The 119,164-nt window shown below is 33.8% G+C and overlaps 13 protein-coding genes, 4 non-coding genes and 2 pseudogenes across 21 annotated transcripts; 16 read left to right on the forward strand and 3 right to left on the reverse strand.

Moving 5' to 3' along the window:
* Nucleotides 1-1,258: 1,258 nt before the first annotated feature.
* Nucleotides 1,259-8,471, forward strand: LOC125850258 (V-type proton ATPase subunit H-like). The gene is made up of 11 exons (XM_049530119.1): nucleotides 1,259-1,385; nucleotides 2,066-2,191; nucleotides 2,829-2,931; nucleotides 3,173-3,245; nucleotides 4,374-4,439; nucleotides 4,548-4,665; nucleotides 5,378-5,539; nucleotides 6,099-6,224; nucleotides 6,543-6,668; nucleotides 7,092-7,271; nucleotides 8,216-8,471. Exons 1-11 carry the CDS (start codon nucleotides 1,350-1,352, stop codon nucleotides 8,462-8,464), a joined length of 1,365 nt encoding a protein of 454 aa, XP_049386076.1. The 5' UTR covers nucleotides 1,259-1,349; the 3' UTR covers nucleotides 8,465-8,471.
* Nucleotides 8,472-11,352: 2,881 nt separating this feature from the next.
* LOC125850257 (uncharacterized) lies at nucleotides 11,353-13,974 on the forward strand. 2 transcript variants are annotated; one of them, XM_049530118.1, is made up of 3 exons: nucleotides 11,355-12,822; nucleotides 13,003-13,532; nucleotides 13,818-13,974. In XM_049530118.1, exons 1-3 carry the CDS (start codon nucleotides 11,844-11,846, stop codon nucleotides 13,839-13,841), a joined length of 1,533 nt encoding a protein of 510 aa, XP_049386075.1. In that variant the 5' UTR covers nucleotides 11,355-11,843; the 3' UTR covers nucleotides 13,842-13,974. The 2 variants fall into 2 exon arrangements, with proteins under 2 accessions (XP_049386074.1, XP_049386075.1); XM_049530117.1 differs by having other exon boundaries at nucleotides 11,353-13,532.
* Nucleotides 13,975-14,704: 730 nt separating this feature from the next.
* Nucleotides 14,705-26,127, forward strand: LOC125850264 (zeatin O-glucosyltransferase-like). The gene is made up of 2 exons (XM_049530125.1): nucleotides 14,705-16,227; nucleotides 26,083-26,127. Exon 1 carries the CDS (start codon nucleotides 14,706-14,708, stop codon nucleotides 16,215-16,217), a length of 1,512 nt encoding a protein of 503 aa, XP_049386082.1. The 5' UTR covers nucleotide 14,705; the 3' UTR covers nucleotides 16,218-16,227; nucleotides 26,083-26,127.
* Nucleotides 23,485-25,104, forward strand: LOC125850266 (zeatin O-glucosyltransferase-like). Its single transcript, XM_049530126.1, has one exon. It carries the CDS (start codon nucleotides 23,532-23,534, stop codon nucleotides 24,948-24,950), a length of 1,419 nt encoding a protein of 472 aa, XP_049386083.1. The 5' UTR covers nucleotides 23,485-23,531; the 3' UTR covers nucleotides 24,951-25,104.
* An 11,011-nt stretch (nucleotides 26,128-37,138) lies between the features above and the next one.
* On the forward strand, nucleotides 37,139-38,302 carry LOC125850267 (zeatin O-glucosyltransferase-like; annotated as a pseudogene). The gene has a single exon (XR_007444768.1). The product of XR_007444768.1 is annotated as a zeatin O-glucosyltransferase-like (transcript).
* A 180-nt stretch (nucleotides 38,303-38,482) lies between these two features.
* On the forward strand, nucleotides 38,483-41,065 carry LOC125850259 (zeatin O-glucosyltransferase-like; annotated as a pseudogene).
* A 297-nt stretch (nucleotides 41,066-41,362) lies between these two features.
* LOC125850263 (zeatin O-glucosyltransferase-like) lies at nucleotides 41,363-42,844 on the reverse strand. Its single transcript, XM_049530124.1, has one exon. The coding sequence runs from the start codon at nucleotides 42,803-42,805 to the stop codon at nucleotides 41,423-41,425; it is 1,383 nt and encodes a 460-aa protein (XP_049386081.1). The 5' UTR covers nucleotides 42,806-42,844; the 3' UTR covers nucleotides 41,363-41,422.
* Nucleotides 42,845-48,887: 6,043 nt separating this feature from the next.
* On the forward strand, nucleotides 48,888-50,485 carry LOC125850269 (peroxidase 44-like). The gene is made up of 2 exons (XM_049530129.1): nucleotides 48,888-49,091; nucleotides 49,703-50,485. Exons 1-2 carry the CDS (start codon nucleotides 48,888-48,890, stop codon nucleotides 50,483-50,485), a joined length of 987 nt encoding a protein of 328 aa, XP_049386086.1.
* Nucleotides 50,486-52,596: 2,111 nt separating this feature from the next.
* Nucleotides 52,597-60,282, forward strand: LOC125850253 (eukaryotic translation initiation factor). Its single transcript, XM_049530113.1, has 9 exons — nucleotides 52,597-53,001; nucleotides 56,167-56,238; nucleotides 56,550-56,651; nucleotides 56,893-57,084; nucleotides 57,553-57,650; nucleotides 57,926-58,013; nucleotides 58,103-58,453; nucleotides 58,559-58,801; nucleotides 58,885-60,282. The coding sequence occupies exons 1-9, from the start codon at nucleotides 52,843-52,845 to the stop codon at nucleotides 59,899-59,901; spliced, it is 2,322 nt and encodes a 773-aa protein (XP_049386070.1). The 5' UTR covers nucleotides 52,597-52,842; the 3' UTR covers nucleotides 59,902-60,282.
* Nucleotides 54,961-55,066, forward strand: LOC125850271 (small nucleolar RNA snoR103). Its single transcript, XR_007444770.1, has one exon. It is a non-coding gene; the product is annotated as a small nucleolar RNA snoR103 (small nucleolar RNA).
* LOC125850270 (small nucleolar RNA snoR103) lies at nucleotides 55,436-55,541 on the forward strand. Its single transcript, XR_007444769.1, has one exon. It is a non-coding gene; the product is annotated as a small nucleolar RNA snoR103 (small nucleolar RNA).
* A 1,843-nt stretch (nucleotides 60,283-62,125) lies between the features above and the next one.
* Nucleotides 62,126-65,160, reverse strand: LOC125850261 (uncharacterized). Of its 2 annotated transcripts, none has more exons than XM_049530121.1 (4): nucleotides 64,431-65,150; nucleotides 63,341-63,411; nucleotides 62,594-63,113; nucleotides 62,126-62,498 (listed from the first exon to the last, which is right to left on the reverse strand). In XM_049530121.1, exons 1-4 carry the CDS (start codon nucleotides 64,545-64,547, stop codon nucleotides 62,316-62,318), a joined length of 891 nt encoding a protein of 296 aa, XP_049386078.1. In that variant the 5' UTR covers nucleotides 64,548-65,150; the 3' UTR covers nucleotides 62,126-62,315. The 2 variants fall into 2 exon arrangements, with proteins under 2 accessions (XP_049386078.1, XP_049386079.1); XM_049530122.1 differs by having other exon boundaries at nucleotides 62,274-62,516; nucleotides 64,431-65,160.
* A 1,163-nt stretch (nucleotides 65,161-66,323) lies between these two features.
* Nucleotides 66,324-72,742, forward strand: LOC125850268 (nucleoid-associated protein At4g30620, chloroplastic-like). The gene is made up of 7 exons (XM_049530127.1): nucleotides 66,324-66,479; nucleotides 69,190-69,344; nucleotides 70,264-70,364; nucleotides 70,470-70,509; nucleotides 70,791-70,862; nucleotides 71,651-71,707; nucleotides 72,489-72,742. Exons 1-7 carry the CDS (start codon nucleotides 66,428-66,430, stop codon nucleotides 72,564-72,566), a joined length of 555 nt encoding a protein of 184 aa, XP_049386084.1. The 5' UTR covers nucleotides 66,324-66,427; the 3' UTR covers nucleotides 72,567-72,742.
* A 1,149-nt stretch (nucleotides 72,743-73,891) lies between these two features.
* Nucleotides 73,892-78,897, forward strand: LOC125850256 (uncharacterized). Its single transcript, XM_049530116.1, has 10 exons — nucleotides 73,892-73,991; nucleotides 75,160-76,143; nucleotides 76,471-76,555; nucleotides 76,686-76,781; nucleotides 77,208-77,360; nucleotides 77,446-77,553; nucleotides 77,655-77,774; nucleotides 77,974-78,099; nucleotides 78,181-78,264; nucleotides 78,611-78,897. Exons 2-10 carry the CDS (start codon nucleotides 75,182-75,184, stop codon nucleotides 78,734-78,736), a joined length of 1,860 nt encoding a protein of 619 aa, XP_049386073.1. The 5' UTR covers nucleotides 73,892-73,991; nucleotides 75,160-75,181; the 3' UTR covers nucleotides 78,737-78,897.
* A 632-nt stretch (nucleotides 78,898-79,529) lies between these two features.
* On the forward strand, nucleotides 79,530-79,602 carry TRNAE-CUC (transfer RNA glutamic acid (anticodon CUC)). Its single transcript has one exon. It is a non-coding gene; the product is annotated as a tRNA-Glu (tRNA).
* Nucleotides 79,603-80,163: 561 nt separating this feature from the next.
* On the forward strand, nucleotides 80,164-81,543 carry LOC125850260 (early nodulin-like protein 1). Its single transcript, XM_049530120.1, has 2 exons — nucleotides 80,164-80,379; nucleotides 81,128-81,543. Exons 1-2 carry the CDS (start codon nucleotides 80,196-80,198, stop codon nucleotides 81,481-81,483), a joined length of 540 nt encoding a protein of 179 aa, XP_049386077.1. The 5' UTR covers nucleotides 80,164-80,195; the 3' UTR covers nucleotides 81,484-81,543.
* Nucleotides 81,544-83,242: 1,699 nt separating this feature from the next.
* On the forward strand, nucleotides 83,243-94,135 carry LOC125850254 (probable cyclic nucleotide-gated ion channel 5). Of its 2 annotated transcripts, XM_049530114.1 has the most exons (8): nucleotides 83,287-83,400; nucleotides 86,224-86,311; nucleotides 86,735-87,319; nucleotides 87,929-88,141; nucleotides 88,701-89,005; nucleotides 90,278-90,389; nucleotides 92,299-92,535; nucleotides 93,271-94,135. In XM_049530114.1, the coding sequence occupies exons 3-8, from the start codon at nucleotides 86,804-86,806 to the stop codon at nucleotides 93,964-93,966; spliced, it is 2,079 nt and encodes a 692-aa protein (XP_049386071.1). In that variant the 5' UTR covers nucleotides 83,287-83,400; nucleotides 86,224-86,311; nucleotides 86,735-86,803; the 3' UTR covers nucleotides 93,967-94,135. The 2 variants fall into 2 exon arrangements, with proteins under 2 accessions (XP_049386072.1, XP_049386071.1); XM_049530115.1 differs by lacking the exon at nucleotides 86,224-86,311 and having other exon boundaries at nucleotides 83,243-83,400.
* Nucleotides 94,136-94,883: 748 nt separating this feature from the next.
* On the reverse strand, nucleotides 94,884-98,423 carry LOC125850262 (leucine aminopeptidase, chloroplastic). The gene is made up of 9 exons (XM_049530123.1): nucleotides 98,196-98,423; nucleotides 96,762-97,167; nucleotides 96,494-96,688; nucleotides 96,193-96,421; nucleotides 95,996-96,122; nucleotides 95,728-95,901; nucleotides 95,563-95,623; nucleotides 95,284-95,471; nucleotides 94,884-95,187 (listed from the first exon to the last, which is right to left on the reverse strand). The coding sequence occupies exons 1-9, from the start codon at nucleotides 98,406-98,408 to the stop codon at nucleotides 95,059-95,061; spliced, it is 1,722 nt and encodes a 573-aa protein (XP_049386080.1). The 5' UTR covers nucleotides 98,409-98,423; the 3' UTR covers nucleotides 94,884-95,058.
* A 17,133-nt stretch (nucleotides 98,424-115,556) lies between these two features.
* On the forward strand, nucleotides 115,557-115,629 carry TRNAF-GAA (transfer RNA phenylalanine (anticodon GAA)). The gene has a single exon. It is a non-coding gene; the product is annotated as a tRNA-Phe (tRNA).
* Nucleotides 115,630-119,164: the final 3,535 nt, after the last annotated feature.

Below are 119,164 nucleotides of genomic sequence, written 5' to 3' on the forward strand. Positions count from 1 at the left end.
TTTTTTTTTTTTTTGGTTGAGTGGAATGTGAAATGTCAAATCTTGGGTTTTAAAGGTTGAATCTTGAAAAAAACAAAAGGTTGAGTCTTTTTCATTTTTTGATGAGAGGAATGAGAATTGCTAATTTTGGGTTTTAATGAATGTGTTTTAGAAGATAAAGATTGAGTCTTGAAAAGAAAAAAAGTTTTTTTTTTGTTGTTGTGCTTGAGAGGACTGTGAAATGCTAATGCTAATTCTGGATTTGAATGAGTGTTTAATATGAATGCTTTTGTGGTTCAATTTGTTTATGATAGTTAGTTTGGATTAGTGAGCTTGAATTGTAGGGATTGTTTGAAATGGGGTGAAATCTGAATCCAAGGAAAAAAGATTGTGAGGTCAACTTTTGATCAGCTAACTTCTCATTGCTTTATGTATCCGAATTTCGGTTAATTGACTTGATGATAGTATTTGGTTCTTTGGTTTTTGGATGAGAGCAATGTAAAATGATAATTCTTAGTTTTAAAGGTTGAGTCTTGAATTTCGAAAAAGAAAAAGTTGAGTCTTTTCTTTTTTCTTCTTTGTTTTTTGGGATGAGAGGAATGAAAAATGATAATTCTAGGAGTGTTAAGTTTGATTTTAAAAGAAAAGCTTGAGTCTTTCTTTGTTGTGCATGAGGGGAAATGTAAATGTCAATTCTGGGTTTGATTGAATGTAAGGCTGGGTTGAAAAAAATGAACTGGATAGAAATTGGGCATATTGCTTCACGAGTAAAATACTTTGCTTTTGTGGATCAATTATTAAATTATAATCTGTTGAAATTAGTGAGCTCGGATTGTGTTGATCGTTGCCGAGGGTCTATTGGAGACAACCTCTCCACCTCACAAAGTAGGGGTAAGGTCTGTGTATATCCTACCCTCCGTAGACTTCATTGGTGGGATTACATTGGGTATGTTGTTGGATTGTGCTGATCATTGAGATTTGGAGGTCAACTTTTGATCCGCCAACTTCTCATTGATTTATGTATCCCACTTTATATGCCTATTGATTCTCTGACAGTTATTTGCTTGTGACGCTTCTCTTGAAATGATATATTTTTTTCTGTAAACATCTGGTTATTTCGTTTCTACAAAATTCTCTTTTTTTTTCTTTTCTTTTTGTTGTGTTTTTCAAAATTAAATTCACTCAGTTTGTGAGAAACATTTGATGATCCCGTTTTTAGGTGAATCTGCTTACAATGTATGACTTAATTATCTGTCAGAGTTTTAATATATATATGTGGACTCTATACAGGTTGAAGGAAACAACAGATTCTGAATTTTCTTGTTTCATTAGAGGATATAAGATTTTCATATCGGAAGAATATAATCACAATGACAATTGAAAACGCTGAGCTCACCACTGAGCAGGTATTTTCTCGCATGAATAAGCATCGTCATGAATCTACAGTTATGTACTAATAAGTTGATTTCTACCATCATTGTAATCAACATCTAGGTCTGTGGCTGTTAGTTGCTTTCTTTTTCATCCATTGACCTTCTTCTTCTTCAAAGGCTATAATAGCTTGTCTGTGTAAATAAAAGAACAATAAATGGACGACTAGAACACGAGGTTCATGACTTGTGTTAAAGTTTAATTATTAGTTGCCTTTGTAGTAGAGCATTATTTGACATAGAAAAGTTCTCTATTCTCATGATTGAAAATCGTATTTACTCTTTCTATTTTAACCATCGGGGAGATTCATCTTAGATTATTCTAGCAAATAGTAGAATCGTGGCTAGGTAACTAAACTAGTGATCTACCCAATTTATTGTAGAAATTTTCGCAATCAATGATTGGACCATGCAAACTAGAAATTTTTTTTCTTGGCTAAAGAAAGATATTACTTGATCTATTTCCATGTCGCTCATGATATGTATCAACACCCAGACATGCATTGCAAGTGCGTATCCCACTTTTGCACAGTAGGGTTATGATATCCACAAGAAGGGGTGGGTGGGGGCGGTGGAATAAAGGAAACTGCAACTAGTAGTGTGATCAACTATGTCTCTTACTGCACAACTCATATTGTGTGCTTTACTCTTTAAAGGTTTTGAGGAGGGATATTCCATGGGAGACTTACATGACCACGAAACTGATCAGCGGAACAGATCTTCAGCTGTTGAGGCATTATGATAAAATGGCTGAAAGCTACAAATCTCAGTTGCTGGATAATGTAACGTTTTCTGTGTTTTCATTTAGCTATGATTTACATGTTAATTGCTCCCCAATTCCGGCTCATGCATCTTACTTCCATGTTCACTGAAACTTTTCTGCCTAATCTTTCTTTTATTTAGTTGGATTTTTCTTCTAAATTCTATCTGGAGAAGGTCTCATATATAGTAATATTGTGTTTGCTTTTTATGTCACCAGAAAAATGAGTCGGAACTCACTGGGAGAAAAATTAAATATTCTCTTCAATCGATATTGTTGATATAGTACAATCACTAATCTTATCTTTACTAATCCGTGGTGGCTCACGCCGAATTCCTGCCTATTTTTGTTTTGGCTCTGATTCTGTGTCCTCCTTATGTGTGGCTTCGGTGTTAATCTATCAAAAGTTATTCATTAATAAAAAAAGGGTTGTCCATATAATTTCAGTTATCAGTTGATGATGTTTGTTTTCAAGTTTTTTGTAAGCTACATACAATATGCTTGTGGGGAACGTACGTAATGGTGTTTCCAACAGATGAATTAAAGAAATACCTATTTTTACTTCAGTTTTGGTTTCTTTTTCAATCTTCTATCGTCCTTGATGTTCCAGAATGGTCTTTAGTTTTACTACATTGATAAACTGGAAGCATTTTTTGCAGGACGGTCCAGCTTATATCCATGTTTTTGTTACTACTTTACGAGATGTCTTCAAGGAAGAAACTGTGGAATATGTTTTAGCTTTAATTGATGAAATGCTTACAGGTAACTGGGGTGCATCTTTCACTGCAAAAGAAAAGAAGTATTATCAACAGACAACTTCTGTCACTAAACAACAAAAAATTGTTGCTAATCCTAAATAACGACGGATTAGTGGTGGATTATCAAAAATATCGTGTTAGCTATGGGCTATTTAGCAACATATTAGCCATGCTGATTCATGTTTTCTTTTAGTGTTTTAGATCTCTTTTGATAGATTGACCAATCTATACTCTTGTTCTTGCAGCAAACCCAAGAAGAGCGAGATTATTCCATGACAGCTCTTTATCCAATGAAGACACTTATGAACCTTTCCTCAGGTGCTTCTATTAAGTATTTTTTCGAACTTTTAGTCTGCTGTTGTCAGATGTGATGGTGCCTGTTGTACTATACTTTGAGCTTGTCTCCTAGATTTATTTTTCTTCCTTTCTCTCTCTCTATAACATGCTTGATGCACTACTCCCTCTTTATCCTATGTCTTCATGGATTCACATGTGTTTTTTTTATAATCGTGGTGTCTGCCCCATCTTGTGCGCACCTCGACTAATTCCACGGGATACTTGTCACGTCCCACCAGCAACAGATGCCAAGTTAGCTAAAACAGATGGGAGGAAATCACTTAGTGTTTTGCTTCTGTTGGGATTTGAACCTGAGACCTCGTGTATTCACGTGTTGATATATGGATTTTCCTATATCTATACTTTTATATGGCTTCATACTTATCATCTCAATGCCCAGTTTACAAGATCACTGAAGAGTTATTATTCCTCACGTTTGAGATGCAGTTAGCAGTTGTTCATTTAATTATATTTTATTTCATTTCTTGATGATTCATCAGCAAGTTATGTGTTTGAAAATATCAGATATTTTGAAGGCGAAGTTCTTTTCTCTTTCTTTTGTGCTCCTTATCCAAAATCCACTAGAACTGCTTCTCTTTTTTAAAATCCGGTCAACACTTGATCTTTTGTATTTTTAAATTCTCGTTAATTTGGTAAATTTTATTGATGGAGAAACTGATCTATAGTCCTTTAGGATTTTAATACCCTGCATCTATTTAAGTGGTAAGGTTCATAATCAAGACTTTCTGAACTATGCCAAATATTAGGAGGCAACATGGAGTCAAAAACAAAGTTAACAACCCTACGGTGCTTCGATTAATTATATATGCATATGTATCCCAGATTGATTTTACTCCTGAAACTAAACAGTGGGTTCATATGTCATTTGGCTCTAACGGAGCAAATGTTGAAAATGGAAAATCCAAAATCCAAATGCACATGTAGATAGCTCAACAGGAAAATGAGAGTTGTATGTTCTTTTGAAATTCACTGTTCTGCCTATATGCAGTCTCTTCTTTGCGATAATTATCTTTTAAATACAGAAGATTGTATGTTTTCTTGCGTCATCACATTCTTTCCTTTTTTGAATGATGAGTTTATTTCTTTCAGATTTCTTTGGAAAGGTAATTGGTTCATACAAGAGAAGAGCTGTAAGATTCTCTCTTTGATAGTGAGGTAGTAAAGTCATTATTCCTATGATGTCATTCAGCTCGAGAGACTTAAGGTTAGCACGATTTACTGATAACTGCCATATGGTTCTTCTATTCTTTTTGGTAATTCCAGTGCCAGGCCAAATGTTCAGAATGTTGTTGATGCAAATGGAGATGCCTCGAGTTCAAAGAGGACACTCACCACGATGGAAAATGTTCTGAATGGCCTAGTGGATTGGCTATGCGCACAGGTTCATCTGCATTCCTATATTTTGCACTTCTATATACTTTGTACCTCCACTCGCGGTCCCCCAACCCCCCACCTCAAAAAAAGAATTTTATTTATCCAATTCGTGAGGTGTTTTTTCTAGACCGTTTAAGGGGATTGGCAATGGTTTATGGAGGTATTGAATTTCTGCAGTAGTACTTTCTAATCTCTTTGCTCTTTCAAACTGTGGCGTCTCTCTCTGTTGACACAATACATAAACAGACACTCAAACTTGGCTGCAGCTGACAAGTAAGAACTTCCACTATGAGTATGCACATCTAGACACCTCAACTCATCCTCACTGTGTCAGTTGAACGCTCCAGCTTACTAATAATCATCTAGACACCTCTAAAATTTATGTGCCACGTCAGCATCAGGTGTCCATGAGACACAGTGGGACAACTGAATGTCTAGTTGCCATTTGAGACCAAGTTGAGGTGTCTAGATGTGTGCTCACATAGTTGGAGTGCTTATTTGCCAACTGAGGCCAAGTTTGAGTGTCTGCTTATGTATTATGCCCTTTCTTTTTGCTTATTATGGTATTCTTTCCTAACCTAAGTCACTAAAGTGATGGGAGAAAAGGAGGGGCATATGTGTGATGTTGTGGGTTTATTTTCACTTGATGCTAGAAGCATAAAATTATATGACAATTAGTTGTTACTGTTGTCCATCCTGATTCCTCTGTAACATTTCAGCTGAGAAAGCCTTCTCATCCTAGTTGTAGCATTCCCTCTGCAATCAATAGTCTTGCAACTCTGTTGAAGGAGCCTGTTGTTCGACGTTCATTTGTTCAAGATGATGGAGTGAAGCTGCTCGTTCCTTTAATTTCACCAGCATCTACTCAGCAGTCCATTCAGGTTCGTCCTTACACTAGTATTGCCACATGTTGGGCCAATTTCGTAAATTCTGTAGTCGTGCTGGGAAGTGACTGTTGAGATGGTTGTCATTTCACTCCATGTATCATGCAGCTCATAATTGTTGACAGAAAGTTCCATCCTTCCATCTTTGACCCGTCTTCCATACATGGGCCAAATTACAGCAACATACTTAGTGTAATCCTACAAGTGGGCTCTCGGGCGGGTAGAGTGTACGGAGACTGTACCCCTACCTTGGGAGGTAGAGAGGTTGAATCTCGACTCAAGGAAAAGCATACCAAAGCAGATCGAAAAAAGAAATATTGGAAGTGAAGAAATCATGGCAAAATACTATAGAGAGCATGACAAAGCATTCTGGAAAAAAGGAACAGTTACTACAACATAATAGTGCGATAATTGAAGTTTAAGTGACAGTAGATAATAGCAGAAATAGAAGGACAAGAAGCTACATATAGGCCAAATTACAGCCTCTTTTTAGTAAAGCGGTTTCTCCGCAATTTTAACAATGATGTATCTGATTCACTGTTCTTCTTTAATGCAGCTTCTCTACGAGACATGTCTATGCGTTTGGCTTTTGTCTTACTATGAACCTGCAATTGAGTACTTGGCTACTTCTAGGGCCCTACCTCGATTGATTGAAGTTGTTAAAGGTTCGACAAAGGAGAAGGTGAGCTGTTTTTGCTGCCATTTGTTCTAATATCTTTTCTACTGGCTATCCCTATGTCTTAAACTTAATGTAGCTGTCTCCTTTGGATGCCTAGAAAGAACTCGGGAAGAATATCTTTTCTACTTGCTATCCCCTAGTTATGTAGTCATGATTAATTTCCTTCGTTCGCGTTCATCATTCACTTCTCTTGAGTTCGTTTTCAGTCATTTACTTTCTAGGCAGCACATTACTTAATCTGTTGCATTTTCTATTTATCCATCTATGAAGTATCTTCGACTCATCATCATTCATGGCATTTTTATATATCAATGACTACAGGTAGTCAGAGTTGTCATCTTGACTCTTAGGAATTTGCTTGCCAGAGGGTCATTTGGTGCTCAAATGGTAGACCTGGATGTGCTGCAAATCGTACAGAGTTTGAAAGCGCAGGCTTGGAGTGATGAGGTGAATAGAACTGTTTTGTGGTTTTTAATTTGATACAGTATCTTACTTTATTTACTTTATATCAGAAGCTAAGTGAAAGAAGTACCGCAAAGTTAAATAATAGACTATATTGACAATACTTAATCATGTTACTATGTCAATGAAATAATCGTGAACCTTTTAAGATAGAACTTCTTGTTCCCGAGGGCGATCTTCTTTTCCTGCACCTAAAAATAATCCTAATGTAGGCGGATTTAGTCAGGGAGATGCAGAAATAGTACTTTAAGATACATTCCGTTTGTTCTTCTTGTCATCTGTTATTTCGGCACAAATCATTCTAGTTCTTATAAAGAAACAGTTCGAGAAGGTTCAGTTGGCCGAAATGAATTTCTAGATTCACAGATTTATCGATATCACCCTAATTTGCCGTGTAATCTGTTTTAGGACCTTTTGGACGCTCTGAATCAACTTGAAGGAGGATTGAAGGCCAACATCAAAAAATTGAGTTCGTATGATAAGTACAAGCAGGAAGTCCTACTTGGCAGTCTTGATTGGTCCCCCATGCATAGGGATCCTCTATTCTGGAAGGAAAATATAACTTGTTTCGAGGAGAACGGATTTCAGGTATTGCCTATGGCATTTCTCATTCTTTCGTATAGCTTAAACACCATAAATTACCATTACTGTTGTTCCTATCTGTGAGAAAAACAAAAATCTTGCAGGTCACGTAACTGCTCAACAATCTTGCTGGCAATGACTTAGTATATATGCTAAATGAAATCCAAAACTTAACACATTATAAGTAACCACATATATCAGTTATAATAGTCAATAGAGTGGTGAAGTGTTTTTGAAGCGAAAAGCACAATAAACGACAAGGTCCATAGGGATTGAAGCTCACACTTCTGTGAGTAAAAATGTACTATTTACGATAAATTAAAAACTATCAGACATCTACAATTTAGTACAGTAAAGATAAATTGAAACTAAAATAACTAATTCAATATCAAATGTACAATAATGTCGATATTAATCTAACTCCTCAAAGTTGAGATTCAAAGAAGTGATTGGTTCTCGTCGTAATTACTTAGCACCAATTTTTAAAGCGATAACCTCTTGCTTCACATGAATCATGTTTTAAGCACTGAAGCAATGACTCTTAATAACACTGGTGTTGTGGTGATCTTTGTAGGTTTATTATTTTCATCCCCTGTTACTGTATTGAGTGTATAAGTAAATAGTCAAAAACACACCTGAACTATCACTTTTTCGCGAGTTTCACATCCCAACTATCAACTGTTCCATTTTTGTTTATGTATTAAAACATACCTAGTTAAGTAGATGGTGATAGTTCAGGTAGGAAAAACGAATAGTTGATAGTTGGGCTAGGTGTGTTTTAATACATAGATGGTGATAGTTCGGGTGGGGAAAGCGAACAACTGATAGTTGAGGTGTGAAACTCGCGAAATAGTGATAGTTCAGGCGTGTTCTTGACCATTAACTCATAAATCAGTCCAATGACTATTGTACTGAGTGTATGGAGTGATCATTGTCGTGTTGTGCTGCAGATCTTACGAGTGCTCATGACGATTTTGGATACATCAAATGATGCTAGGACACTTGCTGTAGCTTGCTATGACTTGTCACAGTTCATTCAGTGCCATCCTGCCGGGCGAGTCATAGTGGCTGACCTCAAAGCTAAGGAACGGGTAATGAAACTATTGAACCACGGAACTGCAGAGGTCACGAAAAACGCCCTGCTTTGCATCCAGAGGCTTTTCTTAGGCGCCAAATACGCCAGCTTTTTGCAGGCTTAAATTATTTTGTTATTTCAAATGACACAAGTTTGACAGTGATCATGTTCTATTTATTCATTTTTTTCTTATTATTGTTTGATGAGATCAGACAAACATGGACAGTGAGGACTCGTATAGCCGACCTCAGCTTGTTTGACGAGATCCTCACCCAGACAAATGCATGTATCATGAGTTAAATTTTATTTCTATACAATAAATGGAGTTTTTCCCCATCATCAATGAGTTAATTGTTCCTATATTGATGTTATTTTTACTTGTAAATCCCAAAGAGTTGCATATTTTCTCACATTACAAGACAACTCTATGTTACTGGGAAGATGCAGTATTCATTTGTTTGCATTTAATGGATGTCTGAATCTGAATGATTCAGACATTAGGTCATTAAGTGCTTTTGTTTTTCTACTTAAAAATCTCTTAGTGGGTCTGAATGAATCAGATCTGTGACAGAGTTAAGTGTCTAATGATCAACGACTATAGTAAAAGATTCTAGTCCGTCATGTTTTGTGCCCCCATGAAGACGGCTTTACTTTACAGGGAACACACAAATTATTCATTAACGTTTGTCACAGAAATTCTAGCCATCCAAGTTACATCCGAGAAAAAAGGATAGTATGGTGCACTAAACTCTTGTTATGCTCAATGTCCGATGAAGGGTTGGATCATAATAAATTTCTTATATACCTTGTATATCTACAAGAGACTGTTTCCACAACTTAAATTCGTAACTTGTTAATCACACGACAATAACTCTTACCATTTCCACCACCACCACATATACAAATGCCTTTATGAGCCACTTGCTATTTTCAATGATATAAAGTGCAATTTTGGAAGTTTTCGATAGAAACAACACCATATCTCTAAGTTATATTTTTTGCTTCCTACATACCCTAGAAACCGGGGCGAAGCTACGATAGGAGTCTAGGGAGGATAAGATGTACGTAGATTTTACCTTTGTCTTTGTGATAATAGAAAGACTAGTTTCGACTGATACTCAATACTAAAAAGTCACTATTTTCCCATTGAAAAATCTTCAGTGGCTATTCCCACATATATTTTTATAGAATCCGTTAGAAAAGAAAAATGTCTAGTGGTTATACCAGTATTTCAATGGAAATCTGTTTTTGAACAGTTTTTTTCGAGTGAGCTGGTTAGGTTGAAATAGGGTGGGAAATCTTGTTTTATAACACAATTTTTTCATTGAGTCGGGGTAAGAAAAAACTCTATTTCTAATAGTGGCTCGGTTCATATATATATGGATATTTAATTGTGAATCCGGTAAGTAAAACGAGTTATGAATTCGAGTTCATACCTAATACTATAGCTTTGCCTAATTATTAATTAATTGGTCCCATTAATTGTGGTTAAATCTAGAAGTAGAGGTAAATATCTCTATCTATACAATTAATACGAAAAGCAAGCGCCGGAACTAACTTCTAAAAATGATTTAAACCATTTGATTAAGACAATTAAATCAATTTTAGCCTTATCATGCATAGTTTCATAAACTAATCTAGATTCAAAGGCGAAGTCAGAAATTCTAACAAGACGATTAAAAAAATGCATGAATATTACTACTGAGATTTAAATTTATGACCTAAAATAATTTTTTTAGCTATAACTTGTTAAGAGACGTATAAGAAATGAAAAGAGTATTAAAAGGGGTCCACCTAGCGCAATAAGGTAGTTGTGGGGGGGGGGGGGGGGGGGNGGTTTGTGAACACTCGATAGTCTAGATATGAAACTAGTATATAATCACATAGCTCTTAACAAGACTAATATTATATATATATATATAAAAGTTCCACACTATGTGTATTTCTTAGGTCATTAACAATCAATTTCTCTTCAAACACCACTTTCACTTACCATCTTTTAATTCATCATTTTCTTCTATCGACGTCTCAGTTAATTAACACTCTACTAAAAATGTCGAATGCTTGTATGGCAAGGTTTGTTAGTGAAGCAGCACCACCACAATTTGTAAATATTATGAGAAATAGAGCATCAAAGATGTTGGAGACAATCAAAGAAGATGATAAAGAAGTTAATTATGAGACATCATCAATTTCTCCAAAGAGTTCATCATCTTCAATGAAGTCTAAGTATTTTGTCAAAAAAGTTTAAATGTCTTTTCCTTTATTTGGAACTAAATCCTCTTGTTACAAGAGAAATTAGTCCATATTAATATATGTTGGTTAAGTTTGTATGCTAATTTCTAAATTAGTATATATTATATTATCCATCCAAGTGAGTTTGTGTTTAAGCAAAGATACTCTCTTTGTTTGAGTTCTGAGAATGGAGTCTCCTCTGATAATTAAAGAGGGTTTTACTCCAAATTGTGAGACTTTTCTAGCGTGAATCTGTATTAATCAGGCTCTAAAATAGATATTAGCAACATATATATGAAAACTAAGAGCATAAGATACTCTATTTGTTCTTGTTTATGTGACAATGTTTCCTTTTTAGTCTGTTTCGAAAAGAATGACAATTTTCTAAATTCGGAGACATAGTCTTCTTTATGTATTATTCCATATTAATACAATTTTCTTTTTGTTACCGCATAAATGTCGGATTCTCCAAAATGCGTTACCTTTAGAGTATCTGACACACACGTCAATTTTTTTTAAAGATCCAACAACTTAGTGTTCAAGGTAATGATATATTTGCCCAAATCTATTAAGATATGGATTTGGAAGAGACAAGGAAAAAAAATATTATTCGCACTTAATATTTAAATCACTTAATTTGATGTAAACACTAAATGCGGATTCACAGAGGATTTGTTTTACTTTTCATTTTGTAAAACACAAATTAAATCAAAAACAAAACTGTCATGAAAAAATTATAATAAAAAAAAATCAAATTTTTTTTTGATCTGAAAAATCTCCCTAGAGGAAAGAAAATCAATTTATATTATCTTTGCCTATTTGATTATCTTCCTCTAGTGGAGATTTTTCTATTTTCATTGATCCTTCATCAACAATAACATATCTTTTTATCTTAAATAACTTTTTTTTTCTAGTTAATTTTGTGATTCCTTAGAAAATAAATTTAAATATTTGAGGTTTCTTCATACCTGAAAATAATATATTTGGAATTATTTTTTTTTGTCTAGATGTAAATGTAAATTTTTAGATAATTTCTTGTTGGATGTGCAATAGGTTAATCAAAATTGAATCTTTGGAGCTTTAGGTGATTCATATAGTACTATTATCAATTAGCCAGTAGCGAAATCAGAAATTTCATTAATGGTGTTATTTTGACCTGTATACTATAATTTTTCGACGAAAGGTGTTCATTTGATTACTTTGCATCTCCTATTAGAGATATAAACAAGATTGTTTTTTTCTTCCTTTCTTTTTTTTTGTTATGTTTGATGGCAGATATTGGCAAGGCAATGTCTCGATTCGACGTAGAATCGTTACAAGAAATGCTTTGTGTTCAAGAACAACTTATAGAGAAGTTGTACAATGAGTTGGATGAAGAGAGTGAAGCCTCATCTAGTGCAGCAACTGAAGCGTTATCGATGATTTTACGTTTACAAGGTGAAAAGGCTGCAGAGGAAATGGAAGCAGAACAATACAAGAGATTTGTAGAAGAAAAAATGAGTCATGCTGAAGAATCATTATCTGTTTTACAAGAACTTATTGATCAAAAACAGATGGAGATAGATGAATTGGATCATCATGCACAAGCTTATCGATATAAGCTTGTGAGTATGGGCTATGATGATGATATTGATGATAGTGATCTCGAATATCTCGAGGATTTAGAAGGAAAAATGATTGTTCAATCTATTGGGAGGTGTAAATCCACTCCGAATATCACATTGAAATATGCTAATATGAAAAAGGATGTTCTTAAAGACGAAAAGATCAGTCCAAAACGCGATTTGAATGATGTTCCAACGGCTGGGAGTATAAGTTTGTACTGTGAGCAGATCGAAAAGTTGGAAGAAAGAGTGAAACAGATTGCTGGTGCTAACTATGCGAAATTGTCTAGTTTACCAGTTTCTAAAAGAAGCTCTTGTAACAATTTCTTGGAGCAATTTAAAGAAACGTACCTCGTTCAGCATCGAGGGAATAAATCAGATAACGAAGTTGCTGCTAGTCGTTCTGCTTCTCCTCCGAATGTTCTTGATGTCTTTGAAGTCCCTCGAGCCATTAAAGACGAAGATTTTGTTGTCCGAAAGGAGGCTAAAAAACAGCTTGTTAAAGATGAAACTGATTGGCATAAGAAATATTTAGTACCTATGCAGCATTTGGATATTTGTCCTACAACTAGTGCTTCAGAAACAGCAGAGATTCATCATGTCAATAGGACGACGTTTGAGATAGCTGAAGTCGAGAGACAAGGTACGAGGCAAGAACCCGAGAGATACGAAGCGCTAATGTTGTTACATGACATTAAGGAGAAACTAAATTTAGCACCTAAAAAGCATTTGAAAGTTTGTCCAATGACTAGTGCTTCAGAAACAGAAGAGATTTGTTGTGTCAATAGGACCACGTTCAAGAAAGCTGAAGTCGAGAGACAAGGTACGAGGCAAGAACCCGACAGACACAAAGAGCTAATGTTGTTACATGACATTAAGGAGCAACTAAATTTAGTACCTATAAAGCATTTGGAAAATTGTCCAATGACTAATGCTTCAGAAACAGCAGAGATTCGTCGTGTCAATAAGAAGTTTGAGATAGCTGAAGTCAAGAGACATGGTACGAGGCAACAGACAGAGAGGCACAACGAGCTAATGTTGTTACATGACATTAAGGAGCAACTTAATTTAGTACCTATGCAGAATGAGAACAAGTTACATAGAGTAGGTGAAGCTGCTTCTCCTACCACTAGTGCTTCAGAAACAGCAGAGATTTGTCCTGTCAATAGGACGACGTTTGAGGTAGCTGAAGTTGAGAGACAACGTACGAGGCAAGAATCTAACAGACACGAAGAGCTAACGTTGTTATATGAGATCAAGGAGCAACTAAATTTGATGCAATCTGACATTAAAACTTGGAAAAATATCAAGTCCCATCCAAGAAATGAGCCATCTGTAGTTTCTCTAACAGAGGTACTCTCTTTAACTGCTCTGTATGTGTTTTTATGTTGCTATAAAAAAAATATTGTGCTCGCGATAAGCCATGTTGCTCGGACTCTCCAAAGTGTTGTGGCACCCCTGATCAGTATCCTCCAGAAATGGCTGCTTTTGGAGGATCTGACACGCACCCCTATTCAATATCCTCGAAATGCACTACTTTTGGAGGATCCTACATGCACAAGTCGACAATTTTGACGAGTCCTAGCAACACAGGCAATAAGTAGATAAAATCTGACAGTGCATTGATTTGGTGGACAGGTGATGGCTTGTTTTTGGCTTTGATCCAGCTATCAAAAAGCTTGCAAGTTCAAGATGTTGAGATTTTTGCTTATTATGGCTTTTGAGTTGAGACAGTCAGTGTCCGAGTCAAGATTTTCACTAATAAAGTAGTAATTACACGAAGAAGCTAAGGGGATTCAACATATACTATATATACATAAAAGATAATTTTGTTCTTAAATATACCATGTAACTTTCAGCTAAACAGGATTCGGATGAACCCCCTTGCTCCCTCCTAGCTCCGCCCCTGAATTTAGTAGTACTTTTGGCCTTTTTACGAAAATGGTCCCGTACTACGATTCGATTATAAAATTGATTATTAGTGCCTAGTAAAAGTTTGTATTTCAAGAATCTGCAACAATTGACCATATCAACCAAGAAAAGATCTTTTATCTTGTTATCAGGTTTCAAGTTTTGTATAATTAAAAAATTTAATCAACAATGACTATACAGAAGTATGTTTTTGATACTAATGGTTAATTAGTCTCCTATTTCTTATGTCATTCATGATGAATTCCTTGATTCTACACTCAGAATAGTTGTCGTTCGGATCCTTCAAAAATTCCTCCAAGTGTGTGTGTCGGATCCTTTAAAACACGTCATTTTTGCAGAATCTGAGCAACATAGCTTAATTGTGTATTTATTTTTTGCCAACAGGTTTGGGGATACTTGAATACAACACCTTTTTTTTTTCTCCTTTATTGGTCATAGAATTGTGTGCCCACTCCTTTCTAGGTAATTGAATTGTGTAGCCAACTCTATGGAAAGTTTTAAATTAATAGAGTAATGTCTATCATTTGACTTTTTTTCTCTGATTCCGTTTCAATTTTTCTCACTTACTTTCCTTCTATAAATCCAACATCATGTATGACATATTTAATATCACGAGATTCAAAAGTCTTTATTACCGTCTTTATAATACACAATTGTCAAACACATTGTAAGTTATTCATTTCTCAGTTCTTCTCTTCTTTTATTCTTCCAATGTCTACAAACTCATCAGACAAGGTTGTTCACCTTGATGAAGTGATTGTAGCCATGGTGCCATTTCCTGATTTTAGCCATCTCAATCAACTCTTCGTTCTTGCTCGTTTCATCGCTTCCCATAATATACGAGTACACTTCCTCTGCCTTGCTGATCGGAACCAAAATTTGAAACTTCGCGTCCAAGGTGGTCTATGTGCCTCAAACATCCATTTTCATGACCTTTTGGTACCTTCTTCTCTTGATGCTGGCAATGATTTGCCTTCGATTATTATATTTATGAAAAAGCTCGTCGAGCCCATTAGAAGAACTTGTATTGATATCTCTACCAATGCAAAGAGATTGGTTATAATTCATGATTCCATAATGATGGAGCATATAAGGGATGTTCATTCATTGATCCCAAACGTGGAGTCTTATATGTTCCACGCCATTTCAGCTTTTGCAAGATACTCTATGCTCCGACAAAGTATTGATCACTTAGTTGATGATGATGATGATGATCATGAAAAAATGATCAAACAGATGCACGATGAGTTTCCGTTGTTGGAGAGCTGTTGTGGACCATATGCAGCAGCACTCGTTAGAAAAGAACATGAATGGAAGCTCAACTCAGGAGAAATCATGAACTCGTGCAGAGAAGTCGAAAGTAAGTACCTGAATTTACTTGCACATACAAAAGACAAGCAGTATTGGGCTATTGGTCCACTTCATATGTTGCTAGAATCACGCGACTCTAGCAACATGACGAAGCATGAATGTCTAGAATTTCTAGACAAGCAAGATGTTAACTCAGTAATATTCGTCTCGTTTGGAACAACCACTACATTAACACAAGAGCAAGTCAATGAGCTCGCGCTTGGTTTAGAACAGAGCAATCATAACTTCATTTGGGTACTAAGACACGCAGATAAAAAATTGAAAACTGAAATTTTTGAAGAGAATGATGAGAAGATTGAATTGCCAAAAGGGTTTGAAGAAAGAGTGGAAGGAAGAGGACTAGTGGTGAAAAATTGGGCACCACAATTGGAAATCTTGGGACATACATCGACAGGCGGGTTTTTGAGTCACTGTGGATGGAATTCTTGTCTCGAGAGCATTAGCATGGGAGTGCCTATAGCAGCTTGGCCAATCAATTACGATCAACCATTTAACGCTGTTTTTGTAACCAACTTGCTGAAGATTGCAACATCTGTTAGGAGTTGGGCACATCGAGAGGAATTGATGACAGCATCAACCATTGAGAAAGCTGTCAACAAGTTGATGGGAACGACAGAAGGGATCGAAATGAGGCAAAGGGCAGTAGAGTTGAGCAATCAGATCAAGAATTCTGTTAGCCGCGGAGGAGCTGCACGCAAGGAAATTGAATCTTTCATATCTTGTATTATCAAATAATTTCATAGGGGTTTCATTTAGACACACAACTAAGAAGAAAGACAAGAAAACCATCGCAATATCACTTGTTTTATTTTTAGACTAATTGTTAGGTCGAAGTAATCAAACCAATAAATTTCGAATATCAAATGATTAAACCACAACGTACAAGGATGATTCGATGAAGATCAAAATGAGGATAAGAATAACCCATCACTTTCAACAAATGAACGTGGCATTAACTCTTTTAGGTGGGAAAATACAAAGAGTAACTTTCACATATAGCAAACATAAAAATCATATTTGTATGTTATAACTATAGTTTGCATAATTGCGCTCCATAGAAAATTTTATGTTTGCTATGAAGCTTTTGATTTGTATAATTCGCTACAAACATCCAATTTATACAAATTGTTCAGTTTTGTATAATTTATACATTGTAATTTGTATAATAAGATCTGTATTTGTATATTATAAGTGTATAAGACGAAAATATATGTATTTGTATTTGTATATACACTTTTCTCTCGCTTTATACAAACACAAACGCATTTTATACCGAAATGTATAAAATGGCTAATTGTATACCGAATTAGATGGCAAAAAAAGGGATGTTTGTTGCGAATTACAATTAAAATAAACTATGGCTATAACATTTAATTTGAATTAATAGTTTGTTATTTCATACAATTTTGAAAGAGTTTAAGTTACATAGATCGATCGATTGTGTGAAAAATATTTATATAATTAAGTTATTTACATAATAGCCAAGATACAACATTCATAAGATTCATCCGAGCAAAAAAATATTACATGATCATTATTTTCATAAACAAGACAGTAAAGGAGAAGTGAAAAATTAGGCATAAAAACAAAAGTAAAAGAGGTCAAAGATTCATAGTTATAATGGAGTAATGAACTTGGGCTAATAAGAAAATTTAGTGGGCTAATGACCCTAAAATGTAAAAGATATGTAAAAAATATAGTCTTGATTTTATATTGATATTTTAAAAATATTTATGGAAAAATTACTTATATACACATATTAACTTACCTTATTCTCCATTTATCCCTACCTTTTTAAAAAATTTCACAAATCCCTTATTTCTCCCAATTCCTAAAAATTTCGGATACATAAAATCCACCAGCCAAATCCACGTTTACCACTCCTCTTTTCACTCCTTTTTTCTCTCCCTAAATTCACTCCACATTCTTAGCAATTACAATTTTTAAATCAATTTGATTTTCAAAATGATTCTCTCTCCCATCAATCTATTTCAAACATCCGAATAGGTAGGGATTGTACTCCATTGCTGTCTTCTTCAAAAAAAAAAATTGTTCAGTTTTTGTTCTTGATACATATGGATCAGGTTCCTTCATTTAGTAACTTTTTCAAATCGATTTCGATTCTTAATGTGAATCTCCAACGATTCAGAATTTCTCACAATTAAGTAACTTCTTTTTTGGTTTGTATTTTTCTGAGTTAATCTCATCGTGGTTCCTCTTTAGCCATTGTTGTTTTCAACCTCTTCTTCCTCCATCATCTTCATTGTACCATAATATTCTAATGATGGGTGTGTGTGTGTGTGTGTTTTTTGTGAGATCAAATGATTTTTTAATAGACTATATGTTTATGGGTGAGTGTTTCATTCTGTGTATATTTTTTTGATGCCTAACACGATGGGGAGTGAGTGTTTCAACTTGTTTATGTATTTTTTACGATTTTTTTTAGATCGGAATGTATTTTTGTTGTTTCTAGTGAAATTTTTGTGTATTTTTTCATTATAAGATATTTGTATCAATATATTTAAGGGTATCGATTCACTATGTACTTCTTGTTTCAAAGTAATCAAATGTATTTATTCGTTGATATACTTTTGTATCAATGTATCGACTTATACATTTATATCAAGATATTCAAATATATCAGTTCATTTCATATCTATTTCTTTGTTTTAAATTTTTGTCTTCCCCTATTGTTAGTTGCTTTAAATTTGATACATTATTGTTAAAGATGAAGTATCATATTGTTATGTATCTAGTTTTAAATCTACCGCTTTTACACATAAAATCCTAAATTCTGGTCTATTTTGTTGATATATTATGATTAATGTATCAAAGGTTGAAGTTCAAATTATGTGATGGAAAGTAATCTGCATAACAATGTATCATAATCTAAAATAGTTGAACATATGATACTTAAATAACATTTAATGAATATATGATCTTACATTTCGTATCAGATTCAAATAAATGTCAGTTTGTTACAAATAAAATCCTAAATTTAGTCCTTTTTTGATATTTTATGATCAATGTATCAAAGACTAAAGTTCAAATTATATTATGGGTGTAAACTGCAGAACAATGTATCATAGTCTAAAATAGTTGAACACGTGATACTTAAATATCATATTATGAATATATGATGTTACATTTTGTAGCAGATTCAAATATCTGTCAGATTGTATACAACATCATTTGGGATTGAGTATCAATTACTATTTGTTATCATTAGGTATCAACTAAGGCCTAAGAGTCAATTCATAGCACCAGCTCAAGACGGTTTGGTTAATGTTGAATAGAGATTATCTATGAGTTCTTAGAGACTTTTTTTTTCTAGTGTTGTTGTTTTTGAGATGCATTAACTCTAGTTTTAGAATTTTTTGTTTTTATTGTTTTAAGATACTCGTACTCAAGTTTTAGAGTGTTTCTCTAAAAAGTTATTTATTTTGACTTTAACTTTCATTATTGTTAGTTGTTATTTACAGTATGAATTGTCCTACACATTTGTCTTATATAAATGATACAAAATTTGGATAAAATTAAGTATTAGATTCATAAATGCATAAACACACAATATTATTTCTTCTCATTAGTTTTAGTTAGTTACTGATACATTTCGACACCTAACTAATGCAATGTAATTTATAACTTGATTGCTGATTAAATTATGTATTTACTTGATAACTTAGTTCTAGTTAGTTGCGTATTGATTTATGATGATACATTGGATAATTAGTTGTAGTTAGTTCCTAATTCATTCATGTATCTAATTGATAAATTAATTCTTACTTATTGTGATACATTTAAAGATACACTTTATTTAATTTTACATACTACTTTTTCACAACCTTATTGTATCAGATACATCATTTTCAACTAGAACATGATACATTATATAAAAATGTATCTGAACCATATTAAGTTGTACCATCTCCACAAACACAATCTCTGGTACATTATTATCAAATAGCTAATGATACACTATTTTAAAAAGAGGTATATGAAACATAATTTGTTACAAAAATGAACACAAGGTTCAAAATCTTAACATTTCAATTTATTGTATCAGAATTTCATCAGCTGATAGTAAATTGTAATGTTCTATTAAGGAAAAAGTGGAAAAAGCAAAAAAAATTGAAAATCTATAATCTCAATATAATGTATCGGAAACATAACAGTAGTCTCAAAAAAGAGTTTGTCAATCTTCTTTTTGGAAAGAAAGTACAAGTTCTTCAATTGTGACCTTCTTGTCCACAACGTCCACAACCTGCGCACACTTGAAAGTTAGAGATACATCACATATCAATCAACTCAATTTAAGATACATAACAATCTAATGATAACTAACTCCAGATACACGATAGTTTATATATTGATACATACCTTCATATATTGATAAAGAAATTCATATATTCATACATAAAAAAAAAAAAAAAAATTTATATGTATCTACTACGTTATAGTAACAACACGCTGACTCACATCTAGAAAAATCCATTACATACACATCAAACTAGAATTGAATCAATTTGAAATCAGTAATGTATCATGATTTATATATATTCATATATAAATTCAAAAATCAAAAAAGAAATGCACATATGTGATACTTTATATTAACAGTACACATTAACTCACAGATCTACAAACCCATAACATATACGTCAAAGCTTTAATGTATCAAATTATAACCAGTAATGTATCATGACTTATCGGTCAATATATAAATTCATGAATGAAAAAACAATGATTAAAGCACACGAATATGTGTTGCATACCTTTTGTTATAGATCTTTTAACTCAAAAATCGAAGTTATGGCAAGTAAACATAACTAATTTTGCCCAAGTTAATTATAAAATAACAACTTTCAATTGCCTTCATATTTGGGATCTGCCATCACACAATGATAAGCAACCACCAACACAAAAATAAAAATACCAAGAAAGTTGGCAAAGAAACCCAGACCTGATCGTCAATCATAGTGAGATTTGTGTAGAATTCGAAGAACCCATAAGCTACGATCTTCGACTTTTTCTTCCTTCGAAAGTGTCAGTCAAAAATCAAAATATTCATTATGTATCTTATCAAATTTTAAACAAAAGTTTTGAATCCTACTTGAAAGTTTCTTCATTGAAATAGGAACAAAGATGAACAGGAATTTTGAATTTTGAATTGATTTGTTATTTTAGGATTTAGTTTCTCTAATTGACACATTAAAGAGGAATTGAATAGCATAAATTATGGGATTTTAATATGATTTTCTGTTTTGTTTTCCTTTTTAAGCGCAACAACCACATTTATAATATATCACAATTAATGTATCCGGACAACTAATTATGTATCCGGATGGCTGATATTTTAAGGGATTTTTGTAATACAGAAAAAAGTAGGGATAGGATGTAATTTAGGTTTTACACTATGGGATTTATGTAAGTTATACTTTTATTGGCAAAATCTTAACAAGTAAATCACTACTTAAAATATATATAATAAATATTTTTAAAATTCACAGCCTGCGGGCTGGCCTCTGAGGCTTGCGGGTTGGGCCTACGAGGCAGCGCGCCAAATGAGGCTGGGCTAAAAAGCCTCATTCCTAAATGGGATGAAAAAATTGACCCCAACCCCATTTAATTCAAGGGTTGGGTTGGGCCGGCCTAGCAGGCCAAACCCATTTTGACAGCTCTACTTTTAAGTCGTCTTCTTCACCAAAGAAGACTGTACACTTTTTTTTTCTTTTCTTTTTCTATTCTACTCTTTTCAATATTTATTTAAAAAAATAAAAATTGAATCAACTAATTGAATTTGGAGGGGGGGAAAAGAATGAACATCGGGCTGAAAAATGTTAACCGATCGACGTCCATCGGTCACTTTCGAGCAATATTATCATTCAAATTAAAATGTAAACCCACTAAAATTATCAAAAATAATATCAGATTGATTCAATAAAATTAATTTAGGTCCTCTCGATTTCTCTTTGCTATCGATTTCAAGAGGATTGACAGACTCTCTTTCTTCATCACTCTTGTATCAGTCTCTTTGAATGTCTTTCTCTCTCACATATTAGGAATAAAATATAATTATAAAAGCAATTAGCAAAGAAATTGAATTTTATCGTTTGAGAAAGAAAATCATGCTAGGAAGAAGATGAAGAAGAAAGGGGGATGGGGTAGGGTTGGGCTTCTCATTTATTTATTTTTTAAAATTAGATGGAAAATTTATTTGAAATAATTTTCATTTTTTTTAACATAAAATTCCATTTTTTCTATAATTGTTGGGCCCAATGCCACATGTTATCTTTTAATTAGTCATTTTGCCACATCACAAGCAAGTGTATTACATCCACTTTATTTTTTTTACTTATTATCGAAAATTGTCTAATAGGAACAAGTTTTGAATAGATAAAAGTGTTCAATAGGTACTAGCCCCAGTTGAGGTGTCTAAGTGAATTATGCGGACAACTTTAAGAGGCGCTAGATGACTTAGGCCTATTTTTTTTCCACGGACTATGCTGACTATTGTTTTTTCTATACGTACAAGACACGTTTTATCCCTACATAAGTAGCCAAATTTCTCAAGCATGTACAACAATGTCAACTTCATGCCTCAATATTTCCCTTGATAAACATTTATGCACAATTTTTTTTATTTTTAAAAAAAGTGTATTGATTGTCTTCACATGATTGACAAAAGGAATTTGGGAAACTATTATTCGGATGAACAAAAATAGAGTTTGTTATGGTATTAAACAACGTTTATCGACTATTATAAGTGAAAATAATTGATAACAAGAGCAAAACTTATCATCAATAAGAAAACAGACAAAGGTTATAGATCACACAAATATAAAATAATAATTGAAATATAATTCTATTCAAGAGTCATCATGTCTAACATCCTATTAATTTTTCACGAATTCATTAGTTAATTAGAGTACCCCTATATTTTGATTCCTCTTCTGATTAAGCCTAAACCTAGCTAAGAGAATAAATTAATGAACAGTGAATGACTGAATGTTAGTATGCTAGAATAATGTTTATTTCTCTTGATCAGTCACTCTATGATTTCAAAAAAGTTCTTTTGAGTAAAACATATTCACTAAATTATTCTTCTTTCGATTACATAAATTAATGAATAACTCCACAATTTAATTCAAACTCCATAAATTATATTAAGCATAAAACAAGAAAAAAAACGTCAACAATTATTATCAATACACCATGATTGTCAAAACCCCATAAGAATACTACTTCATAATATAAGAAAAAAAAAAGTCAAATAATTAATAAGAATTATAAAACATTACAATCGAATAATTGATGATTGCTTCAAACTGTCGTATTGAATCGAATCGTGATGAAAAGTAATGAATTCTAGCTGATCTGTCAAAAATTTCTTATTAATTAGTTAGGCTAGTTGCCCTTTTCTGCCAAATTATTTCAAAAATGTCAAAGTTAGGATCAATAATTGCCTCTTAACCAAATTCTTGGAGAACTTCTAAGTGTTAACGTGCACGCAAAGTTTAGTGCATATGATTGTCTTTGATCCTTGAATTTCGAATAAATATTTGTTATACTTCAAAGTCCCAAAATATTTGTTTTAACTCCAAGTTTATTATTAGCCCGGTTTTATAGAAATGTATTGTTATATATTATTTCAGCTTTTCTTGATTTCAATCCCTGGCCAAATTTTAATTAATCAAGTAGTTCTTTCACTAATTCTCTCCAATTACATCATTTGAATTTACGTGAGTACTTGTATATAAGCCTTAATATATACTATTGTGGAATGTCCAAAATTGGACGTCAACATCCTTTATAGGTCATAGAATTCTGTGCCCACTCCTTTATAGGTAATTGTATTGTGTGCCCAACTCTATGGAAAAATTAAAATTAATAGAGTAAAGTCTATTAAGTGACTTTTTTTCTCTGATTCCGTTTCAATTTATCTGACTTACTTTCCTTCTATGAATCCAACATCATATATGACATATTTAATACCACAAGATTCAAAAGTCTTTATTACTGTCTTTATAATACACAATTGTCATACACATGGTAAGTTATTCATTTCTTCCAATGTCTACAAACTCATCAGACAATGTTGCTCACCTTGATGAAGTGATTGTAGCCATGGTGCCATTTCCTCATTTTAGCCATCTCAATCAGCTCTTCGTTCTTGCTCGTTTCATCGCTTCCCATAATATACGAGTACACTTCCTCTGCCTTGCTGATCAGAACCAAGATTTGAAACTTCGAGTCCAAGGTGGTCTATGTGCCTCAAACATCCATTTTCATGATCTTTTAGTACCTTCTTCTCTTGATGCTGGCAATGATTTGCCTTCGATTATTATATTTATGAAAAAGCTCGTCGAGCCCATTAGAAGAACTTGTATTGATATCTCTACCAATGCGAAGAGATTGGTTATAATTCATGATTCCATAATGATGGAGCATATAAGGGATGTTCATTCATTGATCCCGAACGCGGAGTCTTATATGTTCCACGCCATTTCAGCTTTTGCAAGATACTCTATGCTCCGACAAAGTATTGATCACTTAGTAGATGATGATGATGATGATCATGAAAAAATGATCAAACAAATGCACGATGAGTTTCCGTTGTTGGAGAGCTGTTGTGGACCATATGCAGCAGCACTCATTAGAAAAGAACATGAATGGAAGCTCAATTCAGGAGAAATCATGAACTCGTGCAGAGAAGTCGAAAGTAAGTACCTGAATTTACTTGCACATACAAAAGACAAGAAGTATTGGGCTATTGGTCCACTTCATATGTTGCTAGAATCACGCGACTCTAGCAACATGACGAAGCATGAATGTCTCGAATTTCTAGACAAGCAAGATGTTAACTCAGTTATATTCGTCTCGTTTGGAACAACCACTACATTAACACAAGAGCAAGTCAATGAGCTCGCGCTTGGTTTAGAACAGAGCAATCATAACTTCATTTGGGTACTAAGACAAGCAGATAAAAAGATAGAAACCGAAAAACTTGAAGAGAATGAGGAGAAGATTGAATTGCCAAAAGGATTTGAAGAAAGAATGGAAGGAAGAGGACTAGTGGTGAAAAATTGGGCACCACAATTGAAAATCTTGGGACATACATCGACAGGCGGGTTTTTGAGTCACTGCGGATGGAATTCTTGTCTCGAGAGCATTAGCATGGGAGTGCCTATAGCAGCTTGGCCAATCAATTACGATCAACCATTTAACGCTGTTTTTGTGACCAACTTGCTGGAGATTGCAACATCTGTTAGGAGTTGGGAACGTCAAGAGGAATTGGTGACAGCATCAACCATTGAGAAAACTGTCAACAAGTTGATGGGAACGACAGAAGGGATCGAAATGAGGCAAAGGGCAGTAAAGTTGAGCAATAAGATCAGAAATTCTGTTAGCCGCGGAGGAGATGCACGCAAGGAAATTGAATCTTTCATATCCTGTATTATCAAATAACTTCATAGGGGCAGAGGGGGAGCCAAGATTTCAAGCTTGTGGGTTCTAAATTTTAAAAAGGATAATTACAAATCACAAAACACAAATTATGTTAATGAGATGTTTGAAAACATTACCTTAGATATTGTTATTCTAAAAACTTATTTTAATAATATGAAGATTTGAGTAATTTAATTTAAAGTTCTAAAATATTGTAAATGAAAGATGAATAATTTTTTAAATATAAATTTCGAACATTATTATTATGATCTAGAATACTATTTAAGTGAGAAAAAATTATTAAATTCACCATTAATATTTTCGCACCTAAAATATATATTTTACTAGTTTCAATGTGACCTTGAACCATTACTACCTTCAAAGTCAAAATTTCGAAAAGCAAATAACAACTATTCACTATAATCAATTATCAATATGTGGAATAACCCTAGAAAATATTAAAAATTGATTTTTGGAATAGATAATTCTACGGTGTAAAAGCAAACAAATAAGAAAAAAATGAAAAAGGAGAGGCGGGAGTACATAGTACATATCGAAGGGCAAAGGTTGGGTGATAGCAATCAGATCAACAATAAAAGTTAGAATCCTAACTTTTGAAAATAAATTTGGGTTAAAGTTTTTGAATATGAGTAGAAATCAATGAAAATATGTTTTGGTTAAATTTTTTTGAATGTCTAGAAATCAATAGTTAGATATTGTTTTAGAGTATGACCCAAACACTATTTTTTTTTTCTCATTAACCGTTTTTCTGTTTTTTTATTTTATATGGAGTATAAATTATCATTTGCCAATTTTCTATACCGGTTTGCTGTTTTTTTTTAATTTTTTTTATAAATTATCAGTTGCTAATTTTCTATTTTTTATAAAAAAAAAATCCAATGTTTTTATCTGAAATTAATTCCAATTCCAAAAATTTAGTGCGATGAGTGGGTTTCGAACCCACGACACGAGTAATGAATGACTTCACTGGGTGCGTGGAGACCGCTAGGCCACCAACCTCATTATGCTGGAGGGTTCGGAATTTTATGTGTACGTTTTATTTGATATTTTAATATGAATATAGAATCTACGAAAAAGCCAGTGGGTTCGTCCGAACCTCCTTCCGCTACAGTAGCTCCGTCCCTGCATAGAGGTGTCATTTAGACACACAGCTAAGAAGAAAGACAAGAAAACCATCGCGATATCACTTGTTTTATTTTTAGACTAATTGTTAGTGAAAAAAATAACCAAGACTAAGTGAAGTTAGGTCGATGTAATCGAACCAATAAATTTCGAATATCAAATGATTAAACCGCAATGTACAAGGATGATTCGATGAAGATCAAAATGAGGATAAGAATAGTTCATCACTTTCATCAAATGAATGTGGCATTAACTCTTTTAGGTGGGAAAATACAAATGTAGAAAGAGTTTAGGTTACATAGATCAATCGATCATGTGAAAAATATATATATAATTAAGTTATTTAAAAGATTTTCCTTTTGACTTTCCATCTGGTGTTCGGTACCCGCATTGGAGTTCAACTATATCCGAATCGCAACAGTCCCAATATGATTTTTTCTATATCCAGGGTTCAAACCCGTGATCTCGATTTAAGGGTGAAGAGATCCCAACCATCCCATGTTGGTAATAAGTTATTTAAAAGATAATTAGCTAAAGCAACGGACACCGAATGAAAATTGCAAGTTAGAAAGGGTCGTCCCAACAATAATAATATAATAACATGTCTTGTGTAATTCCACCAGTGAGGTCTAGGAGGGAAGGATGTACGCAGACCCTAACCCTACCTTTGTGGGGTTGATAAAATGGTTTCGATAGATCCCCGTCTCAAAAAAGTGTCGACAAAACAATAAAAAAGGAAACAACAATTACAAAATGACAAGATACAAAGAGTAAATGAAGCAACAAGTAGTTGTGATAAGTGAAGAAGAAAATACTAAGCTAATAAGAAACAATACTACATTGAAATAAGAGAAGATTAGAAGAAGGGACTGACCCCTTACTTATCCCACACAAAAAGTATGACAACACTCAACTACTTTACTGCTCTTCTACCCTAATCATCGACCTTTATGTCTTCCTATCTATGGTCCTATTGTCAGTAAGATGAGGATATATCATGTTCTCTCAAATCACCTCCCCCAGTGTTTCTTCGTCTTACTTCTACCTCTTCTAAAGCCTGCAATAGACAACATATTACAACTCCTTAGTGGTGCATCCACATTCCACACACCTCATATTCAAATGTCCAAACTATCTCAATCTCGTTTCTCTCATCAACGAAAATATATTTTGCATCAAAAGGTGATCTCAGTTGAAAATAGAATAACATGTGTTTAAGAATTCAACAAGATTCTGATATACTACTCTCGAGTATTACGACGGTTTTCCATCTAAAAGAGATCCGCAAAGGCAGGTAGGTGCAGAGTTAGAAACTCAACGAATAATGAGTCGACCCTACAAACCTTTTCACTTAAATAACAAGCTTAAAGTCCTTGCAAGGCTCAAAATCATTACATGCACTTAACACATACATCACTCGTCTTGCTCAGAGTGGAACACTTAGCATCACATATTTTTATTCAAAAACATACTCAGTGTGATTCCACAAATAGAGTTTTTGTGTGTATTAGCCCATGGATCTGGCATCTTGGGGCTTTCTTGTTTTTTTTCATGTGTTAGCCCATAGATCTAGCGCCTAACCTGAACATTTTTTCTGAAAATTCTGTGAGGACATTCGTAATGAGTTGGGAGAGAATTACGTATAATCCCACAATTTTAAGGCATATTTTTGAATTTACGAGCCAACTTTTAGAAATTACACGACTTTCTTGGTTTTTCGCGTGTATTAGCTCATGGATCTGGTGCCTTGGGACACCCAAAAAAATTGTCTGAAAAAATTATATGAGGACCTCTGTAACGAGTTAAAGGAGAATTATGTATAGTCCCACCATTTTAAGGCATATTTTCGCATTTACTAGCCAACGTTTAGGAATTACGTGACTTTTTTATCTTTCGTGTGTATTAGCCTATAGATCTGGAACCTTAGGCACTCGAAATATTTTTCTATAAATACTTTATGAGGACCTCCGTGATGAGTTAGGGAGCATTACATATAGTCTCACCATTTTTAAGGCATATTTTTGTATTTATGAGCTAAATTTTAGAAATTACGCTACTTTCATGATTTTCATGTGTATTAACCCATCAATCTGGCACCTTAAGGCACCTGTAAAAAAAATATGAGGGCCTCCGAAATGAGTTGGGGGAGCATTACGTATAGTCCCACCATTTTAAGACATATTTTCACATTTATGAGCCAACCTTTAGGAATACGCGACTTTCTTGATTTTTCGTGTGTATTAGCCCATGAATCTGGCACCTTAGGCAACCAAAAAAAATTTCTGACAAAACTTTATGAAGACCTCCATAATGAGTTGGGGTATCATTATGTATAGTTCTACCATTTTAAGGCATATTTTCACATTTACGAGCCTACTTTGAGGAATTACGCGATTTTCTTAGTTTTCGTATGTATTAGCCCATGGAACTGGCGCCTTGGCCACTCGAAATTATTTTAAGACAACTTTATGAGGACCTCCACAATGAGTTGGGGAGCATTACGTATATATAGTCCCACCATTTTAAGGCATATTTTCGCATTTACAAGCCAACTTTTAGGAATTACGCGATCTTCTTGGTTTTTTGTGAGCATTAGCCCATGGATTTGGTGCCTTGGGGCACCCATAAAAAAATTCTGATTTTTTTATGAGTACATCTGTCATGAGTTGTTGGAGCATTACTTATAAGTCTTACTATTTTTAAGGCATATTTTCGCATTTATGAGCCAACTTTTAGGAATTACGCAACTTTCTTGGTTTTTCGTGTGTATTAGCCCATAGATTTGGTGCCTTGGGGAATCTGCAATTTTTTTCTGAAAAAACTTTATGAAGACCTCTTTAATGAGTTGGGGAATCATTACATATAGTCCCACAATTTTTAAGGTATTTTTCGCATTTACGAGCCAACTATTAAGAATTACGCGACTTTCTTAGTTTTTCATGTATATATGCTCATACATCTGACGCCTTGGGGTAGCAAAAAATTTTTTATGGGGACATTCGTAATGAGTTGGGGAGCATTACGTATTGCCCCGCCATTTTTAAGGCATTTAGGAATTGCGGGACTTTCTTGGTTTTTCGTGTGTATTAGTCATGGATCTTGCGACTTGAAGCACCAGATTTTTTTTCCTGAAAATATTTTATGAGGACCTCCATAATGAGTTGGGGGAGCATTAAGTATAGTCTCACCATTTTTTAAAGCATATTTTCGCATTTACGAGCCAACTTTTAGAAATTATGCAACTTTCTTGTTTTTTAGTGTGTTATTAGCCCATGGATCTGGGCCTTTGGCACCTAATTTTTTTTAATGAGTACCTCTGTAATAAGTTGGAGGAGCATTTCGTATAGTCCCACCATTTTAAGGTATATTTTCAAATCTATGAGCCAACTATTAGAAATTACGCGATTTTCTTAATTTTTCACGTGTATTAGGCCATGGATCTGGCGCCTTGAAGCATCCAAAAGTTTTTTTCTGAAAAAACATTATGAGGACCTCCGTAATGAGTTGGGGGAGCATTACATATAGTTACACCCTTTTAATACATATTTTCGCATTCACGAGCCAACTTTTAGAAATTATGCGACTTTCTTGGTTTTTCGTGTGTATTAGCCCATGGATCTGGCGCCCTGGGCACCCTAAAAAAAATTTGAAATTTTTTTATAAGGATCTTCATAATGAGTTGGGGGAACATTACGTATAGTCCCACCATTTTAAGGCATATTTCACATTTACGAGCCAACTTTTAGGAATTATGAGGCTTTCTTGGTTTTATCGTGTGTATTAGCCATGGATCTGGTGCCTTGGGCACCCAAATTTTTTTTCTGAAAAAACTTTATGAGGACCTCCGAGCCGTAATGAGTTGGAGGAGCATTTCGTATAGTCACACTGTTATTAAGGCATATTTTCACATCTATGATCCAACTTTTAGGAATTACGCATCTTTCTTGATTTTTCGCGTGTATTAGTCATAGATTTGGCGCCTTGAAGCAACGAAAAGTTTCGTTTTGGAAAAAATTTATGAGGACCTCCGTAATGAGTTGGGGGAGCATTACGTATAGTCCCACCATTTTTTAAGGCATATTTTTGCATTTACGAGCCAACTTTTAGAAATTATGAGGCTTTCTTGGTCATTTTTTTTGTGTATTATCCCATGTATCTAGCGCCTTGGACATCCGAAATTTTTTTCTGAAAAAACTTTATGAGGACCTCCGATCCGTAATGAGTTGGAGGAGCATTTCATATAGTCCCACCATTTTTAAGGCATATTTTCACATCTATGTGCCAACCTTTAGAAATTACATGACTTTCTTGGTTTGCGCCTTGAAGCACCCGAAAGTTTCTTTTTGGAAAAATTTTATGAGGACCTCTGTAATGAATTGGGGGAGCATTACATATAGTCCCACCATTTTTTAAGGCATATTTTTGCATTTACGAGCCAACTTTTAGAAATTATGAGGCTTTCTTGGTCATTTTTTTTGTGTATTATCCCATGTATCTAGCGCCTTGGACATCCGAAATTTTTTTCTGAAAAAACTTTATGAGGACCTCCGATCCGTAATGAGTTGGAGGAGCATTTCGTATAGTCCCACCATTTTTAAGGCATATTTTCACATCTATGTGCCAACTTTTAGAAATTACATGACTTTCTTCGTTTTTTGCGTGTATTAGGTCATGGATCTGGCGCCTTGAAGCACCCGAAAGTTTCTTTTTGGAAAAATTTTATGAGGACCTCTGTAATGAATTGGGGGAGCATTACATATAGTCCCACCCTATTTAAGACATATTCTTCGCATTTACGAGCCAACTTTAAGCAATTATCTCACTTTCTTGATGTTTCGTGTGTATTAGCCCATGGATCTGGCGCCTTGGGCACTTGAAAATTTTTTCTAAATTTTTTTTATGAGGATCTCCGTAATGAGTTGGGGAAACATTATGTATAGTCCCACTATTTTAAGACATATTTTCACATTTACAAGCCAAATTTTAGACATTACGCGACTTTATTAATTTTTCGTGTCTTTTTTTCTTTTAATCAAAAACATTGGGCCGTGCCCATTTATTGATACAAATTAGGAAAAATTACTGAAATACACGTCTTATGTTTCCCTTATTTCTAATATTCTCTTCTATTTCTAAAAACCTCTAAAATCCCTTATGTCTCTCCTAATTCTAAATTATTTTATAATGTATCCGAGCTACATATTATGTCTACAGTTTATTTTATAATGTATCCGAGCTACATATTATGTCTCCGGTTTGTTTTACTTTTTCAGGGATTAATGTAATTACAAACTAAAATAGGGATAGATTGTAATTTCATATTAAAACTATGTGATTCCTAAAATTTATATCAAATTATATTAAGCCACAAAATACATGACTTACGTCCAAATGTAACCCAAAGCCCAAATTTAATAGTGCAATTACTAAAAAGCTAAGCATAAAAACTTTTCGTGTGCATTGGAGGGTTACAATTATTAGAAAACATGTCAACGTAACAAAAAAAAAAATTATTAGAATTTGGACGGTTGTAGTTATTTCCACATGTTAATGTAGCCAAGAAATGCGGGGCTATATGCCCAACGTGTTTAGAATTTTGGTTTTATGATGAGGGGCTAGACTTGTATATAGACAAATCCAATATTTTATTTTTACGGTTTTAATAATTATGGCTTTTAGCATTGATTTGATACATTTCAAAAGATTTACGTATATAATATTGAAAATATTGAATTCAGATTAACTCAATTTAAATACTTTGCATCTGCCCTTAGACTTGTATGTTTGAAGTTTTTTGAATTTTAACTCGCGAATTTGAAGTTGATTTGACGCTTGTCCTTTTTATTATATTTTAATTTTACCTTACTAGTTGCACCACTATGATAATAGTATATTAGGAAGAAAGTTAAAAATGATGTAGAAATTAGAGCCTCATCATGTGGAGAAGTCAATTTAAATACTCCTATATATTATTATTTTTTTAACTCAACAAATCACAAAGATCTGGCTTCGTGTGCCTCAATAGCGTTGAGCTATGTTGATATTAAATTCAATATAGGTAATATTATATTTGATAATTGATTAGAAGCTAAGTTTTTCATGTAAATTAACATTGTGTCTAGTTTGTAATATAAAACTCTACTGAATTAATATATGTAATAAATTATGAGGAACTTTACGTATTATTTTATGTAGAATAAAAAATAGAATAATTAATATTAATTCATAGTCAAAATGATATTTATTTACTTGATAGAAATGACGCAAGAGATCATAATCATAATTCATGATTCAATCTAACATAAAATCATCAAATTAAAATCAAGGGAGAACACCAATGATTTTTCTTTCATTTTAAATTGTAGCTGAGGGAAAATAATAATAAAAAAGTACTCCCTTCATCCACTTTTAATCGTATATTGCATATTTTGAAGTTAAATCAAATAACATTAATTCGAATTTTAAACAAAAAATTAAGATATTCAAAAATTATTCGAAAAGTTATATAAATTGCAATTTTTGGCATATTAATATGGTGAAAAAATATATTGTAAAATGTTAGTCAAAGTTCTTATCGTTTAATTCTAAAAAAGAAAATCATGACAATAATTACAAAAGAGGATTTTCTTGTTTTTACTTTGATGTGAAGTTTTCAATCTCCAAGATAACATCTTGATTAAAGCATAATGGTGCAATAAACAAGGCTGTTTCTCAAAATTAGCAAATAAGAGTACACATTAATTAATTAATCATGTCATTAATTTGTCTAACTAGTGCTATATGACTTGTTAATTACTTGTTCATTAACATATTCATTAGTAGAGTTGTTATTGATTGTTGTGTTTGCCATGTTAACTTCCCATAATCTGAATTTCCTCCTACATGACTTGTCTTTGTCTAATTACTTGTTAAAAATGAAACTGATAAGCAAGTTACGAAGATCGATGATTTTCATTTTAGATAAAATTAAACAGTCAAAAATACATCTAAAATATTTTTCTATTATAATATAATATTTCTCCACTTTATAAAATTAATGGATAATTTTATACTTAGTTCCTAATTTATCTCTGTCATTAATTATAGTCATTTTCTTATTATATTTTTCAAGACATTGTATTTGTTATATTCAAAGAATGATACAGTAAAATTATCCTTCTATTTATAATTTCTTAAAAAATGTGTATAATCAATACTAGTAGACAGGTATTATTGAACGGAGGAAATATCACTTACCATAACAATTATTAGTATTTATTATTCTATGTTAATGCAGACAAGAAATATGGGGTTTTGGTTGTTAAAATTATGAGTAACAATTATTAGTATTTATATATCATTCTATATTTTAATGCAGACAAGATATGTGGGGTTTTGATTATTAAAATTATAATAATTATTACTAGTATTTATCAGTCTACGTTAATACAGACAAGAAATGTGGGGTTTTGGTTAGTAGAATTTGGTGGGGGTGGCAATAGTTATTATATTCCAACGTGTAAAGTATTGATTGAGACCATCTCCAACCCACCTCTATTTTACTCTCCATTCTCTATATTTGGAGAGTAAAATAGAGAATGAGCACTCCAACCCAGCTTTATATCAACCTCTATTCTTCATATTTAGAAATGTGAATAGTAGTTCTCCAAATTTGGAGAACTACTATTCACACTCTCTATTTCACTTTTTGAATATTTTATTATTATTTTTATTACTTTCTAATTAACATATTATTTTACATATAATGTCATTAATTAAATATCTACTATTCATACTTCTTTTAAATGTAATATAATATTTTAAAAAATATATTATTTAATATATACTACTTTCATTCCGAATTAATAGTTTTTTTTTTAAAATTTTCGTCGATAATATAATTTGATTTTATTATTAATTTTCACTATAAAGAATACACAAAATTAAAATGATAAGATGAAAAATTTAATTTAAAAATACAACACATAATATGATAATTAAAATACAAGATAACAATACAATACATAACATAATAATTTAAATGTAAGATAAAATACAATACATAACATAATAATTAATTCGCGATGAAACAAGAATCATGCCGAAAAGATGCTGAACGTGCATTCGGAGTTTTACAATCACATTTTGCAATTTTTGCAGGACCGTCACGTTTTTGGAGAAAGAAAGTGCTACATGATATAATGACTACATGCATTATACTGCACAACATGATAATTGAGGATCAACGTGATCTTGATGCACCAATTCAAGATGTCTTAGAGGCTCCAACTCCAACGACAAAAATGGTGGTAGATGAAAATCTCCGATTTAAACAACTTCTAGCTAGACATAAATAAATTAAGGACAAAAATGCTCATTTTGAACTCCGTAATGCATTAACAGAGAATTTATGGGAGCAACGTAATAATTTTGAAAATTGAGTGTTTATGTAATTGTATTTCACTTTTATTTGAATTTGTCCATTAATTTGTATATTATATAATATTTTCTTGCAATTTATGTTATTTAAAATTTAGAATAAAATATAATTTTATATCACATGAAAATTATATAAAGTAATTATTGGGAAAAATAAATAAAGGATTTATACTATGAAATAAGTAAATAAGAATGAAATAGAAATAATATTATAATATTGAGGAGAGAGAAAAAGACTCATTTTTAGAGAGTAAAATAGAGAATTGTGTTGGAATTGATTGTCTGAAAAAATAGAAAACTCTATATTTGGAGATTAAAATAATAGAGAACTCTATATTTGGAGATTAAAATAGAGTGTAGGGTTGGAGATGCCCTGAGGATGAGGGGCTAACTAATTAAGTCAACGACTCCCTCCGTCTCATTTTACTTGGCATCCTTTTATTTTTTGTCCATTTCATAAATATGTCATCTTACTATAATTAAAAATAATTCAACTTTAAAATTTCATTTTTATTCTTAATGAAATGACTTTCAACCACACAAATATTTATGGATTGTTTAGACCACAAATTTCAAAAGTTGTTCTTTTATTCTTAAAAACTTTGTTAAGTCAAACGGTGTCACATAAAATGAAACGGATGGAGTAGTATTTTTAAAGGGTATTTTTTTCTGATCGATCTTTCAGTTAGGGAGCTTTCCATCTTTCAAACTTTTGACTTAATATATTTCCACTTTTATTATTTATATTATGATATAATTACTTTTTAATATTTCATTAGTAATTAAATGCTTAGTAATATATGATTTTAATTTAATATAGGGGTAAAATAATAATCCAACTTTGCACTACCAAAGCTGGTTCAAAATTTCATTGGTTATAAATGGTACAACTGTCTTCTTCTTTTTTCTATATTATCCTCAAGTTATATTTAAAAGATATTTCAAATTGGAAGTTAGAAAGGGTGAGGTCTGGGAGCGAAGGATGTACGCAAACCGTACCCTATCTATGCGGGGTAGAGAAATTGATTTCGATAAATCTTCATCTCAAAAGAAATGTAGACAAAACAAGATAAAAAGGAAAAGAACGACAAGAAAATGACAAGATACATGGAGCAAATGAAGCAACAAGAAGGGACTTACGCCTTACCTATCCCACATAAAAGTATGACAACACTCAGCTACTTTACTATCCTTCTACCCTGATTCTCGACCTCTATATCTTCCTATCTATGGTCATGTCATCAGTAAGATGAAGATGTATCATGTTCTGTTTCATCACCTCCACCCAGTGTTTCTTTGGCTTACTCTTACACCTCCTTAGTAGTACATGTACATCCACACACCTCCTATTCACATGTCCAAACTATCTCAGTCTCGTTTCTCTCATCAACAAAAATATATTTTGCATCAAAAGGTAATCTCAGTTGAAAATAGAATTGCACGTGTTTAGGAATTGAACAAGATCCTTATATACTACTCTCGGGGATTAAAGACGGTTTGTCCTCCAAAAGAATTCCGCAAAGGTTGGTAGGTGCGGAGCTAGAAGCTCAACGAATAATGAGTCGACCCCACCACCCTTTCCACTTAAATAACAAGTTTTAATTCCTTACAAGGTTCAAAATCACTACATGCGCTTAACACATGCATCACGCATTTTCTTCATAATGGAACACTTAGCATCACAAATTTTTATTACAACAACATATTCATTGTAATTTTACAAGTAGCGTCTGAAAAAAGGCACACATTACCCCACCTTTGTGAAGCAGAAAGGATATTTCTGACTCTTGGTTCAAAAGAAAAGTATCATTATTTATTTATATATGAAAATATTATTTATGTAAATCAAGTAATATAAAACGAAGATAATATTTAATTACTTATCCTAGATCTACATATCACACCATATCTTTTATTATAAATGTTCATGAAAAGAGTGGCATGCGCATCATATAGTTAAGTGCAAAATTCATTGTGTACCTTATCTTCTTTGGTTGGTCCTGAGCTAAGTTGTCGGTACAAAAATCATTCATATTAATTACTATATTTTTTAAGAAGCGTGTAAAGTCATTTTTATCGATCGATCAATGTGGCATCAACTTTTTTAGGTGGGATAATACGAACGTAATATTTATACAATTAACCTATTTAAAAATAATTAATAAACTTGAAAGTTAGAAAAGGTCATTCCAAGTTCCAACTAATAAAAATATATATATTTTCCATCAAAAGGGTGATCTCAGTTCAAAATGAAATTACACGTATTTATGAATTAAACAAGACTTGGCAAAATGTGTTCAAAAATTCCAATGGTTATAAATTTATCATAGTCTTTTTTGGGAAAATGCATAAGTACCCCCCGGCCTATGCCCGAAATCCCAGAGACACACCTAACCTTTACTAAGGTCCTATTACCCCCTGAACTTAATTTATCTATAATATTCTACCCCTTTTTGGCCTACGTGGCACTATCTTGTGGGCCCAGCGTATGTTGACAAATTTTTCAAGGATAGTGCCACGTAGGCCGAAAAAGGGTAGAATATTATAGATAAATTAAGTTTAGGGGTAAATAGGACCTTAGTAAAGGTTAGGTGTGTCTCTGGGATTTCGGGTATAGGCTGGGGGTACTTATGCATTTTCCCGTCTTTTTTTCCTATATTGTCCTTAGTATTAATTAGTATATCCTTCCAAAACTCAATCTTCACAAAGTTCTTCTCTTTTTGTTGCAATGGCTGCTATCAATGAAGTGATTGTGGCCATGGTGCCATTCCCTGATTACAGCCATCTCAATCAGCTCTTCGTTCTTGCTCGTTTCATCGTGTCCCATAATATACAAGTACACTTCCTCTGTTTTGCTGATGTGAACAGAGATTTGAAACTTCGAATTCAAGATGATGTAGGGGTCTCAAACATCCATTTCGAAAACCTTTTGAGACCTTCTTCTCCAACAGAAAAAGATGTTCGCGATGGAGAGCCTCCGATTCTAATGTTTCTGGAAAAACTAACAAAGCCCATTAATGAAATATGTGTTCAACTCTCTACTAAGGCAAGAAAATTAGTCATAATTCATGACCTTATAATGAGTGAACAAATATTGGAAGTAAATGCATTGTTGAATGTCAAATCTTATATGTTCCACTACATTATCACAAGAGCAAGTCAATGAGCTTGCTTTGGGTTTAGAACAAAGCAACCATAAATTTATTTGGGTACTAAGAAAAGGAGATAGTGCAGAGAAACTTAAAGAAAAAGACGTAAAGATTGAATTACCCGAAGGGTTTGAAGAGAGAGTGGAAGGAAGAGGAATAATGGTTAATTGGGCACCACAGTTGGAAATCTTGGGGCATTCATCTACGGGTGGGTTTATGAGTCACTGTGGATGGAATTCTTGTATCGAGAGCATTAGCATGGGAGTACCTATAGCAACATGGCCAATCCATGTCGATCAGCCATTTAACGCTATACTTGTAAACAATTTGTTGAAGATTGGAATCTATGTCAAGCGTTGGTCTCACCGGGATGAATTGATAAAAGCATCAACCATTGAGAAATCTGTCAAGACATTGATGGGTACCATAGAAGGGGAAGAAATGAGGCAAAGGGCAGTGGAATTAAGCAAAAAGATCAAAAACTCTGTTAGCCGCGGAGGACTTGCACGCAAGGCAATGGAATCTTTCATATCACATATTATTGAATAACTTCACCGTTGAAATTTGCTTTTAGTTACTGCATTCGCAAAATAAGTTGTTTAGTTTGAGATGAATTTGAATTTTAGTTAAGTTGTTTGAGTTGTTGAGTTTCAAATTATGAAGGTATTTATGCTGGCTATTTAAAGCTCTTCAATGCTTAATAAAATTATTGAAAGTCATTTCAATCCATTGAGAGATATTTTCAATCCTCTTTTGCTGCCCCATCTTTTAAATTATTAGCTTAAAAAACATAGATTGGCTTGATCCCTTGTACTAAATGATCTCCTCTTGCTTTGATTGCTAATGGAGACTGATGGAGATAGTGGTGTTAATATTTCCATTTTCCTTGAGCCAAGGGTGTATCGATAACGGCTTCTCACTACCTCCCAAGGACCGAGTACGCTTTACCCTCCCCAGACCCCACTTGTGAGATTACACCGGGTATGTTGTTGTTGCTATGCTACTTAGACTCTTCAAAGTTATTGACAGGTGTGTCTTGGATCCTCCAAATTAAAGTAGTGAATCTTTGGAGGATCCAACACTGGTGTTGCAGCATTTTTGAGAGTCCGAGCAAAATAACCTATTGGTCCTTACAAAAAAATAAAATGAAACATATTGTTCATTGTTCAAAACAAGTGGATTTGTGAGGCATACCTGGAAACACCAGCTGAAACTTGAGTCACTGATTTATCCTTATTGGGCTGATTCTGAACTGTCTGTACAATGACCTGCATTTGGTACAAACATTATGAAGATAAAGTTTTGTTGATGGAATCCTTTTTTTTCAAAAGAAGAAGTTGATGGCCGAGTAACACTACGTAAGACGGGACAGTCAACTTGATGCGGGAGAGGCATGAGTGGTAGTTCAATCTTGTGGTATACATAAACATGACCCTTAACTTGGTGTCAGCCAACTATGACCTTTAACTTTGGGTGTGCACAAGTAGGCACTTAAACTTGTCTAAAATTAAACAAATAGATACAGTTGTCCTACATGGCACCCTACATGACAATTTTGTGTCCTACATGTATTATGCCATGTAGGACACGTGTGTCTACTTGTTTAATTTTATACAAGTTTGAGTGTCTACTTGTGCACACTCAAAGTTGGAGGACATAGTTGTCCGCTAAAGCCAAGTTAAGGGTCATGTTTATGTATTATGCCTGAAAATATTAAGCAATTACTTCCTCTTGGATCATCCCAAAGTTACACATGCTTTGATATTTTTGTGACTATAAGAGGTAGTAGCATTTTACCCTGTTAAGTCCTAAGCTTATTGTAAGTTATTCATTTCTCTTCTCAGTTCTTCTCCTTCAATTCCAATGGCTACTGCAGTCAGACAATGAAGTGAGTGTGACCATGGTGCCATTTCTTGAGTATAGCCATCTCAATCAACTCTTCGTTCTTGCTCACTTCACCGCCTCCCATAATAGTCCAGTACACTTACTCTGTCTTGTTGATCAAAGTCAAAGTTTAAAGCAGCGCGTCCAAGATGGTCTTGAAGTCTCTCCAACATTCATTTCGATGACCATCAGCTGCCTTCTGAAATAGATGATACTGGAGACGTTGATAATGATCTGCCTTTGATTGCAGTTCTGTTGGAAAAAAACACTGGGGCAATTCGCCAAAGTATTGAGCTCTCCACCAATGCAAAGAGATTAGTCATAATTCATGCCAATCTAATGAGGACTCTATGTGGTGGTAGTGAGGACTGAGCGGGGGAGGGCTTTCGTTCACAAACGTTGAGTCCTACATTTTCCATGCCATCCCAGCTTTTACCAGATATTCATTGTTCCGACAATGTATTGACATAATTGATGATGATCATGACAAAATGCTTCAGCAACTGCAAGACAAACTTCCTACAATGGAGAGTTGTTTTGGACTGTATATAATTACTCGTTAAAAAACGGAACGCGAATGGACAGTCAACTCCGGAGAACTCATCAATTCCTGCAGAGAAGTGGAAGGTAAGTATGTAGATTTACTCGCAAATAAAAGCACACAAGAACCCATTGTGGGATATTGGTCCAATTCATATGTTGCTCCTAGAATCACACGACACTAGGAGCAGCACAACTCGTCCTGAATGCTTAGCATTCCTCGACGAGCAACATGTTAACTTGGTAATAATCGTTCCGTTTGGGACAAATACTAAGTTCTCACAAGAACAAGTGAATGAGCTCATGCTCAGACATAAATCTACAGGCGGGTTCTTGAGTCATTGTGGATGGAATTCTTGTTTAGAGAGCACTAGTATGGGAGTTCACATAGCAGCTTGGCCTAACAATGCAGACCTGCAGCCATATAATGCTGTTTTTGTAACCACGAAAATTGGAATCTGTGTGGAGTTGGGTTCTGAGAGAAGGATTGGTGACAGCATCTGCTGTTGAAAAAGCTGTCAAGGTTGATGGGTTCGACGGAAGAGGAAGATATAAGGCAGAGAGCAGTGGATTTGAGCAATAAGATCAAGAACTTTGTTGGCAATGGAGGAGCTGCACGCGAAGAAACAGAATCTTTCATCTCCTACATTACCGGATAACTTTCTATGTTACGTTGTTTCACTCTCCAAAAATGTTGTTGCACCTATATCGTATCCTGCAATATTGCATTACTTTTGAAGGATCCGACACACACAAGATGGCATTTTTGGAGAGTCCGAACAACATGATGAGGTTAAATATGACACAAGATGTCCTTTAATAATAAAACACTAGCCACCTTGATATTTATGGAATGTTGTTCATATACTAGTTTCACCAAAGAGATTTGGCTTTGTAATCCTTTACAATTTTGACCCTTTTCCCTTAATAATAAAACACTAGCCACCTTTGTTTCTTATGTTTGAATGCATATTGACAAGGCATAATACATAAATATGCCCTTTAACTTGGTATCATTTCACATTTATGCCCTTCAACTTTAGACGTGCACAAATAGACACACATTTTACGTGGCATCCTACATGACAATTTGCATCCTACATGTTTTATGTCACGTAGGACTTATGTGTCTACTTGTTCAACTTTATACAGGTTTGAACGCCTACTTGTGCACACCCAAAGTTGGAGGGCATAAATCTAAAATGAGGCCAAGTTAAAGGACACATTTATGTATTATGCGTGTCGATAACTAACATGACAGAAATTTGGTATGCATGAAATTTAAAGGAAACATGTCACTTGAAAAATAGTTATTCATGACATACTTGATACAAAATGTTGATGTTCATTGAGTGAAATTTATTTGGTAATACAAGAAATGAAAGATTCCCTTTCCTTATGTGCAATTCCTCCATGACTAACAGAGTTCTTGATCTTATTGCTCAACTCGATTGCCCTCTGTCGAATCTCTTCTCCTTCCGGTGTACCCATCAAAGTCCTGACAGCTTTCTCAATAGTTGTTGCTGTTACCAATTCTTCCCTACGAGCCCAACTCCTAACCGGGATTCCAATCTTCAGCACGTTGGTTACAAAAACAGCGTTATACGGTTGGTCCACTTGAATTGGCCAAGTTGCTATAGGAACTCCCATGCTAACGCTCTCCATACAAGAATTCCATCCACAGTGACTCAAGAACCCTCCCGTAGATTTATGTCCCAAGATTTCCAATTGAGGCACCCAATTCCTCACCACCATTCCTCTTCCTTCCACTCTTTCTTCAAACCCTTCTGGCAATTCAAAGTTCGAATCTTTCCCTCCACATTTCTCCGTCTCCATCTTTTTATCCGCTTCTCTTATCACCCAAATGAACTTATGGTTGCTCCTTTCCAAACCAAGCGCAAGCTCATTCACTTGCTCTCGCGACAATGTAGTAGTCGTTCCAAACGAAACAAACATTACTGAATCAAAATCTTGCTCGTTGAGAAACTCAAGACACTCGTGGCGATTCCTATTGCCCGATGACTCGGGTAATTCTTGCAACATATGAAATGGACCAAGAGCAAACAATGGCTTCTTCCTAACATTGACAAGTAAATCCAAGTACTCCCCTTCTAATTCCCTACAAGAATTCATAAACTCTCCACAATGAAGATTACATTCCCTTTCCTTTTGCACAAACTCAAATATATGGGGTCCAAAACAATCCCCCACTTCAGGCATTTCATCGAACACTTGGCGTGCAACTCCGTCTTCAACTTCACCAACAACCTGTTGAAATGTAGAATACATACAAAAAGCTGAAATCGCATGAAAAGAGTAACACTCAACATTTGATATCGCATACACTCCCTTAATCACATCCGTCATCAAAGAATCAAAAACAACCACCAATTTCTTCGCCTTCTTCGAGATTTCAACACAAATTTCATAAATGGGTTCCCCCAATTTATCCAAAAACTCCAAAAATGCAAACTCATCAGCAAAATCCTCTCTGGGTTCTGAAATTTGGGTCAGAGGGGGTGCTAAAAGGTCATTAAAATGGATTTTTGAGGTATTTTGGACGCGATTTTTTAGATCTTGATTTCGATCAGTGAGAGAGATGAAGTGAAGAGGGATATTGTGAGAAGAGATGAAGTTAGCAATATGGAAAAGTTGATTGAGATGACCATGTTCTGGCCATGGAATTACAGCTACAATTACTTCATTGAGCTCAACAATGTTGGTTGATGAATTGGTAACCATTGCAACAAAAATTGTTTGAATTTGAAAGGGAAATGTGATAAAAAGATATAATGCTTTGAATCACACCTGCCATTAAAGAGGTTATTGAGTAACCGTTCGTAAAATCTTAATAGCTGAGTTGATAGATGAACATTTATCTTGTAGACTCTAGTTTCAATTCGACAAATCTTAATAGGTGAGTTGATTGATTAGTTGATAGATGAACATTTATCTTGTAGACTCTAGTTTCGATTTGATTCGATTCGATTCTTGAACTTGTAATTCTTTTTCATTTTTCCTTCCCAAGATTTAATTTGAGGTCTCGGTTTGAGTCTCACACCTTGTTTAGTATTGTATTATTAGTTTAAATACAATGTTTGTTTTGTTTATTATTTAAATAGTATTATATTGTATGTTTGAATCCATCCTTAGGTAACGATGAAAAGACCTATTTTATGTAACGATCAATTTGGTTTGATTGTGTCATTACCTTAATATTTTCTTCTCGTTTTGTCTTTATTTATTATTTAATAATTATATTTCATTTTTTACGCTACCTTTCATAATAAATGTACTCATGTACTCCGTACCCTATTTTTTTTGTAGGTTTATCATTCAAGTCATGGTTTGTGACATCATGTAACGACGGAGGAAGATACAATTTATCCAAATATTGTATTCATTAAAACAAAAGATAAATGTCAAAAACAACATCAAAATTATTTCTCTTTTTTTAGTTTAATACCTAAACTACTGAGAGTATGAGTTTCATACATAAACTATCACTTATTAGGTGTGTTTTTGATATAAGACGATACATTATGAAACAATGTGTAACAACCATCCAATCTAAGTGAAATCTCTCAATGTTGATGTTTATCTCCATTATGAGATTTTTCTTAGCGTGAATTCAAATTTAATAGCTTTTATCTCATATCAAATAGGAAAAATAATTGATAGGTGTGAAAGATTGGAATATATGCTCTTGTTTCTTTCTCTGCTTAGGCTTTGGTTATATTGAAATTTTTTTACGCAAATTTAAATTTAATCAATTTAAATGGGTATATTGAACATTGGATAAGAAAAAATTTACTAAGTGTGAAAAGTAGAAAATATGCTTTAGCTTTTTCTCCTTAGACATTAATAAATATTTTAAGACTCGATTAATTTGTATTCGAACATAAAAGTTGTAATTTTGAGGTGAAGTATATCGTCTATTAAATATAATTTTATTTTTAAAATTTTGAATTCAAACAGATTTAAAGAATACTTAACACTGTTTGATAATATTTGATGGTGAATATACGGTCCTTATATGGTGACAAAGATAAAATTTCTTAAAAGACATAATACATAAATGTGTCTCCTATATAGCTTAATATAAATCAATTTGAGTGTATCTCATATGAATCGTCATGTAAAGCGTATGTGTCTACTTGTTCAAATTGATACAAGTTTAAGTATACTTATACTAATATAAAAGTCAAAGATATAGATATTAGCTGAAGTCAAAATTTTAAATTAAAACACGCTTAAATATTATGCCTTTATTTAAAAAAAAAAATACATGATAAATCATTTGTTGTCATGTATGAATTATTAGGGAATTTTAGAAAAGATAAATAATTCAATTTCTTAAATATTAAAAGTCATTTATCATTGTGCATGTGGGGTTATTGAAAAAGAGAGTACAACTCATTTTCTATATTTCTTGCCGACAAATTCATTTTCTGCAGGTGCTTTAGTTTTTTGTTTTTTTTTTTTATCTGGCATTCGAAATTTTTATTAAAGTATCAATTAAAATCTGAATCGCATATAATGTAATAAGCAAAACACTGGACACAAACAATAGCAACATAAATCACAAGAAAGAAAACTATGCAAAAATTGCTAATATGTTAATACTAAAGAAGAAACTCTATCATTTAAATGAGAGCAATAATTTATTTTAGAAACGAAGTTAATATGTAAATCTTATAAATATTGAATTTTAGAACATGACTTCAATGAATTCTAAATTCATTTTTTATAAGTATATTTAGTAAAATAAACAAATAAATAATCAAACAGATATATAAATACTCTACTTGTTTACTTATATCGAACATTGTATTCATTAAAACAAAAGATAAATGTTAAAAACACACTTAAATTATCCCTCTTTTTGAGTTTCATACCTAAACTATTGAGAGTGTGAGTTTCATACATAAATTATCACTTATTAGGTGTGTTTTTAATATAATACGATATATGATGAAACAATGTGTAACAACCATCCAATCAAAGTGAAATCTCTCAATGTTGATGTTTATCTCCATTATGAGATTTTTCTTAGCGTGAATTCAAATTTAATAGGCTTATCCCATATCAAATAGGGAAAATAATTGTTAAGTGTGAAAGATTGGAATATATGCTCTTGTTTCTTTCTCTGCTTAGGCTTTGGTAATTATATTGAAATTTTTTAACGCAAATTTAAATTTAATCAATTTAAATGTGTATATTAAATATTGGATAAGAAAAAATTTACTAAGTGTGATAAGTAGAAATTATGCTTTGGCTTTTTCTCCTTGACATCAATAAATATTATAAGTCTCGATTAATTTGTATTCGAACATAAAAGTTGTAATTTTGAGGTGAAGTATATCGTCTATTACATACAATTTTATTTTTAAAATTTTGAATTCAAACAGGTGAAAGAATACTTAACACTGTTTGATAATATTTGATGGTGAATATACGGTACTTATATGGTGACAAAGATAATATTTGTTAAAAGACAAAATACACAAATGTGTCTCCTAACTTGATCTTAACTGATATTTATATTCTTTACATTGAATGTGAATAAGTAGACATTTAAATTTATATAACGTTGAACAAGTAGATATATGTGCGCTATATAGCTTAATATAAATCAATTTGAGTGTATCTCATATGAACCGTCATGTAAAACACATGTATCTACTTATTTAAATTGATACAAGTTTAAGTATACTTATATAAAAGTCAAAGATATAGATATTAGCTGAAGTTAAATTTTTAAATTAAAAACACGCTTAAATATTATGCCTTTATTTTTTAAAAAAAATACATGATAAATCATTTGTTTTCATGTATGAATTATTAGGGAATTTTAGAAAAGATAAATAATTCAATTTCTTAAATATTAAAAGTCATTTATCATTGTGCATGTGGGGTTATTGAAAAAGAGAGTACAACTCATTTTCTATATTTCTTGCCGACAAATTCATTTTCTGCAGGTGCTTTAGTTTTTTTTTTTTTTTTTTCTGGCATTCGAAATTTTTATTAAAGTACCAATTAAAATCTGAATAGCATATTACAGGAATAATGTAATAAGCAAAACACTGGACACAAACAATAGCAACATAAATCACAAGANTCATTCAAGTCATGGTTTGTGACATCATGTAACGACGGAGGAAGATACAATTTATCCAAATATTGTATTTATTAAAACAAAAGATAAATGTCAAAAACACATCAAAATTATCCCTCTTTTTTTAGTTTCATACCTAAATTATTGAGAGTGTGAGTTTCATACCTAAACTATCACTTATTAGGTGTGTTTTTTATATAATATGATACATTATGAAACAATGCGTAACAACCATCCAATCTAAGTGAAATCTCTCAATGTTGATGTTTATCTCCATTATGAGATTTTTCTTAGCGTGAATTCAAATTTAATAGCCTTATCTCATATCAAATAGGAAAAATAATTGTTAAGTGTGAAAGATTGGAATATATGCTCTTGTTTCTTTCTCTGCTTAGGCTTTGGTAATTATATTGAAATTTTTTAACGCAAATTTAAATTTAATCAATTTAAATGGGTATATTGAACATAGGATAAGAAAAAATTTACTAAGTGTGAAAATTAGCTTTTTCTCCTAAGACATTAATAAATATTTTAAGACTCGATTAATTTGTATTTGAACATAAAAGTTGTAATTTTGAGGTGAAGTATATCGTCTATTAAATATAATTTTATTTTTAAAATTTTGAATCTAAACAAATGAAAGAATACTTAACACTGTTTGATAATATTTGATGGTGAATATACGGTACTTATATGGTGACAAAGATAATATTTATTAAAAGACATAATACATAAATATGTCTCCTTAGAACTTGATCTTAATTGATATTTATATTCTTTACATTGAATGTGAATAAGTAGACATTTAAATTTGTATAAAGTTGAACAAGTGGACATATATGCACTATATAGCTTAATATAAATCAATTTGAGTGTATCTCATATGAATCGTCATGTAAAACGCATGTGGCTACTTGTTCAAATTGATACAAGTTTAAGTATACTTATACTAATATAAAAGTCAAAGATATAGATATTAGCTGAAGTCAAAATTTTAAATTAAAACACGCTTAAATATTATGCCTTTATTTTTAAAAAAAATACATGATAAATCATTTGTTGTCATGTATGAATTATTAGGGAATTTTAGAAAAGATAAATAATTCAATTTCTTAAATATTAAAAGTCATTTATCATTGTGCATGTGGGGTTATTGAAAAAGAGAGTACAACTCATTTTCTATATTTCTTGCCGACAAATTCATTTTCTGCAGGTGCTTTAGTTTTTTTGTTTTTTTTTTTTATCTGGCATTCGAAATTTTTATTAAAGTACCAATTAAAATCTGAATAGCATATTACAGGAATAATGTAATAAGCAAAACACTGGACACAAACAATAGCAACATAAATCACAAGATAGAAAACTATGCAAAAATTGCTAATATGTTAATACTAAAGAAGAAACTCTATCATTTAAATGAGAGCAATAATTTATTTTAGAAACGAAGTTAATATTTAAATCTTATAAATATTGAATTTTAGAACATGACTTCAATGAATTCTAAATTCATTTTTTATAAGTATATTTAGTAAAATAAATAAATAAATAATCAAACATATATATAAATACTCTAATTGTTCACTTATATCGATTTGGGGTATGATCAATTCAGCGTAATCAATTCACATGTTTTATACTCTTTCTTCTATAATAATTGTCTGCTATTAACTTAACACACGTTAAATAATATTATTTTATCATAGAGCAAGTATCATTGTACTTAGATTCCCAATTCAAATATTTCTGTACTTAAATTCCGTGGATTTTATCATTGTCTATTAATGTATTGTCTCTATTGGAAAATGTGTTGTCCATTTTTACAGTAAGCTTAAATATAGTTAAATATAATACTCCATTAATTAATTTATATTCAATAATATTTTTTCTTGAAAATTTTGAACACCTGAATCATGAGAGGATGTTATGATCGTTGAAATTTCAATGAAGGGTAAATATAAATTTTAAAAAGCTCCTAATCGTTAGTATTTCTTAAAAAACATATAAAAAATTACAATTGATAATTTAAGACAAAATTAATAATTGCTATATTAGAGATGAAGTTGTCATTGTTATATGGATGCTTGTTTGTGTTTTAACTTTAGATGCAACACAAATCTCGATTAATCGAGCTTTGATTATGGGCTATATGGTCATAAATAAAACTATATTGATATTTAAACAGTCAACATATATAACTTAAACTCTATCATTCAGATTAGAAAAATTAAATGAAAGCCCTGAAATAACTGTAAAGTTATATTCGAGTGATTTATAAGTTACGAATTCGAGTCGTGGAAGCAATAAATAATGTGTATATTAGAATAGATTATCTAACTTCACAACTGCTAGGTTGTTTCTCTTCCCTGCATTCTACGTAAACGCGAGATACTTTGTACATCTAACTGTTCCGCTCAAATAAGGAAAATTAACATGCTACATATGGTGCCGGCTACCTTAAGTATGTACTTGTATTGGCTGCTATTTTTGCCGGCTCATGCATATAAGTATATTCTCATAATAATAAACTTTAACAAAATATACAAAAATAAGAAAGTGATATATAGTTGAACACTTCAAACTTTAACTCAAAAACATCTTAATTTTTGCTCTATATAAATGGTCTAATACTTAGTTCTTTTGATCAATTATAAGTACCTAATTTAGTTGCTTTAATTAGTTCAAAAATATTACACAAAAATAATAATAATGAAGATAGTTGCATTATTATTGGTGTTTTTATGTTACTTTTTCCAAAATTTTGTGTCAGCTCAACTCAAAATTGGTTTCTACAATTCAAGTTGTCCAAATGCTGAATTTATTGTGAAAAGTATAGTGCAAAAGAGGTTCAAAAATAATCCTTCAATTACAGGAGCTTTGCTTCGTTTGCATTTTCATGACTGTGGTGTCAGAGTAAGTATCTATTAAAGTTATATATACTAATAGTTTCATTTATATATATATATATATGAAGTTTCACTTGTATACACCAACAAAATAAAGATTTTTCTACGTTATCATATATCTTAAAAAAATATGTTAACATATCAAGTTTATTTTAATCTTTAGAATACGACAAGTTACCTGCTATAAAAAGTAGATGTGACACTATAAAATTGATTTTTTTCAGTGGATATTATTAAAACTACATCACTAGTGTAATAATTTTCACACAATTGACCATCCAATCAATTTATTTATTATAGCAGATAACATGTATTCACTACACCAAGAATGATTTTTAGCGGCAATTAAATAATGACAATAACTGAAGTGCTGCCAAATATATTTTTTTAGTGATAATTAACACTATTTTGCAAATGTCTCTAAAGCTGACACTGGATCCAATAACAATTAATTAATGTTGATAAAGACTTTAACACTCTTAGTTAATATGCATATTTATTGTCGCTAACAATTATTTTTGTTGTCGTGATTATTTGCAAACTACTATAGTTTCAATTGTTTTAATTAATTATATATGGCAATATATTGATTTTTTTTTTGTGTAACTATTATGTCAGGGTTGTGATGCATCAATATTGATAGATTCAGATTCATCAAAAAACCAAATATCAGAAAAAGATTCTGCCCCTAATTTAACAGTACGAGGTTATGAACTAATTGATGAAATTAAGGAAAAATTAGAATCTATTTGTCCTTTGATTGTTTCATGTTCAGACATTGTGACACTAGCCACTAGAGATGCAGTTGCCTTAGCCGGTGGGCCCAAATACACCATCCCGACGGGCCGGCGCGATGGGCTTGTGTCGAACTCATCAGTGGATTTGCCCGGCCCAACCCAGCCCGTATCAGAAATTTTGCGATTCTTCAGAACTATAGGTTTGAACAAAATTGATATGGTGACGTTACTAGGAGCTCATACAGTTGGAGTCGCACATTGCTCGTTTTTTCAGTCTAGGGTTTCAGACTTTCGAGGTACGGGGAAACCTGATCCCACGATGGATCCTAAATTGGTTAAGAAACTATTCAGATTATGCAACACGTCTAAGCCGCCGACTACATTGAACGACGTTCCGAGAACATTCTTGGATCAAAATACATCTTTTATAGTCGATAATCAATATTATAATCAAATCTTGAAAAAGAAAGGGATTTTGAAGATTGATCAAGAACTTGCTTTGGATAAATTGAGTGCACCAATTGTTGCAGGATTTGCAAAAAATGGAAATGCATTTAGAAAGAGCTTTGCTAAATCTATGGTCAAAATGGGAAATATTAATGTACTAGTAGGTGATGATGGAGAAATTAGAAAAAATTGTAGGGTTTTTAATAATCCTAATTAATTTAAAAAGGTATAATTAGTGTTATACTTTTTGTGAGTAATTATTAATTTACTCAAGAGTCAAGACTATGATTTATTATGTATTGTCCAATATTTATTAAATGCATGTTTGCATTAGTTTTTTGCTTTTTTGGATTAAGATATTTGGAAGAAAAGGAAATGAAATTCAAAATTGGGTTGATAACACTTTTGGTCCCTCAATTATCATTAAATTTCGATATTAGTTATTGTGATATCTAATTAAGTATGTTTATTTATTTAATTAATTGAAATATGCATTTCTAATCTATTTGCCAATGAACTATATGTATTAATCATTGTACTGCTTAATCACTCGTCTCCTATATTAAACTTACATTGTTAGTCTATTTCTAATGGTAATATAGCTCTAAAAATAGTTCAAATATAACATACTTTCAACATAAATGGACCAAAATTGTCGTTTTATATATAACTCGTCGATATAAGACGTCATGTAAGTTGAATAATAAAGACGAAAGATCTTCAGTTTAAAATTTATTTTAATGATTTTATTGTCGTTTTAGATTTGTTGAATATACAACACAATACTTTAAATAACTGTATAGATACGATCAACTCATAGTAAGAGTTTTTGTGAATGTATAGTGATATAAAAAAGATATAAGCAATATGCTCTTTTCACATTTTTTTAAATAATTCACAAAATTAATAAGTACGATAATTTGGTTATGATAGAGTATATGTATATATTAATAATAAGTTAGATATATGTTTGATTAATTATGTTTCAATTTCAAATAAATTAACATGAATACATATAATTTTATTTTTATTATTTTGTGAGGTTAAATATGATTGATAAATGACTTCAAGACCTTATGCAAAGAGGCATTTAAAAAATATTGGATAATATGTAGTAATAAAATAATACTAGTAGTTAGAGATATCATTTGATGATAACACCATGATTCACACAATTCTAAGAGCTTCAAGGGCAAAAAAGTCAACCATGGCAAAACAATACATATTTTTTTTCCTTTATTCGGTGTCCGATATCCATATTAGAGTTAAACTATTTCAATTTTTTGTTGAATAAAGCCCTATTCAATGAGAAACACTCACTATCAAAGATTTTTTATCTAAAACTCAAATTCATAACCTCTAATTAAGAAAAAAACCGCTCATTCATTGATACCATATTCGTTGATGGTAAAAAACCATATATAACTTAATTCCCTCAAAAGCAACTCCATATTTTTCCTCCAAGTCAAGGTGCATCATGCATGCGATAAATTATATTTTTACCAAAGGTGTTATTTATACCAAACTAAAAAAATGTGTTTATAATATTTCAATTGATTTATTTATTAATAATAATTGTGGGGTTAATAAATTTAATTTTGATTCATGTAATATCTAATTAAGTAAATATTTGATATTTAATTATTTGAAATATGTATTTTAGATCCTTTGCTTATATATTTCTAAAAAATAGTCCATAAATGTATAACATCATAAATAACAACGATTAATATCAAATTTTATAAACAACAATGGACAAATATATTCCGTATTTTGTTTACCATCAAAAGTGATAGGGGTTGCGATAAATACCTCATTAGATCTTTAAATAGACATTTCAAATTCGAATTTTGAGAATGAAATTCATTACACTAGATAATGCTTTATTAAAAAATAAGATATTTCAATACGAATCTCAATTAACCGAGCCTCAAAAACGTATTGAATAATAAATGAAAAATAAAAAAGGAAATTTAGTTAGTGCAATTTTTTTTTATGAACATGGTGTCCAGACCAACTTTCATGGCACATGGATTACCTAACACCTCTCACCAGCAACATATATCATGTAACTTCGTCCACCAAGGCTAGACAATTATTATAAATATCTCTCTCATTATGTATATCAATAACAACAATATAAAATAGAATACGAGGACTATGGAGTGTATATAAAGATAATCTCTTTGTCAAAGGTAAATAAATTGTTTTCGACAAATAAAAAATGCCTAATATAAATTATAGTACCAAAATTACCCTTACATAAAATTTGTAATACCGAAACTACCCTCAAAGGGTTTTTTTTCTCACCCTCTTCACAATCGCCTCTCTTTCCCTTCACCATTTCCTCTGTCCCCAGTAGAGAAGAGAGGAAAAGCAATCTCTCTCTTTCTCTCTCTCTGAAAATTCTTACTTTCTCTCTCTAAAAATCTAATCTTTTGTATCTCTATACACATATAGATACACGTTTATCCGTATCTATAGCTTTTTATTGATTCGTTTTTGGTTTAGATTTGCCATTTTTCTTTTGTGTGTGGAGGTGTTCGAATTGATCGGACTGTGGAGAATTGAGGTATGCAGGCTGATCAAACGGTGATAAGTTTGAGACCAGGTGGTGGTAACAGAGGTGGTGGAAGCAGAGTATTTGGCTCTCGCTTTGATACCTCATCTACCAATTCTGATCTCTCAGTTTTTCGTCCTCATGGCGGTTCTTCATCTTTGCCATCTTTCAAGGTTGAATCTTTTTTTCAGATCTATGGATCTTTTTGCTTTGTGGGTTTGCTTTTTCTTGATGTTTTTTAGCTGTTTAATTCATCTATTGTTGATGTTTTGTTGTTTTCCATGTGAAAAATCCAATCTTTTTTACCATCTAGCTTGTGATTCTGCATTAGAGAGCCCCTATGTTGTTTTAGAAGACAAATTATTAAGCATTGGAATAGTGGTGGAGCCAGGAGTTTCGCTCGGGAATCAAATATCTGCTATGTATATATAGTGTAATGTTTGGGTTTTCGGGTGAAGGGGATGAATTCCCTTGTGGCCTCTAGCTCTGCCTCGGGTTGGAATGAAATGTGGTTGAATTGAGTGGGATGGATATAGGTGATTCACATATCCGACCACAACTAGTTCAAGGCTTGCTGAAGTGTAGTTGATTGATGGATTTGTTGAAATTAGAAACTATGTAAGATAGTTATGTTTTTGCAAAATACAATCTTTGGTTTGTACTTGGTCTCTTTCTGATTATTTTGCTTAATGATATTGGTGATATCTGTTGTTATGTGCCTGCTGAATGCTTCCGTTTCGCTCAGGTTCGGGGAGAGAGTATCAAGTCTCATGTTGGATATATCTCTGATGCATTATCCAATTGTGCCTATAGTCTATAGAAACATATTTCTTCTTTTCGTAAAAAAAATAGTGCGGCTATGTGTTCCTGCTGTAGAACATGTGTTTCTAAATTTTTACTTTATGCATGAATACAACAACATTACCAGTGTGATCCCTCAAGTGGGGTATGAGGAGGGTGGAGTGTACTTAGACCTTACCTCCACCTTGTATGATGTAGATAAGTTGTTTTCGATATATCCCCGACTCAAGAGAAGTGTTTTCAAGAACAGGTTTGAGGTTCATACAAGGGTAAAAGCTATGGTGAAAATGGTAATAGAAAAGTATTAACAGTACAAATAGTAAAAATTTAAGTAAAAGAAACAACAATGGTAATACAATTGACGAATAAGATTATAATAGAATAATAATAATGATATTGATACTTTATGCGTCAATCTGTATGATTATTAAGTCTATATGGAAAGTTGTCAGTGTTTGTATTGGTACACGTGATTGGTGAATCGGGTGGTTTTCTGATGAAGTCTCTGGCTTGTGTGATTAAAATCTATAAACGGAAGTGCAAATGCATTTAATGGTACACATGCTGTTGTATGGGTGGTCGACTGATCAAGTATCTGGGCTGGACTTCTTGACTTGTGGTAACTGGGTGCTTGATGCAGACTATCTTGTCAGTGGGATGGGCATAGTGGTTTCTGTACCATTTTGTGTCTTTTTTTGGCTTGACATGAGATTGCACTATCTGAACTTGGGATAGAACTTGTGTAGATAACATGGAAGTGCCACTGCAATATGCTGAAATGAAAACATGAACAGCCTCATTAATTACATCACCTTTTGCAAACTGTTGAAATGAGAATTTTACAGGAATACATTTAATATGAACAAGAAAGATGACGTACTCCCTCCGTTTAAAAAAGAATGACCCAGTTTGAATTGGCACGAAGTTTAAGAAAATAAAAAGAAGACTTTTCAATCACATGATCCTAAGTCATGTCAAATGTACAAAAATGCCTTTTAATCTTGTGGCCTGAAATATGCCACATGGGAAGTTGAAATTAAAGTGTTACCAAAAGAGGAAATGAGTCATTCTTTTTGAGACAGACTAAAAAGGAAAGTAGGTCATTCTTTTTGAAACGGAAGGAGTACAATATAACTGTGAGCATAGCTTAAATGGATCCCACAATTTCAGAAAAGTTGTACACTAGTAGAACAAAGAAAACGTTTTTTCTTTGTGAAAATACCCTTGCTGAAGCAGGCATGTCGACGGACTGCTGCCTGCTTCAGTTGATCAACTCTCTCTTACATAATAAGAGAATACGTTTGTGTTAATGTCCTAATTCTTGGCAGCTCACTTTAGTTGTGTATCTGCTGTAAATATGGAGGGAGAATCATTAGTAGGCTTTTGGTGGGCACTTAAGAATTATCAGGCTGCCCATAAAGAACCCTACTAAAAACTGAAAGTTTTAGTAGCTATTAACCATGCAAAAGCTAGTCACTTATGGAATGCTGTTCTTTGGACAGTAAATTCAGTTAGTGGTAGATGTGCAGCTTGATTTTTGCATTGTTAGTTTGGAATATATTGTAGTAAGTTAGAAACGTTAAGATAGCTGAAGTGAATTGAAGAGTAGGCAACAAAGTATGACCTTTGTCTGGTGAATAGTGTTTGTTATGTGGCATTTAGGAACGTGAGCATTGATATTTCTTTGTGCTTGTGCATAATTCAAATATGAACGATAAAGATAACTATATTCATTGGTACAGTAGAAGTGTATGTGTGCATAATATTTCAATACATTCTTGTTAACGTCCTAATTCTTGGCAGCTCACTATAGTTGTGTACCTGCAGTAAACATGGACGAATAATCATTAGTAGGCTTTAGGTGGGCACTTGAGAATTATCGGGCTGCCCATAAAGAACCCTACTAACACTGGAAGTCTCATTAGCTATTTGACCATGCAAAAGCTAGTCATGCTGTTCATAGTGCTATGTGGGAACTTGAGCATTGGCATTTCTTCATGCTTGTATATCATGAAGATTAAAAAGAAAACCTATCATGCAACTAAAATTTGAGGGAGATCCTTAGATGAAGCCTGCTAGATAATGTTTTCCCCCCGGAATTGTTATAAGTTCTGGATATCTGATTCCTGATTTACAAAAAAAAAGGAAAAAGAACAGGCTATCCACTTTTGCTGCAAACTATTCTTAAACCCTCATTGTCTAATATCTTACCAGTATGAAGACTCTGGTCTCTGGTTGCTTGTTTAGTCAGTCAGACTGACATCCCTGTTGTGTCTTAGCTGATAGCCTATGCACTTTGTAAAGCATGTAGAAATATTTTAAATTCTTACAATCAATTCACCCATATTTCCTTCTATGTTCCCTTATTTTCACAAGGAGCATTGATTCTGATGAGTGCTTTCTTGCTGGATTTGCCTTTTATGGTACTTTCCGTGTTTTATTATAGCTCAAGAAGCTTATCTTTTTGCTTGAAATTCCTTTTAAGAACTTGTTGTTCTCAGAGTTCTGTTTGTCCTAACTCACCTTTATCATTGTAGACTGGAGATTCTCGTTTTGAGAGCCATGAACGTGTTCGCTATACGCGAGATCAGCTCCTGCAACTGAGGGAGGTAATATCATTAGTTAAAATTGTTTAGCGATAGTGTTTATTGAGTATTAGTTGTCTGTACATAGATAGATGTGAGAAAAACAAATCTGGCCATTTTTTTTCTCTTATTATTACCATTTTAAAAAAAGGCCATTTTTACTGATAGGTATCGACTGTGATGTAATTTCTATTATTAAGAATTCAGTCCTCTTCTTCCATCTTTTAGATCTCTCTCGATTCCAGCTACCCAAAAAAAGAAATAAAAAATGATATCATGGTGGATTATCATAATTTATTTGCTTGTCCTTGATTCTGGTTTTTGTGGTCTTCTAGGCGGTTGTCTTACAGTTACCTGAGGTTTTTCTGCAAATCAAACAAGAAATTGAAGCTGAACTGTTTGGTGAAGATGCCTCTCGTGGTCGTGTGGATAGCAATGTGAGTTTCTCTCTGACTTGATATAAAAAGTTGTATTTCTTCTCATCTGACAATTTTGTTGGCATTTCTCTCCTCCCCTCCGCGGAGTAAAAGGAATATTTGATGCTTTTGGTAATGTTGCAAACTAAAGAACAGTTCCAACTCACTATTTTTCGCTACTGCTTGTCTATATTCTATTTCACTTTCTTGCAGTGTTCACTTTCTGTTGCCTTATTGTCCAGTGTAATTTGTCTTTCTGTAGGTGCAGGTTCAGCCTCAGGGTCGTTATTCTGAACCAGACAATCGTGACTGGCGTAATAGGCCAGCACAATTTTCTTCCCCCGTAGAGGAGAGGTCATGGGAAGCACTTCGAGAAAACAGGGAATTTGGTGGCCAGTATACTCGGCAAGAGCAATCACAGTTTGCAAGAGCTCAAGTTTCTGCCAACCAAGGGGTAATTAATTTCCTCTTGCGCATTTTGGAGAATGTTCATTATTGATTTGAATAACTTCTGTTAATTTATTCCTGCTTTTGTACTCCCAAAGACAAGTTCAGTTTTCCATGCATTCTGAAAGCCGTCAGCACTTAAAGAAAAAACATCCTATTGAAGAATAATATACTTGATTATCACCATACTGTGGTTGTTTTGCACTTAGTTGTATGTATTAAAATTAGGTATACAAATACATAGTTGTATTATCTTATTGACATAATTTGGAACATCAATTAGATTAATTTAAGAGATATCTCTTTTTTCCTACATAATGTCTCTCTCTCTGTTGTTTTAGTTGCTAAGTTTATTCCTTGCACCAGCAATGGTTTCTTTTTTGTTCTGCTCAAAGTTCAAAGTACATGATTTTGCCGGATGGTGAACTATCTACTACATCTGATCTCTGAAACCCTTCAATTGTTTGTGCACCAGGGAGGTCCTGCTCATACACTGATCAAAGCTGAGGTGCCATGGTCAGTCCGAAGGGGCACTCTTTCTGACAAAGATCGTGTCTTGAAAACAGTCAAGGGGTAATCTTTCTGGAAATTCTAGCTAATGCTTTTAACAAGTTCTGTATTATAATTCGAAGCTATTTTTTCACCACATCTTGACAGTAGGGAACTGCATTTTGCTCTTCTTTACTACCTTTTCCATATTCATGGATATAATAAGCCGTCATTGCAAATAAAAAAATAAGGTTTCAATATGGTCTTGGTTTCAGATGTAGTTTGCAAATTCTTTGAAGATAAATTTTAGGATATCATTATTGTGTACATGATTGATGAAAGTATTATCGATCTTGCAGAATACTCAACAAGTTGACCCCGGAGAAATTTGATCTTCTCAAAGGCCAATTAATAGATTCAGGGATAACGAGTGCAGACATTCTAAAGGTCCCATCTCTCAGATACCTATATTTCTCATAATGTCTTGTTTCCATCATATGTCTTGGTTAACTGATGTATTCTCCTCTAAATTCTAGGATGTGATCGCCTTGATATTTGACAAGGCCGTATTGGAACCCACCTTTTGCCCGATGTATGCCCAGTTGTGTTCTGATCTCAATGAGAAGCTTCCTCCATTTCCATCTGATGAACCTGGTGGGAAAGAAATCACGTTTAAGCGAGTTCTTCTGAATAATTGCCAAGAGGCATTTGAAGGTGCTGACAAATTGAGGGAAGAGGCGAGACAAATGACTGCTCCGGAGCAGGAGTCGGAACGCAAGGACAAAGAAAGGTTGATCAAATTGCGCACTCTTGGAAACATACGTCTTATTGGGGAGCTTTTGAAGCAAAATATGGTTCCTGAAAAGATTGTTCATCATATTGTTCAGGTTATTGATTGTTTTCTATTAGCTTAATCTTCTTGTTTCTTTCCCTCTTAAATGTCTTCAACATATCAATTTTGTGGGAAATTGTCTTCCTGATCTTGCTAACAGGAACTATTAGGACAAGATCCCAAAATCTGTCCAGAAGAAGAGAACGTTGAAGCTATATGCCAGTTCTTTAACACCATTGGTAAGCAGCTTGACAAGAAGCAAAAGTCAAGGCACATCAATGATATATATTTCAACCGATTGAAAGAATTATCAACAAACCCTCAGCTGGTAGCACGCCTAAGGTTTTTGGTGCGTGATGTGCTGGATTTACGTGCCAATAACTGGGTCCCTAGGCGGGAAGAGGTGATACGCGATTTTCTTATGCAGTAGTTGTGACTAGTTAAGTCCTACACTTCTTTCTCATGATGTATTAACTTCTTTTATAGGTGAAAGCCAAAACCATTAATGAGATCCACTCGGAAGCAGAGAAGACCTTGGGGTTGCGTCCTGGTGCTACATTAAGCATTAGAAATGCTCGTGCTCCTCCAAGTGCTCAAGCGAATTTGGGTCCTGGTGGCTATCCCATTAATAGACCCGGCACTGGTGGTATGATGCCTGGGATGCCAGGAGCAAGGAAGATGCCTGGGATGCCAGGAATGGATAATGACAATTGGGAGGTTCCTAGGTCACGAATGCCAAGAGGTGCTCAGCAACCATTGATTGGCAAGTCGCTGTCCTTGAACACAAGACTGTTGCCTCAGGGTAGCAATGTCGGCATGAGTGGCAGGAGTAGCGCTCTCTTACAAGGTAGTGGTGGACCTCCTGTCCAACCATCAGGCTATGTCTCTGGTATGGAGTCTGTATCACAAGTTCCAGTACCAGTTAAGCCATCTCCAACTAGTACCGTTTTGCCTGTTGCTGAGAAACCTCAGGTTCCAGCTGCAAGGTCAAATCCCGAGGAGCTGAAAAGAAAAACAGTTTCACTTTTGGAGGAATATTTTAGTGTTCGGATTTTGGATGAAGCCTTGCAGTGCATTGAGGAACTCAAATCCCCTGCCTTCTATCCTGAGGTTGTCGAGAAAGCCATATCACTTGGACTGGACAAAAGCCCACCACGTGTTGAACCAGTTGCACAACTTCTTGAGCACTTGTTTGCTAAAAAGGTTTTTACTGCTACAGACTTGGCCACTGGATGCTTGAACTTTGCTTCTCAGTTGGAAGATCTTGCGATGGATTTACCAAAAGCACCAGCAAATTTCGGGGAGATAATTTCAAGGCTAGTTTTGACAGGGGCAATGGACTTCAAGTTGGTGAATGAGATCCTGCAGAAGGTAACCGATGACTTATACCAGAAGGACTTATTTGCTGCCATCATGAAAGCTATTAGCTCTAGCCCTACTGGTCAAGGAGTATTAGATTCACAAGCACCTGATGTCGAAGCCTGCAAAAATCTGTTCCAGTAAAAAGCTCAAATCCTTGTCAATGGAATGTACTCGATATCACTTATCCTCGCAATGGCCTTTCTGTTGTGCTCAGTGGACTAAAGCAACTGTATCACAGTTTTTCATAATTGGAACTGTAAAGAACAGGTGAGTTTATGTGAGTTGTATACTTTTCCCAACGTGTGTTCATTAGACGACGAAAGACAGTTTTGCAACATGGTAAATTATACGCCATATTTGCTCGAGGCAACGGGCTGCTTTACAGAGTCCAGCCGTTTTGTATTCCATTAGTTTTTCATTTACTTTTTCCCGTTGACTTGTTATATTAAGTTTTGTCGAATTTGTAGTTCATAAAATGCAACTGTTCCTATCTTTACACCATTTTAAAGCTGAATTTGGTAAGTTTGTCTTCAGTTTATCTCCTTTGATAGGTTTATTGCTTTTGCTGGGTATTTGCATCTGCAGATTTATTCTCTATTAGCTTGCTTTTGTACTTGTTAGTAATAATGATGTAATATGTTGTACAATCAAAATCTTTTTTGCTCCCGTTATCGTGTAATTTCTTATTCTTCGATGTGTAATACTATGTGTTGATGCATTTGTTTTGTATCTTGGTATTTTATCGTCTCTTTTCTACAATTGTGTCTGATATCTTCTTGAGTCGAGGCAACCCCTCTACCTTACAAAGGTAGGGGTAGGGGTAAGGTTTGCTTATATCCTACCCTCTTCAAACCACAAGCGGGATATGTTATTGTTGTTGTTGTAATCAAAGATCGTTGATGCAACACTATGAGGAAAACGTGTGACGTATGAGTTAAGTACATGTGATGATTTCGAACCGTGCAAGGACTTGAAGCTTCTTGTTTAAGTGGAAAGGGTAGAGGGGTCGATTCATTATTCGTTGAGTTTCTATTTCCGCACCTATTCGTGTTTGTGGGATTTTTTTTTTTTTTTGGAGTAAAGTATATATGAATCTTGTTCAATGTGGTTCTAATTTTTCCACCGTTGTCCCTATGGAGCACATCTTATGTTATGTTACTACAATTCTGGTAAAAAATATTTTTGTTTTTTAACGAGCCTTATATGATGCAAATTTAAATTATTCATGATATTAAAACGAATATCAAATATTAAATTCAACATTTTGATTTAAAATAGTAAATTTATATATTAAAATTAATTTACTAAAATGTCAACTAATTATTAAATATCTGAATTCATGATTTTAGATGTGAGATGTGTTCAATACTAATAACTCTTTAGTGTCAAAATCATAAATGATCATCAAACTAGAGGACAACAAGACAACCATAAGAAAATTTATATTTATTTTAATTTATGTGATATATTTCATTCTTAATTTGTTTCAGAAAAATAGTATGTATTTTTCTATGCTTTGAAATAATTCAACTTCATGATTCTTATTTTAATCTGAATAAAATAATTTGACCATATAAATATCTAAGATTTATTAAACATGATATGAGGCACCTATAAGATACTGAAAATGTGACACTAAATAAGAACATTGAGGATTAGCATAAAAAATTAGTAGGTAGTCAAGCATATTTATTTTTCTACTTTCTCAAGACATGGATAAAACTGTGTACACACCACCCTTCTGTTGTAGTGTGTACGCAACCCTACTCTTACTTGTGAGGGTAGGATTATTTTCGATAGACCCTCAACTCAAATATATTGATAGTATGAAGAAAAAAGTTGCACATCTATATTAGGTTTACTAAGTGCATGCTACAACTCTCAGCAGATCATAAAAGAAGACCACAGGCCGTGTAAATACCTAAACGAACTCATGTTGCACTAAGTTGCTTACGGATGTATACATGCGGTAGGCCTATAAACAAGTAGGGTCAATAGTTCAACATTAAGGCCGTAACATTTAGCAAAAGTGAGTGTGTCTGAAGCCTTTCAAGGAACGAAAAACTCGTTCAGAAAGGTTCATCTGAGAGCATAACTGATACCAGATCAGAAAGTCCAGACGGCTTTTGGAACGACCGTGGCCATTGGTCATTTCTATAAGAAACTTAAATCCATCAAACTCAGTTGAAAAAGCCACCAACAGTGCAAGGTGGTATCAGAACTACTCTCAAGCAACATGCTTGGAGAACTCGTCTCGATGGATGAGAATCCACAAAAACAATCAAACCATCAATGCGGAATTCAACAAACAGAGAACACAAAATCCATTGCTTCACCAGAAAAACTGCTGAAGATATATGATATTTAATGTAGAGGATGAATTACACGGACCACATCTCGTTGCTGCAATGAATATATAGTGTGCATGTATGACATGTATAAGAAGTTTCTTTACACTAAAAGGATAATGTAAGCCTACATGTCAACACAAGTTTGACAATGCTCAGCATTAACACAATTTTCTTACCACATTTAACTAAACGGTGGAAGACGGATCAAACCCTCAAAGCAACAGAGTCTTGCCATGATAATTTTTGTTTTCCCACCCGAGAAGTGTCTTCTCCAACATTTCTACACACCAATAGCTTCACATCATCATTGAGGTTTTGGATAGGACTTCTCTTTGGCTCCTCAAGCTGCACCTGCTCGAAATTTACATCTCTTTCCTCTTCTCCCATCTGTAAGAATTAGAAAGTCTAGAGGTAAATGATGTAAAAGGTATATAACTAACAAAATAATGGAAAGAGTACTTGATTCTTAGTTTGAGACTTACCGAGATCTCATTCAAATCAAAGACCGGAGCACGAGTGGGCAATGCAGTTTCTTTGCCGCTATGACCAGTTTCCTGATTTAAATCAAAAGTAGGCGAGCTGCTCTGTAAGATAGCATTGTCTGCAATGTACAATCTCTCATTCTGCTTCAAATCATAGGCTGGAGCTCCTTTTCGGGATGAAACCTCCTTTCCCCTATATACTCTTGATTTACGGTTCAACTCTAAATCTGCATTGTGAAAAACAGCTTCTTTTCTACCACCTAATCTGTGCTTTTGGTTCACATGAATATCAGGTATATTCTTCGAAACTGCTACCTTTGCAACCTGTATCCTTCCGTTCTGTTTAGGGCCAGGAAGAGGGGGCAGTTTGTTTAGCTTGGCTTCCTTTTTTCTCGTAACTTGATCCCTTGACCTACTTCTGGGGTAAGTTTCAACATTTGGTAGTGATACTAGCTCTTTCCCTTTTGGAGGACTTAAGGACTTCGATTGCAATAGATGCTTGTGCCTCTGGCGTAAGAAACTGCACAATCATGCAAAAAATCTGCACTTAGATTCAAATAGAAAAGGAACTCCGCGAGCATTTCAAGAAAATGCATATGCACAAAAGTGCAGTTCTTTTTTCTTAATTCTACTATGCAAGCTATATATTTTGAAGTCTTCAAATCAAACTGAATTCAAGAACTCCTAAAGAAAATGAAACTATATCAAATCTATATGAACACCATTTGATAAGTTGAACAAACTTACCGAACTTCAGCTAGTAATCTTAGTTTCCTCAGCTTTGAATCCTCCAACTTGTGCCTTATGCCATCAGTTTCCTGAAAATTGAAGGTTACATGTAAGAAAACCGGTTGATCACACACACACATTATTATTTACTATATTCCAAAAAAACAAAACAGCATTCTATCATCTTGCAGTTTGAAGTAGCATTGATTATGATGGACACAATCTATGGACCGTTACCCCAACACTTTGGTCTAGTGATAAGAGTGCACTGCGTGATGTGTGGGTTAGACACACGTTACGGATTGAACTCTCAGACAAACAAAGCCTAGTATTTTTTTTTATGACAAAGAAACCCGCAACCACTTGCAATAGCTCACAAACCACACGAGAGAGATAAACTGCACTAGGAAAGCCCCATGCGACAAGCTCGACCCAGAAGGCCAACCCCCTGTTGTTGCAGGCAAGGGGTTTCGAACTTGAGACCTCCATTATGGAAGTACCAAGCCAAACCACCTGAGCCACCCCGAAGGATAACAAAGCCTAGTATTTAGATGGGGAAGGAGAGAGCCGTCCCCGTCATCAAACCGTGCTAAGAATTGTTTTAGAGAGAATTCCTAGTAACTCTTAGGACAAAACACAAACAAATTCAACCAAGGGAGACAATCTCAGGGAAGACCTCAATAATGGAATGATGAAAAGGGAAACTTCAGCTAGAAATTGAACAAAGAAACAGCAAATAACAACTCTATGAAAGGTTCAAATACCAGCGGAGACAAAAAAACACTAGATGATTTCTTTTCATGTGTTAGCCTAGGCAAACACAATTACCTAGTACATGTTGTTGATGGGAGGTGGCCCGTATCCCATGGAATTAGTCAAGGTGCACGTAAGGTTATAAAAAAAAATTAACAATTCTATGAATCATTGATAGGAAACAGATCAAACTCAAAGGAGGTTCCTACACCAAAAGGCACCACATTTCTAACAAGCAAGAACAAGATACTCCAAAAGACAGAAAAATCAACAAACTATTCTATTCAACACACCAAAAAAACACATTTCTTCATAACAAATGATCCAAAAAGAAAAAAAGACAAGATTTTTATACCTTCTGAAGCTCTTCATAGTCCTGCAAAAGTGTTTGATGTTTCAACCTAGCCTTTGTGTCCTCAAAAACACCATAAGATGATGATTCCAAAACACCCCTTTTCATCTTCTTAGACATATCAGATCACAGATGAATCAAACTTATCCCTTCACATAAAAAGGTCAGATCTTGGAGAAATAAAGAGACAAAAAAGTTGAAAAAAACCAAGAAAAGGAGCAAAAGGAGGCAGATAAGAGAGAAGGAAAGAGGGGAGAAACAATAATAACAACACAACAACAGGGCCAAACAAAAAAAAGGAGTTATAGAGAAAGAAAGAGAGGTGACAAGAAGGTTCTCTTGACCAAGACAAACCCCAAAAAGCCCACATAAATGAAGAACCTAAACAAAAGAAAATACTATATATACTACTATTATACATTGTTCTTGTTTTTGTTATTGGAAAGACAAGTGAATAGGTGATGAAGATTGGGAAATTTTTTTTGGATGTTGCAGAAAGGGTATTTATGTCATAAAGATACAATCTTTATGGTCATATGTTGTATGTATGAGGTGGGTTTTGCCTTATACACATGAAAATGAAGACACCTCCTCTTCCCTTAAAATTTTCTTGATTTTTTTTTTTTTTTGATTACATAAATTTTTCCCCACCTAACATCAGAAAGAAAGTAGCTTTGTGGGCTGATTCTTGATGAGGATAGTAACAGTGGAATGGATAAATACCAATTTAATACACACACCAGAAAAAAAAAAAAGGCAAGTGTGATGGACTGATGAATTTTTCTGAAAAAAAAAAATAAGAAGCAAAGCAAAGCAAAGAGAGAGAAATCTGGAGTTGTTGGTAAGTGGCTTGTTTTAGGGGTTGTTGTTTGTTTTGATGGTGATGGGTTTTTTTTTACATTTGTCCTTATGTGAAAGTACTATTTTGCCCTTTATCCTTTTTTGAGGTTTCAAGATTCATTACATTATTATGACACCAACTATTGGAAACTATGGATTTCTTACTTTCATTGAGTGTGAAGCCATTAGATTTTGTAGTGTTATGTGGCCCCATCTAGTCAACTGTCCTTTTTCGGGCTAGGTTAAGCACACCTTGATTATTTCATCACAAGTTGTTGACGGAAGNTTGTTTGTTTTGATGGTGATGGTTTTTTTTACATTTGTCCTTATGGAAAGTACTATTTTGCCCTTTATCCTTTTTTGAGGTTTCAAGATTCATCACATTATTATGACACCAACTATTGGAAACTATGGATTTCTTACTTTCATTGAGTGTTAAGCCATTAGATTTTGTAGTGTTATGTGGGCCCATCTAGTCAACTGTTCTTTTTCGGGCTAGGTTAAGCACATCTTAATTATTTCATCACAAGTTATTGACGGAAGAAATTATATATTTTATTTATTTTAATTTATCAAGAGGCATGATGGAACAATAAACATTTATCCATTATTATAGTATCGAATATTTATGATGATATAAGTAATAACAATCTATTAAAATAATAGAGGTATAAATAAGTTTACCCAAACACACACAGAAAAGAGGTATATAATGTAATTTTATTCTATCAAACTTAGAGGTAAAAGTTATCTCTTATTTTTAACCTCAACTAAAATATTGACCATCAAAAAGTATAATAGAATAGTAAACGTACATTTAGTGTTATAATCTGAGTTTCAAATTCAAACTTTAGAACAAAATTCAATTGATAATGACACTTTAAAACACAACTTTAAATTAATTATATCTATAGACTATAAATATAAATTTTGAATATTGAATAAATTTGAAAAAAAATAATAAATTATTTATTATACCAATTTAAAAGGATGCAAGTTCAAATTATAGAAGTATTAGTAGTCATCTTGATATTTTCAAAACCTGAGGGGGCAAAAACGCTTATCAAGAAGTACTACAACATCGGACTTGGATAGATATTTATTCAATCTTCTTGAAAAAAGGCTCATTTTTTCTGCAAAAATAGTTTTGTGGTGAAAAAATGGCGTCTACAAGTGCTTTCACAGCTGGGATTTCAAATCTTCATAGCTTCAGTAAGCACAATTTCTCCTCAGTATACTTATGTAAACTATTTTCCACTATAATTAACATTTTTCGGGGATTTTTTTAGTTTAGAGAGCTATCAGTTTGACCTAAAAGAAAAAATATTATTTTGCATTGGAATGAATGTCTAGGATTTATATAGTCAATTAAACTAATATGGGATTGTGGTGATGTTGATTGTTAATTTGTTAGTAGTAATTATTTTGAGATCAAATTAACAATTTAATTAGTAAGTCCAATTTATCTTGCTTGGTTCAGATATTTAGAAAATGATATGAATAAGCTTAAATGAAGAAGTGGGGTTTAAATAAACGACCCTAACTTGTTTGGGGCTAAGGCATTGTTGTTATTATGGCTTATGATGGTGTGGAGTTCTTAATTGCTAATGGGGTTGTGTTGATAGTATACTAAATGCCATAAAAAAAATGAAGAGAGCCATTCGGTCGAAGCTATTAGATTTCTTGATATAAAGTTAGCAACTTTCTTTGTTGAAAAGGTCTAATTTTGGATGGTAATCACAACTAACCCAACTTTTTTGAGGCTAAGGCGTTGTTGTTGTTGTTGTTGTTGGTGGTGGTGGTGGTGTGCAGTTCTTAATTTCTAATGGAATTGTGTTAGGTTACAAAGTGCCATAAAAATGAATATAGCCATTGGGTCAAAGCTATTAGCTTTCTTGATATGAAGTTAGCAACCTTCTTTGTTGGAAAAGTCTAATTTTGATGGTAATCACAAATTTTTACAACCCTTGGAAGGAAGTTCTATCCAACTTGTTTGGGGCTAAGACGTTGTTGTTATGACTTATGTTGGTTGGAGTTCTTAATTGCTAATGGGGTTGTGTTGATAGTTTACAAAATGCCTTAAAAAACGAATATAGCCATTCAGTCGAAGCTATTAGCTTTCTTGTATAGTGCTAGGAACTTTCTTTGTTTAAAATCGCTAATTTTGATGGCAATCACTAAATTTCCCAACCCTTGGAAGGAAGTTCTATCCAACTTGCTTGGGGCTATGGCATTGTTGTCATTATGGCTTATGTTGGTGTAGAGTTCTTAATTGCTAATGGGGTTGTGTTGAAAGCTTACAAAATGCCCTAAAAACGAATATAACCATTCGGTCGAAGCTATTAGCTTTCTCTATATAAAGTTAGCAACTTTCTTTGTTGAAAAATTCTTATTTTGATGATAATCACAAAATTTACCATCCCTTGGATTTGTAAGTTATATCCATCTTGTTTGGGGCTAAGATGTTGTTGTTATGGCTTATGTTGGTGTAGAGTTCTTAATTGCTAATGGGTTTGTGTTGATAGTATACAAAATGCCCCAAAAACTGAAGAGAGACATCTGGTTGATGCTATTAACTTTATTGATATAAAGTTTTTTTTTAGCAACTTCCTTTGTTGAAAAAGTCTAGTTTTGATGATAATCACAAATTCTTCTAACCCTTGGAAGTTCTATCCATTATCCAACTTGTTTGGGGAATTGGGGCTAAAGCATTGTTGTTGTTATGGCTTGTGTTGGTGTATAGTTCTTAATTGCTAATGGGGTTGTGTTGATAGTTTACAAAATACCCTAAAAAACCGAAGAGAGCCATTCGGTCAAAGCTTTTAGCTTTCTTGATATAAAGCTAACATTTTTTTTTTTGGAATAGTCTGATTTTGATGGTAATCACAAAAAATTCAAACCCTTGGAAGTTCTATATACACATACACAAACAAAAATCAAAAAGAAAATCCCACAATATATGTTTATGTTAAGTTTGCACCGATTGCCATAAAGGAGTAGCAGTGGTGGATGTAGCAAAGAGTTAATGAATCAAACTCAGTATTTTCAACATGAAGTATAGACATATGTGTGAAGAATCACTAAAATTTCAAGCAATGAAATTTTGGAGGTGTTTCAAACAATTATTTACAGAGGAACTAATAAATTTAATCAAGCTTCAGACTTAATTACCTCGTCTTTGTGTATCATGCCGCGCCTTCTGTTGATTAGGTCACTGTATTTGGGGATGTGTAATTTCTGATGCCCTTTCGTTTTCTTATCCTCCATCAATATAAAGTTTATTCATGAATTGTTTTCGAGAAATGATACTTATAAAAAGCTAAATATTGTGGTTATTTATATGCGTCAAGAATTTCTTTTATGGTTAATAATTTAATTTCTAACCAAATGTTGTAATTGGAAGTCAGATTGCCTTTATAATGAAAATTATAGTAACAAAATGAAATGACTTGATACGTATCCATGATATGTAGATAAGTAACAACCTTAGTTGCTCGGACTCTTCACTTTTGGTGTTGCACCCTTGTCGACACGATGTGCGAGTGGATGTGGGATCCATACCTGATCTGGTCAACTAGTTTTGGGTACTTTGACCAAATCCGAGGGAGAAATTCTGGACTGATTCAATAATTGTATAATCAAAACAAAAACTAATGTGAATTCTCCACTAAATAAAACTCTCCACTTACATTGACTAAAATAAATCTCAAATTTAACTCGAAAAAGAAAATGTATTAATATGCTTATTGAAATTTATTGAGTTATAGTTTTATATAGGCTTAACACATAGTTTTCTCCCTGAGTACCGTATTTGAGTTCTTTATTCAGCATTCAGTTTACTCTTACAAGTGCTATACCTCCCTGGAAAAATTAAGCACCTAATGAATTTTTTTATTTTTTTTTACAATTTTGGTCTTTGCAGACAAACCGTGTCCTAATGCAAATCAAGTTGGTATGTGGACTTTATCAAGATCTGGCTGTCGAAAGGTTTTAGATAATCCCAGACCTCTGCAAATATGTTCTCTGTTTGGAGGGAAAAAGGACAATAATGAGCAGAACAATGATGCTCCTTCAAAGGTATCTGAGTATATCCCTTTCCTTGTATAGTATTTTACTGGTTACACTGACATTGGATCTATCTTGTTTGATGACTTGTCAGTGATCATTTTAAGCTATATATGTATGCATATAAAGACTATATTGCAAAATCTTCTCATAGTAGCTTGCTAGTGTTAATGTTAATATTTCTTTTTTTGCTTCTAGTAGCTGCCATTCTCATAAAGTTGATTAACCGAATAAAACACAACATGTCTTCGTCACAAGGAGAATAAACCAAATTATCCGTGCTGTCTGTTGGAAAATCTTGTGTTTAATTTTAAAGCTTGATATCCTCAACCAGAAAAGCAGTTGATAAAGGGAGAAGGTTAGAGGGACGGGTCCATTATCAACCGAGTTTAACTAAGCCTTGGTGACTGGTGGTTTCTCATTTTATTTTTTAAAAAAAAATGAAACTAGTGAAACCCAACTTTTATGAGTTTGAGGCTTATATGTTGTTGTTTACTACTTTACTTTCACCGGGCACTCTGAAGATGGTGTTTGACCAAGCTTGTAGGAGAAGAAAAACTGTTTTTGAGTAGAAGCAAAAGCTATTTTTGAGAAGTTGAAAAAAATAGGTTCTCCCCAAAAATACATTTTTGAATAGCACTTTTAAGAAAATACACTTGGAAACACTTTCTAAAAGCTTGACCATATACTAATTGCTGCTCAAGTATTTTTTAAATTGGTTAGCCAAACACAAATTGTTTCTCTCCAAAAGTACTTTTTTAAAAAACACTTTCCAAAATTAGCTGATTTTAGAAGCTTGGCCAAACTGGCTATTATAAGCATACTAATTATTCTATATTCACTTTTCTTATGCGTCACCTGTTGGTTCACTCGTCAACAATGTTGTTCTATTTCACTGTAACCAACCTCAGGTTTTTTATATTGTTCTTAGGCAGGTCTTTTTGGCAACATGCAAAACTTATACGAGACGGTGAAGAAGGCACAAAATGTAGTTCAAGTTGAGGCAGTGCGAGTACAAAAAGAGCTTGCTTTGTATGTTTCTAATAGTGCACTTTATAATATATTTTAACCTTTATGTGGGCTAATCTTTAAGAGAATAACACGTACTTATTCATTTTTGGTGGTTTGTGTTTTCAGAGCAGAGTTTGATGGATACTGTGAAGGTGAACTAATCAAGGTATGTTCTTTTCTTGTTTTATTTTGGTGTCATCTAACTGAAGAGATCACTTCTAAGTGATTGAATGGATGTACTAATTCGACTATTCCAGAAGTTAAGATGCAATCTGGGAGCCAATCTTAGAAAAATGACAAAAATGGTCCCCTATGTTTGAGTGTAGGTTCAATATAGTCCCTTAAAACAGTTGCTGTAGACAAACCATGATAAGTAGAAAATGTGAAGAGAAATTCCAATTTAGATACAACTTTATGGGAACTTATAAATATTTACATCATTTGCAGGTAACACTGTCTGGGAATCAGCAACCAATACGCACTGAAATTACTGAGGCTGCCATGGCATTAGGCCCAGAAGTGAGTATATATTGCATAGATCATCTGAGTTATGTACTTCTTATCTTATTTGACCTGTCAGTCAAATAACATTTCACTATAACAATCATGTTTTCTGCGGAACCGATCTATTTATGTTATAATATATAGTTAATCAGACCTGGCTGAACTTGGAACGACAAAAGATCAAAAGGTCGTTCAGTAGCCCTACTAGTCAAATACAGGAAAAAGAGGGATGGATTTCGACCTTGCTTTTTTAGGTCTCAATTTGACTTATATGACGCTTAGGCTTAGCCCATCAAACAAGTGTGCCAAAAGTGGGGGATGGTATCATATTCTCTTATAAGAGAGGCACGACTGCTTTTAGCTAGTATCATATTATATGTTCTCTATACCAGCATTTCTCTATAGCAGCCCAACAATACCGGAACAAATGATGTTTTTATGAGAGGCTTGACTGTATTTCCATCCTTACTCTAAGATGCTGACCATACACCCCCCAAAACAACATGCCAGCGTGAAGGATGTTTTACCTTCTCTAGTCCCTCTTTTCTTTAGTCTGTGCGCTATTTTTAGATTGACAGTACTCTAGCCAAGTCGTTTCTTATTCTTTTCTAGTGAAAGGTGTTTGTAATTGGTAATAAAATCCCACATTTCAAGAAGTAATTTTTGGGCAGGGATTTGAGTTGCGTCTTTTGATTGGTCTATGCATTGTGGCTTTCGCCTTCTAGGGAGCCCTTTGGAGTATTACGATACATGAAGATTTGTGCCAAATCTTTAAAAGGGTCTTGACTATTTTTCTTGTGCAGAAACTCTCACTTCTGATTACAGAGGCATACAAGGATGCACATCAGAAAAGTGTACTGGTAAGAACCTCAAACTTGTTCTGACACTCTCTCCTTTTTAGTTTGTCTTATATTTAGAAACAACGTGACCTAAAACTTTCAATTTTACCCTTCATGACATGATTTTAATACCACAAAAATGTCATGACATGATTTTAATACCACAAAAATGTCATGACATGACATGTTTAAGATCACAAATTTCAAAAGTCTTTTCTTTTTTTCTTTAACATCGTCTCCTAAACTCTATCCTATGTCAAATCCTTTCACTTAAAATGAGAGGGGAGAAGTATTTTGTTAAAACGATCCATCCAACGGAGTTTAACAATGGTTCTCTATCTTCCAAAAGTCTTGGTTGACAAAGTTACTTGATACCTATATTGCATGAACTCTTCAATAATGTCAATGGGTACCTATCATGAGCGTGCAACAACATTTTAGGAGAGTTCGAGCAACATAGTGAGGTACTTGTGTTAAGGGGAAGTAGCAGGTACCACAACAAGCTTGACTCGAGCACCACAATTATAAGAAAAAACAATGATTCTCTATGTCTACCCCGATGTGACACGAGCCTCCGGCCTAACAATTGGACGTAGGGGCACTTCATCGACTTAGTAATCCTCATTCGTTGTCCCCTTAAAGTTATGTCTAATTCTACCCTTCAGGTTTTCTTATTTTCGAATATGACCCTTGTGTTTTCACTCTATTTAGTTGTATTATTTAGTATTTCATGTAGGATCATATTTTCCGATTTTACTAGTACCCGTTTCTTCTTGTTATTTTGTTGTCGTTATTTTTTCAGGCAATGAAGGAAAGAATGAGTGATCTTGCTCAGAGCTTGGGAATGCCAGCAGGCCTTGGTGAAGGATTCAAACAGTAAAAATTGTCTTCATTGAGTTTCAATTTTGTACACTAGCAGACACTAAGTTTATTTGCATTAAAATTATGAATACAATTTTTATTATTATTGTAATTTATTGGTAAGATTATGCACTCTAAAAACTTTGGATTGAAAGTTTAAATTCTTTTATTTTATAGTGAAATGGAATTATCAAAGAGTTGGAATCACTCCTTGACAAAACAAGTACATAAAAGCAAATAATTTTGGCCCTTCTTTGAATCTCGTGTGTAATGAGAGCTTAATGCACTTGACTATCCTATTTCTGTATAGAGTCTACTCAAAATTTGATTACCTTATCGTAAACATTAAATTGGTTGATTGACTCGCATCAACCTTATTATTCCGTGCATTCATTTGATTTGATGAAAATGTTTGACGATAGATGAATAGTCATTCAAAAAAAATATTTATTATCCCTTTATTGATATAACGTTTATTAATCAAATAACTATCAAGAAATGACACTCCAACAAAATGAAATACCACGATTATTTTTATGCGCTATTTTTTCTTTATGATGAGTAATTAACTTTTATTTGTAATTAATTTAATTAACATAAATCCAAAGTCTAAACTTGAAAAGGAAAATATATTAATGTGCTTATCAACATTCATCGACTCTAGTTTTGAAGTAAATTCAAAGATAGAAAAAAAAATACATTATCACAATAATGCTTTTATTTATATGCTCGAATTGAATTAATTTTTTTTGTTTTTCATTCATACTTTTTAATATAAGTTATTGTACTTTTGCTTTTATTCCGTATTAATGTTTAATTTTTATCACAATAATGCTTTTCTTTATATGCTCGAATTGAATTATTTTTTTTTGTTTTTCATTCGTACTTTTTATATAAGTTATTGTACTTTTGCTTTTATTCCGTATTAATGTTTAATTTTTGTCCCTCAAGATAAATAACTCATTTACAAAGCAAAATTTATACTTTTATATCATAAAATTTTAAAATTATACCTCACACAACGCGTTCTTAAAGACTTATATAAATGTTAAAAGACGAACTTATTTGATTAAAATTCATAAATGACAAACCATCTAATAAATAAATTCGATATTCATATTGAGGGTTTGACTAAACTCAATTTTCATCAAAAAGTTCAATATTGATAGTAAAAACGACTATATATTTTTATCTGAAACCTCTGATTAAAAACGAATGCGATAAAAAAAAAATTCTTATTACACCTTTTTCACATGGAATTCGGTTTACCAAAATAGAGAGACACATATATTGACGAAAAGTCAAAGCTGGCGTTATTTTTTTTTATATAAATACTCAAAGCATTCCATTTTTCTCCTTCAATTTTTCATTTTTTTTTCTTTCGATTCAATCGATTTGCCTTTTTTTTTTCTTCTTCTTCAGATTCCTCGAGAAATTTTGATAGGTATGACCCTTTTTCTTCTACTTAAAGTTACAGATATTGTTTATTTATTGTGATTCTTGCCCTTTTTCTTGGGTTAGCTGGATTTGTTATGTTGTTTTCGATCTGGCTTTTTTTTGTTTCGAAAATTGCTTAAAGGGAGCTTGGATTTGGGTTTTTTGAGGGTTGATCTCTATTGGGTTTTCTTTGTTTTTGGTTAATTGAGGAAAAAATGGAAAAAAAAAATCTTAGCTAGGCATGAATTAAGTAAATATATCAAATATCAAATTGTAAACAAAATTAGGATTGTATTCTTGGTTTATTTTCTATAAATGAGTATTGGGTTTTGTAGAATTTCTTAAAGGGGTGCTTTGATTTGGGTATTTGAGGTTCGATCTATATTGGGTTGTCTTTCTTTTTGTTAAATTGAAGAAAAAAAGGAGTTTTTATTGGTGGATTGTTGTTTGATTGCTTGAATTGTGAAAAATGAGTATTGGGTTTTCTTTCCTTTACTTAATTGAGGAAGTATATCTGAAAGATGCAGTTTTTGTTGATGGATTGTAGTTTAATTGCTTGAATTGTGCAAATGAGTAGTTGGTTTTTGTTTGTTGCTCTGAGGATTTGTATGGTTGTATCAATTTTAATTATTTTCTTTGTCTTTAATTGCTGAAAGTTTTCTTCTTTTTTTTCCCGTGTGTGGGGTGGTGGATATGTTTTTTTCCGTTCTTGAATGCTTCACTTTCCTCATTTTTGTAAGAAAGTGTCATTTATTGAATCTGTTGCCGAACCTTGAGTTTGATAGGGGATAAGCCTTTTTCCGTTGTTGGTTGCTTCACTTTTCTAATTTATGTAAGAAATGCATTTGTTGGATCTGTTACGGAACCTTGAGTTTGATAGGGGATAAGCTTTTTTCTGTTCTTGATTGCTTCACTTTGTGCATTTATGTAAGAAAGTACCATTTGTTGAATCTCTTACGGTACCTTGAGTTTGATATAGGGTAAGCTTTTTCCTGTTCTTGATTGCTTCACTTTCCTCATTTATGTAAGAAGGTATTTGTTGAATATGTTATGTAAACTTGAGTTAGATAGTTTTTGAAGCTAACCTTGATCAATACTGCAAGTTTTATTTTAAGGGGTTTAATTTGCTGGCTGAGACGTGAGTATTTTATTAACCTCCATTTTTTTGTTTGCAGGGGTATATATTTAGAACCAGAGATGTTAGAGCAGTTACTGATATTCACTAGAGGGGGCTTGATCCTCTGGACGTGTAAGGAGCTTGGAAATGCTCTTAGAGGTTCTCCAATTGACACATTGATTCGTTCATGTCTTTTGGAGGAACGTTCAGGTGCCGCTTCATTTAACTATGATGTACCAGGAGCTGCATACACTCTTAAATGGACGTTTCACAATGATCTGGGGCTCGTGTTTGTTGCTGTGTATCAGAAAATTCTTCATCTTTTGTATGTGGATGAATTGCTTTCTATGGTTAAGCAGGAATTCTCAGAGATTTATGACCCAAAAAGAACTGTCTACAATGAATTTGACAATGTATTTCAGCAGCTTAGGAAGGAGGCTGAGGCACGTGCTGAGGAAATGAAGAAATCGAAGCAGGTGAGCAAGCCTGTAAACCATAATCTTGGTAAGAAGCAAGGACAAGTGCAGAAGGGCATTATGGATGGAGGCAATCAAAAAAAGAGTGGTGCTGAATCAGGAAATGACAGTGGAGATGGTGATAAAGTAAATAGTCGTGCCATGGAAAATGGCAATGGGCGTTCTAAAGGTAGTAAGGGAAATGGAGTAGTGCAGGCTAACGGTAAAGAGAATAGAAGCTCTGATTCTGGGGCTTTTGATGTAAATAAGCTACAGAAGCTTAGGGCTAAAGGTGGAAAGAAAACCGATACCATTGTAAAGGATTCCAAGGCAGAGCCTACAAAAAAGGCAAAGAAGAACAGAGTCTGGGATGATTCACCTAAGGAGTCGAAATTGGATTTCACGGATCCTATGTGTGAGAATGCAAATGGAAATACAGCAGTTGTGGAAGCAGTTCAAGGTGAGAGTATGATGGACAAAGAGGAGATTGTGAGTAGTGATAGTGAGACTGAGGAGGATGAGGAGCCAGGGAAAGACAGCAAGGTCGAGGCAAAGAAGAAAGGTTGGTTCTCATCCATGTTCCAGAGGTAATTCTCCTAATTCGAGAAAAGAAATGAGTTCATTTTTATAAAAATTTGTTAACGAAATGGCTGATATTTCTATCATATAGTCCTCACAAAATGGATCAATGGGTATATATAGATCAGAAAGATTTTCACCCACCTCCATTATTAATCACCATGAAATTTGCCAAATTTGATTATCAGACACTAAAGAAGTATAATTGGTTTGGGAGTGTTATATGAAAACTGATAAATATTCAAGAGAAATGGGAAAAACAATTACTTTCAAGATAATGGATCTTTCTAACTGTTAAATTCTGGGCATAACCTGGGTTGCTGTTGTGTCTCCAGTATCGCAGGAAAGGCAAATTTGGACAAAGCTGCCTTAGAGCCAGCTTTAAAAGCTCTTAAGGACAGGCTGATGACCAAGAATGTGGTAAGTTTACAGTTGCTTTACTCTTACTACCCGCGTTCGTTCTCCTTAACCTTCCCCCAATTGATGACCATATTTCTATCAGTCGTTTTCATTCTATAATTGGTTGATGAGTGTTACACATGTCTTACAGGCCGAAGAAATTGCTGAAAAGCTTTGTGAATCAGTGGCAGCAAGTTTGGAGGGTAAAAAGCTTGGCTCATTTACAAGAATTTCTTCAACAGTTCAGGTAAGAGTTGAGACCTTCATTCATTTACAGAGTAGAGTACTTTGTTGCTTTAAAGTACTTGCACTTGGAGGAACAATGCCATTTAAGAAGTGTTCAAATCCAAGGTCTTTGAAATCATACCCCTCAACATCTTCCAGGTTTTAAGGATAAAAGGAAGAGTTAAAATGGAAAGGTGTTTCCAAAGTCGAATTATTGCATGCGAAAACTTGAAAAATCTCTTCATCTATCTTTTTTACTTTTTGGTATAGTCTGAACATTTCTTGAGCCAAGGGTCTGTAATAAACAATCTCTCTACCTGCCAAGGTAGGGGTAAGGTCTGCGTACACCCTACCTTCCCCAAACCCCACTTGTGGAACTATACTGGGTACATTGTTGTTGGTATAGTCTGAACATACTAATATAGGGGAATTGAATTGATCAAACCAGGCAGCAATGGAGGAGGCCCTTGTTCGGATCTTAACTCCTAAACGTTCCATTGATATCTTGAGGGATGTTCATGCCGCAAAGGAACAGGGGAAACCATATGTTGTGGTTTTCGTAGGAGTAAATGGGGTTGGAAAGTCAACCAATCTTGCTAAGGTAAACTAAGATTGCTCTTTTTTCTTTTACTTCAAGGGCCTTGTATATCTTCTGATGGGGTTCTTTACATGTCGTTCTGCTGCAGGTTGCTTATTGGCTTCAGCAGCACAAGGTCAATGTTATGATGGCTGCGTGCGACACATTTCGATCCGGAGCTGTAGAGCAGCTCCGTACTCATGCTCGGAGACTTCAGGTATGCCATGATTGGAAATTTTGTACTTGTTGGAATTTTTGGTCTTCGCTGAGGGGGAGAGATTGCACAAGTTAGTTTCTGACATTGGATTGTCTTATCAGGTCCCCATATTTGAGAAGGGCTATGAGAAGGATCCTGCTATTGTTGCCAAGGAAGCAATCCAGGAGGCTAATCGAAATGGTTCAGATGTCGTTCTTGTTGATACAGCTGGTCGAATGCAGGTATGATTGAATTTCTTAGCAGTTTTAGGAAGTCCCTGTAGGAGCACTATACACAGAACAATAGTAGAATATTGTCTTGGATACTAGTAGGGGTTTCTATTGCTAGTTTCAACATCCACCCTTGCAAGCTGAGCTACTCTTGTTTCTTGTTTTATCTTTCACTTCCTTAAAATTTATGCACAACTGTCATATTCCACAGGATAATGAACCACTGATGCGAGCACTTTCGAAGCTTATATATGTGAACAGTCCAGATCTGATCCTTTTTGTTGGTGAGGCACTTGTCGGAAATGATGCTGTTGATCAGTTATCAAAGTTCAACCAGGTTTGCCTATAATGGTGATGATAACTTTCCCATACTTTTAACGTTTGTTCCATCATTTGACACATTCTCTTATATCTGCAGAAACTAGGTGACCTTTCACCCTCACCAAATCCAAGATTGATTGATGGAATTCTCCTTACCAAGTTTGACACCATTGATGATAAGGTACACAGTCATGGTCTTTTCGCATTAGCAAGTTTGATGCCTCCTATGTTACTTTACCGAGTTAATAGTCTCCCTACTTATGTGATTATTTAAATATCAAAATATATTTCAGTCACGTTAGTATGTTTACTTTAGGTCCTATGATTTCTACTCATGTCAGATATATACCGGTAGAAAATAGAGAGGATTCTTAGTACATTTTTATATCTACCTTATTTCTGTATGATATTGCTTGAGACAAGCTTAAATGGAGCGACAAGATTCATATTGCCGATTCCCACTTGAGTTTGAGACTAAGGCATAGCAGTTAGTGTTGTTGTATTCTTATAGTCAACATTTGGCGCAGGTGGGAGCAGCGTTGTCCATGGTTTACATATCCGGAGCCCCGGTCATGTTTGTGGGATGTGGTCAGTCCTACACAGACTTGAAGAAGCTGAATGTCAAGTCCATAGTGAAGACACTCCTCAAATGAGAACACACAATCTGTCTCTACATTTTAGCTTGGCTTTTAATGTCTGTTTAAGAAGTGTTGAACACTTTGTATGTTGCTGCTTCAGTTCTGTTTGTAACTTTGTATTCTCTCATCTGTGATTTCTCACTATTTTGATTTTGAAGGTGAATCATTTGACTTAATGGTGTATATTAGTTTACTAACTACTCAACCCCCCCCCCCCCAACCAAATGGATCCGGTGTTTGATATTTGCTTTGGGTCTCGAGTAATTTGGATGCACCGGGAAGTCTGGTTAAAGATGGATGAGTATTTACTATCCCACCATATCCTTTGAAGGCAATTTGTATGCTCATCTCGCGATGTACTACCTATATTTCATACTAGTGTACATTTACCATGTTTATTGAAATCGAAAACATATGAAATGCCTAAATAAAGGCAAGAAAAAGAACCCAAAATGGTCACAATTAGGTAGTTGGATTGAATTTTGAACCCTTTAAATGTTTCTTCCCCTTGCTATCCATTAATGGAGTAAATATAAAGGGAAGGGATATATAATAACCAAACACAATTCATATAAGTGGTGAATGTCAAACCAGGAATATATAATTGTTGATTATGAATATGTACTATCCTGATTAATTTACATTCGTGTTGTGTATGAAACATTAAAAGAAAAAACACTTTCTATTAGAGTTTTTTTTTTTCCCCAAGAATCAAACTCGAGACCTCAACTTTAACTCCCTTGATCGTAAGAATATCGTATCGTAAAATAACTACTAAAACAATATAACTGAATGTTATATAACAAGATCCGTTGTAGTCTAGTTGGTTAGGATACTCGGCTCTCACCCGAGAGACCCGGGTTCAAGTCCCGGCAACGGAATTCTTTTTGTTTTTAATTTTTTCCTTTTATTCTTTTTATGTTTTTATTTCTTAATTGTGACTCGAGTAATCAGGGATATAAATACAAGGAAATCAATAAAACGCGTGAATCAAATTTTGTTGTTGTTATACAATGCTAGATATTATTTTGAAGCTCGACTAGTCCAAATTTACATAGAAACATAGTGGGATATATTTTTTTAAAATTGTACTTTTTGAAAATTTACTTACTCATAAAATGAAACGGCTCATTATGCTATTTATTATATGGGATATAAATGACAAATAAAATCCACTTAAATAATCATAATTCAAACTTCCCAACCCTATTTTTTTGGATTATCATAATTCCCACCTGTCATCCCCACATAGCTTCAATCACTCCAAACCTCATCCCAAACCTAGACTCCTCAACAAAACCAAAAACTTATATATTATAGTTAGAAAAAAATGCCAAAAACCCCTACGTTTCTCACATTAACTTTTTTTATATAAACATATATTTCCTTCTTTGCTATTTCTATTCATCACTTTGATAACTTTGTATTTTAGAAAGAAAAAAAAAGTTGGCATTTTTTCTTGAGGGGAAAAAAAATGAAAAATTATAATTATTCTCTTTTAGCTTATTTTGTGATTTTTAGTTTTTTCACAAAATGTTTTAGTGAAGCAAGAGAGTTTATTGTAGATGGAAAAGAAAATTCTTGGAAAATTCCTTCTTCACCTGATGAATTTAATAAGTGGGCTGAGAAAACTCGTTTTCGAATTGGAGATTATATTGGTAACAATTTTTATTTTATGTTAATCTGTCGTTAAATAGTTCGTAGCTAACAAAAAATTTTATGATTCGTTTGATGGATTTTTGTTGTTTAGCAAGTTAACGTTAACATTTTATGAATAACTCATAGCTAACATGATTTTTTGACGATTTATGTTATATATGTTCATTTCATGCTAGCAAGTTTATGTTTATATATATTTATATATATATATTTGAGAAGGGTCCAAGCTTAAAATAAGTGAAACATAGATAATTTATTTTTAACGGTAAGGTCTTGTAAGATTCCCAAGAAATTCTTTGATTTCTTCTAGAAATTATTTGTTTCTCACGTTTGACATTTTGTTAATCGGCTTGATTGTATCTTTTTTATTCCATTTGAAAAAAAGGAAGAACAATCATCTTTTTTTCGTTCATGAAAAAATCTTGTAAGATTCTCAAAAAATTCTTTGATTTCTTCTAGAAACAAACCATTAATCATCTGCTTCTCACGTTAGAGATTTTGTTAATCGGCTTGATTGTATCTTTTTTTTGTTCCATTCGTAAAAAAGGAAAAAGGGTTATATTTCTTTTTGTTGTTCGTATCTCTCTTTGATTAAGCAATGTGTGATATCCTGATTATGCAGACATTACTAACTGATTTCACGACTCGAACACACACGAAGACAACTTTACTGTTTCACCCTATATATATAAGAAGTTAATTTCTCTATTTACCCTTCTACTTATATATTATAATATTTTTTTACAGTTTTGAATTATGATCCAAAGTCAGATTCAGTATTACAAGTAAATGAAGAAGATTACAACAATTGCAACAAGGCCCAGCCCATTAAATCATATCAAGATGGAGTAACCAAGATTTTGCTTGACAAATCAGGCCCATTTTTCTTCATAAGTGGAGCAAATGGCCAATGTGAAAAGGGCCAAAAACTTAATGTGAGAGTTTTGTCACCTAAACATAGTTCATCAACTCGAGTGGAATTTCTGGCTCCGACACTGGCTCCAGCTCCGGCTCCGGCTCCAGAGAGTGGAAGTAGTGGCATGAAAGTTGGGATTATTGGAGGGTTTATTGTTATGTTGGCAAGTTTTATTGTTCTAGCATAGATTAGTTAATTCTGTCTAAGTTTTAAATTTTAGTGTTTTTTATTTAATTAACAATGATGTAGTGCATGATTTATTTATGAACATTTTGTTGGTCTTTGCTTATTTATTTTTTATTAGAATTAATTTTTTTGTGGTTACCTTTGACATGTTATTGGAGATATTTGTGTAATCTTGCTTCCACTCCCCCCTGCCCCCCCCCCCCCCCCCNTTTTTTGGGTAAGTGAAAATGAAAAATATATTTATACAATCATATTTATAAATACATTTTTTATGAATAGTTTATCGTGTAATCTAGTTATAAAAACAATGTGTATAAAACAAGGATTTAGGTGGAGTGGAAAGTACTTCTTCATCCTTAATCAGAGGTCTCAAATCTGAGTCTCTCTAAATATGAAATCGCCTTTATTATGAAGCATTTTACCTCCCAATGTGGGACTTCTCAGCAGATCATTATTATATTGGTAAGTTTTGTTGTTCTTTTAAGGCATAATATATAAAATTGAGCAGATAAACACACATGTTTTTTTTTTCTTACTATTCATTATTTTTTGTGTTTTACTATGTTGCATTATATTTCTCATATCTTCCTCTAAATCAAGTGAGAAATCTTTAAGTTCAATTAGTTGAATCACAAGAAGTATATGAAAATTGGATATAAGCCAGATCAGACTCTACCAAAATCTATTCATATTGCTCTAATAAATTAACCATTTAAAAAAGAATATTATAAAATGTGTATTAACTTTTATTAAGTAGTATGCAGGTATTTAATATTCACAGAATTCATCCATGTATACTAATAATAATTGAATACTCTCCACTTTATATTTACTCTCTTCAATCCATTTTACTTGATATTTAATTTACACAAAAAATTTATAATATTTAAATGCTTTTTATGTGCTTTTATTTATTTTTTTATCTCAATTAATACTACTATATTAAATTGCATTAATCTCTTTTCATATTTATTAAAATAAAAATAAAGGTGAAAAACTCATTGATTATATCTTAATTTTTTAAAAGGATAAAGTATTTTTAAATAAGTTATTTTTTTGTAACCATGTCAACTAAAATGAATCTGATGAAATATACACAAGAGTATTCAATTAGGCACATTTTAAAAAAAAAAATCAGCTTCCGGCTCATAGCAAAGTACTGTTGGAATTTGTATAGTGTTAAATATATTACAACTTTTTTTTTCTTTAAATTTTGTACCAACAATAGTATATTATTAAAAGTAAAATCAGAAAGTTAAATAAAAAAAAATGTTATTGAAAGAACGGAAAAGACTCAAATATGTCAGATGAGTCAAACTTTTAACGGATGACATATATGAGTCTCTCAAAGTTCGATGACGTATTTGAATCTTTTCTTCTTTTTAAAAATGATTTAACTAATGATGAAGCCGAATCAAAATTGATCACGTGTAAAAAAATAATTTTGCAAAATTGAAACTATTTTCAGTTAATAAACAATGTCATGAATGAGACTTTTCTCAAACAAAAATGAGGATGAACCATACTTTTTAACAAATGACATAAATTAATCTTTTATTAAAATTTCGATGATATATTTGAGCCATTATCCCTCGAAAGAATAAAAAGTGAAAAGTAAAAAGAAAAAATCTTGAGGAAAAGTGGGGTCTTTATGGTGGGGGATGGGGTGGTTGGTAACTGTATTCATGTCTCAACTTGGTCTATTTTATTTCTAACTTCTGCTACTCTGTTCCTCACTTTTGACTTCTGATTTTTGTGCCATCCATTTGATATTTATATGCTCAGATTATTTTTTTTGACTTTATCTTTGCTTTCACACCCCTTCCCCCCATCCCCCACCCCCCACAAAACTTTCTTCTTCCCCTCTTGTCTGTTCTTTTGCACCAAAGTTCATGGATTAACCTCAAAGACTTTAATTGTAAGTCCCCTTTTCTTGATCCATTCTTCTTTTTATCTATACTTTTGTAAAGATTTTCATTAAATTAGCAATATAATTAAGTTTTCTGTTTTCATTTTTTCATTTAATTTGAGTCTTGATTAGTTTGCTTGCTATGCTATCATTTGTTTTTGTTGTCTAAAAGTGCTTATATACAAATTTAAAGCTGAAGGGGTCAATAAAGATTCAATCTTTATTGGTTAACATCTATCGGGTTGGTCTCTTTTTTGCTTATATACAAATTTACAGAGATTATTGCTTTGTTTTTTTCTATTTTTGTTTTACTAGTTAAATGAGTCTTGATTAGTTTGCTGGTTATGCTATTGTCTGTTTTTTGTTGTCTGAATTGATTGTATTCAAATTTACAGCTGAAGGGGTCAATAAAGATTCAATCTTTATTGGTTAACATCTATGGGGTTTGCCCCTTTTTTGCTTTAATACAAATTTACAGAGATTATTGCTTTGTTTTTCTATCTTTTTTGACTTGTTTTGACTAGGTAAATGAGTCTTGATTAGTTTGCTTGTTATGCTATCATCTGTTTTTGTTGTCTGAATTGCTTATATACAAATTTAAATGAGTGTTGATTAATTTGCTGGTTATGCTATCATCTGTTTTTGTTGTATGAATTGCTAGTGCACGTTTATATACAAGTTTACGGCTGAAGTGTTCAATAAAGAGTCAATCTTTATTTGGTTAAATTTTGTGGGGCATGTGCCTTCTGGGGTGGAAATGAAAAAAGATCAAGTCTTTTAAAGGTAGGATGATTTTGGAGCTTAAATACTATGTACTAATGTTTTTTTTTTTTTTTCTGATTATCAGTTCACTTACATGTCAATATTTTGCAGAAGCCACTAAAAATGTATCATCCATAAAAATGGAACTAGGATTTGGAAGGTTTTCAATTTGGAGCATTTTGAGAAAAAAGAGGGAGAGGGAGAGGAAGTTAAGTTGTGTGTGTGTTGAGGGGTGGGCTAGCAGTTTAATCATGAAATGTCCTATTGCCTGGTTAAATGCAAATATTTTATTTTTTTTGAAAAAGATGTCCTTGAACATGTTATTGGATTAGTGAGAGGTTCCTCTTTTCTTGTTCCGGAGATTGTGTGTCTGAGCAATACTTTTGAGATTTTAAATAAAGGCTGATACCAAGATTCATTTTATATGTCTACTGATATGATGATATTTAAAAAAGACACTAACCTTACGGTTTTGAGATAGTAAGTTTTCTATCTAATGTCTGAAGCTTTGGATATTAGAGTTCCAATGGAACGGATATGACCTCTTTGCACTTAATTTGTGAACTTCTCGAGTCAGCTAACATCGGTTGCTGTAACAATAATGTAATGCTTAGGAGCTTGACTGCAGCTAAGAAGTCGTGGATTTAGTGGTTTTAGGTGAGAGGAAAATGTGACAGGTACGAGACAAGCAAGTTTCTCTTGTGGTATTTGTTTCAGTTTGCGGCTCAAGCTTAACATATATCCATTTTCTGAAATTCAATTATGTGGTAAGAAAACTGTCATAGCTACATAATTATCTGATTATGTGATAGGAGACAACGAGTCACACACAATAGGGAAGATCAAAGCACCTAGTTTTGGGTGAAGACAAAAAAATGTTCCGTTCGATAAATTTAATAATATTTTTGAATCAGATTAATGTATTTGTACCTGTTAGAAATAGGTAACATTTCTTTCAATGATGCTCTGACTATGTAGAATTCAGGTTCACATAATTGCTAAAACTAGCCAAGGCACAAGGCTAAATCCTCGAGGGCAAAAAGCTTAACTGTATAGGACTTGTGCAAAACCTAGGCTAAAAACGTTTAGCTCACAACTTCCAAACTATCCTCCATTAGAGTAGGAGTGAAGTTCTTGTGTATCAGCTAGCTTAAGGGATTCGTCTCACGTAGCTTCTGCATCTACTGCAGAAATATACCTAGTAAGACATCTTGGAAAGATTGGGGAATAGTATCTTCTATATTTCCCTCCTCGCTCTAACTCGGCCACAAGAGAGGACGGGCTTCAGGGAAATGAGACAATAAGTGAAGAGATTTAGCAATAACTGTGCTTTTTCCCTCCCCCTCCCCCTTGCTTTCCCAGTTAAATAAAGGGAAGAAAGATTGGGTTGAGCAACATAAGGTCTCAAGTTCAAATTCCAACTAAGACAAAAACACTAGGTGGTTTCTTCCCATCTGATCTAGCCTTGGTAGATGGAGGTACCTGCTACCTATTGCTGATGGGAGGTGGCAGGTACTCGTGGAATTAGTCAAGGTGCGCACAAGCTGGCCCGGACACCACGGTTATAAAAAAAAAGGGAAAAAGATAGGAGAAGGAAGGATGGATCTGCTAGGTAGATATGTCGCAGTAAAGCTTTACAGAAAGGTCGTCCGTTTTGTAACTCGAGCATTGGTTATTACTGATCTTGTGAATGAGTGACTAATTAGAATATTTTTAGCATCTTTGTCATTTTTAAAGAACTTGATTGAACAAGCAGGATCTGCAACATCTTAAATTCAATTTATTCCAGTTGCCTTCTTCATTTTTCTGAACTTATTTTTTCCTTTTTCTTTCATGTTAGAAATTGTTGTTGAACTAGCTCAATATATGATTCTCTTTTCGTGGTTCCATTTTGGAAAATAAAGCTTGCTGACATGGACTCCTGATGGCTTTAATGCGAGTAGAGAATGATGTAAAATGGCAAGGCTCTTGCTCTATGCAGGCAGAATTGATCTCAATGTTTTAGTCTTTCATTGCCAAAAGTTAGATTGAACTTAAATCCTGAACTTAGAATTTTTTGCTTTATTGCAGTTATTATATATGTGTTTGATTGTACAAAATGTTTGATTATGGTTCCAAGTCCCAAGATCTGGATGGGCAGCCAAAAAAAGTTTGTAAGGTACTAAAAAATCTGTTGTTAAGGTTATTAAGCTTTTATTTCAGTCCACTTCTTTATGCATATATTTTGGGGTTACATGTTCTTAATGTGAAAGATGGCAGTTGGAGCTGTGGGCTAAATACAATGTGTTATATGGTGAACTGTTGAAAATTTTGTTATAAATCACTGCATTCTAGGTTTTTTGCAGATACAATCTTACCCTCGCTGTATTTGAAGATTGTTTTTGACACTCTTTTGGTTGGAATATACATTTTTCTATTAATTAAAGATAACACCTAAGATGTTACTGTTTAGCATTTAAGCAATTTATGGCTGATGAACAGGGCGGCTTGACATGAACAATGTATTTATGGTCATTTGTTGAGTCATTGATTATTTCTCCTTGAGTATCCCTACCTTATAATGCTTCTTCACATTTTTTAGGTTGAATGACTTTGATTGCGGACTAACCTCAGCGTCGACACCGTAGCAGCAAATAAATGTGGCTTCATCATGGAAGCTTTAAGACATTCTGGCCATGCAACTAGCAGCCCGTCAAGGTCTTTTAAGAGAGGAATGAGAAAAGGATCTGAAGGACTGAAGTCGATTGGTCGATCACTAGGATTTGGTGTCGCTAAGGCAGTATTTCCTGAAGATCTGAAAGTTTCAGAGAAGAAGATTTTTGATCCTCAAGATAAATTCCTTCTCTTGTGGAATAAGCTGTTTGTTATATCATGCATTCTGGCCGTGTCTGTGGATCCTTTGTTTTTCTACCTTCCAGTTTTTGATGACAAGTCAAATTGCCTTCAGATTGATCGAAAGCTAGCTGTGATAGCCACAACGCTTCGTACCGTTGTTGATGCTTTCTATCTTATTCACATGGCACTTCAGTTTCGTACAGCTTATATTGCACCATCATCTCGAGTTTTTGGAAGGGGTGAACTTGTGATAGATCCTGGACAGATTGCTAAACGATACTTGCGATCCTATTTTATCATCGATCTTCTTGCTGTGGTTCCCTTGCCTCAGGTTTAAAGAAATGCTTTATATTTTTTGATGTCTCTTTAAATTGAAACTTTATTTCCTATAGTAAACTACCATGGCTCTTATAGTCACTGACCTTATACTCCCTCCATCCTAATTTGTGTGGCACCGTTTGACTTGACACAAAGTTTAAGAAAGAAAGGTAGACCTTTGAAATTTGTGATCCAAAACAAACCTTAGCCAATGTCTATCTATAATTTACTATAAATGAGTATTTTATTAAGGGTAAAAGGAGAATTTTAAAGTTATTCTTTCTAATTATAGAAAGGTAACAATCTTCTTGGGACGGACTAAAAAGGAAAGTGTGCCACATAAATTGGGACAAAAGGAGTATGTTGTTTTAAAATGATTGTCTCCTTCTTGTTATATCATGCTTTCGCTTTTCAAGGTTCTTTCTTCTTACTGTTCTAAATGTGATTGAGTGGGACTTCTCATCCTGATTCTCTTCCTTTCTGTGTTAGGATACTGTTGATGAATGTTTTGATATGCTTTGTCTTTTTATTAAATTATTTGTTTATGAATCAGCCCATACAGCTCTTTTGATGAATGGCCTATCGTCATTCACTTTGCTTTTCCTTTTATGGATCTATACAGATTGTAGCTGGGAGATTCCTGCAGAGATCGACAGGTTCTGATGTACTGGCTACCAAACAAGCTTTGCTCTATATCATTTTGCTCCAGTATATCCCCAGATTTGTCCGAGTTATACCCTTAACGTCAGAATTGAAAAGAACTACTGGTGTCTTTGCTGAAACTGCATGGGCTGGTGCTGTATCCTATTTACTGTTGTACATGCTTGCTAGTCACGTAAGCTACTTATTAAGTTGCCGAAATGTTTGCTATCTGTTCTGCTAAGATAACTGTCCATTGCATTGTTTTGAAATGTACCTTTTTTTTTTCTTTTGTGTAAAATTGTCTTCTCTGCGGAGGTGGAAGTTCTAGTTTCCTGGTGTATTCTGTCATTTTGCAGATCATTATGAGGGCAAATCTTTATTAATATGCAATCTCTGTTAATAGCATCTTCTTGTCTTAGATGGAGCTAAAATCACATCCGTAAAGTAAAATTAATTTGTAACTGAATCGATTATTTGAAAATAGGTGGAGAACTTTTCAACAACTATATCTGTTGTATTGGTTTAAAAGAAATGCTGCATGCTCTCCGTTTTCTGGTTCAATTGCATGTATACAAAATTTGCTGTTTCATTTTCCAACTAGAAAATGTTCACTTGTTCTGCAAAGCATATGCAAATTATATGGTTTTTCTTTGAAATTTCGGATTGCTCATCTTTACAAGAGCATCGCAAAGGTTATCTTGAGGTGGAATTTCTGATTGTTCCTTACTTCCATTCTCGTTGGTTCTTTTCAGATAGTTGGCTCCTTTTGGTATTTGCTTTCTGTGGAACGCTATGATACATGCTGGGAAAGAGCTTGTAGTCATAACACAACATGCCAAACTGATTTCTTGTACTGCGGCAATCAAGACATGACAGGGTATAATGCTTGGAGCAATATCAGTGAATCGGTTTTAAATGGAGCATGCCCTCGGAGCAGTGAAAATCCACCATTTGATTTTGGAATTTTCGGGCAAGCTTTGTCATCAGGCATAGTTTTCTCGATGAAGTTTGTGACTAAATATTGCTACTGTTTGTGGTGGGGACTCCAGAATTTAAGGTGGCTTTACTCTTATCCTTAGCTAACATTCTTCTGATCTCATTTGCTTTAGTCTCTCGTATCTTTCAGGGATTATGCCTAAGGAATGAAAAACAAAGCATTAAAATTTTCCATCACATTACTACTTAATCCTTTTGTTGTTTGAAGTGTACATTTATGCCTAATTACTTCATTGTAGTTTACCATTTGCTTAACTATATGTTGATTAAACATTACTTGAAAGTTGTATGAAAAGTCTCCATGCACTAGGTTTTGCATATTATGACTATTTCCTTCTGGCACTTTGTCATGCTCTCTATAGTATTTTGCCATGGCTTTTCCACAACCGCCTTTTCTTTTCGAACTGTATTGAATTGCTTTTCCTTGAGCCGAAGGTCTATCAGAAACAACCTCTCTACGTCCCAAGGTAGAGGTAATGTATGCACACACTCTACCCTCCTCTATTCCCACTCGTAGGATTACACTGGATATGTTGTTGCTGTTGCTTGTTGGCGCTCACTTAGGTTCTGTCCCTACCTGATAGCCTATAATTCAACGTGAACAGGACTTTATTTTTTGTGTTAAGGTAACAAGATTATTGGGTGGTAAGACTATAAGGTTTTGTGGGAGTTATAAGACAAGTGCCCTTAGGACTTTGGTCTAGTTGTAACTGGTAAGAGCGCAACTTGTGATGTGTAAATTAGGTGCACGTTATAGGTTCAAATCCTACCGAGTTTCAAACTGTGCACCAATGGCCTGCAGAGATTTATCTGTTATTAAAAAAAAGTCAAGTTCCTAATTCAATTGTTCTGGAGTTCCAGTGTGACATACTTTTTCCTGTTGAATATGAGGAGAACAGGAATTTCCTGCTAATCATGTGCTATCATCGTAGTTAAATGATTATTATTCCAATGGCTTTTTCGGTTCATATTGTCTATCAACTAATTAGTTTGACGGAGGGGGTAGTGTTTTCCTGTTACTGAATCATGACAGCCTATAATTAAATGTGAACACTAATTGAATATATTCTAGTATGATATGCTTCTTTTGGTTCATATTGTCTATTCACTATTGGGTTAGACCAATATTATCGGTAAGATTTTCTTTAATTTTTGTTCTCTACCCAGAGGACTGAAGAGGAAAAGAAGAGGTGTCTAAGCTGGAGTTCTGAAAACTAATTAAATGTATATTTACGTTATTTTGCTTATCATATGCTAAGGTACAGTAATTGGTAATAAACCTTTGGTAAACTTGTACTGATGGCATTTCTATTTTCTTGTTTTGCTTGTGTAGTACCCTTGGACAGGGACTTCAAACTAGCACATATCCCGGGGAGTCTTTATTCTCTATTGCACTAGCGATACTCGGACTCATTCTCTTTGCACTGTTGATTGGTAACATGCAGGTAATGATCGAATGTTATAGTAATGTAGTCTTATAGAGATTTCTTGTCATTTTGTTATTAACAGAATATTGTGTGGAAACTTCAGAAAAATCAATTGCCCGTAGGAGCTTACTGTTATGATACTCGTGCTTGATGAAAACTAAGTTCTTTAAGACATTTTACTGTTAAGATAAGACACTTAGTGCAACCAATTAAAAAAAATGCACTTAGTGCATCTCTTTCGGAAGAATTGGGTAAGGAGACACTCAAACTTGGCCTTAGTTGGCAAGTAAACACTCTACTTTGAGTATGCACATCTAGACACCTCAGCTCCTCAGCTCATCTCCACTGTGTTAGTTGAGCACTCTTAACTTACAAAATGATCATCTATACACCTCCAAAATTTATATGCCACATCAGCATCGGGTGTCAAGAGACACAGAGGGGGACCAATTGGGATGTTCAATTGCCAGTTGAAACCAAGTTGAGGTGTGTAGATGTGCACTCTCAAAGTTAGAGTTCTTACTTGCTAGATGAGGCCAAGTTTTAGGGTTTGTTTATGTATTATGCCATTAGATAATTCCACTTTGTTTTAAGTGAAAAGTTCTTGCAAAATGGTGATATCATCTCTCTTATGTAGTTTCAAATAAAGTGCTTCTCTCTCGGCAACAGTTAAGAGTTCGCAGTAGTCATGAGACATACAGAGGGCTTATTCATAATTTTTTAGATTGCGGAAAATGTCAAACGATAGCAATTCTTATACTAATAGTAATTTCAATAGAGGTTTAGGATCTTAAGCTATGCCGTTGTAGAGTACCACATAGATATGAAGCTTTGTTGGATACCTCCTTGACATGATATTTTTAAATACGAGACCCGTTGCTGTTGTATTGTTGTTTATTTTTCTTTTGGCTCCCATCTCTCATTTCTTCCAAAATGATGCTAAAAAGAAAGTTTTTAAATTAAGGAAGACTCTCATGAAAAGAAATTTTGAACAAGTTGCCAAGGGACAGAATTTTCGGATTACTCGCACTATGGCATCTGAGTAATGTACTCCTTTTGTTTGATCAACTAACNCCTTGACATGATATTTTTAAGGGATAATACATATATTGGACCTTAAACTTGGCTTCAAATTTTAACTTTGACCTCCAACTTTCATAGTGCACAAACAGACACTTTAACTATCCAACCTTTTAATAAATAAACATGCGTGTCTTACCTGGCAAAACGCGTGATGTGCACGTTTTTTGCGCGAGTTAGGAGTGATTTTTGAGGCCTACAACAGTAAAAAAAATTGCTGAAATGACAACTCTACCCTTAATTAATTTTTTTTTTTTAGTTCAAAAATGCACGTGTAAAGTGTTTAATTAGTTGGCAGCCATTGAGTGGCTCACTAATACACGTGGCAGCGTTTGCATTTCACGCTCTTGGCTCCAAAAATCGCGTGTTTATTTATTAAAAGGTTGGATAGTTAAAGTGCTTGTTTGTGCACTATGAAAGTTGGAGGTCAAAGTTAAAATTTGAAGCCAAGTTTAAGGTCCAATATATGTATTATGCCTATTTTAAAATACGAGACCCGTTGCTGTTGTAGTGTTGTTTATTTTTCTTTTGGCTCCCATCTCTCATTTCTTCCAAAATGATACTAAAAAGAAAGTTTTTAAATTAAGGAAGACTCTCATGAAAAGAAATTTTGAACAAGTTGCCAAGGGACAGAATTTTCGGATTACTCGCACTATGGCATCTGAGTAATGTACTCCTTTTGTTTGATCAACTAACTCACATGAAAATTACATACACCGTCAAAATCAAAACTGCTATTCAACAAGAAGTTCATTTTATGACGTTCAATTTCTTTGAAGTGTTTCTGATAATGCATTTATCTCCATGGGAAATTTGTACTCAAGAGTTTGGTATTTTGCTATCACAGACATACCTTCAGTCTCTTACTATTCGACTTGAAGAGATGAGAGTTAGAAGGCGTGACTCGGAACAATGGATGCATCACCGATTGCTTCCACAAGAACTACGAGAACGGGTAAGGGGCTATGATCAGTACAAGTGGCAAGAAACACGTGGAGTGGATGAAGAAAATATAGTTCAGAATTTGCCCAAGGATCTCAGGAGGGATATCAAACGTCATCTTTGTCTGGCTCTAGTGAAGAGGGTAACTGAATTATTTTTTTCCTGCTTTTTCGATAATATCTGTTTCTCCCACCTTGAATCAACTTGTCTAATACTCTGTTGCCTAGACCCTCCAAAAATGTTGCTGCACTAGTGTAAGGTCCTCCAAAAATCCATAGCTCTTGGAGGACCCAACACACATATGGTGATATTTATGAAGAGTCCGAGCAACATAGGTATCATAGTAGTCATGGTACTGTCGTTCTTCAATAATAGAGAGGCTGAATCATGATGATTAAATACATCCTTGCTTTAGAAATAGCACTTGCCTCAGCTCTGCTCTCATAGAAAATTGATTATACAACAACATACCTAGTGAAATTTCACAAGTGGGGTCTGGGTAGGTTAAAGTGTACGCACACCTTACTCCTACCTCGTGGAGGTAGAGTGTTTGCGAAAGACCCTCGGTTCAAGTGCAGCAAATCAAAATAGCTATGAAAAGGGAAAACGAAAGTGAAGAAAATATAGCAACTAATAATCTGGTCTTAGTAGTGTTCTTTCTTTTATTTCATGTTTTCCTAGTTTCTTGCTACAATCCGATGGTATAACGGAGGTGATGAAAATGTTTGCTCCACAATTGAAGCTCTAAAGCATGCTTCTAGAGTGAACGACCGAGCATTCATTTTATGACTAGGACAAACGATTCTACGGCTGCTAAGCTTTACGTTATTGTCTTTTGCTAGTGTTACTTTACTTATATTCCATTGTTGATTTTCAGGTGCCTCTATTTGCAAATATGGAGGAGAGATTGCTTGATGCAATTTGTGAGCATCTAAAACCCTGTTTGTACATTGAAAACACTTACCTTGTTCGAGAGGGAGATCCAGTGGATGAAATGCTCTTTGTGATACGAGGCCGCCTTGAGAGTGTGACAACTGATGGTGGGAGAAGCGGTTTCTTCAACCGCAGTTTGTTAAAGGAATCTGACTTCTGTGGAGAAGAACTTCTTACTTGGGCACTAGACCCAAAATCAGGTTCTAACCTCCCGTCTTCTACTCGTACCGTGAAAGCTCTAACAGAGGTAGAGGCCTTTGCATTAATAGCAGATGAGTTGAAATTCGTCGCCAGTCAGTTCAGAAAGCTCCACAGTAGACAGGTACAGCACACGTTCCGTTTCTACTCACAGCACTGGAGAACTTGGGCTGCTTGCTTCATCCAAGCAGCATGGAGGCGTTTCACGAAAAGGAAACTTATGGAACTTCAAAGAAAAGAAGATGAAGAAGCAGAAGCGTTGGCCGGGGCCAGTAGTAACTCGGGTGGATCTTCTTTTAGTATTGGGGCAACGTTCTTGGCATCGAGATTTGCAGCTAATGCTCTCCGAGGCGTTCACAAGAATCGAAATCTCAAGTCTGCTAGGGAGCTTATGAAGCTGCAAAAGCCTCCAGAACCTGATTTCAGTGAAGATACTGAGTGAATTTTGCATGCTTTTTTGCTTAGACTTGTTGATCTTTTGAGCTTTGCAAAAAGCTTGATGTATAATTCATGTTTATTAGTCTTATTGCTTCATATTTATGTAAGAGTTTTAACTTCTATACACTGATACTACTGATACTGATTGTGTAAATAAATATTTACATTTATCATGTCGCCTAAAAGGTAACTATGGGTAGCTGCCTGTGATAAGTGGAAAACAGGGCATATAATTTACTATTTCTTTCGTTTCAATTTATTTGTCTGATTTGACTTGATATGAAGTTTTAAAAAGTAAAAAAGACTTAAATTTCGTAGTATTAAACTAAAGATATGTAAAATGTATCAAAATGTCTTTTAATCTTGTGATTTCAAACGTCTCACATGAAGAGTTAAAATTAAAGATTAGCCAAAAAAAGGAAGAAACACTGATCATTTTGAAATGACTAAGAGATCCAATCTTATCCTTGAAAAATGACTTTCATCGTATCAAACTCATTAACACTGATCATATGCATGGTTGCATGGTTTTACTATCTTTATTCTTATGTCAATCGAACTGTATAACAATCTCAACAGATGTGTGTCAAATCCTTTAAAAAGAAAAAAGTGTCGTTTTAGAAGTCAACAAAAGTACGACAATAATTTTTAAGAATTCAAACAACACGTCTTTGTAATGCCTTATATTTTCAGGACAAAATGACATGAAAGTTCTAATATGAAATCTAAGTAGGGCATATTCCGTAGAACACCTAGTAAAGTGATCCAATCTCAAAGTGAAATAAATACCATAACTTCGATCTTGTTCAATAAAATCATCACACAATAAATCACCTTCAAGTTTTACCAACTACATACCAGAGTGAATATGATCTCTACCAGACATACGTAAATAAAATAGGAATAATATATTTCATTCCAAAAGGTAAAGTGGCAACTTTATTTAGGCATTTTATTAATCAAGAAAACAAGATAGCCTATACTATTGCCTTTATTCATACAACTTGATGCACTTATTTTCTCAAACATCAAACAGTCCCTTGAGATAAGAACTCCCTTATATGTTTAGCCATCAACATCTTGACTAACTCTAATTTTACAAAGCATTCCTCAACACCCATTCCACCAGAGTTGAGACACCATAACCCGTGGCATTTTTCTTTTCATCGCTCCAGACGGGGCCAGCTATATCGAGATGCAACCATTGGACCTTCTCGTCAACAAACTGCAAAAACAAAGACCAAATGTCATGTTTCTCGTCTCAAACTAAAGATATGTAGAATGTACCAAAATGTCAGTAGTAGAGTGATGAGATGAGTACTTGTTTGAGGAAGAGAGCACCAGTTATGGCACCACCATCACGAGGTCCCGTGTTAATCATATCAGCCACTCCTGATTTCATACTCTCCCAGTAACTCTCCTCCATAGGCATCCTCCATAGCTTTTCACCACTTGCCTCAGCAGCTACAACCACCTCCCTTGCTAAGCCATCACTCGGTGTAAAAGCACCTGTATTCGTATACGAGATATCCAATGAAGTTCAAGCAGAGTACACATACAACGTGTACCAAACAAAGAATAGAGTCACAAACAAATATACCAGCAACTGAAGGTCCAAGAGCAGTCACAATAGCACCAGTTAATGTTGCCAGATCAATTATCTGCATATATTCGATCAAACATGTAGAAGTAAGTACACGATGAGGGAAATGTACACATTAAAGTGATCGATGCACGATGCATAATAACAATGTTTAATTAATACCTTCTCAACACCTTGGTTACATGCATATATCAAAGCATCAGCAAGTGTGAGCCTACCCTCAGCATCAGTATTGTTAACCTCAATTGTCTTACCATTTGAAGCTGTGACAATGTCTCCAGGCCTCATGCCTGCTCCACTGATCATATTTTCACAAGCTGCAACAATGAAATGCACCTGCAATGTAACAACGTAACATACATGATAATTGAATACATGCACTTCCGAGTAAATACATTCTCGAATGATGGATGATAAAGGAAGGACTCACCTCTACTCCAAAAGGCCTAATTTCACCAAGAGCTTTTGCTGCACCTAAAACAGCCGCAGCCCCTCCCATGTCATACTTCATTAGCTCAATCTTCGAACCAGCTCCGGTCTTTAGGTTGTAGCCACCACTGGGGAACACGAAAACAAACGTTCAACAAATCATAACGTAAGAATAATAGAAGATAGAAATCCATTTACCTGTCAAAAGTTAATCCCTTTCCAACCAAGGCTATCTTCCTTTTGCGTTCCTTAGTAAGAGTTTTAAAACATAAATGGATGAAATAAGGAGGATTTTCAGTAGCTGCTGCAGCAACAGATAAATAGGCTCCCATTTTCAATTCTTTGCACTGCTCAGCATCCAAGATGTTTACAGTAATGACATCGCTGTAAGTGGACGCAATATTTTTAGCCTCTTCAGCAAGTACCCCTGCAGCACAAAGTCGATATGTTAATTCTCACTTTTAGTAATATATGATATGATTGAAAGACGATCACTAACCAGGCGTAACTATATTGGCTGGTGCATTAACGAGCTCTCTACCGAGTATAACACCTGCGCATACATGTTCTGCATACTTGATTTTGCTCTCTATTTCAGGTCCAGTTCCCAGTCCAAGAATATCCAAAGATTCCAAAGCTGGTGTCTTTGACTCGGACCTAAACCTATTATCTTCGAATATCCCCAGCATAACTCCTATAGCATTCAAGAAATTTAATCAAGTTTTGTTTCTCAATATGGTTCACCAAGAAAATGGATATATATATACCAGTTGCTATGGCAGATGCAGAGTTAATCTTCGATTCTGCAGAGAGTCCATCCGTGGAAGCAAGTGAAACGGCAATATTACGAGCCTGAGCAGACTTGGCAGCAGCAGCAGCAGCCTCTCCTAAACTGTGATAAGAAGTAGGTGATGATGCTGATGAGCCAAGTCCAACTAGAGTAATCCTTCCACCAGGAAGCCTGAGATTTATGGATTGTCCAGATTTTCCACTAAAATCCTCCTCAGATGAAGCTGCAGACAATAAACCATTCAATTTGGAATCGAGCTGTTGCAATAGTGGATTCTTGAACTTAGAATTCTCATCTCTAGCCAAGTCATTCTCCGTCGCGCCTATTGCAAGTAAGTCTCCTTGCCATTGCACCACATCAGTATCTTTAGCACCAATTGAAATCTTTCATGTTACAAAAACAGAAACAGGATTTAGTCCGAAAACTATAAAATAGAGATAACAGGAATCAACTATTGGCAACATGCTAAGGATGGAGCAACAACCACAATAATTGAGTGTACGCAGACCTTACCTCTACCTCAGAGGTGATCAGGTAGAGAGGTTGTTTTCGGTAGACCCTCAGCTCAAGAAAAAAACAGACTAAAAAAGTCGTAATGAAAGTACAAGAGACAATATTTAGTAAACAAACCAAAAGAGAGTAGCAGAACAGTACAATAACCAAATAAAACAGACTAAAAGCACATAATGAAAGTATAAGAGATAATATGTAGCAAACAAAACAACATATTGATAGTAGCAGAACAGTACTACAACCAAATAAAATTAAACAAATTAAAAAAGACATAATAAAAGTACAAGAGAGAATATGTAGTAAACAAAACAGCAGATAGTTGCATAGTTGCAGAACAGTACTACAACCAAATAAAATTAAACAAACTAAAATAGACGTAATAAAAGTACTGAGAAAATATGCAGTAAACAAAACAACAGATAGTTGCAGAATAGTACTACAACCAAATAAAACAGACTAAAAAGGACGTAATGGAAGTACAAGAGACGCTATGTAGTAAACAAAAAAATAGATAGTAGTAGAACAGTACCACAACCAAATAAAATAGACTATAAAAGATGTAATGAAAGTAAAAGAAACAATATGTAGTAAACAAAACAGCATATAGTAGCAAAACAGTACTACAACCAAATTAAACAGACTAATGAAAGTACAAAAGACAATATATAGTAAAGAAAACAACAGATAGTAGCATAACAATACTACAACCAAATAAAACAGAAAAAAGACGTAATGAAAGTACAAGAGACAATATGTAGTTAAGAAAACAATTGTTAGTAGCAGAACGGTACTACAACCAAATAAAACAAACTAATGAAAGTAAAAAAAGACAATATATAATAAAGAAAACAACAGATAGTACCAAAATAGTACTACAACGAAATAAAACTATAATCACCTTAGGGGCATCACTTTCATTAGGCCTAGTAAGACCAAGAGTATCACCAGCAATACAATGAACTATTCTTTTACTTCTTCTTGAACACAAGGGTGTGACTGAAAATGAAAAAGCCCATCTGGGACTAGATTGACATTTAGTAAAAACTGAAGGGTTACAATGCAAAGAAGAAGAACAAGAAGCCAATAATGAAGAAACTCTTAGTGTTGCCATTGTAAAAATAAAATAAAATTGTTGTGTGTACTGTAGTCTTTCTATTCATCTCTTATATAGAAGAAAGAATAAGATAATTTGCATGTCAACACGTTTTACTCATTTGGTTCTCTTAAATGCGTGTATGTCCTTCAATTTTGGATGTACACAAGTAAATACGTATATAAACTATCTAAAAGTTGGACAAGTACACACATACGTCCTACATAACAATTCTACGTCCTACCTAACATCCTACGATATTATGCCACATANAAGAATAAGATAATTTGCATGTCAACACGTTTTACTCATTCTCTTCTCTTAAATGTGTGTATGTCCTTCAATTTTGGATGTACACAAGCAAATTCGTATTTAAACTATCCAAAAGTTTGACAAGTACACACATACGTCCTACATAACAATTCTACGTCCTACCTGACATCCTAGGATATTATGCCATATAGGACATGTGTGTTTACTTGTTTAACTTTTGAATAGTTTAAATGTATACTTATGAACATGCAAAATTAAAGGGCATAGATGACAGTTGAAATTAGAGGTATCAAAAAAATATGAAAAATCGATCGAACCAAAACATATTGAATCGATTCATACGATTTTTTATATATAACCGTGGACTTTTATTTAAGCTTATAATTAACCATCCTGAATAATTAGGGTGATCTTTTTAATTTAACCGAATAATCTTACATATATACGATATATTCTATATATTACCAAATATGTTAAATTTAATATAAAAATATATTTTATAAATTATTTTTCAAATACATGAAAAAAATTAGGCCAATAGACTTTGCTTGGGTCTTCAGTTGATTAGTTTTAGTTTTAACTTTTTAAATGATACAATCAGTACACTCATACATTCATAAATCATAACCAATTACACATATTAATATAAAATAATATTGATATACCAAATAATTAGTTTACGGCTAAATACCAAAACTGTAAAACCCAACACACTACGTACTAGTTCTATTGAAACTTTAACAGTAACAAAGTAATCGAAAATTTATCGAATCCTATTGATATCGAAGAGAAATCGACATGATTGAGATGATTTTCAAAAATCTTGTTTTGGTCCTGCATTGTAAAATAACTAAAAAATTGGGATGGTATCTATAAGAAATAAACCAAATTTGTGTATTATGAACCGTCTCATTAACACCCCTATTTAAAAATCAAGTTAAAAAGCATATTTATGTATTATGTCTTTATTTTATTTGCATGTGAACCAAATTTATGGGGCAACTAAATTTCACTCATGCATCATTTTTTTTGTTTCACTCATAGACCGACACGTGATAGTATTAATAAATACTTGTCTTTTATCTGAATTGATATGTCTGTTTCTAATCGAGGATATTGTTAGAATTAGTATGAAGTTTATAGCAAAAAAAAATTCATCTTTTTAAAATAGAGTTCATGACAAAATCATTATTTAATTTATTTTTTTAATATTTAGAATTATGTTATTTCGCCGAAAAAGTTGAATTGGTTATCTAAATTATTTTATCACTTATTTGCGAAAACAATTTCAATTATTCACGTAATATATATACCTTTTGTTTGGTTATGGATCAATAATAAATAAATAAAAGACAATAGTTGGACCATTTATAGTCCCTTTCAAAAATTTCCACCGTTGAAATTTTGAACACGTTTTATTTATTTTACAATTGGTGGTACAATAAAACAGGAGAAGAAAACATATATATTACTTTCCTACGTTTATTTTTACTCATTCATTTTGAATTATACATATTTAAAAAAAATAAATAATGATTGATATGAATATTTCATAATAATATCCAATTAATTGATCAATATTTTGAAAAATGATTTAAGGAACACATAATTAATGAAAAGAGTAACTATGAAAAATGATATTTTTTTTGTCTTAATATGTTAAAAATGACAAAAATACTCCCTTTGTAAATGATACATACAATACTCATATTTATTTTATATAATAATAATGGAGAGGGTGGATGAGTCGGTTCATTAAATTATTTATTGAGTTCTAAAGTGATCGTGCAATTCATTTTTAATTGGCTAAAGTATTCATTACTCCCTGAACTTAAAAGTTTTTTATTCGGTGTACACCTAAACTATATTCCGTTTTAATTACCCCTCCGAACTTGTTTATTCCTTCATCACGTACACCTTTTTTGTCCACCTGCTCCTATTGTGACTACACGCGCGCGACAACTGGCAAAAGTGGTGATGTGGATTTCCACCTGGATATATAATAGCCACCTAGATAAATTAATATGGCAAAAAATAAATATCAAACATTCATTGTTTAAAATTTATTTTTGAATAAGGGCTGATTTCCCGGAACTCCAACTGGATTTGGGTTTTTCTAGACGTGAAGATGGTCGATTCAATTTCAAATTTGTTTGAATTTTTTATCAAGTAAGTGTTAATCTTTGTTTCCTTTACTTTTCATTTACATTTTGCCCTATTTTTCGTTTAAAATATGCCAAATATTAAAGAAAAATGGAGATTTACGTTTTTTTACTGTTGTAACTTTATGATGTGGTAAAAAATCACTTCCTCACGCACCTAGTAGAGTGTGGTCAATTTCTATGCCAGGTGGACAATAAAGGTGTACGCGATGGAGGAATAAACAAGTTCGGGGGTAATTAAAACGGAATATAGTTTAGGTGTACACCGAATAAAAAACTTCAATTTCAGGGGGGTAATGAATACTTTAGCCTTATTAATTTAGATCACTCTTATTGGTAGAACACATTTTTATTAGTCGGAACGATTCTTTTCTAAATTTTCAATTTTCACTTGGCATTCGTTGCTTTATTAACTACTTATATAACACTAGTAAAATTACCCGCGCTTCGCGCGGGAATTTAATATCACCAAATTTATAAAATAATACTTAAAATCTATCAATCATTAAAACTAAAACACTATATTATCGTACATACAAGATTACGTAGTAACAAACATTTGTAATATAAAGGAAAATGAAAATGATTACATCTTATTATTTGCCCTTAATAACATAAGCATAAATTAATGACTGTAAAAATACATACCAGTATCTGTAACATAAGCAATGGTGCATTGAGCCACTCAACAGGAGCAAAGTACACAAATATTTAATCATGAAGAAGAAGAAGAGGTTCAGAATTTTCGTTATTTTAAAAAGAGAGGAAATCCCTCAATTTATAGACAACAAGGGTAGTGTCAACAAATGTTTAGTGTGCCTTATCGAAAAAGTTAGAACTACTTGGAAAAGTTGCAACACTTCGGAAAGGTCACAACCTTCCATAAAAGTCACAATTTGTCATAAAAGTCACAACTCTTCATTAAAGTCGTAACTTTTAATAAAAGTCAAAACTTTTCATAAAAGTCGCAACTCTTCATTAAAGTCGCAACATTTCATAAAAGTCACAACTTTTCATGAAAGGGGAAGGATAGTTTTGGAAAATAAATAAATTAAAAGGAAATTCTGGTTTGTGGTGGCACCACATAGGTGAGCCTAAGGTTCTCTGGAAGACTATGAGCCCCACCTTCTGCGCGCGAGCCGAATGACGTAGGTGCACAAGAGTACTTCACGCCACAACCATCTCCTTTTTATAGGTTCTACGGACCGATGCCTGCTGCTTCATCCGGGAGAAAAGAATCATAGATATGCCAGTCATTAGAAGGAAGAACCGCCATAAAAAGATATATGATTATTATATAAAATAATTTTCACATGATCAATCGATTTAATTATTATAACTTTATGTAATTATTTAATACTTGTGAATTTTTGTTGTGTATATTTATAATATATAATAAGGGTGTCCGTGCAAGGCACGGGCATTTTGTGAAATTAAAAATAGTTATAAAAAAAGATATGTAAATACGCAACATGATTAAACTAAATTTCAATAGAACATGTTTCATAGTATATTGCATTCATGTTGCAGAGCCTTATACATTGAACTTTCTATGAAGGCCAAAACACATATACTATATGTAGTTGAAATTTGAATTATGCTAACTCTCAAGTGTTAACATAAGTAGTTCTTCCAGCTTGAAACTTTTTTATGACCTAAGAAGAAAGACTAAAGGAGTAAATTAACACAATTCAGCAGATAGCAAAGAGAACTGGGAATACATCTTGTTATTAATTTAACTGAAACAACAAGATGAATTGAAATCTGAAGAATAAATTTTATTGAACTTCAAGCTGATTAAATAAGTAGAGGGGCAGTACAACTAACACAGAACATGGACTGCTAAAAGACTGCTAACATGCCTATAAAATAGGAACAACTATAACTAGTTAATAGGATAATGACTAAAAGAAAACTAATCTCCTAATAATCAGCTGAAGTCTCTGACCCATTCAAAGCAGATCCTGAGACATGTAACAACACTCCTCCTGAATCAGAACCTGCAAACTCCCAACTTTTCTCTAAGAAATTCGAATCTGCTAACATGAAATGACTTTGTAAAAATGTCCACCACTTGATTCTCTGATTTGCAATAGAATAAAACCACTTTACCGTTTTTCTGCACTTCCCTCAAGAAATAAAACTTGATGTTGAAGTGCTTGGTCCTTCCATGAAACACGGGATCTTTGGATATGGCTATAGCAGCTTGATTATCCACAAGGATCTCAGTGCTCTCTACTTGCTCCAGCTGTAAATCGATCAAAATTTTCCTAGCCATAGTGCTTGATTAACAGTGGCTGCTGCTGCGATGAATTCTGCTTCAGCTGTTGATTGTGCTACTATTTCTTGTTTTCTTTGAGCACTATGAGAAACACCCTGATCTAAAAGTGAAACAATAACCAGACGTGCTTTTCATATCACCAGTTGACCCGCCCTAATCACTATCAGAATATCCATGGAGTTTGAAATTATGACTTTTGCTAAATCTGATGCCATAGGTTAGAGTTCCCTTAAGATAACTAACTACTCTTTTGGCGGCCATCGTGTGCAACTCACTTGCACAATTTAAAAACCTGGATAAAACACTAACAGGAAACAAGATGTCAGGCCTTGTTGTTGTGAGATACATCAAACATCCAATTAAGCTTCGATATACTCATTCATCAACTAGTTCAGCTCCATCATCCTTTTTCAACCTTTCTTTTTGATTCATTGGAGTACTCACACCAGGGGCGGACGGTGAACCCCCTCGGCAAAAAATTACGTTGTATATTTAAGGTATTTTTATGAATTTTTATGTTTATATATTGATTTTGAACCTCTTGAATATAAGATTAGAGGTTGGTTTAGTGGTTGAGGGGTTCAAACCTCAAATCTCAAGCACTGCTCTTTTTTTTTCGAATCCCCTTAATGAAAATTCTGGATCCGCCACTGACTCACACTCTTGCATTCTTCCATTCTAAATCTTTTTAGAATCTCCTTCATATATTTCTTTTGACAAACAAAAAATTCATTATGAGTTTGCTTGATCTCCATTCCCAGAAAATAAGTCATCTCGCCAAGATCAGTCATCTCAAAGACTCTCATCATTTCCTCCTTGAATTCTTCAATCAGCCCTGTATTATTTCCTGTCACAAGTAAATCGTCGACATACAGAGAAATAATAATGATGTTAGAGGCAACTTTCTTGACATAAAAAATCGATTCACTTAAGCTTTTTTCAAAGCGTAAGCCTAGCAAATGATTATCTATTCGGCTGTACCAAGCTCTAGGAGCCTGCTTTAGTCCGTATAGAGCTTTCTTTAACAAATAAACCATATCTTCATGTCCTGGTACGCTGAACCCTTCTGGCTGCTCAACATATATTTCTTCCTGTAGTAGACCATTCAAGAAAGCAGACTTCACGTCCATTTGAAAAATCTTCCAATTTTTATGTGCCACAATAGCCAAAAGCATCCGAATTGTATCCAATCTGGCTACTGGGGCAAAAGTTTCTGAAAAATCTACTCCCCAAACTTGGGCATAGCCTTTCACCACCAATCTAGCTTTGTGCTTGTTTACCGAACCATCTGGATTTAACTTTGTTCGAAAGATCCATCTAACTCCAATCACTTTTCTATCTTGGGGTCTTTCCACGAGCTTCCAAGTTTGGTTCTTTTCTATCATGGTCAGCTCCTCCTTCATTGCATTTGTCCAATTTTGATCCATTTTTGCTTCCTCATATCCTGGAGGTTCAAAAACAGCAACATTGCATCTCTCATAAATATCAGAGAGTGACCTTGTTCCCCTAATAGGTTGATCATCCACCAAGTCATCATAATCAAGTTGTGAATTATGGTTTTAACTCGAGACTCCTCATTCCATTCCCATTGCTCATCTTCAAGGAATTGAACGTCTCTACTTACCATAATCTTGTCTGTTTGAGGTTGAAAGATCCTATAAGCTTTAGAAAATAAGCTATAGCCAATGAAGATTCCTAAATCTGCCTTCTTATCTAGCTTGTCTCTCTTAACCTGTGGAACATAAGAAAAACATAGACATCCAAATATCTTGAGGTTTTTCAAAACAGGTTTGACACCATACCATGCTTCAAATGGAGTCTTTCTTTCCACTGCCCGCGTAGGCAGTCTATTCAGCAAGAAAACAACAGTGTTTGCTGCTTCCGCCCAAAACTTCTTTGTTAGATTCTTCTCATGCATCAAGCATCTCGACATCTCTATGATTGTTCTATTTTTTCTCTCACTCACTCCATTTTGTTGTGGAGAATAAGGGACAGTAAGCTGGTGCTCAATTCCAGCTTCTTCACAAAAAGAATTGAAAATATCCAAGGTATATTCAATTCCACTATCTGATCTAATGACCTGAATCTTGCTGCCACTCTGATTTTCTATCCATTTTTTGAACTTCATGAAAATTCCAGCAGCTTCGGATTAAACTTCATAAAGTAAATCCAACACATTCTTGTTAGATCATCAATGAAAATAATATAATACATGTTGCCATTGAGTGATTGAGTTCTTTGTGGACCACAAAGATCGGTGTGAATGAGTTACAACTTTTCTGTAGTTCTCCAAGTGGAACTTTTAAATGGAAGTCTAGTATGCTTGCCAAGCACGCAAGCCTTACAACTTGAGGGATTCTCCTCCAAGTTTGGTAAACCATTTACCATTTTGCTCCTTTGCATAAACAATAAAGCTTTGTGATGAAAGTGACCCAACCTTTTGTGTCACGTTTTCGCTACAGTGAGCTGGCTTGGAAAAGCTATGTGTTCCTCATTCAATGAATTCAAGGAAAAACTTTTTCCCTGCATTTTAATTCTGAATATTTCTTGACCACTAGGATCACTGATCAGGCACGCTTTATCTTCAAATAATAATTTGAATCCATTTTCTAGGAGTTTCCCAACTCTTAATAAATTCTGATCAATTTCAGGAACAAATAAAACTTTATAAATAAGTTTGGTACCTTTGTAACTTTCAATTGCTACAGTCCCCTTTCCTTTCGCTGGGAGGTATTCTCCATTTCCGATCCTGACTCTTGATTTAACTGATCTATCAAGTTCTCTGAAAAGCTTTTCATCACTGGTCATGTGGTTCGTACAACCACTATCAACAAGCTAACTTTCACTTGAATTTATGCTTGCGAAACAGGTGGCCACAAATAGTTGCTCATCTTCTTGTTGGTCTGCAATATGTGCATCATTTGGTTGTTGTAATCCCTTCTCTTTGCAGATAATCTCAGCATAACCGAGCTTGTGACACTTTCTGCATTTCATATCAGGTTTTCTCCAACACTTGAAGTATGGATGATTTTTCCTCCCACAATGTTGGCAGGGAGGATATTTGCCTTCTCTGTTGTTGCTAGTTGCAGTAACACCATTTCTTGTTGTTGTTGCTTCGTAGTTTTTATGATTCCCTTTCTTTCCTTTTCCTTTGTTTCCCCTGGCACTTGAACCGAACTGCAACTTGGCTTTCAAGACTCCCTCAATGGATCCCTCATGCCTCATCATTCTTCGTTGTTCTTGTGCCTACAGTGCACTCAATAACTTGCCAAGCTAAGCTTAGACAGATCTTTAGTATTTTCCAATGAAGCAATATTTGCCTCATATCTCTCAGGTAAAGTTACAAGAATTTTTTGAACTATTCTATTATCAGGAAGTTCATTTCCAAGTATCCTTACCTTATTAGCAATCCCAAGCAACCTATCAGAATAATCCTTAATGGTTTCTGATTCCTTCATACTCTGCATCTCGAATTCTCTAACCAAGTTCAGTACTTTCATTCCTCTAATTCTTTCATCTCCCTCGTACTCTTTCTTGAGGAAATCCCAAATTGCTTTGGCTAAGTTACATGTCATTATTCTACTGAAGATGGTGGCAGAAACTACAACAAAGAGACAACATTTAGCTTTGGATTTTCCTGTCTTCTTTTCCTTGTGGGTTCTAATCTGAGCCATAGTTGGATTCCCTGGTAGAGGATGCACTTCATAGTCTTCCTCGACAGCCTCTCACAAATCACTAGTCTCCAAATAAACTTTCATTTTTACTGCCCAGGCTTGATAGTTTTCTTCATCAAAAACTGGTGGAGGCAGCAGAAAAAGAGCCTGCATTCTCCATTGTTTTAATGGTGTTTTGCATGTTGACACCTAACTTTAACCCTCCCCGATAATAATTAATTTTTGAGCTTCTTAATTTCTAAACGTTTTAGAATAATTAGCTTTATAAAATTCAAACAGTTTCAAGGTTAGTTTAAATAATTTCGGTCGATTTTTATAGTACTTTGAATAATGAATATATTTCATATAATTATATACGTAATGAGTATATTTTATAAGTGTTTGAAAATCATATCAAAGACTTTTGGTTTGCTAAAATAAATATTTTATTAATCTAGTCCTAGTTTGAATTACGATTTTAATTTTGGATTAATAAGTTTATAGGTAAATCGATTAGTTTATGGTTAAATTAATTACTTTATTTCATTAAGATTAAAAAGCTCATAAATTAATTATACCAATTCATCTTATTTAAATTACTAGCCGAACTTATCCTAATTAACTAAGTTTGGCTACATTTGTGTTTTTCCATTGGCTATAATATGAATTCCTATGGCCAAAACTCAAATTCAATTCTAGCCTACTTATTTAAGAGAAAAGAGCAACTATTTGGGCCCACTTCTAATTTCTAGCAGCCTATATTTTTAATTTGCCCAGCCCACTTGTCTGTTTTCCCCATATTCTCTTTTTATTTCCAACCAACCCATTTTTTCCAGACCCATCAGTAGCCCAACCTCAATTCTCCAATACTTACAACAATACAATACCCATACTATACGTGCAGTAATCCAAAAACACGACCAAACCAAAACTGACCCACCCCATACTCTTTTTTTTTTACAAAAAATCGTGACCCGCCCCGACCCCTGTACGTTTTCTTCTTCAGCGCGTAGCAAACGACAATCCAGCAACAACCAAACGACGTCCTCGATGGAAAATCCCAGATACGGCGTCTCCAAGCACTCACGTCGTCCATTGCGCGTGAATCAGTACTAGGCTAGATTTTGTTGTCGTCTTCCTCGATGTCCCTTTCAGCTTACAGTCGTGGCAGCGGAAAAGCAAACACGCGTTTCTCCCCTCTCCCCTTTCCTCTTCCGGAATGGGGTTGAAACCTCAGGAAAAGGTGTTTATCCCAAATTGTGAAAGGAATTTATGGTGTTTGAATTTTGAATGGACCCTATTCCTAACCGTTTTTCACCTTTCCCCCCCCCCCCAAAAAAAAAATTCGAACCCTAATTGCTCCTTATATAAACGTCTTTTATATTTTTTTGGAGGAGGAGATTTTTGAGTTTGAAAATTTGTGTTAGAGATAATTGCTAGAGAAACAGTTACAGAATATATACGTAATACGTTTGAGAAACGGGAGAAGATAGCTAGTGTCGGTCTGAGTGTCATTCTTCTCTCCTGTTTGTTATCGTTTTCCAACATTTGTGAGTCTGAGATTCTGCCCAGATTCCTTGCTCATTGTTTGTGTTCGAACTTCTTGTGGTGTGGGTGGTAAAGCTTTGCTTAGCTCGTTTCGTCCGGTTCGCTGCCCCCGAAAAGGTAATCTATTCTTAACCTTAACTCGTTTATTGGACGTTCTATTTTATGAACTGAAACTCTATGTGGTTTCTTTTTCCTCCTTGTTCGAATGCCTCTGTTTTTTTTTTCCTTAGTTTACTTTAGCGTTTAATGTTTGGTCGGTTGAGTTTGAGTCAGTGTTAGTTAGCTGAGGCGTATAATGTATTTGTGTGTATGGTTTATGTCTGGAATATCTTTGGTTGAGAATTTGGTGTCTCCCTTTTGTTGTTGTGCTCAGTGGTTAGTACATTTAATTTTTCTCTGTAAGTTTGAAAAAAGTTTTAACTTGATTAAGATTTGTTCTTCATTTTCTCTTTTATTTTTGACTAACCTTTAAGGCTTCGAATGGATTAAAGGATCTATTGGTTCTAGCGTTATTTGTTACTTTCATATTTGTCGTAGTCTATTTCGGCATCAAGTCCTTACTTTGGTCTGTTAAGATCGTTTTTTATTTTATTTTCAAAAGTAGGAGCAGAACCTTAAGCTGGTTAGTGTGGAGTTTATATGTTGTCTTATTTATGAATCGTTTGGTGCATTAGCTTACTCTCTTCGTTTTCAAGTTATTTGATTGTTCAACTGTTTAGCAAGGCATATTTAAATCGAGTTATGTTTCCATATCTTTCGCAATGTTTGCCACTTGAGGCCTAAATGTAAGCTTCCTTAGCATGCTTTTCTTATATTTGTCTTGTTTCTATTTTTATGAGGGTTATTTTAGTTTTTCTCAAACATATCTCATCCCGTTCTAAAAATATTAAGATCATGTTGCTAGACTTGAAACTAGCTTATGTTGGTTGGTGTGATGTTTCAAATACTAATTCGATGAGAATGGGGTCTATTAGTGTGATTAGTTTGTTCAAATCGTAGAATTTCTTTATCTTAGCTAATTTAAATGGTTGAGGGTTTATTTCACTTCGTCGGTTTGGTTACTCCTATCCCAAAGTTTGAGTTAGTCTAGTATAATTTTACTCGGCTTATTCTCCAGTGATGCTTGGTCAATTATTTGGTCATTCGCTGTATTTGATGTTAATTAAGACCCATTTACTTTTTTAATTGTTTTGGTCCAAGATCTCGGTTCATCTTCCCATGTGTTATGACAGTGTTTTCCTAGTCTATTTTTCTAATATCATTTGAGAGCATACATAAGTTTATATTGAATTAAATGGAAAATAAAGGCATGATGGGTCTTTCCTTTTTTTTTTTTTAAAAAAGGTTCATTAACTTTATCATTATTTTAAGGGTGAATTTTAATACAATTTATGTGTTCTTGCTGTTATCTAGGAGTATGATAGTTTTTCTTTATATATATATATATATATATATATATATATATGTATATATATATATTCGTTATTCATGTGTATTGTTGCTAGTCATCATATTAATTTGTTGTTTGAAATATTCAGTGTGCTCTCTTAATTGTTTGAAAATAGTGATTTAAATAATCATCACTTTGTCTTTAGCATGATGGATCTTCATTGTCTTTGGAGTTGGTATCTTTCCACCTAGATCTGTGTCATTTCAACTTGATAGAGTTATTTGCTATATTTTGTTTAAGGGCGACTATGATTTATTTTAAATGCATTATATTTCTGTTATGGTTTATTAATCCTTATCTTCTCATTTTTCGTTGCATGTAAAATATGCCCGAGTTCTTCATGAACTCCTATCTCATTCCTTTGCATTTGGAGAGAGCCCCCAAGGCTCAAACCCTTCCTCTCGAGTCGGCCAACCTATTAAGAATTGACGAACAGGTCCCGGAAGAATATGCAACAGATTGGAGAGTCGAGAACTTGGGTCAAAGGTCCACTCTTTATTTCGAAAAAATTGTATTTTGTTACTTTGGGCCTAAGCCCCTCTCATCTCGCCTATTATTATTTTGTTAGAAGTTTAGGACAGGTGTAGGTGACTCAAATAGGCCAAAGGCCCCAAAACAAAAATGAGCCCAAGTATTGGTTCAGGCGGACAGAAAACCAAACTTGGCCCGAGTTTCTTTGTCTCTTTATTTTATTTTGTTTGCATGTTTGTTAATATTTGTCGCTAATCTTAAGGTTGAACAATTCAAATCCCCGTAAGACCCCCGTTGTGTGTTATCAATTTAACTAAAATCGATCATCCTTAATTAGACTTAAAGAAATATTTTTGCAAAAAGTATTTCACTTAGTTAATATTTCCATTTCCCCCTTTTCCCCTTTAAAATAGCTTTAATTATAAAAAATTTCAATTTGAATCAAATCAAATTATTTTAGCCAAATAATTAATTGTCGGATAACCGCATTAGCGGATGTTCTAAATGCTTTAAAATCCTTCTTAGAACATTAATAGGAACCCCCGAACCCCCTTTAAATATTTTCATTAGATTTACTGTTTTAGTCTTTTGAAAATGATAGTTTTCTTGATTTTTCTTAAAAATTAAGTGGCGACTCTAAAACCAATCCAAAATATATTTCATAATAAAACAGAATGACGACTCTGCTGGGGATATAGATGTTCTAACCATTATGAGTTTATTTTTTCAAATTGAGGAGTTATTGTTTTATTGTGTTATTCATCATATCTTGTGCATCTTATTGATTATTTGTATATTATACTTGTTATTTATTCATTATTTATTTAAACTGTATATAAATTGTGATTGTATTTCATGGCATTTTCTATTTTATGTGTAGTATATTAAAAGACGGTTTTGCAGAACCGCAGTCGAACTTTTTTATACTCAACCCTTTTTCGGAATAATCAACAATTTATTGGTTCGTCATGCGTCTAATGGTTGTCGTGAGTTTCAGCCTAAGTTGTCCACTTGGGTTCCCGGTCTTTCAAAAGCCACTCTTAGTCAACTAGCGTAGAGCGAAACCAAATCCCGATTTCTAGCGTATTTTGAACTAAGTCGACCGAACACCCACGGTGTGTTGTGCCCATTAGAAGTCTACCTTGTGTCTATTTGGCCCATTGATCAATAAAAGACAATTATGCGTATGTGTTTAAATTTGAAGGATGTATACGTCATTTGACAAAATAATATTTCTTGCGTTAGGTAGTTTAATGGTTAGTTCATTGTCGAAGAAGGATCAAGTTATTATTTCATCCAAAAATGTGGACATCCGGAGTTGACAAGAAATCAAACAGAAGGGACGTCCATGGAGGCATAGCTTAGGATGGTACCTCTGCGGGAGACTGATTATTTGTATCCCATTTTCCTTATTATGTATCATCATTCAATTTTATTCATAAAGTTTGTATAAATTTGGGTTTTGAGATTGTGTTTTCAAATGATGTTATACATCCTTCAGATCGGTAGGTCTACTCCTGACAAAAAAGGGTCACATATTTGTATAGGACGCGCAATAATTGTTTGTATGTTATGTGATATAATTAAGTTTGTCTTTAATCAAAGCAGTGCTTATGCGTTTAATTAATTCTTTGTGTGATATTTTACACTATTCATTATGAACACGAACTAACACTTTTACCTTATGAGTTTTTTTTCCTTTCCAACGAGAGGTTGATTAGTGTCGGAATTTGAATATCATTTCTCGTCCGAAATTGCAAGGAACGAAAGGACTCGCGAAATTTGAGTCTTTGAATTTCACAAGACATGAATAATCAATCAAAAAGACAAATCAGGGGAGTCCTTGCCTATGAAGTTACATTCATTTATTTTATTTATTTTTCATTATTATGGCCTTGCTTTCACACATTTATCATATTTTTGCAGGAAAACCATCCCCGACCCATAGCAATAACATATTTTGGTTCGGGCATTTGCTCATATAATCTCATTATTACTATAATCCCATAGAATAATAATTTTTCTTCTATGATTGAACGATATAAACATCAACAGCTCCGAATTGGATCAGTTTCTCCTCAACAAATAAGTGCTTGGGCCACAAAAATCCTGCCTAATGGAGAGATAGTTGGAGAGGTAACAAAACCCTATACTTTTCATTACAAAACAAATAAACCGGAAAAAGATGGATTATTTTGTGAAAGAATTTTTGGTCCTATAAAAAGCGAAATTTGTGCTTGTGGAAATTATCGAGTAATCAGAGATGAAAAAGAAGACCCAAAATTTTGTGAACAATGCGGAGTCAAATTTGTTGATTCTCGGATACGAAGATATCAAATGGTCTATATCAAACTCGCATGCCCAGTAACCCATGTGTGGTATTTAAAACGTCTTCCTAGTTATATTGTGAATCTTTTAGATAAACGTCTTAAAGAATTAGAAGGCCTAGTATACCGCGATGTGTGATTTGATCGAAATTCTGATTTTACAGACTCGGAAGGAGAAACTGTCATCCCAATCAATCCAATTGGGATGCCCTGGACCTGACATGTCACTTGGAAAGGGTAACATGAAGCTCAGAATTGGGGTGTAGTCAATACTCCCAAATAAAAAGGGAATTGATCTATGGTCGATTTCGTAACAAATCAAATAAAGAGGAATTTCTATTTGTACCTCATAAAAAAAGTTTTTTATTTTGTGTAATGAACCATTTCTCTTTTTTTCGTGGAAAGAATTTATGTTTAAGTAAGCAAATATGTCATGGTTCCAGGAGTCTATCTATTGCGTATAGACTTTAAGGGCGTGGTGGCCTAACTATCGAGGTGAAGTCGGGACCTAAACGATCGAATGGAACAATATATAGACAAGTAAATCCCTTATGGGTTCCAAGGTATTCCTTTAATTATTAAGAGTTAAGGGATTTATCATTAAAAGGGAAGTAGATTACTCAAGAATTTTCTATTTTATTTGTTGGAATTTAATTTGAATAAAGAATTAATAGAAGACGGAATCACTGAAATCTTGTTTCGTCTTCACTAGGAACTTGAGTAAGGAGTAGACCTTTTTATTTTGGGATTTTATAGAGTTTGAAAACGAGAACTCCTTTCCTTATTTGGTGTACCTACTTGAGCCGGATGAAAGGAAACTTTCACGTCCGATTTTGAAGGGGGGGAGATCCTATAGAATCCTATCCCAATTTTTCTTTTGCTAGGCCCATAACTAAAAAGCCCACTTTCTTACGATTACGAGGTTTATTCGAATATGAAATCCAATCTTGGAAATACAGCATCCCACTTTTTTTTACTACCCAGGGTTTCGATACATTTCGCAGGAAGGGCTCGTGCAGCTGTTTGTTAATAAAATAAAGATAGAGGCTGCATTGGCTCGTGCAGCTGCTTGTTAATTTTTGTGAACCCTTGGTTTTAGTCTGAGGTTTAAGTCTGACGAGAATAATATTCTACGACTAGCAATTCATTTATTTTCAAACCGACCCATTTACTATCTATTATTTGATTGACTAATCCTTTATATTGGAATGGCTGAAGGGTCAAATGATTTGGTAATTCCTCATGAGGGGATGAATCGAGAGAAATTTGAATCAGAGCTCTGGATTTTTGTTCATCCTTTGCCATAATAATATCTCGGGGTTTGCAGCAATAACTCGGTATATCTACTATATGACCATTAACTAAAATATGTCGATGGTTAACTAATTGACGGGCTGCGAGAATAGTGGCAGCCATACCCAATCGAAAAAGGATGTTATCCAAACGCATTTCAAGTAATTGTAGTAAAACTTGACCGGTTGACCCCTTGGCTTTTCTGGCGATACGAACGTATTTAAGTAATTGTCGTTCTGTAAGACCATAATGGTAAATATTCATTTTCATTTTTTTTTTGGCATTTGAAATACTTTTTATTAGAGTTCTATATTATATATATCTCTCATTCTATATTTGTTTCAAATTCTAATTGTTTAATGGAATGGTTAGTTATAACTAATGAGACATTCCTCCGCTTTCAGGGGAAAGTGAAGATAAAAAACAAGAATCGATCGTTCAAGTATTCCAAATTGAATGGCAAAATGACAGGAAGCGAGACATATAGATCGGGTATATATCCATCTATATATAATTGCGGATTCCAAAATGATAAAATCATTTTTGATTAGACAAAAAAAGGGTCTCCTATAGAAGATAGTTAAGAAAATCAAAGAGGAGAAAACACGTTTTCGAGATAGGAATCGATATCTAATGAATTCAATGGTTCCAGTATAAGTGAAAGAAAAATAAAAAGGAATGAAATCACAACGGGATCCTAATCTCAAAACAAAAAGAAAGGGGGATATGGCGAAATTGGTAGACGCTACGGACTTAATTGGATTGAGCCTTGGTACGGAAACTTACTAAGTGATCACTTTCAAATTCAGAGAAACCCTTGAATTAACAAAAATGGGCAATCCCGAGCCAAATCTTGTTTTCTGAAAACAATCAAAGGTTCAGAAAAAAAGGATAGGTGCAGAGACTCAATGGAAGCTATTCTAACAAATGGAGTTAAATGCGTTGGTAGAGGACTCTTTACATCGAAACTTCAGAAAGAAAAAGAATGAAGTGAAGGATAAACGTATATACATACGTATTGAATACTATATCAAATGATTAATGACGACCCGAATCCGTAGTTTTTCTAAAAAAATCGAAGAATTGGTGTGAATCCATTCTACATTGAAGAAAGAATCGAATAATTCATTGATCAAATCATTCACTCCATAGTCTGATAGATCTTTTGAAGAACTGATTAATCGGATGAGAATAAAGATAGAGTCATGTTCTACATGTCAATACCGGCAACAATGAAATTTATAGTAAAAGGAAAATTCGTCGACTTTAAAAATCGTGAGGGTTCAAGTCCCTCTATCCCCAAAAAGACTATTTAACTCCCCAACTATTTATCCGACCCCCTTTCCTTAGCGGTTCCAAATTCCTTATCTTTCTCATTCACTCTATTCTTTTAGAAATGGATTTTTTTTCTTAGCGTAAATGGCTTTCTCTTATCACAATTTGATATCTATGATACACATAGAAATGAACATCTTTGAGCAAGGAATCCCTAGTTGAATGATTCCCGATCAATACAATATCATTACTCATACTGAAACTTACAAAGTCATCTTTTTGAAGATCGAAGAAATTCCCCGGCTTTGATAAAAAATATTAATCGACTTTTGTCCTTTTAATTGACATAGACCCCAGTTATATGATAAAATGAGGATACTACGGAAAGGACTGTAAATCCTCATGTTAGCGGTTCCAATCGAGATTGGGAATAGCCGGGATAGCTCAGTTGGTAGAGCAGAGGACTGAAAATCCTAGTGTCACCAGTTCAAATCTGGTTCCTGGCACATGATTAATTTGTATAGGTCTCTCTTCCCTAGAATTAATTTCTAATTAATTGATATGACCTATTCAAAGCTGCCATCGGTATGCGAATGATGCATATTTTTTTATAGTCTAGATTAGAATAATAGCTTTATCCAGTTTGGCGAGATATACCCCATCTAGAACATAGATGGGTAGAGTTTCTTAGATAAAGTATCTAAAAGAATTGGATTCTATCTCCTCTTTTTTTCTCCTCTTGTTCAAACGAATTTGAATACGTAATACATATTAGAGTCGAATTCGAATCTAGGGGGGTTGAAATAGACAAGATTCGGCTCAGATCCAAAGAAATAGAATCCGATATTATCTCATTTCTTTGTCTTTTCTTTCATATTCGATTTATTTATTCTAGATTTCTCCATTCCTTCCTATATGCCTTTCTAGAATCCGTCTAAGTAATGTGCGCAGTACAAAGTTCATGATGCAGAACTTATTTGGTTCATCATATTGGTGTGACCCATTTGAAAGAAGTATCTTCCAAATAAATGTGAGAATTCCAATGAATCCCTAATTGTCTTTTGTTGTTAGGCTTAATCTATAACAAAACGTGCAATCCTTGAATATCTGAAATTGTCTAAGTGAAAATAGCTTTCTTATCATTCAATGAGCATCTAGTATTTCATAAAAATTGGGGGCAATATAATCTTTACGTAAGGGCCATCCTATCCAACTTTTAGGCATTAAGATACGTTTCAAGCGTAGATGATTATCATAAGAGATTCCCAACATATCATATGATTCTCGTTCTTGAAAATCCACGCTTTTCAAAACCAAGAAAATAGACGAAATTCTAGGAATCCTCCTGGAGGCAAATACTTTTATGCATAGCTCTTCTGGTTGATCCACATCATCCTCTATTCTCGTAAGATGATACACACTAGCTAACAGCCCGCCAGGCACTACATCATAGGCACATTGAGAGCGTAGATAGTTGTACACATATACATAAAAAATGACAGCAATGGAATGCCAATCCTCGGGCTTGATTTGTAAAGTCTCTATTCCTTGGTAATCAAAGCCCAAAGATCTATGAATTAGCCCATGCTTGACTAGCCAAGCAGACAAATGACCCTGCATCTTTTTTATCTCTCCAGCATTTTTATTTGTATAAGTATTTCACATTTATGATGAAATTTATGAAAATTGACCCACAACTTCTTATTATGGACAAAGGAATCCTGTCTAATTCACTAATTCGGAGGAAGATACTGAATTTTTGTATTTGAAAAAGATTTTCGTAAGGATCTCTGAAGTAGATGGTGGTTGATAAAGAACTCTTTGATCATAATTTCCCGTATGAATACTGCGTCGAACATGAAACTTGTGGTTGGTAGTAAAACACCGATTCGCTCGTTGAGACCTAATTCGATCTTCATAAAGTTCTCGAGATATTTTCTTACGAAGTTTTGTTATAGCATCTATAACCGCTTCCGGTTTAGGTGGACAACCTGGAAAATATACATCTACAGGAATTAGCTTATCGACTCCCCAAACAGTACTATAATTTTGGTTCGGGCATTTGCTCATATAATCTCACGACAGTCGGGGATGGTCATAACGATGTTTGATTCTTGTGGATAATTAGGAGAAGACACTATTCCAAGAGACATCCAAAAAGAATACAACAACAAGTGGTTACTGTAAAATTGGGAGACCACATTCAACAGACAGTGCAAAGATCAACAGTTAATAGGATATAAGAATTGCTCCGAGTTTGTCTAAATCTTAAAACTATTTTATGTCGTATCTGAACGAACTACGCGAACCTGATTCTCATCACGGTGAGATATGTAGGCAGCCCTTCTTGGGTTCGGTATTCATTTTCTCAAAAGTAAAAAAAATAAATATTGTGTGCATATATTCAAAACCATATCTGCCTGAACTACGCACACCTGATTCTTATCTTGATGAGATACGTAAGCAGCCCTTCTTGGGTTCGGTATTTATTCTTTTAAGTTCAAAAAAAATAATCAAATATTGTGTGCATATGTTCAAAGCCATATCTGCATGAACTACGCACACCTGATTCTCATCTCAATGAGATACGTAGGCGGCCCTTTTTGGGTTCGGTATTCATTCTTTAAAAAAAAACGTTTTGTACATATTAAAAGAGTCATGTCTTCAGCTTAAATGGGAATACAGTTAGGAGCATGTAAAAACATTCTATATGATGAAGAGGACTGACTTTGTGGTAAACTATAGATTCTTTTGGTACCTCTCATTTATACTTTTGTGATGCTTGAAAATTCCCTTGCATGCATTCAAGATAAGAATAAAACCAACCTCACGATTTCATGTGCATTGTGTGGTGAGCTCTTAGATCAAAATTCAATTGCATCGCACTGTTGATCTAGAACTTGGCTTGAATGTTTATCGAGGCGAAATCTTGAGTTATGTTTGGTTTGGGAAAGGATCGTAGGCCTTCTTTTACCCGATTGTGCCTTTCAAATCCTACCAAATGACATTAATCCCTTGTTTTCCCCACTTTTAGCCTAAAGCCTTTCTTTGGACAACCATATCTTAGCCATTACCCTTCTGAGTGCTTACGTGCACTATCTCTCTCTTGGCCCAATCTTCTTGAGCACACCAAAGATGTGCAAATTACAAGAGAAGATCCAAGTTTGAAGTTGCAAAAGGCAAAGATATGAAGTCTCCCAAAGTCGAGGAAGCAAAACTGACTTTTAGAAAAAGAAAAAAGAAAAAAAAAGGGGGGGGGGAGGTGGAAAGAAATAAAAAAAGACAAAAACACCCATACAAAGTCAATGAAAGACGACAAGGAAAAAACACCAATAAAAGAGGAGAAAACTTCAAAACAAAGGGGTAGAAAAAGAAAAACTCCAACAAATAAGAATCCAAAAGAAGTCGGAAAAAATGGGATAACAAAGAGGATCAAACGCAAAAGATGTATCAATCATCAAAAGCACAAATTCACTGTGACGCTCAAGATGAAATTAAGTCACTCTTATCGCAAATATATATCCTACCCTTCCCTAAACCTACATTACAAGTCAATAACAAGTTCTACATAATCTCATTCCAAATGTTCTCACATTAGTGGAGATTTACATAAGAGCCAAGCATATGATATTACAGTTGCATGCATTGAACATTCTTGTGAGTGTGAGTGCACTTCAAAAATTGTCCTCAAATAATATGCTTTAAATATGTGTGAAATAAGACTTTTCTTTTTGTGAGGGCACTTGAAACATGAGGATTGGTACAATTCAAATCTTTGTTTGAAGAAAGATGAACAAATCTTGTTGATACTTAAGTATGTTTGAGGTACCACTTGAAGTTGTAAGAGTTACCTTGAACTCGATCTTAGTTAAAAATAAAAATAAAAAATGATTTACATGTGATCCTAACTCCTAATATCAATTGTAGTCAAAATTTGACTGTCTCTTTATATTATTTATATTTCAAAAACAAAAAAAAAATAGAGGACAAGCACCCATTCTTTAATGTTTTCCAAAACATATATATATATATATATATATA

This window comes from Solanum stenotomum, unplaced genomic scaffold (assembly GCF_019186545.1).
Source record: "Solanum stenotomum isolate F172 unplaced genomic scaffold, ASM1918654v1 scaffold15793, whole genome shotgun sequence".
In the NCBI taxonomy this organism is placed as follows: Eukaryota; Viridiplantae; Streptophyta; class Magnoliopsida; order Solanales; family Solanaceae; genus Solanum; species Solanum stenotomum.

Excerpts from the sequence above, each read along its gene's own strand:
- LOC125850266 (XM_049530126.1), top strand. The coding sequence starts at position 23,532 with ATGGTAAGTTATTCATTTCTTCCAATGTCTACAAACTCATCAGACAAT.
- LOC125850260 (XM_049530120.1), top strand. The coding sequence starts at position 80,196 with ATGAAAAATTATAATTATTCTCTTTTAGCTTATTTTGTGATTTTTAGT. Across the intron at positions 80,380-81,127 it reads TCGAATTGGAGATTATATTG|TTTTGAATTATGATCCAAAG; the intron begins GTAACAATTTTT and ends ATTTTTTTACAG.
- LOC125850254 (XM_049530115.1), top strand. The coding sequence starts at position 86,804 with ATGGAAGCTTTAAGACATTCTGGCCATGCAACTAGCAGCCCGTCAAGG. Across the intron at positions 90,390-92,298 it reads TGTTGATTGGTAACATGCAG|ACATACCTTCAGTCTCTTAC; the intron begins GTAATGATCGAA and ends TTGCTATCACAG. Across the intron at positions 92,536-93,270 it reads GTCTGGCTCTAGTGAAGAGG|GTGCCTCTATTTGCAAATAT; the intron begins GTAACTGAATTA and ends GTTGATTTTCAG.
- LOC125850258 (XM_049530119.1), top strand. The coding sequence starts at position 1,350 with ATGACAATTGAAAACGCTGAGCTCACCACTGAGCAG. Across the intron at positions 3,246-4,373 it reads ACTTATGAACCTTTCCTCAG|ATTTCTTTGGAAAGGTAATT; the intron begins GTGCTTCTATTA and ends TATTTCTTTCAG. Across the intron at positions 6,669-7,091 it reads CGCAGGCTTGGAGTGATGAG|GACCTTTTGGACGCTCTGAA; the intron begins GTGAATAGAACT and ends AATCTGTTTTAG.
- LOC125850263 (XM_049530124.1), bottom strand. The coding sequence starts at position 42,805 with ATGGTTACCAATTCATCAACCAACATTGTTGAGCTCAATGAAGTAATT.
- LOC125850268 (XM_049530127.1), top strand. The coding sequence starts at position 66,428 with ATGGCGTCTACAAGTGCTTTCACAGCTGGGATTTCAAATCTTCATAGC. Across the intron at positions 70,365-70,469 it reads GTACAAAAAGAGCTTGCTTT|AGCAGAGTTTGATGGATACT; the intron begins GTATGTTTCTAA and ends TTGTGTTTTCAG. Across the intron at positions 71,708-72,488 it reads CACATCAGAAAAGTGTACTG|GCAATGAAGGAAAGAATGAG; the intron begins GTAAGAACCTCA and ends TTATTTTTTCAG.
- LOC125850257 (XM_049530117.1), top strand. The coding sequence starts at position 11,844 with ATGGCAGATATTGGCAAGGCAATGTCTCGATTCGACGTAGAATCGTTA. Across the intron at positions 13,533-13,817 it reads CTGTAGTTTCTCTAACAGAG|GTGATGGCTTGTTTTTGGCT; the intron begins GTACTCTCTTTA and ends TTTGGTGGACAG.
- LOC125850261 (XM_049530121.1), bottom strand. The coding sequence starts at position 64,547 with ATGTCTAAGAAGATGAAAAGGGGTGTTTTGGAATCATCATCTTATGGT. Across the intron at positions 63,114-63,340 it reads AGATTACTAGCTGAAGTTCG|TTTCTTACGCCAGAGGCACA; the intron begins GTAAGTTTGTTC and ends ATGATTGTGCAG. Across the intron at positions 62,499-62,593 it reads TTGATTTGAATGAGATCTCG|ATGGGAGAAGAGGAAAGAGA; the intron begins GTAAGTCTCAAA and ends TAATTCTTACAG.
- LOC125850256 (XM_049530116.1), top strand. The coding sequence starts at position 75,182 with ATGTTAGAGCAGTTACTGATATTCACTAGAGGGGGCTTGATCCTCTGG. Across the intron at positions 77,554-77,654 it reads CTCATGCTCGGAGACTTCAG|GTCCCCATATTTGAGAAGGG; the intron begins GTATGCCATGAT and ends TTGTCTTATCAG. Across the intron at positions 78,100-78,180 it reads AGTTATCAAAGTTCAACCAG|AAACTAGGTGACCTTTCACC; the intron begins GTTTGCCTATAA and ends TTATATCTGCAG.
- LOC125850264 (XM_049530125.1), top strand. The coding sequence starts at position 14,706 with ATGACATATTTAATATCACGAGATTCAAAAGTCTTTATTACCGTCTTT.
- LOC125850262 (XM_049530123.1), bottom strand. The coding sequence starts at position 98,408 with ATGGCAACACTAAGAGTTTCTTCATTATTGGCTTCTTGTTCTTCTTCT. Across the intron at positions 96,689-96,761 it reads TGCATCTGCCATAGCAACTG|GAGTTATGCTGGGGATATTC; the intron begins GTATATATATAT and ends TGAATGCTATAG. Across the intron at positions 95,472-95,562 it reads TCTTGGACCTTCAGTTGCTG|GTGCTTTTACACCGAGTGAT; the intron begins GTATATTTGTTT and ends ATACGAATACAG.
- LOC125850253 (XM_049530113.1), top strand. The coding sequence starts at position 52,843 with ATGCAGGCTGATCAAACGGTGATAAGTTTGAGACCAGGTGGTGGTAAC. Across the intron at positions 56,239-56,549 it reads AGCTCCTGCAACTGAGGGAG|GCGGTTGTCTTACAGTTACC; the intron begins GTAATATCATTA and ends GTGGTCTTCTAG. Across the intron at positions 57,085-57,552 it reads AAGTTTCTGCCAACCAAGGG|GGAGGTCCTGCTCATACACT; the intron begins GTAATTAATTTC and ends TTTGTGCACCAG.
- LOC125850269 (XM_049530129.1), top strand. The coding sequence starts at position 48,888 with ATGAAGATAGTTGCATTATTATTGGTGTTTTTATGTTACTTTTTCCAA. Across the intron at positions 49,092-49,702 it reads TTCATGACTGTGGTGTCAGA|GGTTGTGATGCATCAATATT; the intron begins GTAAGTATCTAT and ends CTATTATGTCAG.